Raw genomic sequence first — 124,413 nt, forward strand, 5'->3', positions numbered from 1 at the left:
AATTTATTTAATTTTACATCTTCTTTCACTTCTGGGCTTTTGGAATTAGGATAGACATTTTCCTGCTTATGGTCAACGGCCTGAAATTCATTTTTAACTACTTAAAAAAAAATCAGTGCGATCCTTGATTGCAGAGATGGATAGAATGAAAACAAAATGGATTTCTGCATGTCATGAAAACAAACAAATGGAAACAGTCATTCTTCATGACTGTTTTAATTTATTGCAGTGCAATTTTTAATGTTTTCAGAAAAACCCATTTGGCTTGAATTTAGGTATCTAATGTATTTACAGTTTTAATTCTTCTTCGACCTAAGTCGTTATATTACAGATATTACTAGTACGTAAAGTAATTTTTTTTCTATTCATTACAGTGTACATACTACATCTTCTGATGAGTTCTTTTATCTTTTAGCAACAAGTAATCTGCAATCCTAGATTCTTCTTGCACACAAGTCAACATTACGAAGTTATAATTAGAAATTTAGTTTGAGTTAGAAGCCAAGGCTCCTTTGACTCCCAGTTAACTACATTCACTTTTGAAATTTCTGATCAATATTTCTGATTATGGCGCGCACACGATTTCTTTAAAGGTAATCATCATGGTAATTCTGAGTTATTCATAACAGCATTTTCTTAATGGAATTTTGAAATTCAAACGCATGCAAAATCTCGAGAAAAACATATTCTCGGGCACTTTCTCACATTCACAAACAACTAGCGCATACGACTGCAGTCATTTCAAAGAGTAATAAGTATAATTGAGCCATGCAGAAAATTACTTCTGAAAGTTTAAAAAAAGAGATGAGTGATTTCGATGCTGCTCCCATAACTACTTCCTGGTGTGTTCTTATTTTATAGTTGGAATACATGTGTAATGAGTACGCGGAAGTTGTTACCAGCGTCTGCCGAGTTTCGGGCAATTAATCACTCCTAACGATTTATTCTAGGTCTTTCTATAACAACATAAAGTATGGTGCGAAGAGTTAAGAGGATTTTCTTTCTGTTTTCCCAACGATCATACATCAAAGTTGAAACCCTCTGAAAAAGAGAAGGGATCTATTTGACTTATGCTTATCATTTATCTTAATGGGATTTATGACTTAATTATATTTGAACAAGAGAAAAATCCCCGCAGTATTTTATACTGAATACTTACTTTTGAATCTTTACTTAATTAGAGAGAGTAGGTATTCTACATTTGGAACTTCTCAGAAACTCTCTATTAAAGATGCTATTCGCTATAAAATGTAGAGGCACGAGTGCTCATATTTTTTTTTCTGAATATTACACATAAGAATTTTGTGTTTCATCTATACTTATAATAAAGCTCAATGTGTGTGTGTGTGTGTGTGTGTGTGTGTGTGTGTGTGTGTGTGTGTGTGTGTGTGTGTGTGTGTGTGTGTGTGTGTGTGTGTGTGTGTGTGTGTTGGCGCTCTACAGGCCAGACCGTTTGACCTACAGCTACCAAATTTGGTACATGTATACCTTGGAGGTCGGGAATGTGCACCTGGGGTTCCTTTTTTCGAATTTTTAATTCGAATTTTAGTTATTAATTAAAAACTAACTTTCCCGCCAAAAAAATCTTCCATTTTCCCCACCGCCAACTTTTCCGCCAAAAAAGTCTTCCATTTTCTCCACCGCCAAATGACTAAGGCTTCCGTTTTATTCTCTCCCAACAGTAATGAGGCTAGGGTTAATATTTTTCGGCGGATTATTTCAAACGATTCTGTTTATTTTCTTAATGTTTGATGCATTTAAAATTAAACATTTTTAATTAATCCATGTTTCAGATTCATTCTGAAGTACTTTTGAATTAAAATAACACAGAATAAAGGAAATTAAAAATGTAAAATCTGCATAGCGTTACCCCAACTGGCGTAGAAAAATTCACGCATTTGTGTTAACGTAACTGGCGAAGAAAATTCACGCATGCGCACTGTGTTCTGATTGTTGCCATGACAACCGTTATGAACGGACGATTTAAATTATTTTTAGGTTTGTTGCATGCTTTTGTAAGTAAATTGTATTTATGTTAGTTATATATTTTTTGTATATGCTTATAGTTTTAAGTACATCGTTTTTTAAGTAGTTTTTTAAACCTGTTTTCAATTATTTAAATTATTTTTACATTAGTTGCATGCTTTTTTTAATTAAATTCTATTTATGTTAGTTATATATATTTTTTGTATATGCTTATAGTTTTAAGTACATCGTTTTTTAAGTAGTTTTTTTAAACCTGTTTTCGACCGATTATTTTAAACGATTCATTTTATTTTCTTAGTGTTTGATGCATTTAAAATGAAACATTGTTAATGAATCGATTTGTTCATGATGAATCTGAGAAAATTTTGTTGACAAATTCTTGAGATATTACATAAATTAAGAAAGATATTCTTTAGTGCCCATAAAGTTTAAACGCTCAGTGACTCTATTATCAGTAATCATATTATTAAAAAAAATGCTTTGTTTCAGTAAAAAAATATTATTATATTAATTGCAGATTAATCATTTACACTTTAATTTAAAGCATACATTCTACGAGGGGTTACAGAAAATGAGAGAGATACATATCACGTTATGACTAAAGGCCTTTATAATATTATGAGTGAATTATATGACTATCAAAATTTGAAGTTTTAAAATATTTTGCTGAAGAATCTATTAAAGTTGGAATTGCATAAAATATTTAATTATTAAAATTTTAACGAACATTAAGATTGGCGAACCGGCTGGTCGCCAAAGGCGGCTAGTAATGTAATAAAGAAAAACGAATACGCATTCTAAAACATTATTTTCCGGACAGATTGATTGGTTTGGCTATATTAACGTTCCGTTGAAAAGCAACACTAGGGATATTTTGGGACGAACCTCGTAGTTTTTAACAGCGTTCAGGTGACGAGGACGACACCTGAGCTGGCACCCCCTCTCCAAACTTCCACACTATGCTAGCAGGAGAGTGGCCTCAACGGATTTAAAGTGCTCCATGCCAGCTTAGATGACGGTTTCTGGTGAAATCGGGCCTCGAACCAGAAACCCTCCAGTCCCGATGCCGAGACCTTATCACCAGGCCACCGCAGCCTCAATAGATCGATTGAAATAAAAAAAAATGACACAGAACTGTTATTTACGAAATAAGATCTCATATCATATTTTATTTATTTAAGGGCCGGCGTCCTGGCATAGGGGTAGCGCGTCTTCCCCGTGATCTGGGCGTCCCGGGTTCGAGTCCCGGTTTGGGCATGGTTGTTCCTCTGTTGTTCTATCTGTGAGATGTGTGAATGTGCCCTCCTGTAAAAAGGGGTTGTGCAAGCGAATGAATGATGCGTGAGTGGCAAAGTCGTACTCTTGGCCCTAGTTGGCGCTGCTATAAAAAATAAGAGACGTCCCCCTCAGGCTTAAATCGCTGTCTTCGTAACAGCGGGCTTGTCAGTGGCAAGTGCCATAAGAAACAAACAATTTATTTAGGGTATTCGATTAGGTTCAGAGGGGAGTTTTTAAAAACAAACAAATATTTTAATGTTTATATGATGTGTTTTTTATTAATATAAGAATAAAATGACGAATAAAAGTGTAATGAATTAAATATATCTGTGACTTTTGAAGAAAAAGCTTATTTTGATGTAAATTTTAGCATTTATTTTCAAAAACTGGGATTGTTCTAAAGAAATAAATTGTTACATTTCTTTTTCAATTTTTTTTTTGTAACATATCTTAGAATGCAACTCACAACTATGAACAATTATATTCAAAAAATAAATTTTTTATGTACAATATGTGAAATTATCTATGAAATTCTTGGAATTTTTTTTTTTCAACAATACAATCATACAATCATAAATCCACTTCTTGAAAATTAAACATCAAATCCATAGTTCATTACATTTTGAACAATGTAATGAGCACTATTTATAAATTTCATTAAGATAGCTTGATTATTTTTTGAGATATGACGATACTCGTACAGTAGAATTATGAAAAAACTCGTTCTTCAGAAAATTCATTTATAAATGCTTATAAATAAGCATCACTTACATATCAATATTTTGCTATAACTTGTTTCCTTATTGACATAGAAACAAAATAAAGGTATTAATGGAAACAGATACGTACCTATTTTTTGAAACTGTTAAAATAAAAATGCGAATTATCATTCAAATTTATGTTTTCAACCTAATCGGGTGCCTTAAGTCGCTGCATTTTTAAGCCATCTCAATTGCATGCATACTGTCTCTTTGACAAATTTAATTTAAAACTTGATAAAGATCTACGCTTTAAATGATAAAACTGTGTGCCAAATTTAACTTTGTCAAGTAATAGCATTTTTGTGTTGTTGTTCACATGCATGCTACAGCACAGACTGATAGACGGTCAATTCCTGGCAGATTAAGTAAAAAATTTAAAATGGGCTTATACTTTAAATGCTTAAATGTATCAAATTTTATCCATCTGAGTTTAAACCTTTTGTAATTATACATTTCATTTTGTGCTCGGATAGCTCAACAGCTTCCTGTTAATGGAATTTGTTCAAAATTTGATAGAAATCTGATATATTAGTTTAATGATAACAAACCAAACCACTTAGTTCAAAGCGTTTTTGAATTATTGTGTTTCACACGCAAAATGATAGAGTATATATAGTTCCCAAATATGTGTTTTTTGGTCTCGAGTTGGTCTGAATCGAAGAAATTCTTCAAAATTCTCGAGTTTGAATAGTAATTATTGGTAAATATCATAATCTAAATCTGTTCATAGACATTTAGCAGATGATTCCTTTTCAGACATTTTATAACTGCTACTATTTTTATTTTGTTAAACTATTATTAAAACGTAAAAGCAAACGATTTTTTCTTTGATAAACATATTTTGTTAAGATTATTTCGTTTATTTTTTGTATAATAGCTGATGATCAATTGTAAACCTTCCGGAATCTGGGAATGCCTGTAAAATACGCTGTTATGTTGAAAGAATAAACAAGCCGATGAAATTCTAAATTGCTTGGAGTATTATTTTAGTTGTAAGAATTTAAGATGCTCTGCAAGCTATAGTCAAAAGCTTAAGAAAACATGTAGTTTTCTAGAAAGCATGCAAAAGTAATAATAATAATTAGAGCTGTAATCGTAAATTCTTTTATGATTTCAATATTTTGCATGATCCGTGTATGAGAAAATTATTGATAATTTGTGTCACAAAATTACAGATTCAGAGCAAATAAATTATTAAATTTTATTGGTCTCTTTATATATTGTTACGAATCTGTGATGCGGCTTCCCAGCATAGTTGGTTCCATGGGAGGTCCCAGAGCTTGGCGACAAATTTGGCGACTTTGGTGCCAAAATAGATTATACCCGAAACATCGAGAATTTTCCCGATTCGTCCAATAGGAACCGAGATACGCCTCGAACGTTCCTGATTGGTTGAGAGGCTTCTAGCCCCACCTCCTGAGACCTATAAAAGGAAGCAGCCGCAGCTGCCGAGCAGTCGCGAACCAGTGGAGTCGAAGAGTATTCGGAAGCGAAAGAGTAGTCGTCTCCGTGAACCAGATCGGAGAGTAGTCGGAATCGACGGTAAAGAACTAGCCTTCCAGAGAAAAACGGAGCAGCGACGGAGTGAAGCTAGTGCTGAACTAAGCTGTGCGCTACTGTCTGCAGTAGAGTCTTGTTATATGCTGCTGTGTATGCTTTTGTATGCTGTTGTTGCTGCACGTCTCGGCTGAAGATAATCGTCTTCTGTGCTGTATATAGTTGTCGTCTTTGTGCTGTCCTGTGTGTCTTCGTGTAAATAAAAGTCGTTGTTTTATTTTCTACTGCCGCCTGCTGATTGAGCATTTTTCACACCATATAACATCCACTATCCAAACGAACCACGGAAATTTCGTAACAATATTAATAAACAATGTAGAAACATAGTAGGAACATATACAATATCATTACATATACAAAGAAACGTACTATAGCATTAATACAATTCAGCAGAATCTGCTAATTTGAAATTGAAAAATTCTTGGCTAATTGTAACCCAATAAAAATTCGAATGATCCAAAAATTCAAATTAAAAATAAAATATAACTATAATTATAGTAAAAGTGAACGAATTTTTTTTAACTAAAAATGAGAATTTAATTTTAATAAATAATTTATAATTAAATAATAAATAATCCTACTAAACAAAATAGTTAGTGGTATAATTAATCTTTTCAACTATTTTAAAAACAATAATTTTAATTCATAGGAAATTTTTATAAACAAAGAAAATATATTATTTTGAATACAACAATTGCACAATGAAACTTTAAACAAGATAGTACGTTTCATATATAACGGAATAAAATTTTTAAAATAACATTTTTTTAATTATTTTTAAAATTTAATTCATACATAATTTATCTGTAAACAAAAAATAATTTTTATAAAAAAAAATGAACAACTATTTTACACATTTTACTTTTTAAAATTTAAATTACGAATTTTTCTTTTTAAAATAAGAAATGAAGAAGTAATTAAAATTTTAAATTGTTTTAAAAATAATAATTTCAGTAAATAAGAAATTTTGATAAATAAAAAGCCGACACCACTTTGAGTATCACAAGTTTTATGCATAAAATTGAATGTCCATTTATGTACTTGAACTCTACACCACATTTCTAGATGGATTCGAGCGAATTTTAACATTAATGTTCCTTAACACCAGGAAAGATTAACTATCCATCAATAGAGGTAAAATGGCGATTAAAAGATTCTATGTTTTTTCCACCATAACTTCAGAAACTTCACAACTACACAGTTCATTTAAGCACATTTTTTTTTCGTGTATGTGTGTGTGTGTGTGTGTGTGTGTGTGTGTGTGTGTGTGTGTGTGTGTGTGTGTGTGTGTGTGTGTGTGTGTGTGTGTGTGTGTGTGTGTGTGTGTGTGTGTGTGTGTGTGTGTGTGTGTGTGTGTGTTCAAGTAATAAATTTGTTTCACCGTTTAATTAAATCTACCACCCTCGCGTTTTTACCAATACAGAAGTTACTTTCTGCGGAGATTCTTATTCTTGCTCTTGTTGTGGAATTTTCTGAATTAAATTTGAATGAGTTCATTTTAATAAACGCGCACAGTAATTTGGCCCTAAACACTCTCTTTAATGTTACTACTTTCTTTTTCTGTTTGACCCAATTTTATTCTCATATTTAGCATATTAAAAATGTCTATGCACCCCAATTACTATTATATATATATAATAATAATTGGGGTACATAGACATTATTATATATCAAATATTTTCAAAACATATGCTTATTTATATGCGTATTGTGATACATAACACTCAATTGTATCTTATGCGGTGGAAATTATTCACTTCAGGATTATTCAAATTTTCTGAATGCTGACATTCTTTTTAGTAGCTGTTGATATCAAAATGCCAATGCGTATTACTTATTGAATCTAGGAACTGCTGATTGTCTGAGACCAAAGAGTTTTTAAACTTTCTTTTCTTAATATTATTAGTCGCTTAATATTAAGTAAAATTTAATCGCTTAAAAGCCAATATGAGCTAGAAACTCAATGTTTACTCCATGGCCAATTATATGTAGCCAAATTCTAAAGTGGGAACGTAAAAGTTATCATTATAAATAGACGAATTTAAAAACACATTAACATTATCTCTTTGACAACTGAATTTTTCAAAATCATTATTCAGATGCGGCATTTAGAAATAAGTTCAGATGTTTTTCAAACAAAGAAGACTTTTATAGTATACTACCTGATAATAGTATGATATAATAAAAATCTGCAATAATAAAAGATAAACCAACTAAACCGCGGAATGCAATAGAAAATAGGGAGACTGCCAACATATGAAAATCGCGGGATAAGTAGTTGAAGAGTTGGAAAAAAAAAAAAAAACGTTAATATGAAATTCGGATATTCCAGAATATATTTGATAAAAAAATATTTTTAAATACTTTCTGAAAATTAATTTTATTGATTGCGATTTTTATATTATTTTTAGCGCTGATTCTAAAAATGAAATCCATTTTTTTCTATCATGTAAACAGTTTTTACTAAATTAATTGCTCATTTGTAAGAGAACGGTAAAAACGCCAAATTTTGAGATTTCATTTAAACTTCAGTAATTTATAAATTGGATCTATTTCCTAATTCAATTGTTAAATATATGTAGAAAGTTAAAAGTTCTTATAGCTGTCTTTGTTTTACCTCATTAGTTCTTTCTCCACTTTTCATTTTCTAAACTTTGCAAAGATTTTCCTTGATAACATTTAGCAGCTGTCGGCTTTCATGCTGACATTTTATTTTCCTTAATATCGTTTCCCCATCTCTTTTAAATCTTAGTGAAATTTTTCACGTTATTCCTCAGTCAATTTTCTGGAAAATAGCCCAAGTATGAATCGAGAAAATGAACTACTAAGTTCATGTTACAAAGTAAAAGCTTGAATATTTTAATAATCTCTTCTATGACAGATTTGTAGCTTGAATCCTTTTGCTCCTAAGAAAGCTAGTAATAACTAGTTTTCAAGATTTCCAGGCTTTTCTTTTGTTTGTTTCCATTTTAATCTCAAAATTTTCTTCTTTCCTCATTTTTCTTATGTCTGGTCCTACAAACACACCTTCTTTCGGTTTTGTTTCAGATAAACCTGGTCACAAAGGTATATGAAGCATTCGCCTTCTTTTCGTAAAGTCTTGATAAATTGTTTCATGAGACTTAATTTTATGAAAAGTAGTGGAAGTAACGCTTTATTTTTGGATCAACCAGATTTTCTCTTTGAATATTTTGGACTTTATGATCTAATGTCTTCCTGGTTGGTCATTTTTTTTTTCCTTAATGTAATGTTAAAATCTGCCTTAGCTGTCCCATTCAAAGAAAACAGAGAAATTTCATGTATCCTTTCTTCTGACCAAGAAGCTTAAAAATCACTTTCAGATCACCATAAATAGGTAATTTTGATCTAAATTCAGAATGAAATCAAGATTTTCAAATAAATATTTTGGACAAAAATAGTTTTTTAAAACTTTTTAGGGATTTAATCACCATAAGTATGCTTATTAATCCCATATATATATATATTTTGTCTAAATACATTAAATTCACATACACATTTTTAAAAAATGCTAGTTTTTTAAAAATTATTTTTATTTAATTTTCTATAATACAACATCCTATAATGAAATCTTAAAAGGAAATAAGGTTCTTAAAACAATTATGCACTGATGATCACTGAGGATACAAAGTACGGCTGCATTTAATAAACGAAAACTGTTGAAATATAAAAACAATTTATTCAAAACCTATAATTTTTCATTCTTATCAAATAAATGAACTCGTAATTATGTACACTAAGTCAACATTTATTCGATAGAAAACTCAAGAGAGTTCAGATTAAAAAATTGAGTTAATTCAAAATCTGAATGAGAATCTTTCTATTTCGTGAACTTTATTTAACAACATAATTGCTTGTAGCAACTGCTGTAATACCCGTTTGAGCCATTTAGCTATATAGACAAATAGCTCCTTTATTAAGAAGGATATCGGCATTTAATTAAACTCAGATTTTACATATTCATCGAAAATTCTTGGATAATTTCTATAGATTAATTTTTGATTAAACATCGTTTTTAGTCATTATAAACATGTTTGAATTTTGTTTGAAACGTATTCCTCTGCAATTTTTTTATGTTACAAAAATCGATCTTCGAACGATAAATGAAAACAGGACATCGGTTTTATTATTGTTTAATATTATTTAAATATAATATTTCAGCATTCATTTTAGAAAGCAATATATGACTTATTCATTAACATTTTTAAAAAAGGGGAAGTTTGGGAAATTACAAAAGTTAGATTACCGAAAAATTCACTCAGAATTTTTATCTCTAAAATACTTGCTTTCAGAAGATGACCATTCATTCACAGGAATTGCAGTCCACACATTATTGTTAGCAAAGATATTATACGATATAATATCCGTTCGATATTCTGAATGATATTTCTATAGAATCAGAGAGCAAAAAGGCGAAAGCATGAACACTCAAACGAAATATTTCCCCTTCATTTTCTGGCCCTCATATAGAAAGAGAGAGTACTGCAATGAAGTTTTATGCCTCTTAATGCAATTAAGCCAACTTAGAATAAATTTTGAAGCATTTTCTATGACAGAGTGAAACCAATTTGACAGAGCTACTATTTTAATTTTAAAAAATAACACGCCAAATTTTATTTGTCTCAGTCACTGTATTATCGAGTGGTGGTGTTTACATACGTTCTAATACATAAAGAAAATATATGGTAAGCACTTTAAAAGATTTGGCTTAAAATTTAGTAATCTATACTTTAAATGCTAAAATTGTGCTAAAATTTTATTCAACCAGTTTTTTTTAAAACATTTTTTTAATTATTGTGTCCTCTTGGACAGACAGACAGAAGATTCCTTTGAATGAATTTCGTCTAAAAGTCGTTTATAAATCAAAAATTAGTTTAATGATTATTCACCAAATTTTATTCATTTAGCTCAAAACGTTTTCGAAATATCATGTTCTCAGAGAGACAGAACAATTGACAGCCAGATATAATTCCAAAAATTTGTTGCTCGGACCCGGTGAAGTTTGAAACGAGAGGTGTCTTTAAAACTGCATGACCACATCTCTTCGTATACGAGAAAATAAAAAAAGAAATGCTTTCTAAGTCTTGTATGGCACATACATCTGAAGATAGTATTTCGATATCATTGGATTGCGTAATCATCAGATTTTGACAACTGAATTCATTTAAAAAGAGAAGAGTTTAATTAAATTAATGTATTTCAACCCTTCAGAAATGTATTATGCAGCATTGCTTTTTGAACTGTATAAAAATCTATAGTTTTCAAACTTTCGTTTTGAAAGAACAAGCCACTTCCAAGCACTTTCAAACACCTTTTTGAATTTGATGATTATTCTTAATCAGATCTCTTCTTCGTAAAAAAGTGTAAGGAACAAAAGGAAAATAGAGTTTTCGACTTATTATTCGAATTTTTTTTAATTTATCGTTTGTTTATCAATGGGGAAAAAAATGTGTTTTTTTTGCTTGATCGTTCGTTTGTTTATTCCATTTCCAATCCTTTCGAAAGATTTTGGTTTGAAATACCAACTGAAACGTTTTAATGATAATTTAAAACCAGTAGCAGATTTTTGATTTGGCTGATTAGACAGCTGCCAACGGCCGCTAGGCTGTGGGGAGTTTCAAGCCGGTCGATAAAATAAACCGACAAATTAAAAAAAAAAAGTGAAAAATCGAACTATTTTGAATTATAAAGAATTATTTTGAATTATAAGGACTAAAGTGAATGTACATTTGGAATTATTAATATTATTTGTTAAAGTATAAATAATTTTAAATTTTTATTTTTTATTAACTAGTTAAGAATAACAATGTTAAATTTGATGATTCTTGTAAAAAACAATATTTATTCTTACATTTGTTTGTAATTTATTTTTGCTTTATAATCTTGCAGAATAATTAAATACTTACATCTGTAATTAAAGAAAACATTGACTAATGGATACATTTTTATGAATTTTTATAACTTTTGTTAAATTTTTTTCCATTCATGCATATTAAAAATAAGTAAGCAAATAAAATATTTTCACAAAATCTCAAAAATAAGAAAATGGTTAAAATAAATCAAAAACATATCAAGTTAAAATGCTTTAAAATGTAAAATTAAGTTGACAAATTAAAAAAAAAAAAGAATCTTATAATGTACACTGCCTAGAATTACAAAATGTCTCATTTGCATCATTGTTTTTAGATAAAAAAAAATATATCACAAATAAAGATCCAAATGAGTTCCATCGTCTTGTTGGAGAACCTGATACAATAAAATACCGAATATTTAAAAGGCTTCTAAATATATTTTAAATTAATTTAAAGCATGCAAACTCCTTAACATCGTAAAATATTACAAACATATTTAATATATGCAAAAATAACAGTATTTAAAAATTTAAGTGAGAATTTTTAAAACTAATAAATGACATTTTTAACATAAAAATAGAATTTTTATTATTATATTAAATTTAAATTTTTGCGAAATTTCCATCTTTGCGCATTTTGATTCCGAGTTTCGTTCAGCTTTATATTAAAAGATGTCGACACAGTAAAAATATTAATCCATTTATTTATTAAAAATTATTAATGGCTCAGGGAAAAAATATTTTCATTTTTAAAATAATTAAAGACATTCATTTTTTTTTTTTTTTTGTAAATATTTAAAGTCTAAGCATTGCCCAGGAATAATAGGCATCGTGACAATTTAGTAATATTTAAGAATAATTTTAATTTTATTTAATTTCCCTACATTTAGTATCTACAATTTGTTACAAATAATGATAATAGATGGCGACACATTAAAACCCCACGGTTTAGGAAAGTGCCTTTGGAAAAGTATTATTTTTTTTTTATTTTAATTTTAAAATACTTTTGTGTAGTGAATTTTTGTCAAAAGCCGAAATAATATGAAAGAATATAATAATGAAAAATGTCAGTCAATTTTTATATTAGAGTTTCTTCGGGGCTTAAGAAATTGATATATTTCTAAGATTGCAACATGTTACAAAATGGTGTAAATACAAGTACAAACACTCAAAATTAACGAATTAATAAGTTCAAACAGAATTTTCTTGTAAGGTTAGGGCATAAGACTTATTTTATTATATTTAATATAATTTTATTTTAGGTTTCTAAAATTTTAAAATCTCGAGGGAGGGGAAAGTGATATATTCCTTGTACAAAATGCGAAAGTTTATTATTTTATAATATATGGACAAAAAATATAAACAAGAATTTTCCACACTTTTAAATCCTTTATTTGCTTAATTTGAATTGTAAGATTCTCTATAGTGAAAAAGTCATACAAAAATCTCTTTAAATTTAGCCAATAGATGGCAGAACGAATGTCTCAAGTTGTTTCTTGGAAATATATGTGAATTTCACAAGTTCTAAAAGAGAAGAGAAATTTATTGGGAATCCTTGCAACAGTTTAATTTGATGTTTGGAAACAAAAGAAATAAAATTTATAAAAATGAACCGAATATTTTACAAAGAATAGATATTTAATACATGAATGTATACACTGCAAAGAGCAATCGCATCGCAGGTTCCGTAGTGTAGTGGTTATCACGTTTGCTTTACACGCAAAAGGTCCCCGGTTCGATCCCGGGCGGAACCAAGGTACTGTGGGCATTCTTTTTAATTTATGATTTTTTTTTATATAATTGTTTTTTTTTAATAACACAAAGGTACATTTTTGTGGAGTTGTCTATGAAATATGTACTTGAATACATATTTAGAGATACTTAAACATTTGAAAAATAATAAAAGCGATAATAACCTTCCATATTTATAAAATTTAAGAACGTCTTATTTCAATGCATTAAATATTTTCAAAGTTGTATGGATTTTTTCATGAATACATGTTGTATATCTGTATATGTTTTATACTGAAATTTGGGAGAAAATATAAATAGTTGTAAATATAGTTACAAAAATTAAATAGGATGCATAATAATTATTTGTGATTTAAAAATGGATTATATATCTATATTGAAAATTTAATAACTATATATTCATGACAGTTTTTGATTAATATATCTTAAATAAAAGTCACTGCAAATATGTAGTAATGTTTATCTAACATTTCCAAAGTCGTAGGTTAAACAAAAATGGTACAGTTATTATTTAACATGAGAAAAATGCATTCTATATTTCAAAATGACATTCCATATATTAGAAATTGAGTGAAAATTTAATGCCTTTCTACACATACTTCAGAACATATTATTGCATTAAAAAAATAATCTTTATACCAACTCAAAATTTAAAAAAAAAAAAAAAAAAAAAAAAAAAAATTAAAATATATTAATCTAACTTTTGTGCAATTCTTCCTATATTTTTTATTAATTTTTGTTATTAAATTTTTAAGTATAAACAGTTGACATATAAGCCATTAACATCTGTCTTGTAGCCTTTGATTTGTAAGGTTTCTAATCATTTAATAATTTTTTATAAAAATGTTTCATAAAAAATATTTTTTACCTTTAAACTTTTTAAATAATAAAAGTAACGTGGCAGCAAATAAAATTAGGATATTCGTGGCAAGTACACAATTATTTAAAAAGCATAATAAATAAATGAGTAAAAATCACAGTAAAGAAATGAAATAAGGAAATTTTCAGATAGTAAAGGAGCTGAGATTGCAATTACTAGGGGCAAATAAATACTAGGAAAGAAGATGGATACTTTTTCAGTAGAATGTACCAGTTTTGACTCATCAAAACATTTCTTTATATAAGCTCCAAGAAGAAAGACAAAGTTGTATATTGAATAGTGCTGGATAGATGTAAACTGTAACAATCTTTGACAGTTGTTATTTGTTTATTGTTAAATTTTTTTAATAGATTTATACTGGAATATTAATCATCTAGTGTGTATTAGTCACTTTTGGCAACCAGCTGGTTTAACAGGGATATTAATTATATTTCAGTTTAATCTAATAAATATATCTTTATGTCTACGATTTTGTCATATTGTGAGACAATAAAGTTGTGCCATTTTAATTATTTCACATATATACTATTCCTTGTATGCATGAACCTGTTCTATGGAGACAGGTGAAATTAAATATGCAATTTTGCTTTTCATTTATCTTCTAATTTCTATGGTATTGTAACTTAATTTTATTTATTTATTTTCCTTGTAAACTACAGAGATAAATAGCAAAATCCTTCTTTAGCCATAAACAATGGGAGAAAATTATGCCATTAAATATTTGATGAAATAATCTGAGCAATTTATATTTAAGAGCAATAATGTAATCTATTGTTGAAGCAAACTAAGCAAAAAAAATTAAAAAATTGAGAAAATTCCAAGAAAATTTGCACAATTGTTAAATTGCTCAAAATGCATTTTTTTTCTTTCAAGTTTGAAATAATGTTTGTGCAATATTTTCTGAAACTATCAAGAATATTCAGTTTATTTTTATTAATTATTATTATATCATTCTTAATTTTAGTTAAGTTGAAAGCTTGAAAAAAACTTTCTACAAACTCCACATATTCATCGAAATCATACTATTGTAGAATAAGAGAGAGTTTTAAACCTTGGACTGATTTTACATATTAAATTTGCTTCATACATAAGTTCACAATTCTGTTGCAAATACTGATCTTAACTCTGTTTAGTTTTGCATTTATACATATTTTAATATTTTTTTTTTTTTTTCAATTTTAACATTTTTTTTAAATAAAACCTTACACAGTGGTCAAAAGACAACATAGTGCGACAACAACCTTTGACCGGGGAATGTTGCACCTTGATCTGCAATCATTATAAAAACAAGCATAAAAGAGAAAATGAATTTTATTGACATAAAATTATAAGAAATTCAATTTGATTCAATTTCAAACTTTTGTAAATAAGAAAAAGTTATTTATTTCATAGCTTAATGAAGGTTCTTTCTTTCATAACAATATTTATTATGTTTTAAATTAATGAATTGGGAAAACTCTTTACAGAATTTCATGATTTGGAAAAATAAATTACTCTTACAAAATTCACTTTTCCTTTAAGGGGCAGTTTTTATTAAACCCCTTTGAATTAGTTTTTATTTATTTATATTTTTAGTTGTAGATTTTCGGTCATTATTTGATTTCAATGTACCAAATTATAGATTGAAGTATGCTTAGAATTCAGAAATATTTTTATTTATCTGTCTTTCAAGAATTAACTTCCAATCCACTGAGAAATGAAAAGAGAAAATTTACTTGGGGCAGTAAAAGTATATTAACCTTCCACATTTACAATGCCTTTTTTTTTTAGATTGGAATGAAAAACTCTTGCAGTTGACCATGAGACTAAGTGTCATATAAATATAACATGCTTGAAGTATCTGTAGTTTCTTCTATATAAGAAATATTGTATTTTAAACTGGCCAAAGTAACAATAAATAATGATGATCCAAAATACAAATTAGTCAGCTTCATAATTAAATAATAATTATGAAATAATAATATGCATAATTTTCATTTGCAATACAAAAATCAGAGTTTGTATGAAATATGATGATTAGTCAGTCTATATTATACATACATTAGTAACTGTATCAAACTGTATTCTTTAACTGTATCAAAAAATTTTATGAGGTAAACTGTTATGCTTATAATATTTACTCCTTAGTAGTAAAATCTAATAAATATTTTTATTAACCATAGTATCCATTAAAAAAAATAGCAACAAGTTAAATTTTAATGGTTAAGAAGTAATCAGTGATTAATCTAACACAAAAATTTCCTAATTTTGTCGACCATTGCCAGAATATGCTGAAAGGATGAAAGATACAACTGGTCAGAGGTACAATACTCTCTCCTAATAAATAGATTAGTTTTTAAAAAGTTAAATTAAAAATTAAGAAATACAAAAAAAATTTGTTTGTTGCAGAAAGTTAGTAACAATTTTTGTAAAATAAAATGTATGAACAAGAAAATATATGAAATAACCAAACTAGTAACTAAATAAGAATATTAAAAAAATACTCATAATAATCACCACATTTTTTAACTGCAAAGCTAAATAGAACAAGGGAATAGAATATTTGTTTAAAAAATACTATATGTTGATTTTAAATGTGAAAATACCGCAGAGATATAAAAAGATATTGAAATGAAATTGTGTAACACAAAATAAATATTCATAAATTTGGATAAAACAAAAGCAGAAAATAAATTTATTTCAATTTTTCTTTTTCAAATACAATCTATGGCAAACTTCTGAAATTGGAATGTCATAAATAGGTGGAATGCTACCTTTAACCGCAGACTTAGGGCTCCTGGCATATTCATCAGTAATTGTGTGAACTGATGACAAATCAAGTGTCATCATAAGACTAACTCCAGGATAGATTAATAAAGCAAAAATAGCCAAACAACAACACACAAACACTGGAATTGCCACAGCCCAGTATTTTTGAGGCCAGTATGTCAGTCCTAAAGAATGCAACCATGGATCTGGAATATATGCCCATATTAAGTAGATGAAAAATAAAGTGTAACTAGCTATGTACATTACAAATCCATAAACACTTCTTGTTGGGGTTGGAGCTGGTGAATTTTCACTCATATTGATATACACTTATGTGACAAATCTTTCAGCTTGAATAAAATTCATAAATCCTTCAACATCTGGAAAGAGACCAATCAATTTTAAAAATTCTGATAGAATATTATCACAATGATAATATTAAAAATATCAAGGGAATAAAATTAGAAGCCAGATAATATCTGATTATTTATTAACTTAACGCAGTTTTATCTCTTAAATGTTAAGATTAGGTTATCGTTTGGACTGGAGCAGGTGAATTTTCACTTAGGTTGATTTAAATACACTGTTATACTTAAGAAATCTTAATTAAAATTTAGAAATTTTTCATCATTTAGAAAACAATAAATCACTTTTAAGATTCCAAAAGAGATTTCCATAATGATTATACCACTAATCTGAAAAGATATAAGCAACTTAACTGGGTAAATATCTCAATAATAATTATTTATCAATAATTCCATTGTGTATATTAGATTCTTAAAATAAGTTATTTTAAATATATTAGAAATTTAATTAAATTTATTAGAAATTTAACATAAAAATTATTATACCATGCTCAGAGAGAATAATTTAATCACAAATTTATCAGAAAAAAAAAAACCCTCCAATTTTAGAAGGATTTTTTAAATATAAAAGAATGCAATTATATATTTCTAATTTTTTTACTATTATGGCAATTATGCTTAGGTATAATTACCATAATTTAATTTATATTAAATATAATTAATATAATCTAGATTTTTAACTTTTTACTAGTACAACAATTTTATTTTTTATTCAAGTATGAATATTATAGTATTTTATATAGACTTTATATTAATATAGTTTATATAAAATAGTAAAAAATTACAATGCACAATGTTTTTTTTTTTTTTTTTTTTCGTTTTGAAAATATTTTTAATGGTTTCAGAAATGTATACTAATTCTGTGACATTAGGAAAAAAAAAAAAAAAAAAAATCAAGGAATAATTTTTGAGTAATTAATAAATCATTGATATTTATATTTCTTACTGTTTGGACTAATCCAAAATGCAAGTAAAGTCTTATAAAAATTATACTAAAACTAAACTGGTATAACTTGAATAAACTAAAACATTTAAGTTTCATAAATGTATGTTAATTTTTTTTAAAAATGACACATTCTCGAATTATCAGAAAAAAAGATACAGATACCCCCAAACCCAGGTAAAAATTTGGTGTATACTAATAAGACAAAATATTACTCAGTTTATTTCTCTTTTAAAATTAAAGTAAGAAAAGGTCAAGAAATGAGTTTACAAAATCTAATCTATCAAAAACCAAAACAATTCTTCAAAGCACCTTACAATAATAATTAATCTTAATGTATATAGATTTTTTCGGTATTAAACAGTTGTTTTTTTTTTAATTTGTTGTTACTTGATAGACAGTGTCATATGTGGAATTTGGGTATAATTTTGGGAAGTTGTAAAATATAGAACGATTTAAAACATTTAAACATTGAGATCATATTAATATTAACATAAAACATAATTAATTCTTGTACTTGTAACATCAATAAACTACATTTCACAAATGCAGCCAAACCCCTGCTAAAGTTTGAATATTTGTCTTTTATTTCTTTACATAACATGATATTATAGCACATCTACGATTATAAAAAAATTCATTCAATATTATTAAATAAAAAATTTCAATAATTAATTACATTAATTATTATTATTAATAGGATACATTTTGGAGTAAAATGTAGGAAACAGAAATTACTTAGATAATTAAATGCATTTTCGTATTCGAAAACGTCCAGTTAAAAGAGAAACTACTTATTTTCTTTACAAAATAGAGTATATCAAATTAAAGAAAATTTCAAGTTTTATTACATCAAGAACTCAAAATTAAATCATCGCATGCAAATTTAATTCCTTTTTAAGGAAATTTCCACAGTTATATAAAAAAAACATTTTAAAAAATCAGCTATTTCAAAATCTATTTTCATTCAACTTGGTGATCTCATTACTATAGTAGCAGACATCTCTCCTTCGATGTTTACTTTTACTTTTCGTTTTTTACCTTTACAGTTACAGTTACAATTGTTGTAAAAATGGCAAATAATATTATATTGCCTTTTAACTGCAAAGGGAGAAAAAAATATGTAAAATATTTTCCAATATAAAAAGGATTTTTTTTAGTTCATTCGACTTTCTTCTTTAATTTTATTATTAATAAAAAAGTGTTAATTAGTTCATACTAATTAATTATTTTAATATTTTTTGTAATTGCTATATTGTAGTTCATTTACTCTGAAAAAATAAATTCTTTGACAAATACTATGTACTTAAATTACAAACTATCATATTAAAATTGATATATGAAAACTAATAATTTATTGGCTTCTTTAAAAAGCGCCATCTTCTGACAAGTTCATCTACAATACAATCCACATCTTGTAAAATTGATATTACATTGTAGAATGATTGGAAGTGTGTACGCTTCATGTATGTTGTCATAAAGTTTACGTTCACTCATTTCGTTCATGGAGATGTGTTTTGAAACAGATGGAAGCAAACTCATGACATTTTAAACAAAATTTAAAGACAATTAAAATTACTTGAAACTTTTCCAGTATGGGTATTCTTTTGGCAAAATTGTGGAGTTTATTTTCCAATGAAGGTAAATTTAATAAGTTTGTAATTAAATAAGTTTGAATGTTCTGCTTCTTAATTATATGAGCATTATTTACAACGTATGTAATTAATTAAATTCTTCAAATCTTATTAATTTTTAAAATCACTTCTATCAACATTTCTTCTCTTATACCTAATTATGTTTTATTCAAAAGAGTTTATTTCAACGTTCTGTCTTAGAAATGTTTATTTTAATAAATGTATTTAAAGCAAGAGGGTGTAATAAATATATCTTTTAATTATCCATTTATTTTAACTGCATCTCTTTCGTTTAAACGAAAAAATGGAAAGTTTTTGAATTATTAAAAAAGGTTGCTAATAATGTGGATTTATATTTTTTAATAACCGTTTATTGTTAAAAACTTTTTAGGTATTTTAAGTTTTTTTAATTACTTTTTGGATATTTGATATTAACCAATGTATTTTAAAAAGTATTAGAAATTGGTTGAGTAATACTTTTATATAATATACTTTAAAAAAATACTTTTGCGTCATCTATCCATATTAATTTTTGAGATTTTTTAACTTTAGAATAAAAATTCTTATTCGTGCAGTATATGGCAAGAAAATAAACTGATATTAATATTTTTTGCATTAATATTTCTAATTATTAAATACTTCATTTTAAATCCTGTTTGTTTATGGTACTGCATTCATATTGAAATGAATGGATGTCAAAAACATTTTATTTCATTTTCATCTATTTTTCTTAATTTGTTGGCTACATTTTGAAATGATATAGTTGATGGCAACTATTGTCATGCTTATATAAAAAACAAAATTCTTAAATCATTGTTGTTGAATAGATTATGTAGATTTTTTTTTAAGTAACTTGTCAAAATTTTAATTTAATGAAGCTAAATGAGGAAAACTTATATTGGTATGGATATATTTCTATATCTCATTAAAACACCTTCAATTAATGATTTGCTTCTTAATCTTTTCATTCTATTTTCCATTGCAAGAGACAGAACTGAAAGTTTGTGACAAGATGAGTTATATTGAAAATAATTACTACTTTTAATAGTCAATAGAAGTAAATAAAACTTAAAGAACTTTTTAAATTGATGTTGCTCATTTACACCTGTTTAATCTATGTCGGCTGAAAATGGCATTTGCTACATAAAGCAGTTTTCTAAATGACAGTTCCTTGTCTAAATTTGTAAGATTAATGGTTCTGTGTTATTAATGCTATTTATTTTCTTTGAATTTTAAATATGGCTTATCAAACATACAGTGCTATTTCATTATCAGTGTTTTATGCTATAATATTCAATTTTTAGAAAATAAATAAAATTATTAAAGTGTTTTGCGAATCAAGAATAGTAGACCCAAAACATTTTTTTTTTTAAATAGTACTTTTACCTGGAATTAAAAATTTTGTTACTTGTACATTAAACTCATGCCAGTGTTTGTCAAAGATTGTAATTTATTGACCATGTTTGCCAGTAGCTTCTGGTTAATACACAAGTACTAAAATTTTCATTTTAATTTGAAACGACATTTTATTAATATTGACTTTTAATCATTTACTTCAATCTTGGTCAAAATCTATTAAGGTGGAGAAGAAATCATCAATTAATTTATTCTCTACTTTTCCTGTTACCAATGGATGTTATTTCTATAGTTGATATATTTAAAGTAATTTTGATATTACTGTTTAGTGAATAGAATGAATACTCATGAAGTCAGTAGATTGAAAATTTGTTATTCTCCAAATTTTTATTTTCATTGTAATTCACAAAACAAATATTTCTGGGATATCCTTATCAATGTACAAACTGTATAATATTCGGGAAAACTCTGTGTTACATTTATTAAATAATGTTTGATAATTAATAAGGAGATTCTAATATGTAAATTGTGTAAACTATTATAAAATTTTACAGTGTGCTTGCAAGTATCTGAAAAGTATTACTTTCTGTCAGTTGCAAGTTGACTTTTTGTTACTGAGCAGTGATTTGAAAAACATTCTTGCCATAAATAAATAATGATAAATATTCAGCTATCGTAAAAGTTGCAGTAAATTTGTTGTGCATTATTTTTTATAACATCCGATTTATTTTATCCGATTTTTTTTTTTAATAATAGTAATACCACTTCTTTTGTATATATGAAATTCTTAATTAAATTATTGATATTTATGAATACATTTTTTTTCCTTAATCATAATAAAGAATATTAGAATATTTCAATGTAATACAAAATTCTGAAATTTTAAGAATTTTTTTATTCTGTGATTTATTTTGATGCTTCATGATAATTTAAAATTCTTTTATTAGAAAACTTTTCTAATATTTTGTTACTTTTTCAAAAATCTTTTTATCAGTTAATCACAAATATAAAAGTAAAATATATTTCTTTAATAAAACTTTTACTTTTTTGCTAGATAGATTATACTGTAGGAAAATAGATTAAGAATTAATTGAATGATAAAAATGATAATCATTAAGAGGGGGGATATGTGTAGTGTAATCATCAGTATCACTCAAGATTTTTGATATTTATATTTTTCTTTTAAATTAATTTTTCAGTTTCGCCCTGTTGTTGTGTAGATAGCAAACCCTGCAAATGAAGGTATTGGATAATCATATTTAACTGTTTTTAGAGCTTTAGTAACAATATCAGTCACTGAAATCATAAATTAAAAAAAAAAATGGGGTTTCACAAGAAAAGCAACAGGAGACAAAGCTTACTTTGTTACGTAATGACTTTCGACTGAATGTAATTTTAAAAGTATTGCATGAAAGCATTGCTATCTAAGGTGTTAATCTCATTGTCAAGGCATGTTTTTCAAAATTAATTTTCTCCAAAGATTATCCAAATTGACTTCATCCATAGCTTGAAAATATTACATTTGTCAAATTGAACTCAAAATGGCTTCCTTTAACTGAAAATAAAACATTGTGTCATGCATTATTTTTAAAAACACAAGTTAACTATTTTTAATTTTCATATTTTTAGGAACTAAAATAATTTTTTATGGCTTTATTTACATTAGAACTTCAGTAATTCAAATATTTTTAATACAAATTAAGTAACAATTTGAATTAATTTTCTGATTTCTTAAATATTAAAATATCATAAAAATAAATTTTGAATTTATTTTGTCAATTCATGTTTAATATAATTTCATATCTTTAATTGTGATAGTTAATTAATTTTATACCTTACATCCTCTATGGCATTAAGTGAATAACTTTAAAGGTTTTTATTCCCTGCAACAGTTGTCTATGAGTGCTGCCAACCAGAAAAGAAGTAAATTATAACAATAAAAAATTGTGAATTTGTAGTTTATTGTGCAATTTTTGTATTTAAACTGCTATATGCTATTTGTTAAAATTACTATTTATTAATTATTCATTATTTATATTCAGTATTGAACCATTAAATACTGAATATAAATCTTTTTTGTTATTTATATTTTAAAATATATCATTTTAACATATTGTAAACATGAATGTATGTGGGGGAACTCCCATTGCAAATTCTTATAATAGATGTCATGTAAATCTAATTATTAACAGCCATAATGTCTTAATATTTAAGCTTCAACAGCCTAATATTAGATACTGATTCTGATTTAAAGAATTACTTCTATTATTGGAACATTATTGTGAATGTATGAACCTGTTGCTAAATATATATACCAATGCATATCAATATGGATCATCATTATAGCTATTGGATTGCAGAAGTTTGAAAATGTGATAACTTGGCTACTGCCTTCATCATCTTTCGACCATGATTCAATATTATTAAGCTCATTAAAAAATAGCCCTCATGTTCCTTCAAAAGGAGCTTAATTAACTAATAAGCAATAATTTGTGTTGGGCTCTGTAGTGGAAAAGAATCAGATAACAGCGATTTTATTTACATATTGACTTATCTGCCTTGTATAAAGTTAAAAGTAAAATAACTTTGTTTAGTTAAAAAAAAGTTAATAATTTGTTTTAGAACAATTTTCTGTTCTATTATTATCTTGAAATTTCTTTTGAAAGGCAGAGAAATTGATGTTTTGATCTATCTGTTTGTGAATGAAATTATAAAAATTATCAGAAATCTTTTTGTAGAATGTTAAATAATAAAACTAAGCAATAATAATTAAAAAAATAAATTATAATTTTAATATAAAAAATAAATTATGTTTTAAGATATTGAATTAAAAAAATTTAAATGGGTTTTAGAGAGTACATTCAATATAAACTTTGAAAAGTCAAATATTTGAATAAATTGTTTGTGCATTGCTTGAAAGAGGTTATATAAGAAACTTAAATATATTTTACTATAAAAATTTAGTTTTAATTTATATTTCCATTTGTGTCCTGTATAAAATACTTGTTTAATTTTTTTTTTTTTTTTTTTTTTTACATATCTTAATAAGAATTTTCTTTTATGAAATATGTTGAATAATGACTTTCTATTTATAATTCTTCTATTTTTATTTCCCTATTGACTGCTCTATTTATAATTGAAAGGAATTTTCCTGTGTTAACATTAATATGGAATATTGATGTTTTAAATCATGTTGGGTTTTATCCACAAATTTAATAAAGATCATTTTGTTCTATTTTATGATGCAATAAACTTGACTGAAACAGGCCAATAAACTAGTTTCAAATTGAAACCATATATTGATCTGTGACATTTCAATTTGAAAAATAATGGTGACATAATTTAATTCTGAAGATTTAATGCTATGCAGATTTATAGTCTGTTTTATAAGTAATTATTTTTGTGCTATGCATTTATTAAAAAGAATATTTCTGTTTGAGTAAAGTGGTAAAGTTTCCAAATAAATTACTCCTCATAAATTTGTAAAAAAAATCGGCTAAAATATTTGGTAAATATTTAATTTTATTGTTCATGGCTTTTTCTTGTATGCATTTGTTATTAATGATGCTATTTTCTTGTTACATTAGTAATTTATTTTTAAAAAATGAACAGGTTGATTTTAACTGTTTCAAAGTTGTTCATATTTCAAATTTCATTTGGAAATCTTATTGCCGACCAAAATTATCTGAATGCGAAATTGTATTTTCTAATGCCACATGCTAATTAGATTTCAGATTTTTGAGTAACTGAAATTTTATTATTCATTTTGACGTTATGCGTCATAAATTTTGAAGAAAACAAGAATCTAAGGCATATAGAATATTCTCTGGCCTTCAACTAACAAGCAATAAAATGCAAAATATTTTCGTGATCTGCAGGTAAATTGTTTATTAAAGTTAGAAAATCGAAATTTAGTTGTTTGGATATAAATTTTACGACTTTTGGTCGCTCTTCTGAATTAATTTATTGATCCAGTTTTATTTTTGCTGTTTTAATAATCTTAAAATAATGAACACTGCACAATGTTTCTCCCAACATTTAGTCCTTTGCTGATATGCATAATGAATAAATAAACTGAAATGGAATGATTTGATAGCGTCTTCCCATTCCAACAACAATCCCCCACCCCGTTCTAATATCTTTTAATGGCCTTATCTGGTATTTTGTTTGCATAACACAAACTGTAAAAGCGTTTTCGTTTTAATGTGATGCAACTTGTTCGGGAGAGGATCTCAAAACTTGTTAAAACTGGATTGACGACATTTGGTATTTTAATCGTGTATTAACATTTCAAGTATAAGCTATCTATCAGTTTTACTGATTCGCGCTTTGTCAACTGTGCGAATAAGTGTAAGGTATGAAAGAAAAAATTATATATTTATATATAAAATTGATTGCAAAATTGGAATGTATTTCATTGTTGCATACTTGTATGCTGAATTACGGGGGGGGGATTCAAAAATGGGGAGGGGTCCCTCTCTAGTCCTTCCCCCCCCTCACATTTTTTTTTTTTTCATTCTTAATTGTAAGCTTCTATTTTTTTAACTAGCCATAATAACCCATTCCAAAAGATGAAAAAAAAATTTATTTATTGAACATTGATTGATGATTATTTTATTTATTTAATTATTAAAAAAATGCAAGTGGTCTGCATCAATGGACATGGTTAAATGTAAAGCTTCCCTGTTTTTCCAACTAAGCACACATCTCCGGTGGACGAGTTGTTTTTCAGTCTAAACGAGTTTTCCTGTTCAATAAGGAAATCTATGCAAATAGTCGAGAACATTAGCTATTGACAATATGCTAATTGTTTTCCCTTGTGCTCTATTTTGCGTGACCAAATACATTATTGATGGATAAAATTCAATATATAGCTTTGAATTTGTTTCAAATGGTAGAAAGGATAATGTGCACATCTCTTTTTAAAATAACAATATTATATAAATGTAAAATTGTGCTCTGTTGGATTTCCGTGCAATAATAGCTTTCAGTGCCTGTCATCAATAGAGGTAGCTTCTTTCAGATAGCATAACCACAGTTTTAAGATCAGATTACACCGAAGGTCCGCCTTGACCTAATTATTATTAAACGTATCGAGGTTCAAGTTCTAAGGAAATTCCCGAAGTGGAATACCAAATAGAATATCACCTGATCCCGGTTCAGAATGGCGACATTCACCATTAAGAGCCCTCGTATATCTTTAAAATAAAATCTCGATTTAACAGTTTAACACTTTCAACGCTACCGACGAGATAGTATATCGTCTTTCTTTCAGATGCTTCCAATTACCGGTTTCTGTGAGCTATGTCTCTTATGCCAGTTTAGCTAGGTTGAACTTTCTATACATATCTGAAGAATACCTTTATTTTTTTTTTATTTATTTATTTATTTTTTTTTTTTTTTTTTTTTTTTTTGTATAAAAAATGTCAACAGCCAGAAGAATTGACATTTGTCCTTTCATGCAGTTTTTATCTAATTCATCCTTAGCGATGAATATGTTAATTATGTTTAGTGTGTCACTGATTTGAAACCGCATTGCATTAAGGATCTACTATGCTTGTGAAATTCGTTATTCAAGTATCTGTTGGTGTTATTGAATTTAAGAGAAAAAGAGATATCTCGAAAGTTGTCCAACATCTGTCAGATGAGGACATCAAATGATGGCTCGAAATTGCGAGATAGGTTTCTCAAGATTTACACAGTTCAATTAATTCAGTAAATCAAATTGAAACAAAATCGGCGAACAGGAGATTCGATTCTTATTATTCAAAGGACTTGGTTATTAAAAATTATATCAAAAAAAAGGAACAGATATGGATCTTCTTTTTCTGGTTGGAAAAGTAATAAAACTTTAGAAAAATTGAAGTAAGGAATTCATTCAATTGAATTCTCAAAACGACCAAAGGATCTTGCCATTTTTTAATAAAGAAGTATAATTTATAAATAGATTTCCATATAATTTGGATATTTCTCCCCATTTGATATTTTTATAGTACTTGTAACCTTTCCTTAAAAAAAAATCGAACAGGATTTTATTTTGTAAAATGGATTGTTAAGTAAAATATTTGGCAATGCATATGTGTATATCTTAGGTGGCAGAATTTAATTGATACTTACAAGCTTAAAGTAATGCATGGAGTTTTCAGGAACGTATGTGTAAAAACTAAAAAGTATCGAACTTGATAATTAACATTTTTTTTTCCCGTAAGTCATTCTATTCATGATCTAATCATGGCCCAGTTCCTTCAACTTGATTTTTTTTTTACTCTTTCATCTCTCGGCCAAGAACTCGTCAAGGTCCAAAGTAATTCTTAATATCTGATAAAATGTCATACTTATCTTCGGGACGTCCATGACAAAGTCGTTTTGATTTATTGTTTTTTGTTTTAATATTTACAAGCTTTCTTAAAGAAATTTGAATATCTAATCTGAAATAAGATAGTTTGATAATATTTTGGGCCTCATTTACCTATTTTTACCTTATTTTTAAATTTACCTTTAATTATATAACAATTATAACTTGAAAAAACGCATACGCTTAAAATGTATTTGATATCGTTACGTTTATGTATATGTACAGCTGCTTGGACTGTGAAAAGAATTACGTTAAAATATAAAAACAATTTTAAAATTAGAAAAAAAATGCATAAAAAGGTTATTAAAGTGATATCATTAAAAAGCTTTTTTTTTTTATTTAAGTAGTTTTAAAATGATTTTTGTTTAATAATATGTTCCCAAGGTATTGAGGAAAAGATTAAAATCTCGATTAATTTTTTTAAATTTTTTCTTTAAATTAGTGAGTATTTACTACTCAAAGTAACTACCAATCAAATGTAGTAGCACTTGCTTCAGCGGTCTGACCTGTGAAACGTTGTGCACCAATTTTAATCATCGATATTGCATAACGTAATTTACAGTAATACTTTGTAATTATTTATTTTAGCAGGATATTGTTTATAGGCCAAAGTATTTCAGCTGATGTAGGATTCGTGTCTCCAGTTTTCTAATGCATCACGTGAGAGTAATTGTTCCGCATAAGCAATATATTGAGAATAATAAAATATAAGTCGTTGAAAGTTTTTATGTTCGCAAACTTCTCATGGATCAAAATCTTTAAAATGAATCTTTGTTTTTATTAATTTTCAAAAGTAACAGCATAGAAAATAATAACGGAATAATTGTGATCATGAACTGGCAAAGATTAAAGGAAATTATTTAATAAAAGATTCGAAATTTCGGTGAAGATATTTAGTGTATAAATCTTCTGATATATTATTCTGATTCGTTAATTTCTTTTAATTAAATTAATTTGTTTTTTTAGGAATGTGTTCCTTTCGATTGAAGGGCGTAAAAAAACAACTATGTTACTGAAAGAACTTCGCAACTGTCACCATTTTCGGCAACGCATTAATTTTATCATCAACCATTCTGTCTGTGTGTATATGAAAGCAATTCATCACGAACACAGTAAGATAAGTTGCATCTGGCATACAATCTTAACACCAAAATTATACATCTCTTAAAGTTGTGGACTTAGTCATTTGAAAAAGGTCCAAGAGACAAATAATTTTTTTTGTTTTACAAACAGTTTATTCAAATCAAGATGTAATGTTTCTTTTTCTAAAATATAGCTAAAACTTGCTTTTCAAATTCTGAACAACTGAATATAATCGCTCAATTAAGAAGCTTTCGCATTTTAATGAAATTTGCAATAACAATTTCTTCTACTGGGTTCATTTTGTATTGTTTTAATCTTGAATCCCATAAGATATTCATAAACTCTTTATTAAAAAAAAATGGTGACACTTATACTCGACATATCCGACAAGCACGCTATCATCGCAGACAGAACTTAGTTGTTCCGAATTTTGTTGAGTTACGATCTGTCTCGCTGAAGTTCGTTCCTGTCCTAGTTCCGAATTCACCTGAATCCAGGCGGGTTTGTTTCCTTGTATCTGGATGACCGAGAGCCTTGAATTACATATTGAGTTTTCATTCTGTATTGAATTCATCCTATTGTTCAGTATGAAAGATAGTGATCTAAAGCGTCAGTACATGATAGTTCTACTGTGCGGGAGTTGATTTTTATTCATTGTTATAGTAATGATTCATTTTCTATATGTGGGCGTGTAATTTGAAAACTAAACGTATCTGTAGTCGTTTGTAATTCTTAAGGACGAAATAAGGTTCGTGCATAGTTGTAAATCGTTATGTTATGAAGATTCCAATATTTTCTAGATTGAATAATTCCCGTTGTTCCTTTTTTTTTTTTTTTTTTTTTTTTTTTAATTTAAACTCAGTCAGATTAAAACCTGTTGAGGCATATAACCAATGCAAATTATAGGGGACTCTCTCAATTTCTAAAATCAGATTGATATTGATTTTTATTATATATCTAAACAGTTTTAAGTTAGAAAATACTATGATAAGCTCAAAGTGATAAACTATTTAATTGCAGATCGCCATGATCTAGTTTCAGACCATCGCATCTAAAAAAATTAATTTTCAATAAATCTGCGTAAAAATTACTGCAACTTTTTAACACAATCTAATTTCCTAATGCAAGATTTGTCTTAGTTCTTGATTTGTGAAACAAACAGCAAGAGAAAGAGAAAAGAGGTGGAAAACAGTTATATGGTAGCAAAATCTGGAATAAATATCCAAAATTTATATTCTGAAGTTTAAACGATAATTTACTATAATTTGAATAAGTTCTAGTACTTGGTTCTTGTTTATCAAATGATACCAGTAATTAAATTACCTTTAAAATAATGAAGGAGTCGAGAATCCAGTCTTTTGGGCTGTTGAAAGTTGAGGGACTCTTAGGCAGTTACTTGTTTGATAATACGGCTGCAATTAAGCTGATCCTGCTACTAAGGCCTAGCTGTAAAATCTTGTCTTCGATGCTGGAGAATCCCTGATTCGATACTCAACTCCATCAGAGATTTGCCTTGTATTTAGACCTAGCGTACATTAAATCTGACTTATAGGATTAAGCATTCTTCTTACTGATGTGGCGCAAATTTTGAATTGTGTGTGACGGGGGGGGGGGGGGATTTCATGTGTCATCTGACCTTGATTCAAAATTACGAAATCCTTTCTGAAACAGCTCTCGTGTTTCTTTAAAACATGACATAATTGTAATTAAATCAAATAAAATTTAGAAAATATTTTATATCTTTATTTTTTTTAATCTATATTTGAACGCAATACTATGAAATCAAATTGAATAGTTTCAATTGCATAGTGAAATGCCGTTTCTACATTGTACAAATTGGGAGGGTTAATCCAAGGCTCTGTTTTCAGTGATAGAAATTTTGATTCTTCTTCCAAATGCGATTTCGTCCCTCTAATTTCTCCGAAAAATGTACTTCATCATTTTAAAATGCTTAGTTTTGTAGAACAAGTACTCATTTCATTTTAAATTGATATGTCAAAATCTACATATGTAATCATACCTTGTTTAAAGAGTTTAGTTTTTAACTTAATTTATAATTATTATGAATTTGATAGCTTTATTTCTCTGAAATTTACTTCTAAATGGCACCTTCCACATTGAAATAAAGTTGTGATTCAACAATTAATTGATGATAAATTTTGAAAGTATTAAAATGTTTTGTCGTCATTGAACGCTCAACTGTGCAAAATTTCGGAATTAAAAATCAAGAAGTGAGGAAAAAAAAATCGATTATAAAATTCTGTTTTTACAAACATGACGTATTAAAATAAAAACTTCTAATGAATGCTAGACACGAATTGCTTAGAAATAAGAATCATTTTTGTGTTTAGCTGGAAAATAATTTCTCTCTTGGTCGTGCTTTTATTAACCGTATTGTTACGTAATAACAATTTCTGGATATTTCAATAACAATTTCGATCGAAATTAAATATTCCGACTTGAAGTTGCGAAACTACAGTAGCAATGATGTTGCATTTTTATTAAACAGTTTCATTATTAATTTATTACGTTCTATTTCCTTATTTCATAGATCAAACAATTCTTTTTAGCATCATTTCATCATCTAGAAAAACGTCTGAGAAATAATCAATGTTTCACATATTTTGTTAATTAGAGACTGAATTTCATATCAGTTCAAGTGTATTATTTATTTATTATATAGATATTAAATAGTGATTTACATTTCTTGAATTCTTTCAAGACCAACAAGTCCAATTCGCCCATTGTACGCATTTCATAACAGTGCAGTGGTAAAACAAATATATTCCTTTTAAATTGATCTTGAAATACCTTCTAGGTCAACTCGGCTATTCTTAGCTTTTTAATGTCGCTCTACTCGAAATTTCTGTGCGATTTTGTTATTATGTGATAATCGTTGTGATAACAAAGAAAAGTAATTTACTTAACCTTCGCTTGTTAATCTAATATATAAAATTCTCGTGTCACAGTTTTCGTTGCCATACTCCTCCGAAACGGCTTGACCGATTTTGATGAAATTTTTTGTGCATATCCGGTATCTATGAGAATCGGCCAACATCTATTTTTCATCCCCCTAAATGTTAGGGGTAGTCAATTATTAATTAAAAACTAACTTTCCCGCCAAAAAAATCTTCCATTTTTCCCAACGCCAACTTTTCCGCCAAAAAAATCTTCCATTTTCCCCATCGCCAAATAAGTAAGGCATCAGTTGTTTTTTTCTCCCAACAGTAATTAGGCTAGGGTTAACATTTTTCGACGGATTATTTCAAACGATTCTGTTTATTTTCTTAATGTTTTATGCATTTAAAATTAAACATTGTTAATTAATCCATGTTTCACATTCATTCTGAAGTACTTTTGAATTAAAATAACACAGAATAAAGGAAATTAAAAATGTCTAATCTGCATAGCGTTACCCCAACTGGCGTAGAAAAATTTACGCATTTGCGTTGACGTAACTGGCGAAGAAAATCCACGCATGCGCATTGTTCTGATTGTTGGCATGACAACCAACGGACGATTTAAATTATTTTTAGGTTAGTTGCATGCTTTTGTAAGTAAAATGTATTTATGTTAGTTATATATTTTTTGTATATGCTTATAGTTTTAAGTACATCGTTTTTTAAGTAGATTTTTTTAAACCTGTTTTCGACCGATTATTTTAAACGATTCATTTTATTTTCTTAGTGTTTGATGCATTTAAAATTAAACATTGTTAATGAATCGATCTGTTCATGATGAATCTGAGAAATTTTTGTTGACAAATTCTTGAGATATTACATAAATTAAGAAAGATATTCTTTAGTGACCATAAAGTTTAAACGCTCAGTGACTCTATTATCAGTAATCATATTATTAAAAAAAAATGCTTTGTTTCAGTAAAAAATATTATATTAATTGCAGATTAATCATTTACACTGTAATTTAAAGCATAATTTCTACGAGGGGTAACAGAAAATTAGAGAGATATATATCACGCTATAACTGAAGGCCTTTATAATATTATGAGTGAATTATATGACTATCAAAATTTGAAGTTTTAAAATATTTTGCTGAAGAATCTATTAAAGTTGGAATTGCGTAAAATGTTTAATGGTACGACCGGAGTTTTATCCCCTGCTTGGCGAAATTTTTAAAAATCGCAAACAACGGCCTTGCGAAATGTTCAAAAGCAAAGAAGCAGATGTTCAATTATAGTGCATAATAAAGATTGCCAGCTTTGGTGCGTTATCGCAACTTGGCGAAGAAGGGGGTTAAACTCCGGTTAAACCTATTTAATTATTAAAATTTAAACGAACATTAAGATTGGCGAACCGGCTGGTCGCCAAAGGCGGCTAGTATATATATTAAATTTCTTATTTCAGTCGGTTAATGTTGAATCACAACTCTCAGCCCACTTATTGATTAAAATATCCATCAGAAAATTAAGAAGTTAAGAAATTTTTAAAAAGTATGTTTGGAATCATTTGAATACAAAAATGAAAGTAATTTTGATCTAATTTTGCTTTTTCTTGTGCAAAAAGAAATATTATGTTTTTGAATAATTTGGACATGACATTTTTTATTATTCTCCATGTTTTTTAAATCTGAGTTTGAGAAAAATCATTTTTGAAATCGAGTCGTCAGTCAGTCAGTGAATAGTATAATTCAAACTCGAAAGAAGCTTTACTTGTGCTATTTAATTTGCAAAATTATATATTTTTATAAGAGATTGAAGGAAATCCGCTGAAGAGAGGATATCTGTCCCTTCATCCACGTCCATGTGAGCATGACAATAGCGAAATGGTCTAGATAGATAATTTGGATAGATCTAAAATTTGGCCTATAGTGTATTAACTGAAATTATGTCTTGAAATGTATTAAATTTTGAACCAAAACTTTCTTGATTGACTGTTCGTGCACAGGTGGGCGGGATAACTCATAAACTCACTGTATTAGGTAGAAGAATTTAAGTATATAACCGTAAAATTGTATATCTGCATCTAATTTTAGACTAACCACGACAACGAGTACATTTTCTGACCATGTGTATGTAAACTTGATAACGCGAAAACGGAAACAGTAAATTTTCTATGCTACAATAAGGCTCAAAATTATAGTAGATATAATCGTACATATAGTAGATAATCGTAATTATAGTAGATATAATTCCATATAATCGTACATAATCAAAAATTTTGTTTAGTTTTTAAAATATTTTTTTTAATTTTGAAACATTTTGTTTACTTAGTTAAACTATTATAACGTCTCGCAGCTCATTTTATAATATTTTTAATATCTGTAAACTTAATATTTTTCTGAGATTAATAACTTTTTACTTACTCGTATGCGTAGAATAGAAAAAGTATAGTAATTATCAAAAAATTCGAACTCGAGATTTTGGCCAATCTCCACGTTTCAGATCTCTTCTGAGTTCAAAAAACATATTTTGAGAAAATATGCATCTGCCTGTCTGTGACAAATATAACTCAAAAACGCTTTGAACTAGGTAGTTGAAATTTGGTATACAGTCTTCATACCAAATTTGCCGAGTTCTATAAACTTTTGCATAAAATCTGTTCAGAGGAAGTCTATCCGGATATTCGAATATGAATTAGCACAATAATTACAAAACAAAGAGAGGTAGATGGATAAAATTCGGTACACACAGATTTAACGTTTGTGTAGACACCTGTCAAATTTTGAGCCAAAACCAACTAAGGATTCACTGTCTGTCGGTCTGCACAATGACTTAAATATATGAAATTTGGTACAATATTTTGTAGTTACAAATGCAAATTTTATTTCAAATTTTTGTGTTTTAATCAGTTTATAAAAACGTGTCTAAAATAAAAAATCGATTTTTGAATACTATTAATACATGACGGGGATTAGTCGCCAAATAACTCGCCAAGAATGAATGACACGATGGATTTAGTAAAAATGTTGAATTCATGCCAAAGATTAATATTTCTTGGTTATTATATACCAGTTTCATGCATGGCTTTCTCTGAAATAACACCTTTATTAGAGAGTATGCGAGAAAGTTTTCGGAGACCACTCCGGATTATTTATTTAAACAGGAAGAAGTTGTCTCCACTTCTATCCCGTTATCAAGTAATATATTCAAGGGCAAATTTAGTCTTGTTTTTGGATAGCCAATTCAGCTACATATATCAATAAAACTGTTAAGTGTTTCTTCACATTGATATTTTTCTCATGATATTTCTAAAGGAGTATTAGTAAATTGGCCTCAAGGCTGGATAATAGTACTAGTTTCATAAATAACGGAATGTAAACCACGATTTCTTCGAAAATTCTGTTATTGTTATTCGGTTGTTTCTATGATATTAGATATAAACATTGCACAGAGGAATGCTATTCGATGATATCATAAAAAATGGTACATGCGGGACTTTTTCTTTATAGTCCATTGAGTGTATTTAAAATGTGACTTGAAACTACTATACCAACGTGTTGATTAGTGGATTTTGTTAAACGAAGTATGAAATATTTTGGTTGTTTTCATGAAATATAATTGTCTTGTTAAATAGAAATAAAAATTGCATGTAAAAAATCTGTTGAATTTGAAAATCAGATTTGGCCACGTGATAGATTATCGGCTTCGTGACTGGTGGATCGCGGGTTCGAGACCAGTTCCATAGAAATACTGTTTGTCAACGGATTCTGTGAAGACCACATTTCGACGACTCCATCTCATTAAGGGGTGAGACGCGGAACGATGAGTGCATTTCCGGTATCCCCTTTGACTTTAGATTTCCCCTATTAGATACTATTAAATGCAAACATCTCCTCCTTTCATCTTTTCTTTCACCCCTATTTTGACGAATTAAACCTATCCTAACGCATGCGCAAAAACGCGGAGGATTTTTACAATCCGTTGCTGAACAGTACCACCATTTATTTAGATCTGATAAAGGGGGGATATAAGAGGAGCTGTCGGACGAGGTGCCATCCTCATCATTTAATCATAATACAAAATCCCGACATCCATCCTAAATAACTCTGAAGCTTCAAAATAGTTCGAAACTTGGGAAAACATTCGAACATCCCTTCTCGATCCACTCCTTCTCTTACCTGTTTAGCTATTGAATGAAAAAACGTGAAGAAATAAATTATTCTAAAGGAAAATATATTTCTTTTCTCGAATATTAAATTTTTCGTTCTGTCACGGACATTTGTTCATTTGCCTTTGTGCCTTCCCCCCATAGTTTTCTTTATAATCATTCATAGTTCTTTCAACGCAGTATCGTGAGCGGAGCATGGAATAAAGAATTCACAGTACTTTTTTTTTTCTCCTTTTTTAATATATATACCTTAGCCGTTGAATTGATTTATATATGTGGTTCAACCACATTTCTGCAGCGTAATATTTCAATTTGCTTTTGTTCGCTAGGAAAAAGCTTTTCTTTTTCAGTCCTTTTGTTTCAAGTCATCGTACAAAAACAACCCGATGCGTGGCAATAAAGAAAAAGGAATAAAACCATTTTCTCTTTGTCCAATTTACTCTAACGTACAGCCTTTTTGTAGTAAATAGAAATTTATCTTGTGTCAAGTATTTTTATAACTACGATAGCGTGCATAGAAGTTGTTGACATTGAACAATAATTTAAGTGTATGTTATACTCTGTTATTTGTATCCATTTTATATAATATTTTTATTACATTTATTGTTGTATTTGTTACAAATGAATTCTATTGTAATACAGTAGCAACTTAATATATTATTGTAAAAAAAAAAAAACCGATATTAAATTTATTTTATGGTTACTATTCGTATAACTATCTGAATTGGTTATAGACTTTTGACATATACTTTTAAAACTAATATAAAATAGTTTCGAAAATAGACTGAAACATTAAAATCAAAGCACCACTTTTTGCAAAATTATGTACTGTTTGTTTTAGGATCCCGCACTAGAACATTTCGTTGCTTGCACTTCGCTAAGGGATGATAAACATCAAAATGAACTTTTCTTACGCTTCCTAATTCTGCGAATAATCTTCGCTCTATTGCTAAAAGTAAAGGTCATCTCTTTTCATTTTTCTTGGAAGGTTTTTTAAAGAAATAAACGCTTCTTGACACATGCACAAAGGCCGGAGGATTTCAGAATCCGAGAATGACAGTGTATAAATTATTTGTATAGTTTTTTATTATTTATTTCTTAAATTGCTAATCGTTATGACTTGACAGTACTCTTCTCTCCTAATCTAAGGTCGCGGTAGTTTAATGCTAAGCTTTAGGGTTTTAATTCCGATTATATGAGAAAATCCTCGTGCATAAGAACCTAGTGAACGTTAAATCTGACGTGGGCCAAGTATCTTCTTGTGGTGAGTTAAGGAAATTCCGAGAAGTACCAGCTCAGATGTAGTCCTTGTCATCTGATTGGCATTCAGAATTATAAGATCCATCCTAAAATAGCCCTTATGTTGCTTTCAAGCTTGTTATTAATATAACTAAAGCCTTCCTTAATAATTATCAGATTGAATCCTTGTGAAGTCTCATTTCACAAGAAGCCTTGTTTCTTGTTTCATTGCCATTGTTCCTTGTTTGTAAACTAGGAACAATGTGTTAAGTTTTAAAATAATCTTGTCGATGGATTATATATATATAATATTGAGCAAAAATTTATCTTAGATTATTAGAAATGAGCCAACTACTTTTTAAATAGCCCGCCCAGCTAAAGTAATCTATATTGTGGAAACGATTTATAGGAAATTTCATTTACGGTTTATTATTACAATAGTGAACAAAATTTCGGAAATCTTTAGGAGAAAGAACATTTTGGAGATACAATGGCTCATAATAGCAATAATATTTGCGGTAATACAATAGATTTTAAAGATAATTTAAGAATGTAAAGCATTAAATTATGTTGAATTACTATTATTGATTTAAATTTATAGGTAAATAAGTGGAAGAAAGAAGTTGCTTAAGTTGATAAGATATAGCTCTTCTTCATTTGAATGTAACCAAAGAGTATGAGTGTTTAGACAGCCAATAAAGATATGTTCACACGATACCAACTATTGGGTGTAATAATTGTCTTTGTTCTTTTGTCTCGATATTGTCTTAATTTCGACAGTTCAAACAACACTGTCTCATCTGGTCGTATGATCTTGTAGTAGGCGTGGCCATCTATTGCCCCACCATGGTTGTCCTCGTGTAAACTCTGCTTGAGGTGTTCTCTGTAGAATTCAGCAATTGATACCATGTTGTGGAGCTTAGAGAAATTCGTTTTTTCATGGTTTTTACAATTGATATTAAATTTGGTTATTTTCTTGCATTTTCCCATTTTGTGAACTCTCAAAACATAAAAAAAAAAAGAAAGAAAAAAGAAATAGCACAAAGGGTTGTTTGATCACCCAAAACACGGTGCAAAGTTTTACTATTGCAAGAACAAGGTTTTGGTATTCATGAAATTAAAAAGAAAATTATCAAAAGTCTAACTAAAGATGGCATTTATAAATTTTCGAAGAAGTATAAGAAAACTCAGTCGCTAGAAAATAGTAGAAGCAGGAAAAGGTGCACAGATTCAACCGAGAATAGAATAATTAAAGATTGTGCCTGAACGATAAAAGAACATCCGGATGTATACAGAGTGAATGACGCAATGCAATGTGAAATTGAGTGCGAGAGTCATTCGACACAGACTACAGGAATCTGGTCAAAATACTAGAATTCTGAGGGAATTTTTTAAAATCCGAAACAAAGGTTGAAGAAATTAAAGTAGCCAAAATGCCATGTTAATTGAATTATAACAATGGGACAGTGTGATTTGGAGTGATGAGATCAAAATCCCGCTGTTTGGCATCGATGACATACGCTAAGAGAAGAATAGAAGTCTTACATCCTGATTTCATTACACGTTTAGTTTAGTGTAGTGTTTATTGATCACTGGTTGTATGACTCTGGCAAAAAGAATGGGTAAAATATGTGATATTTATAGGAATATAAATTGACTAAACTACCACCTTCCAAATGTAATCTTTTCTCAGGTAATGAGGAATTTATATTTCAAAAGGATTCAGATCCGTATCATGCTGGCACTATATTTAAAGACTGCTTTCAGATAATAATATTTTACTACTGAAGTGACCTGAGATAAACCGAGACTTTAACTCAATCGAAAATGTTTAGAGCCGATTAAAGAAACTTACTGCACAAAAAGAACCCAGAAATTAAACCAATTAATATTTCAATCATGGTATCACATTATAACAACTGTGGAGCTAAAAGCATTGGAGAACTCCACGGGGATGGCGTTGCAAGGCGTAAATGATACTAAACATTGAAATACTAACTTCCATAAGTGAAAATTTTAATATTTTTCATTATTTCTACGTTTTGTTTATATATATATATATATAATATATAATTTTGTGATATTTCTCTTGGCAAAATTGCCGTTATTAGCCATCAAATTTCGAAAATGTACCTTTTCTAAAAGGTTTCCATAATTTTGGCCACTACTGTATATTTTCAAAAGATGCATTTATTGTGTATTTTTTTATTATTTGATTCAATAATACAGTACAGATAATGAATTAAAAAGTTATTTCAGGATTATTCATTTGAACATTTTTTTAGAATGCATTTTCCCCGGTTCATTTGTTTCTCATTATCTTTATTAAATTTTACTAATATCTGAATTTGTTTAATCATCATTACTAGCTTTAGTGATATTGTGTAATCAAAGAATCTTCTACATGAATTATTTGAAGTAATAGACTCTATCAGAATTGATGGAATTTATCAACATGTAAAATTCTATCGGAGTTTTAAAATAATCGATTCACAGCAGGTCCTTTAATAGGTAATAGAACTGATGTATGTTGTTGGAAACAATCTTCGGAAATCTATGATATGCGAAGTGAAAATTATCTTTTTACCAGCAAAAGTGACCAACCTGAAACTTTATCTCATGTTTTTTTAATAATTATACCCCCCCCCCCTTCTACTTCGCATACTATTCATGTACTCAGTTTTTTGGGTGGAGGAAGTGACAAGTCCATGAACTTCACCCCTATGTAAGTTTTTATTTTCAGCCCTGCATAATGTGTGCTTCGACGTATAATAAAGAAAACTGAGTATGCCTTTTAAACGTCGATTTTTTTTAAACGACTGATTGAAATTAAAACTTGACATAGAATTACAATATTCATAGCATTTCATATTAATTTTATATAAATCGTTTGTGTTTTTCCGTTATCGTGGAAGTTTTGACTTGCAGATGGCCAATATCGATACATTTGATGCAAATTTGTGCTTTAAACGTTAAATCTATGTACCAAATTTTTCTGTCTTTGCTCTTTACATTTTATAGTTATCAAGCTGGCTTATACTCAGACATATGGACTTCTCATGAATGAATTTTATTCGAAATTTGATAAAGAGTCACTCATTTTGTATAATGTTCACATACCAAATTTCATTCGTCTGGTCTAAAGCATTTTTGAGTTCTTTTTAAATACTTTATGTACAAATAAATAAAATAATAAGCTGATTTTTCTTTGTATTCAGAAATCCAAATTCATTTATCAATCATCACATTAAGTTTTTTTACAAAGTACGTGAAATAGAACAGTAAAAGCATTTAATTTTATTTTCTATGCGCTTGATCGTCTTGTAACATTCCCCGTTTCCCAGTACTGATAAGACATTTACAGCCAGCTGTGTCGACACTGTTAAATACTAAACTCTTCGAGCTAAGCCAGATGGCGGGTCTTTTCACCTGGGTGGTCTCGCATCTGTTCATTAGCGACTACAGTGAAAGACCACATGTGGAATTCCTCGTTCAAGAGGTATTGATCGTACCTTCAAAGAGAAAGGGGTGTCCAAACATCTGGATGCTAAATGTTTCTCATTGTGAAAGGACTAACTCCGTGTTCCAGAATAGTTAGTTGTGAAAGGTGCGTCACACAAAGGACCTTTCCACGACCGACTGTCGCATATTTATATATAACCGACCGACTGAGAGAGCATATTTCTGAACCCCGATTGGCCGAAAGAGAGCTCAAATGACTAAAGTAAATTAAGAGGCGGAGATTGTCGCCGAAATAAAGTGCGGAGATTTTTGAGAAGGAGAGAAGAAACGAATTGCAGGTGGGCTGTTGGACTACTCCCACGAGTTCGGAGTCCGAGAACCAACTGAGTTTCAAGATAAACCTTCGACTTCGACTGTTGTATCTCCTACTACAGGTGTAAATAACTATTTATTTAACCAAGATTAGAACAAGTTGTTCTTTTGTATATATAGGGCTATTAAATAAAGAATTGTCTGGAAATTCTGCTTCGTTATTTGATCAGTTTAGATCAAGACATTACAGTCTCCACTTCTAACTAAACAAATATACAGTAAGATCATTCCCATTTATTTACAATAGATTTCTTTGCAGAATTACTATGAAAGTGTTCTTGCCCATAAATGTTACTTATTTTGAACGTCCTTCGCAAATTTACGAAAAACATTCTTGGAAAAAAAATTCCAAGAATTTCCCAATCTGAAATATTGCTTATCCCGAAGATAAGCAATATTTCAGATTGGTACTAATCCTTTTTTGTTTACAGCCTTCATGAATTAAATAGAAGTATTCGACGAACTAATATCAATTGTTTGCTAATAAACAAAATTTTAAATAAACAACAACAACATAATTATTTAAATTTCTCGTGTAATGCAGATTCTTAACTCAAATGTCCAAGGAAAAGTGCCAGATAAACCTTATTGCCCAATAAAGTATCTTCGAGAGGCCGTGCCAGATTGAAAGAGAGCACGCATGTCGCGTCAGCGATTCATTTGAAATTTTATGACCGTGTCGATTCGCGAGTACTTTGCTGTCAGATAAGAGAAGGTCGAACTCAGTGGCAGCTGGCATGAAGAGCAGCAATGCATGTCCTTCTGGTCTAAACATCTGCTTCCTGGTTTTCCTTACCATGTTTTGCCTTTGTAATGTATTCCCATGAGGGGGATGAAAGGGATATTGCCTTTTGTACAATTTGAACTAAGGGGTCTGATTGCGTGTACCATTTCCTTTATGTATCTTGTACATATGGCATTTTTTTTATAAATGTTTTAAGATTAAAATTATGTGTTCTTGTTTGGCAAGAAGCAATATTTATTTTATTCGTACGTAACAACGTATTTATTTGAGAAGGTTGTTATTCGTGTCTAAAAAATAAATAAAATAGAATCGAACATCTATTCCGCATTAGCGTCGCACGATAATATGTTAGGATTAATTCTTCACTCTATAGTTTTTAAATTTTAATCCTTTGCACTCAGAAAAGCAATTCAACGCATAATTGTTCACCTAATATAAGAACTTGTTTATTGCTCCGAAAAATTAACTTATTTATAATTTTTTTTTCAATTAACCCAAAAAATTACTCTACATCGTCTTTGCTGTCAGAACAATTAAACAGAATAATTAGTCAGAACAATTAAACGGAATAATTAGTCAGAACAATGAAACAATTTTGAACAATTAAAAGTAAAATTAAATGCATAAAATGTCAAAATGATTCGCCATCTTGAATAGTAAGTGAGAGTCACCATCCGATTGCAAAGGATTAAATAGCGTTGCAATGCTCTTGTGTGTGTGTGTGTGTGTGTGTGTATGTATATATATATATATATATATATATATATATATAATATACATACAAAGAAAAAATATCATCGTAAAGTGTGCTTAAAAATATTTTAAAAAATTAATACAACTGAAAAAAAAACTGCATTTTTTTTTTTTTTTTTTTTAATTTAAAAGTTTTGTAAAAATGGTTTTTCGGCTATAATATGTACCAAGTTATTTGAGTAAGATGTTTTGATTAATTTTTAATTAATAATATAATCAAAATGTTGAAAATTTCTTCTATTAGTGAGCACCTAATACTCAAGAAGCAACTCAAAGCATGTCAAATTCTATAATTCTAAGTCCAATAATCTGCTCTAAAGAATGTTTTGCACGGTTTTTAATCATGGGTATATCAGGACGAGTTCACACACACTATACCAGCATTTAAACATTATCGCTTAAAAATATCCTCACGGCTATTTTAAATTTAGAAATCTGTAAAGAAATGTATTGCTCTAAATGAAAGAAAATATTGTAACAAATATTTTTTTTTTCCCTGCAAAAATTAATTCATGACAAAAATTGACCTTAAAATTTATCTTAATAATGCATTACAGTTCAAAATTTAGGCACTTCATATGGAAAAATTCTATTAAGTAACATTAGTTTTGAAGCTTGCATCGATTTTGGACATTGTGACAATAACGCAAACAGCGAATTTTTGTGCATAATTTATTAACTTCTGGGTTTTCTGATATTTTAAATCAATTTTTTCCGAATACGTTGTTTATTCAGTTGTATATGCTGCATATTTAGATGGATGTTTCTTTGTTAGAATATGCACTTCTCTTTTTAATCAATTGTTAAAATGGATTGTGTACCAGTTTGTGCCAGAAAATCAGCTGTATTCTCTCATAATTAAGCTGCCTTTTGTTTATTTTTGTTTTAAAATGATTGACTTAAAAGCATTGAAAAGTAAGATTTTATTACATTTTTTTTTCCTGCATTTATTGGGAAAGCATTTAGTTCACTTAAGAAATATTATGTTTCTTTCTGTCCTCATTTTTGCCATTTTAACAGTTTTTACTGGAATATTCATGATTTATTGTTGTGAGAATTCCTAACGATCATGATTTAATTTCTGAGTTCGTCGTGAAATTGTACCAGTTGTATTTGTTTTAAAGTTGGGAAAATATAGCAGGGATATTATTTATTCTGAAAGTATTGTGATATGGTGTTATCATTATTGAAGTTTGGTCGTTTACTTCTCTAATCAATATTAAATAGACTATTATCTGCTATTATTAAATAGTCTTAATTTTTTTTATTATGAATTGTAATAGTTTTTTTCCCCCTCTTAACAAAATACTGAGAACTTTCTCATTAACATCTTTATTTTTTATTGCATATTTAAAGTTTTTTACGAGCGAGTAAATTAAAATTCGGTTATTGCATTTTATTTCCGTCTAACGAAATAAATAATATTTTAGAAATAAAAAGTTCCTTCGTTCATTTAAGAAATAACTAATTAAGTTGGAATTGGATTGGCAGAAATGAAGGAAAAGAATGCAAAATTAAACAAATGAACGAAAAAATATTTGCTTTATCAACTAATTATTATTGCTAATGTGATAGTACGAATAACTTGAAGATATCGTTGGATTATATAATAGAATTGTTCTTATTTCGAAAAATTGATAAATTTTTTCGTTTATTTTAAAAGTTTTATTTTAGCAATAAAAACAAAATCGTCTGTTGACTGAAAAAATAAGTTACCCTTCGACTCACTTGTAGGAATCTAGATTACATGCAATATGAATGTTGGAAAACGAAAACAAATTCTTGTATTAACTAGCTTTCTTTTCCGTTACGTGAGGGAAGTTCCATGATTCCTGTTTGGTCATTTGGAGAAACCAGATTTTATTCACCATGCTTTTTTATTGGGTTTTCCTCCCAAGGAGAAAATGGATCAGCTGACACAAGCTTGCTTCAGTAAGTAAATCATTTCCGCAATGTTTGGCCCACTTATCGAAAACTTCTCTTTGGAATGCGAGAAAGTGGAGGTCACTTCCGTTCCTCTAAAATTCTTTTATGAACATTTCTCATTTACAACATTTTGAAATTCTTATATTAACTTATAGGTTAAAGCTGAAGTTCATTTAATGGATGATTCTTTTGAAACTTTCAGTTGTAATATTTGATGTTTCATGCATTCATGGATTTCCTTACATTTTCAAAAAGGTTTTTTTGCTGGAATTATTTCTAGTTGTAATAATTAAGAGCAGATTATTAAATTCTTTAATACTATAGTATTTTCACTAATAAAAATTTAAATTTAACTTATTTTTTTATGCCTTTAATATTTTTAATTAATGAAATACCGACCCTTTCCATTTTTTTCGTTAATGAGTTTAGTTTTTATGATTCTTTTTAGAAGCAGATATGTATGTGTATAATAATGTTGTGCATAAGATATTATTTCGATTTCATATTAGTGTTAATTAATTAATTAATTAGTGATAATTAAAATAGAAATTATGTAAAATGACAAAAAAAACTCAAATTTCCGCCCAAAATTGCATATATCTATGAACATTTTTACATGAATTAATACATCGATTTTAGTTTAAGTTTATTAATATTTGTCTTAAAAGAGAATTAAAAATTATCTTAGTTATTTTGTGCTGTATATTTTGATGAATTGAAAACTTGATTTTTAGTTCCCTATATTAAAATCTTACCGAAAAATTTTCATCGTTTATGTTCTTTCGATGTAACAAATTATTAAACGCAGTTAGCGTAACAGTTACTATATACAACTAGCACGTGGATCCTTAATAGCGTGCTGACGCTCATTAATTTTCAAAGCTGCCATATGTGGTATATAGATAGTTATTAATATCATTGGCGAGCAAGTTAAAATCGAAAGCTCTGCAGAAATAGAAATGGATAATGCAATTTAACTAAAAATACAACCTATTAAAAGGCAAAAATTAGATGCGGATTGATTGAGATAGAGAAATAGGATGCTTTTTCTATTGTGAGATCTTTCTTAATTTTTTATCTGCTGAAACCAAAATTAAACAAGGTTGATTAATCAGCATGTTAGAAAATTGAGAATTTATATTTCATTAGGAGAATGCTTCAGAAGAATTTTATATTTTCTCTAAAAACGTTATTTGATGCAGTCCAGAACACTGATCATTATCGGCTATTGATCTTGCTTTCTGATCTGTCATTCATTCAATATTCAGTGATGGCATGGATATGATAAAAGAAAAAATTAAAAATGAGCTTTATGAGTAAAACGATGCAATTGCTACTTTGGTGATATTAAAAATGTTATACTTTTTAATCAGAATTTATTATCTCTAATTTCGCTATTTTAAATAAAAATGAAAATTTATATCAAAATTAATTCTTCCAGCAATTTTTGCTACGCTGTGTCAGAAAAATATTATTGCTAGAAATTGAGGATGTAGCATTTAAATTAAATTTTAACCCATATTTATAGGAATAGAATTACAATTCCATTGTTTAGAAATTCAACTTTAGAATGCTTATTATTTGATGCAGCTATTTTACTGCCGATATCCTTGAAGTTCAAGGAAGGTCATTTCCGATCAAGGTTCCGTAGTTTGTTGAAATAAGATGTAAATAAAAAGGAAGTATGTTTTCAATATTATCTTATCAGTTGCACGTAGACCAATCGTTATACTTTGTGCAATGTGACGGCGTACAAATTAAAACCCCAGTCAAATGTTGTAATTTTGTATTTTGTAAATTCAGAGCCGCATTTATAGCTTTTACAAGTTTGTGAATTATATATAGCTTTTACAACTGTTCTGATAATATTAAAATGGTTCGGTTGGAAAGGTGTACATAGACCCATTTAAAAAAATATTTATATTATACATCTTTTTTAATGAGTAAGTTTTGAATACGATTGTTGTTTTTATGCCTTCTGGATAATGAATAAATTCGATATGCTGTTTATACATATCGACTTAAACGTAAAAGTGTATATAAATTTTGGATTCATTTTCTTAAAGTTTCTTTAAAAAAAATTTCGGGGGTGGGGCAGTCTACGAAATTTTGTAACTTTTATAGCTGCAATACTGTAAAATTTGATAATGTAAATTGTATACTGCACCCTGTTCTAAATATTGCGAACGTCATTTAAGATATATTGAGGAAATACCGCATAGTGGGCAGTTCCGCTTACAACTATTTCCGGCAGTTAAAATCGTGGGAAACTGTTTTGGACCAATTACGTACATTATGGAAGAAACAAATACCTAGGTTAGACCCCTCACCCACTTTTTCGCTTCTCATCATTGTTCGAAAATTGTCGGACGTTTAAAGGAATCAATGCTTTCCTTAGAATTGCAAATCTCTGATTTGAAGGCAAACCTTCTTTTGAAAGTGGTAATAAATAGTTTCATCGCATATATTGCCAGATCTAGTTTTTCATTAGAATAAATAATTTTTTTTTTAGTGAATTTGTCCATTTTTAATCAAAATGAGACCTGTTGAATGAATAAGTTCTGTATGAGATAATTCTGCGCCATATAGCAAGGTTGCGTAATTTTACCCTATGCAAGAATGCTCTACCAATGGGTGTTTTGTAAATTTCAAAAATGCCTCGCAATTATAAGCGACATATTAATAAAGGATCCTGACAGTGAATTCATTTGTTGATGCCCATCGAAACGGTTTTACAGGAAGATCGGAAAACCAGGTACCAGGGAAAAAAGATTTTTGTAAATCCCTGAATCAACTGTGCACAAATTTCTATAACCTAATCTTTCTGAAAATCACAAAAAGGAAGGTAATAAGGAAGCCAATTTCTCGAGAGCGAGAACTTGCTGGACATTCGCTCTGAAGTTACCCTAAGTATTTTGTGGCTTTTGAACGCGAGTGCACCATTTTGCGGTTCCCGACCTGCTCAGATGTCAATAAATCGATGTAAATAATTAGTTTGGATGGTTATGTTATTTCTGAAATGTTTCTGTTCCATATCATGAAAAAGACCCAAACCGATAAACATGAACCGTGTTAATGATTTTACCATTTCGGAAAATCGGAAATTTATAAACAATTTGCAAAAAGTATAGATTAACCGAAAACTAATAACGATGCAAAAGTCTTCTCAAGTGTTAAGGTAAAAAGGGACGCAATAGTTAATCTCAAAATCCGGGGAAATTTTAATTACCGTCGCAATGGTTGGTGGTTTTAATACCACAGGAACTAAATTTTGAAAATTACAGATGATTCTGACTTTAGTTGCATTGTTTGGACTCAGTGCGCTGTGAGTTAAATTCATTTAATATTGTTCATTATTTTACTAATTTGTTCTTTTTATTTTATATATTTAGTAAGATATTTGAATTTAGATCAAATTAAAATTTTTGCTTTTAGATTTTTTAAGAGTCTGTTCCCAAAGCTATATGCATGGTATCCCCCATCACAATACGCGGAGTAACCGGCCATACTGCGCAAATGAACTGTTAGATTTCTTTTATGACCGGCTTTGCATCTAAATTCATTTTCTAAAGTTTTTTTTTCTGCGATTTAAATTTTTTTTTAAGATTTAAAATATACGAAAAGACAGTTTATTTATTTTTTGCATGATAAATTATAAAATGCATGAGTTTATCAGTGCAACTTATGATACTTCTGTAACTGTATAAAAGATGATATCTTAAGGTATCCGATTAGGTTCGAAGGGGATTTTTGAAAAACAAAATTGGCGTTAATATAATGCTTTTATATTAATATAAGGAAAAGTTGCTGAATAAAGGTGAAATTATTTAAATATATATGTAGCTTTCTCAGAAAAAGCACATTTTGATGTAAATTTTAGAATTTATTTACAAAAACTAGGATTGCTCTTGAGAAAAAAAATTGTTAGGTTTTTTTTTTTTTTTTTTTTTTTTTTTTTGTAATATTACATGTGCAACATATCTTAGAGTGTAACTATTATCTAAGAATTATATTCAAAAATAAAAATTTTGTTTGTAATATGTAAAATTATGTATAAAATTTCGGAATTTTTTTCAACAATATTTACAATAAAGAATCATAATTCCACTTCTAGAGCATTCAACATCAAATCCATAGTTTTTCACATTCTGCATAACATAGTGAGTACTAATTATAAATGTATCTACTTATTATAAATTTCATTAAGGTATGATGATTATTTTTTCAGATATGACAATACTAGTGCAGTTGAATTATGAAAAAAAAAAAAAAAAAAAACTCATTCTTCAGAAAAGTTATTTAAAGTTTTTAAATGCTTATAAAAAGCATCGCTTTCGTGCCAGTAGTTTGCTATAACTTGGCTTCTAGTTGACATAGAGATAAAATAAAGATATCACTTTAAACAAAAACCTATTTTTTCAAACTGCAAAAAAAAAAAAAAAAAAAAAAAAATTTATTTATGTTTTTAGCTTAGTCGGATATCTTTATACAAAATTTTTATAATTCCGTTAGTATCGGTGCAGTATTTTTACAGAGATTCAGATTAAAACCAGAATCTTTATTCTTTTAATTCCACTTCAAATATGTTTTCGCTTCTATTCCTAATTATCTTTAAATAAAATGTATATTTGTAAGCTATATATTTTCGGTTTATCATCTTGTTAGAGAAATTTTATTTATTTATTCATTTATTTTTCTTTTGGAGATTATTGACTTGCGCAGTACTCTTATCAGTTTGAATCATACTTATTAATATATCACTGTACCTGATATTTTTCTTCTGTATCATCAATAAAATGAATTTTCAGTCTTTTAACTGCTCTGAGGAAATACAGTCTACTTAGGCATGTATTCGCATGAGTCTCAGAATGTCATTGACTTTTAAATTACTTTGTACTAATTTTGAGCATGCAAGTGGCAAAATGCTTTAATACGATTCACGCTATGCGTGCTTCAAATTGCGGGTAAAATGGCGAGACTAGAGCTCCAATACGACATACATGACTGTAATTAAAAAATATAAATAGAAACTCAAATAGCTGTTCACAATGTGTTATGAATTAGTGACATGAAACTCTTTTTTTCTGTAGTTCCTCTATACCAAAGATACTAACTTGAAGATTATAAATAATGTATGCATAATGTTAACATTTTGTACTTAAATGTTTAGCAAATAAATGACTCTAAACACTTATAAACACTAAAAAAAATTTGTCAATTATAGTATTTTAATCCGTTTTGCTTCTTGTTTTCGAAATTGCTTTCAACTTTATCTTTTATAAATGATATTCAAATACAATTGATCATGATAATTTAAAAAATTGTTTAACAAAATATTTAGAAAAAAAAAAGCTTCTTTCTTTAACTTTCTCATATACAAAGTGTAGAGAAAGTATTGTAATCGCCCAAAACTCTTGCTCGAGATTTTGACGAATCTACATGTTTCATATCTCAGTGAGTTAAAAAAGACACACACATATTTGTGCTGTTATGTCTGTCTGTGAACATAACTCAAGACCGTTTTGTGCTAGACGAATGAAATTTAGTCACGGAATTCCTACCAAATTTGTAAATTTCTTTCAATTTTGAACGAAGTCCATTCACATGAAGTATCTCCGTTTATTCGAATACAAATAAGCTTGATAATTGCAAAACAAAAACAGCTAGATAAATAAAATTTAGTACATAAATTTAGCATCCAAAATATAGATACGTATCAAATTTTTGAAATAAATCCGTCTGACTGTTGACCATCTACCTATCTATACTTTCGCTTGTATGTAAATTCAATAATTGATAAGCGGAATGACTTAAATCGATGAAATTTGGCATGTTATTTTTTTATTACAGTTGAAGTTTTGTCTAATTTTGTTGTCAATCAGCCGACAAAAATGTGTTCAAACTACATATTCCCAAGATAGATTCGGTAAAAATGCTAAATTCATGCCAACGATTTATATTTCGTAACTATCTTTCACCAATGCTATGTAAGTTATTCGCAGTCTTTCCGAAAGTTCACAATTTTATACAGGAGGGATGGGATAAGACCTTTATTAGAGAGTATGCAGAATGTAATGTCTTGATCTAGACTGATCAAATAACGAAGCAGAATTTCCAGACAATTCTTTATTTTACAGCCCTATATATACAAAGAACAACTTGTTCTAATCTTAGTTAAATAGTTATTTACACCTGTAGTAAAAAATACAACAGTCAAAGTCGGAAGCTTTCTTGAAACTCAGTTGGTTCTCGGACTCCGAACTCGTGGGTGTAGTCCAACAGTCCGCCTGCAATTCGTTTCTTCTCTCCTCCTAAAAAAAAATCTCCGCACTTTATTTCGGCGACAATCTACGCCTCTTAATTTACATTGGTCATTTGAGCTCTCTTTCGGCCAATTGGGGTTCAGCAATATGCTCTCTCAGCGGCGCCAGTGGGTTTGGAAGGTCCTTTCACAAAGAGAAACATCTAGCCTCTTGATGTTTGGACACCCCTTTCTCTTTGAAGGTACGATCAATACCTCTTGGACGAGGAATTCCACATGTGGTCTTTCATTGTAGCCGCTAATGAACAGATGCGAAACCACCCAGGTGAAAAGATCCACCATCTGGCTATCTCGAGGAGTTTAGTAAGTAACAGCGACGACACAGCTGGCTGTAAATGTCTTATCAGTACTGGGAAGCGGGGAATGTTACTAGAAAGGTTTCAAACTGACCATTTCATCACTTTTTAGTTACTTATCCTGAGGACGATTTTATTTTTGCTTCCAGTACCTGCTTATTATACTTATCGATTCATTTACCCTTATTGCCCTTTTAGATGCAGAAGTATCTAGATAATCATGTGTTTCTTATTAATTTCATTGTATACTTTGTGTCAGTGGGTGATAGGCACTGCGCTCAAAATTTTCTTGATGTAGCATTCATTCAGGAAAAAGAGGCGTTACCTTTCCATTTTATTCCAACAGTGCATAAACTTCTATACAGTAATGTATCGAAAATAAACTATGCATTCTTTTTTTATGCCTGTTATTTGGAGTATTAAAAACAAATGCTAATATATTATTTTTATTCTGAGATTGCATCCGACGTATTAATAATGTAATCTCTTAACTCTCTCTTCTCATTTCGTTACTTTGCTACTAGTGTGCCACGATTAATCTGAGAATCATTACTTTCTATATAAATTTCAAGTAAAAATTGTGAAATAAGAGTTAAATATAGAAATTTGTCTTCATTGTAAAACAAATACTTTTTAAAAAATCCAGTGTTTTTGTATCATAAATGTTTTTTGTAATTTTACTTCATTCATATTCAAATATTTCAATTCCCTTTCAGATCTAGATATAATCATAGTCTATATTCATCGATATTCACGGTTTTACGTTCTTATCCTATCTGTAATTTTAAACTCGAGATGGCGTGGTGATAAGATGTCACCTTTGAAGCCGGAATATTCCAGGTTCGATACCCAATTCCACCAAAGAACCATGTTGACGGGTCTGGTGCGCTGTGAATCCGTGGGAGCCAAATATTTTCCCGCTGATGGGGTATGGAAGTATAGAGAGGAGGTTGCATTCAAAATTAGCGCGCAAAAACCGCATTTAAAATTGCGATGTCCATCCCGTAATTACCTTAGTGTTTCTTTAAAACGGGACATAAAATAATTCTGTTCCCAAATAGGTTAATTTATTTTTCTCCAATTTATGATGTTGCTTTAATTGGTTTGACAAATTTTCAGATTGTTTACAGTATGCAAGAGTCTACTCCAAAATAAAAGTTATAAAAGAATTACTTTTCCTCTTAAATGGGTTAAATTACCTTCAGATAAGAATTCAAAAACTTTTTTTGGGACTAAACTGAAGTATTTGTTAAGCACTTGTTTAGACAGTTTTTGCATAACATAGACATAAGACTCGAATTATTACTTAATCATCGTGGAAACGGTCTACAAAGAGTCATCAATTAAATATTTTTCTTATATTTCTCAGTAGTTGTAAATATTTAAATTTTCTTATTCTTGCTGATTTCCAGAAGTGTTCATTCCCAGAATTTTTCCGGATTTGTTTGTATTTTATCTGTTCACTAACAGCTGTTGTGATGCTCTATTCAATTTTAATACACCGACAGACCTTACGTCATGAATTCGTTGGATACCGTGTTATTCTTTGGAGCAGGTGCGTTTGCAATTCAAATCTTTTCGTGCTGCCTCTGATTAAACACCATTCTGTGAGACGTATTCAGATAGCATCTCTACTTTTACCATAAATTAAATCTAGGTAAACTGTGCGTTAGTCACTGCGTCATTATACAAGTATCAAATTTTGATTTTTTTTAATCGCTAAGTGACGAAATTATAGAACTTCGATCAGCCGCGATTAAAGAATTTCGTCACTCAGATCGAGATTTGTATTCTTCAAGATGACAGAGCGCGCGCACTTGGCTGTACAAGATAAGAAAACACTGATTTTATATCTTCTCGCCGTCTTATCTTTTATTTAAGTTCAAATAATAAACATTTTTTGCCTAAATTAATGCGATATGTCATAAAATATTTAATGAAAACGTTTTTATTTCTGTTGTAGACTATTTATGTTAGCATTAGGATTCTTAACTTTTTGAATCTTATGAGAATGTGCATTCTAAAATATTTTCGTCATTCTGCTGCTAGTAAATTTTTTAAATTGTTCCATTAAATAGCTTACTTCGTGGATGCTCAGTCAATAAGATTGAATTTATTTCAGTGCCTTTTTATTGGGGTTGAATAAATAAAAAAACAATAATACTGGGTTTTTAATGGTGGCGTTTGCTATCTCTGGACTTATAAAGATGAACACTTATTCTATTATGGCAATAATAAGGTATCATTTAAAAGATGATTTGCACTAAATTATTATTATTATTATTATTTTGAGATAACTATTTTGAAAAAGTATAATTGAAAAAAAAACCTAAAAAACAAAAACAAAGTTACTTAATTTAAATATAAGTTAATTAAAAAAAAACTAACTTTGAACATAAGAAAATTGACATTTATTTTCCTGTTGTTTTAAAGAGCACGTTCACTAAATTTCTTGGAGATCGGATAAAAATTGTAGATTTGTTTAAAAGACATATACACATCCATCATATATATATTTCGGTGCTATCTGTATTGTTCATATTTTTGTACTAAATAGGCCAACAAACTAAATGTAATCGATGCATTTTTTTTTATTGGTAAATTCCTCGCTATATTTATTCGTAGTGTTCGTACGTGTTTAGGCTTTATGGAATCGGAGTTCCGTTTCAATTCGAAATAGGTTCGAATTGGAAATATATCATTCTGTGCCATCAACGGTCTATGCGTGTTTCTCATTCTTTTCAGGCGGTATGGTGAATTGGGAAACTGTTTTTCGTGAAGAAATATGATTACAGTGGAAGTTCGATGTTTTCATCCAATAGGCGTGAGAAAATGAACATCTGGATTCAATAAATTACTACCTTGTCAACTCCTCCCTCGATACATGAAAGGGGATGTATCCTATTTTCTATTAGGCTTTGTGAAAAAGTATACACTTATTAAAAAAAAATATTTTTATATCAATTCATTTCAAATATTGACACCACTGTAGATTTTATTGATATTACCTGTTTATGAATCTGATTTTAGCCTAAAAGAAAGGAGAAAAAATCGAATAAGTTTTCGTTCACAAATAATAGTCATGTTTTTTTTTTTTTTTCTGAATTAAAATAATGATACTATAATTAAAAACACTCATATAAAAGTTATTAAAATTATTTAAATTTGAAATTTCTTTTTGAAATTTTTTCTTATTTCTTGATCCAATTCCTACTTTTTATTATTCACTTCTCCATTTTCTCACTCTCCGAGTAAAAGGTTAAAACTCCTTAATGCTTACATTCTTTTAAAGATTCCTATTCTAAATCTGCTCGTGTCAAAGAAATCCCTATCAAAATCTCATAGCAAAATCATTGAAGGCAAAAATGTTGATTTCTTCTGTTTTTGTATCGCGATGTACACAGGCGTCAGCTTATCATCGCTTCTTCCTTGTTTATAATATACCTCCCGTGATGAAATAAATCGAAGTTTTAAAATTTCTAAAGTTTCTTTTATTCGGCCACTCAACTGTTAAATTATATAATGAATATGCAAAGATTCAACTTGTATATTGTTGGATTAATTAATTCCCGTTTCAAAATTAGATAGAAAGCAAAATTATGTAAGGCTTTTAAAATGTACAAACTAATTATCTGTCAAAATTTGAAGATTAAAAAAGAATTTCTTCGAGAAGACGTTAAGACATGAGTTATTTAATCATTATTTTTGTTTAAAAAATATTGATTGAACTGATGGATTTTTTTTTTCCATAATCAGTAGTCCCAACAAATCAACTGTAGTTCAATGGCAGCTAATTATAAATAAGAAAATTAGCCATTATTGTTATTATTGACGAAAACGAAAATTCTGATTCAATGATAGACTAACAGAATTAGTCCAGCTTTTGGATTTAATATAATCCTCGAATCTTAATTCAAGTTCTATTTTCATTCATTTCCATGAAGTTTTTGAAAATGATCACTTATATCAATATGCTAATTCGAAAGTTCGTGGACTTGTTACATGAAGCCTAAGAAATATCAGGATGAAGAAGTGATAGATTATTTTCTGATTTTGGAATTACTTAAAAAAAATTGACGCTGCAGTTTGCTATAAACTGATTTTTCACTAAGTCAACTATAGAAACACTTGAGAAATTTTTACCTGATTACCTGAGGAAGCCATGTAAAATTCACACTTCTTAAAATAGAATGCTTAATAAGGTTAACTCAAAGAAGCCATTTCGCTTTTGCGCTTTCGTGATTTTTTCAAATGGCCGAGTTTTGGGTGGCTTCTGTTATGAAAATTGTTGCTTTATATATATATATATATATATATATATATATATATATATATATATATATATATATATATATATATATATATATATATAATATAAATTTCAGGTAGTGTAAATAGTGTAACATTCATTTTATTCGAGTTGGAGTGTTTTTATAGATGGCATAATGATGCATAATTTTTATGTATTTTATGTAAACTTCTTTAAAATTAGCCTTTTTACCAAGTTTTATCGGTTAATTTATTTGTTATAAATGGAAAAAAATTTCAAACTCTTGAATGGATTTTTTATTTAATTAGCAATTAATTATTTGCAATTTCGAAATTTACATTACATAGTTCCTATCTGTTTTTGAATACTGCTGTCGATGAAAAATGTAATGGTTTAAAACTCAATAATTTATCCTTGTTTTATAATAGCTAAATATTTTGTATTAAAATTAATATTTCTATAAAATATCTGGCTATTTGGATACAAACATCAAGCTTATAACATTAAATAATATTGTTTAAATGGGTTTTTAGATTCAATACATATCCAAGGCTAGTACGGGTAATTGGGTATATACTGGAATAATTATGAACAGCACTGTAGCTTATTAATTCATTTGGAAAAAGATTGCTAAACGAACTTTTCGAGCATGATTATGCACTAATAAATTTTCGACTTCTTTTTCTTTCTGATAATGAATTTAAATCGAAGAAATTTGACAAGTCTGCAAAATTCATTCCCAATTAACCTAACTGAACCTAATTTCCTTTCCCTTAATCTGTTTAAAAAAAAAAAAATTGGAAGTATCATTGTATATATGTTACCGACAGTTACTACATATTCAGTAGAATGTCGGATTTGAAATATGAGACATAAATACACTTTCAATAGACATTGTATGTAAAACCTAGGAGTGCTATGGCAGGAGAAATGCTATTTAGGGATAATTTGAAAAAAACGTTATTAGAATATTTAAATGCTTAATTAGTTTAGAAACAATCATTTTCATCATCTTTATTGACATGGCTGCCGAAAGTATGAATTTTTTGACGATACTTGTGTTCATCATTGGTTTCCTTTAAACACGCGTAGCAGGGGAGCAGGAACAGAAATACCTCCGGTAAACATGTCGTGTTAGTTTAATATAGTATTAAATATAATTTCAATCAGTTTTTTTATCAGCAGAGATGGAATTTTTATTCTGCCGATTTGACATTATAAAATGCCTAGAAAATGTGTGAAATGCTTAATCATTTTCAGATTTCGGCATCCTATAAAATGCTTAAGTGTTCTATAGAACGGTAACATAAAATATACAAGAGTATTGAAATTATAATGATGCTTGAAATTATTTGTTTTTAGTTTTATTAGTTTTGAAACTTATTACTTTTTTTACATACTCGTATTTCAGTTGTATAAAAACAAAGTATGGCAACTTAAAAATTTGAAACATGAGGTATTCATTAATCTACTCTATCCACTCATCCTCTCAATTTAAAAGGGCCATTTGGAATTATGTTGAAATATCTGTCCTGTAACATAATTTGAAAAAGCAAAGAATTAGTTGGATGAAATTCGATATGGTCTATTTATATTTAATTGTAGATTTCTTTAAAATTTTGTTTGGCATTCGTGAATAAGAAGTTTCTCTCTCCATCCATGGAATATTAATGCAAAATGAATCAAGTGGATGAAATTTGTTGTGTGGTTTTAACATCAGAATAGACGATCTTATCTATCAATATGTATATTCGTGGATGTATAAACACGATAATTAAAAATTGCAACTTACTAGAGAAAGTTCTTGATTAAAGAATTGTAAATCTGTATCAAATCTCAGGTGAACAAAGAGAAGTGAATTAAGTATGTATTTGATTCACTCCTCTGTAGGATAAATCTTAACGTCCATATTTTGTATGTATACGAAAAAAATCAAGTGTAGAATGCGTCCAGTTTTTTTTTTTTTTTTTTTTTTTTAACTAATGTTTGATGTGATGTAATGTTTGACATTTTTGGAGTTATTTTTATCTGCAATAATTAAATTTATATATATATATATTTCTTTAGAACACAAAGTCGTCATTGTGGGTCTGGACAATGCTGGCAAAACAACAATTCTCTACCAGTTGTATGTATAAAACAATTTTCTCTTTTTTTTTTTTAATTACATCGTATTTTGTATTTTTGTAATGTAAAATTGATATCAAAATATTGTTAATATCTAATGCTCTTGTTAGTGCAACTTGAAGAAATATGAGTAAACTTATGCTTTATGTTCTGATATTTAAATGTGTATAATGAATTTAATTTAGTTTCCTTATAATATTTTTTTATTTATTTTAACCATTTCAATGCCAGCTAACAAAATCGCGCCGATCTCATTCTCTATTTCATTCAAAGTGCCAACAACGTGATCAAGTAAGTATGTCGAATTGATTGCACTTTTCGATTTTGTTGATGTACTTACTTACTAATGTTCTTCGATGTCCAATGGAAATCATTTCTCATTTGATTAATTTTATTAATTGATTTTGTTTGTATTAAATAATGCCAATTATTTTAGCCAAAGATTGGATACATATAATATTTAAATTTGATTTTATTATTGTTAATTAAAATGAAACTGATGCCTTATGAGATTTTGCAGTTATACCATTATTTTTGGACCACTAGAAATTGAATGCAAAATATTTATCCATAGAGTATATCCTAAAAAATTATATTAACTTGTTTTCTGTTCATATATAATTTTTAATTATTGTACACCACTCAGATATGTTATTATTTTTAAGTTAATTGCAGTCATTCAGTATTTTATTTTAAATCCAGTCATGTTCAGTAATTTTAATGCTTTCTGTTGAAAGATAATTTATATATTATTCTCATTTGGTATAATATAACAAAGAAATCTCCTTGAAAATCTTTCACTTCATTGCTTATAAATATATTCATGACCTTTTGCATTTAGCTAGTTTATCATACAGTTATATATCCCATATATATCCGTATAAAAAGTTCTATTCTTTGTTGATGAAATTTTCAAAGTTTCATTTATCCTACTTTCATATTGAAGCATGATTCAAAATGTTTTCATATTTTGCACAAATCAGGTTGAACCTTCAAATACGTTATTCCTCCCGTCTATTGTGAAAAATTGTTATCTTGTTTTATGAAAATACATGCCCATTTTGATATCAAAAATTATATGTTTATACTCCTTACTCAAATATATTTTTTCAAAAGCATAAAAATTTTGTAATGCTTAGAATCCCTTGTTTTTTATTACTCTTGAAGAAAATATTAATTTGTCATTTATTATCGTGCTCAAGGAAATGGATAATTATGCTGTTTAAAATAAAACCCTGTAAATCATTTGTAGACATATCGAAAAGTATGCTTAAGTGCTTGACAGTAATAAAAATTTAATTGGTAAAAATTCCTAAATGAGAGATTTAAATGCATATTCAGTGTTATTCTTGTATGAAAAAATGCTTATCAATGAATTACATTTAGAATGTAATGTATTAAAATTATAATTATTTTCCTTATATAAGGTAATGGTTATTATTTTAAATGAAGATGAGCTTTGTTCATATGCCTGATAATTAATACATGAATATCAGGCACATTTATATGAATATTTTTATTTACAAATATGTTGGTGGCATACAAAATAAGTGTTCTTTAAATTAATTTATTTAATTGAAATATGTTTACCAGCATATGAATTACACATTCTGCATAATTTTATTTGGTTCCTATTGTCTTGACAGTGGTTTTTTTCCCATCATTTTTTAGTTTATTAGATGAAGTTGTGCACACATCTCCTACAATAGGAAGCAATGTAGAAGAAGTTGTATGGAAGAATATTCATTTTATAATGTGGGATTTAGGAGGACAAGATTCCCTAAGAGCTGCTTGGAATACTTACTATAGTAATACAGAAGTGAGTTAAGGCTTTAAAGTTTTATTAATAGTTTTCATCAATTAACTTTAGCAAGTATAGATCTATTATTTTACTTAATTGTAACTAATATTACATAACAATTCTTATATTTGAACAATTATTATTGAAATGAATTAATTGCCAGAAGAATTTATATGGAAAAATATTTAATTTATACTCATTCCTTGTGCATACATGGAAGAGCATTATTAGATTTGAAATGTCAAATCAAAATTAACACTACTTTAAAATATTACAGTAAAATGTGCTCTAAATGTAATTGGTAAAGTGTTTCTGAAGAAAAAAATACTCATTAAATTGAAATTGTATTGCAAGTTGATATTTTTAAAAAATTGTCTCGTGATATGCCTAAAATTGCCTTATAATTACCAAAATTCTTAAATTATTTTTACTCAGAAGTGTTAAAAGCATAATCATTCCTTTTTGTACAATTTGAAATTTTTCTATTAATCACTATAGAATAATTATGCCTTTAAAGATAATAAATTATTTTAAGTTGCTAATTTTTGTATTTAAATAAAACGCTTTTCTTTCAGTTTCTCATTGTTGTAGTTGATAGCACTGACAGAGAAAGGTTGTCAATAACTAAAGAAGAATTATATAGAATGCTTGCACATGAAGTAAGTGGCATATTCAGTAATTTTCTGTTGAAAACAGTGCTAAAATAATTTACTTAATTTCATGAATTGATTAAAATTGTCTTATATTTTCATGCTTTCTAATACTGAAAAACTGTGGATTTCCAAAGAATTGATCTAAAAAAAAAAGTATTTCTATGTCTCATACCAAGAAATAACTATACATGAAGTACAACATACATTTTCCTTCTGAGCCATTAATTATTTATTATTCCTGATTTCCCTTTGCTGTTTTTTCCCCTTACATTTTTGTCAGTTTTGTAACTGTATTTTTTATTTTATTTAATCTTTAAATTTGTTTTGATTTATGTGATTTTTTTAATATATACAGTGGTGGCCAAAAGTGTGGACATTTTTTGAAAGTTTCATGTTTTTCAACTTTGCGTGCTTGTAGAATATATTAATTTTCACTTAAATACAAATGTTTATATATCAAATTGAAGGTAATTTAATGTAAAATTTAATAACAAAAAACAGTATTACAATATCTGTATGACAAAAAAAATTACGCTTATTTTAGCAAGGTCTATTTTAGATTTGCATTTTTTTAAAGGGATACTTACACAATCAATACTTAGTAGGATAACCCTTATTTTTTAAGACAGCTTCACAGCGTCTTTTCATCGAGTGAACGAGTGTTTGGAGTTCATCTTTCGTAATCACATGGTGCCAAGAATCAATTACAGATTCAATAAATTGTCTTTTATTGGATGGACGTTTTTTTCGTACAAGAATTTTCAAACGTCGCCACAAATTTTCAATTGGATTGAGATCAGGGCTGTTTCCTGGCCATGGTAATACATATATGCCTTTATTTTGAAACCATGCTTTGCATACTTTTGCTGTGTGGCATGGAGCTGAATCCTGCTGAAAAATAAATGGTGCTTTGTTGGGGAAGAAATCCCTGATGGAAGGTATCAATTTTGGTTCCAGGACAGTTTCGATGTATTTTTTTGCATTCAGGATGCCATTAATCACTTGAATTCGGTGCACACCATCTGCAGACATACATGCCCAAATCATGGCATTTGTTGTTGTTTTTATAGTTGCTTCAATGCAATCAGGATGAAGCGTTTCACCTACTCTATGTCTCGCGTATTTTCTACCATAACTGCCAAAGAGCGATATTTTAGTCTCATCGCTCCAGATTACTTGCTTCCGTTCATTTTCTGACCATTTAATGTCTTCTTTTGCCCACTTAACTCGTTTTCCGCGTTGCTTTTGATTTAAATATGGTTTTTCCTTGGAATTCTAGCCTGTTGTCCAAATCCTGATAACCTTCTTCTTATTGTTCCTGAACTTACTACAATACCCGCTGCATTCATTTCACATCTAATGGCATCTGATGAATTTTTTTCTATCTTGAAGGCATAGCTGTTTAATTTTTCTATCAGCAGTAGCACTTGTGCATTTTTTTTTTTCGGCCTGATTTGGCCTTATTTTCCACTGATTTCGTTTTTTCATAACGTAAACAGAACTTTCGTACACCAGAACAAGTCACTTAACCACCAACTTGTCTTGCAATCTCAGTGTAAGAGAGGCCATTTTCTCTCAATATGGCTATTCCGCTTCTTTTTGTAGATGTCCAATCAGTTCTTCTTGTTGGTGACATTGTTTAAAATTAGTTTAATTAAAATAAAGGACTTAAAATATTCAAAAACAGCAATACTCTGTTTAATTGTACTAGTATGCATCATTCCGCAAAATATTTCCACAATAACTCTTTTACCATCCAAATAACCTAAACTATAGTTACAGATATTTGATGGGTCCTCAGAACAGTGTTTGTGATTGGCTACTACGCTTTTATTACAAAATACATCATTATTCAAAACGATTTGTGTATGTTTGTTCTACTAAAATGAGCGTAACTTTTTTCGTAATACAGATATTGTAATACTGTGTTTGTTATTAAATTCTACATTAAATTACCTTCAATTTGATATATAAACATTTGTATTTAAGTAAAAATTAATATATCGTACAAGCATGCAAAGTTGAAAAACATGAAACTTTCAAAAAATGTCCACACTTTTGGCCACCACTGTATATACATATTTGATAACCCAAATTGTTTATTCTCAGTTTTCAAAATCTCATTGATATGTGTGTGTGAAAACTTCCTAATATGAATGATTTTACTGCTTTGTTACTTGTTTGAGATAGAAATGCAAATTATGACTTGTTTTCTGTTTCTGTCATTTTCTCAAGCATAAATAAATTACAAGTCTACATTTTAAAAATTAATAGTTTTAATTTTATTTTGGATTGTGGTATCTTGGACATTTTTTAATTGATAAATTTTCTATTCATTGCAAAATTTCTTTTTGGAGATATTGCAGACAATAAATTTATTATTTAGTTCTCTTAAATTTTAAGAAAAATTTCTTCTTTTTAAATATTATTCAATTTTTTCCATAAATGGCTTTAAAAGGGAAACTAACTTTGAAATCTCTCTTATCCTTGTAAAGTTGATAAATTGTTTTTTAGAATTCTTTTAATTAGTTTGTCATTTATCATAATAGAATTTCAATTTATTTCTGTAAACTGTGACTAATGTAGTTTCATAAAATTTTGAATCCTTTCATATATATATTTTTTTTCTTTTCTATAATATTTGCATCTTGTTTTTACAATTAAATTTATATATTGACACATTGGAAGGAAAAAGAAAGCTGTTTATCCAAAAGTGTAAATTTGTATCGTGTATTAAAAATATATCAGATTGTTAAAGTGTAAAAGCACATTGTTAGAATAACATAACAAAGCCTCAAAATGTGAATGTATTTTTATTCACCGATATGATGAAGAAAGTATTGAACTCCACAAAAATTCAACCTTGAAATTTAAATGAAACTCCATACTTCTGCAGTTCAAAATGCTTTTTAGAATTATAATGCTGTGTAATTTGGATGAAATTCGTAAAAGGAAAATCTATATGCCTAGATGCAAATGACCTCATGGTGAATGGATGAATTTTAGTATTTAAATTTCTTATTAGAATTGTAGATATGAAGTAAGTTTTAAATCAAAGCTGTCAGAAAAGTAAACATGGCCTGATATGTTTTTATGCACATATATAAATATTATAATTCAAAAAATAAATTTCATATCTAATTAAAATTTGATATATGATAATGTGGTTGAAAATCATTACCAAATTTTGAATCCAATCATAGGAAGCAAAATAACTAAATTGCAAACTTAGTTTCCTTCATTATATTAAAAAGCACAAAATGCATAATCTGTGTCACTACACTTCTTTCCTGTATCCTCTTCTCCTCTATATATTTAGGGCATGCAAACCAGGATAGGAAAATAACTACAAAAAAAGCTACTCGATTGTTTAAGTGTGCAAGAAAGTTGAGGGTAGAATATTTTTGCTGATTTAAGCAATCCAGTTCTGTTTACCTACTCAATTTATAGCTTACATTAATCTGAAGCAATAAAATTTACATAGATTATGTATATTTTATAATTATAAAAAATTTTTGAACAGAGATTACCTATTTATATCCATTCTTCAGTATAATTTTTTATCTTTTTTCAGGATTTAACAAAATCTGCAGTTTTAATTTATGCAAATAAACAGGACATCAAAGGTTGTATGTCTCCTGCTGAAATATCAGAACAATTGAATTTAACCTCTCTAAAAAAACATAGGTGGCATATTCAAGCTTGTTGTGCTCTTTCAGGAGAAGGGTAAGTTCACTACTTTTTATACTGAGCATGTAGTTCATAAACACATCATATGGAATTCAAATAATTCCATTTTGATAGTGCTGTGCAAACATAAAGGCAGTAGATTAACTTTATAGACACTATCGGTTAGAAAATTATTAGTAAAATGATATGTGGTATAGTTCAAAAGATGGATATATGAAATTTCATAATAAAAAAATGAAATAGAATAAATGATTAATTTATAATGAATGAGGAAAAAGTAGAAGTTGACCCGGAATTTGTAAAAAGTAAGTGAACTAAAAACAGAACAAAAGTACTGATATATTTATATTAAAGTTATAATTATGCACTTCTTTTAACTTATCATATTTTACTGTTCTTTTTAATTTTGTTCTTAAAATTTTGATTGAATCCTTAAGAATGTGTTTAATGGAAAGATAGAACATTTTAATAAACTTTGTTTACAGTTCTGCATAATAAATGATGTTATATGTAGAATTTTAGGGCAATTTGCATCACGCCATATGAAAAAATAGGTTTGAACACATGTTTATATATTAATTAGAAATAATTTATAATTATCAGTAATTTTTTGAATTAGAAAATAATTGACTAGTGTAATGTAATGTTATTTAATTTAATGATTCTGTACACTTTTCTTTTTCAAAATATATTAATTTAAATTTTTATTATTTTTCAGACTTTATCAAGGACTGGAATGGATTTATTCTAACTTAAAAAATCGAAAATGACAGCAGTTTTTATCATAGTGCCTAAAATATCTTCCATTTGGTCAATACCCAAAGTGACTTAGAATTTCTCATACAAGTGGGGGTATTAGTCAGCTTTTTTTACATTTACTTCCCAATTTTGTGATTTCTATCATGATGAAGTATAATCATTGGATGAGACTATAAGAAGTGGACAATGATATGAATTGTTTTTAAAAAATATCACATTTTAATTTTTTCCCCCTCTAATTTGTCATGCAAGAGTTCTAAAGAGAAGCTTTCATGAACAAGAGTTTTCCTTTGTGTATTTATAAATTATGAGTGAGATGGTTTCAATTTTCCCTCATTTTTCAAATTGTATTTTGTGTTTCCACATCATGATTCAAAGAATATATCTATGCAATTTCCAAGGTTCCTGTTCACAAAACGAAGAGCACATGCAATAAAACTGCATTTAAGTTAATATACTGAATTGTTTTCTTATGAAATGATGATAAACTTTTGAATAATAAATCCAAATTGTATTTTGTAATTTTACCTTAAAAAATGCCAATGATTCTTTTTTAAATGTACTGAAAGATTCATATTTGGACAGTATCCCTTTCCTTGCCTTTCATTAAATAACTTATGAATGTATATTTTTCATAAGATTAATTTTAATAAATAGCATTTCTGTATGAAGCTTGCTAATGACATTGCTACTTCTGCATTTTACAGTATATGCTGTGTCTACACTACCAGTACTAAACCCTAATTTCAATTTAAAATCAGATAAGATAATATTTAAAATTTTGAATGCAAGCTAAAAATTCACTTGCGATACCAATCTTTGGGCCGAACTATATTTCTAAATAGTATGAATTGTTTTATTTACTTTAAAAATTGAATGTAATATTTATTTGCTTCCCACATATGAATTTTTCAATGAAAAAATATTTTTTATTACTGCTCATGCAAATACTCATATATAATTATTAACATCACACATTGTATCATAAACTGACAAAGCAAATGGCCGGACAAAGCTGACATTCCTGATTACTAAAACTGCTTGCTGAATATTGTTTCATGACAAGTTATGTAACAGTTGTAAAAACAATTGCTTTCACATTGACTTGATAAATTTTTATCTCATGTTCATAATCATCTTATACATACTATCATACTCAGAATAATTATGGATTTATAATCAAATCTGATTGTGCATGTATATACTATTTTTCAAATATAATTTTTAATTAAGTGTTGTCCTTTTTGTATAAAAAGTATCCTTTAGAATTTAAATAAAATATAAAAATTCTAATTGTATGAAGTTAAAGCATGTAGTTATTAGTAATTACTTAATAAATATATTTTTCTATTATCAGTTTGAAAGCTATTACAAAGTAAAAAAAAACTGGATTGGTTTGCATTTCTTAAAACTTGGTTATTATTCATTAATTGACATTGAAAATTATTACTTAATTATTTATATTAAAGTCAAAAAAATATTTAAAGAATATTGTTTAATATGTGTACTATTTTAGTTATAAATTGACAGAATTATATATTTCCTCTATTTCAAATTTTTTTAAAATTATGCTATATTTTATATTCAATAAAGAATTTAATTTAATTTTAAACAAAGAAGAATATATTAACTTATGCTCACCAATTATTAATAGAATTACATCTTTTAACATATCTTTTTCTCTTAATAATGCAGTTAGTATTTGTCATATTTAAAGATAAAGCATTTATATATCAAGTTTTTAAAATTGAAGGGAAAAAATTAAACATTTATTATTCCATGTAACATTTATTCTAATAAAACTTTTTATTAAATATTATTGTTGATTACCTTCCTTTTGAAACTTGGACATTCGTATATGACTAAACATTTGTATTCTGTAATAACTTTTAAGGATTCTGTATTAAAATTTAAGAAATTGTATGATTCGACAATGGTGTATGCATTGTACTATTACAGAAATATATTCTAATTTAATTATCTTCTTTCTGAAATGACCAGTTTCTGAGTTTGAATGATTTGTGCTCAATTAATGATTTACACAATGTTTGGTAGTTTTTTGTATAGAAAAAAAAATGTTTTTATATTTACTGAATTCTAATTTTTTCATCATGAATTTCTTTTATTTGTGTTTCACATTAATGTATTTATTTCAATAAAAATATTAATATGTGCATTCAAAATATTATCTCAAAGGGGAAAAAGATATTCAAATCAGTTGTGCTATTTTACTACAAAATATTTCTAACTCATAAAAAATCATTCTTGCAAATATGGTCAAATTCATTATTCATTTATTAACATATTTTTAGAATGTAGAATTTCTTGAAAGATATATTCTGGGTCTAATTACAAACGCACATATTCTTCTTTAACCTTGTTTTTTTTTTTTTTTTTTGCAATAAAGTAATAATTTTTACAAAATCTCAAAGAAAATGCATTACATTATCCTCCCCCTCCCCTCGAACTAACCCTATAACCATATATTTTATTTTTTGAAAATAAGGCAAATGTAAACTCATGAACTTTAAACAACTTACACACAAAACATTTTAATGGAAACAATTATTAATTTTTGAATTTTTAAGGATTCAATATTTTGAATTAATGTTTTTTGACAAATAAATATATATGAATGAGAGTAAATAAAATTTGAATTTACTTCAGAAGATCACAGATTCTCAGAAGATCTCCTCATTTAAAACAAGAATATAGCTCACTAATCAAATACTAAAATAATTTACTAAAACTACACTATGAATAAATATGTAAAGCATTAACATTTTTCTATATCAATTTAAGGACAAAATAAAGATTCGTTACAGAAATGATACAGCTACTGCTCTCAACTGGCAATTATAAAATATTCTTTTTATATTAAACAAAGGCTATTTTTTAAGCTCATTTGAGATTCACAGTCACTATGAAAACTTTAAAAATCTGCTGTCATCTATAAAATAAACTCATTTCCTCTACAAAAATTTCAAAAGTAGCACTTTTAAACTTTTTTTTTTTTTCATCTAATTACAAAATGTAAAAAGAAAAAAAAATGACAAATTAGGTTTTTGAACTGTGAGTTATAGAATATCAACTTAATTTGACCACAGGAGGCATTTATAACATAAAATGTTTGATAGGCCAGAAATAATCAGACGAAAAGGGAAGCTAGATTGCAATGCTCAATAACATTTTCCTAGAATGAAGCACAAAATGTGTAATTTGTATTTTTTAATACCTATTGTAACCTTCAGCTTAAACTTTTTTTACAATTCATGCAGTCAATACCAAAAACTGTTTTAAAATTAAGAGAAATCATGTTACCTAGATAAATGAGAAATATAAAATACCATTATCCAGACAAAATAGTCTTTTAAAAAAAGTAGTAATGAAGTAATAAAAGAAAGGGGTATATTTTCCTCATTTTATCAAGCTGCATACACACACGTCGCTTTTTTTTTTTTTTTTTTTTTTTTTTTATTTTTTGATGTAGCATAGAATGCAATAAATTGTCAAAAAATTCGAATTTGAGATTTTGACGAATCTTTACGTTTGAGACCTCCCACACTTCAAAAAACACATTTTTGGAAAATGACAGTATCTCTGTGACAAAGATAACTCAAAAACGCTCTGAGCTAGACAGTTGAAATTTGGTATATGGTCACCAACTTTTCAGATTTCTATCAAATAGGTAAAATCTCGGAAGAAATCCATCTGTTTGAAAATAAATTAACACGATAATTGCAAAACGAAGCGAGCTAGATAGTTAAAATTCGGCATACAGCTTTAACGTCTATAGTATATAGACACCTGTCAAATTTAAGCAAAATCCAACCACGAGTTGCCTGTCGGTTCTTTCAGAAATATGTAAACGCAATGACTTAAATATATCAAATTTGGTATGGAATTTTGTGACTGCAAGTGGAGTTTGTGTCAAATTTTTGTTTCAGTCGATTGAGAAAAACTTGTCTGAAACACTAATTCCATTTTTAAATACTATTAATCGCCAAAGGTTACACAGATTCAGTAAAAATGCCAAATTCACGCCAAAAGTTAATATTTTGTAACTATTCTACGCCAATGGCATGTAAGGCTTTCTCTGGTATATGACAAGTTTGTGGGATACCTCTCCCTGCTGCGGGTAATTTACTGTCACCGCTCACAGGAATCGAACGTTTACGCACAAAGTGATAAAATTTACACCACAGTCGTAAAAGTTGGCGTAATTTTGTCAACAAATAAATTTACTTTAACCTTGTTATTTAAACTATTTACTGCATAAGTGTAGTTTGAAATGAATAGAAAGCAAATTTTAACTTTATTCTGCCGTCGAATGCAAAGGGAAAAAAATAAAGCTTTTTATTTGGAGGATTCATCCAATTAACGAGAAAAGAGAGGAGGTTGGAGCTTTCTATACGTTATTTGATATGAAATTCTTCAGAAAGTCAATGACGTCCTTTGCTGGATTACATGGACAGTTATAAGATACTATTCAGCCCAAAAATACCAAAATGTAGTATTCATCTGTAGAAATGCTGGCAATAACACTGAGATAAGAAAATAAATTTTGAAATCTATAAATTGGAATATTAAATTGCATTGTGTAGAATAAATACTTTTTTATTTTAAAGTTTTGAAATTAACAGTGTTTATTGATACAATTCCATAAAAGCAAGCTATAGATACTTAGATACGCATTATATCCATAAATATATAATTAGAAATTAATGTCTGTTGTGCTCGATGAATCGTCAGAATCTACTGAACTTCTTTCACCATTTTCTTCGGCAGCATACTTATTAAAACGTCCGTAGTATTCAGCTGCTGTTATTTTATTTTTCTTCGGGATCGATGTTGATGGTTCTTGATGTGGATGGAGTGAATCCAGAGTTGTACTCGTTGAACGATTCTGCCTTGATTGAGATAGCAGTGCATTTTGAGTAGTGAAAGGTTGTTGAAATGGCTGTGAAAAGGAATGTGGTTGGAGATGGTATATGGCTGGTTGATACTGTTGCTGAAACTCATTGGATTGTGCAGTATAGTAAGGGACTGCAGCTTTTTGATTTTTTATATTAGAAATGATCTGAAGAACTTCAATTTGGAATTGAAGCCATTCATCACTATTAAAATTTTCTGTATGGGACAACAGGCTGTGGAAGAAGGACATTTGGGCGTTCAGTTTCTCTGGTGCTGTTTTCTCCAATGCCTTTAAATTTACTTCATCATTTTTCTCCAATGCCTTTAAATTTACTTCATCATTTTTCTCCAATGCCTTTAAATTTACTTCATCGTTTTTCTCCAATGCCTTTAAATTTACTTCCTCTGTTTTCACCAATGCCTTTAAATTTACTTCATCTGATTTCTTAAATTTCTTTCGCGGTACTGTATTGCAAATAGCTTTTCCTTTTGTTTCAGTTATTAATTCTTCATGCTGCGAGTGCTTAAAAGGCTGTTGACAAGAACCATCTGTTTCATCTTTATTTTCATCATTTATTAAAAAACTCTGAGTAGTCTCTGTTTTATCGTATAATTTTTTTAAAAACTGCAGTTCATCAGAAAATATGTATTTTCTTTTCTTGGTAGTTTTTGAGCCACTAGCTCTACTTTCGTTTGCCCTTTTTTCAGCCTTGGCGAAGGCGTCACGCAAATGCTTCCACCGTTTCGTCACTTCTTTACCTAAAAAAAAAAAGTAAAGTAAAGTAAAAGTTAAAAAAAAGTACATTAACTAAATTAAAAAAATTCAGATATTTATCAAGTGGATGTAATTTCGCCGACTTTCATTATTCCTTCAGATTAAGAATCTCATTAGTTAGAATTATAGTCAAAGATGTCTTTAGGCACTACTTAAGATGATGAAGAGCATAACCTTAATAATAAACTCGGAGCAGAAATACACAACAGAATAAAGGCTAATAAAAGTTTCTTTGGACTGAAAAAACAACTAAGATCCAACTTAATCAGTTGAAAAACTAAACTAAGAATTTATATGACTCATATTATGCCTGTTCTGCTCTATGCAAGTGAAACGTGGACATTTAGCGTTCTCTGAACATGTCCGAGAGAAAGATCTTTGGCCCAGTATTAGAGAGAGGATGCTGGCAAACTATATTCAAGTTGAATTACACAAACTCTATAGGCATCCACAGATAACACTAATTATCCGGAGCAATAGGTTAAGATGGCTTGGCCATATCTGGAGAAGCCCTGAAAACAACGCCCTCAAAATATCCACTTTTAAAAATTCTATGAGATCACGGGGCAGAGGAAGCCCTCCAACTAGATAGCTGGATAATGTAGAAAGAGAGCTGAGTGTTCTGAGGATAAAGAACTGGAATGGAGTTGCGGGTGATAAAAAGTGTGCGTGGTTGAGGCAGCCAAGATCTGCAAGGGGCTGTTGCGCTCATGAAGAAGAAGAAAGCTTAACCTTCCATGTCCCTCTTATTAAATCTTGCATATCTCTCTGTGAGAATCAGTAGCAAGTGGATTAGAAAATGCAGCAAAATTTTCCCATTGCATAAAAAAATGTCCAATAAAAAGTTTGTCTATACATTTTAATTATAAAGATTGCCATTCACTTGTGCTAATGGGCATTGCCGACAATAAATATCGTCTCGTTTTTGTACATATTGGCAGCTATGGAAACGGCTGTAACTCGTCGATTTTTCAGCAAACTTAACTGTGGAAACCAAAAGAAAGTAATTCAAAAAATCTACCTGAATTAAAAAAATTACCATGCACAGAAAGTCGAAAAGTTCGAAACTTTTTATTGGTGATGCAACATTTGGGCTGTATAAAATTCACTATGGCCATATACTAGAACACATTTGGTAGCCGAAAAGAAAATCTTCAGCTATCGTTTATGTGAAAACAAAATACCATCTTAAAGGTCGTAATGAATACTAAAAGATGCTGTGCCTAAAATTTTCATAGGAGGTTGTCTACATACTTAAAATTATAAATTACTTTGAAATTTCCTATGGCAACACCGTTTTTGGATCACATAAATATATTTTCTGTTAAGGGGTCGTTTCCATATTTATATGTATAAAATCCAGATATTCTCCGGACGTAGGTAATAGTACTTTTATTATTTATTTATCTAAATTTTTAAAGTTACAATCTATATATTAAAATCGATTGCTATTTCATTCCTGAAGAAACATTTTTGGAAGAATATAAGTATTTTTTGCCAGGAAATATTCAAAAGCATAGGGAATTTTATTTAAATTGCATCTGAGCCTGATTTTCCATTATGCTGAAAGTATCAAAATAGAAAGTTTCATTGTATGAGAAAATGATATAAAATTAAATGTATCTTTTATTATTTAAAAGAAAAGTTAATTTTAGTGTTAAAATTAATATCTTAACGGTTCAGAGGGAAAAAAATTAACTGTTTTTTTTATACCATTGTGCTTTATCCCTGCATTTCTTTATCAGTATACATTATTCCTATCATCACTGTATACTTTGATAAACAGACATGAAATGATGCACTGCTTTATTTTAGAAGATACAAAAAAAAGTGAATTTTATTCATTGATAAATGTAAATGTTTTCTCCCGCCTTTTACGGCAACTTAGTGTTCCATGAAAATGCATTTTGTTTGTCAAAAAATTCATGTTTAGAGACGTGAAAAGCAAATTGCAGAGCATCACTCTAAAAATTTATACATATCTTTCATTTCCAACATCGTAACACTTTTTAAGCTATAATTCATCACATATCTGCTACTTCTTTTATGAACAGAAATTTAAAAGAGATATAGTTATAATAATTATATATAACTATAAGAATATTTATTATATATAGATAGTATTATATAAGGCATAATTATAAAAATAATTATTCCTTTGGATATCTTTAAGAAGTAACCAGCTTAATAATCAATAATTTATATTAGAATTACTTGCTTAAACAGAACAAAGTTAGTTTAATTAAAATGGCATTGAAAAATTTAGTATTTATCAATCAACTGTTAGATTAATAAAATCAATAAAAGGAATTAAAACTTTCATTATTCCATTTCGGGGGCCATATTTTATTTACAAGAAAAAAAGCAATGTGACACGTCTGTCTACATCACGACACAAAAGCAAAAGGGGCCGAAATTTTCCCCTCAGTGATTTTATAATGAGATTTTGATAGGGATTTCTTTGTCACATATAGTCAGTCTTAAGACAGGGAAATTTATGTATCTTTAAAGGAATATTGTAAGTATTAAGGATTTTTATCCCTTCACTCGGAGAGTGAGAAAATGCTGAAGTTTGGAGTTTTATAGAGCACGTGCAGCATCAATTAAATAAAAAAGGTAGAATCGGATCAGTAAATGAGAGAACATTTTATAATGAAGTTAATATGGGTTAAATTAAGATAAAAATTAGGAAATTAATTAAGATTTCAATTTGATTTTAAAAATATCATTCCATATATATGATTGCAAAATATCAACATTAAAAGCTTCTTAAATAACGTCTTGATGTGTGAATTTTTTTATTCCATTTGTGGTTTTGTAACAGAATATAATAATTATAATTGGGGCAGATTAATGCTATGAAATTTGAGACTTGTGAAAGAAATGTTGGGCATTGAAACAAACATCAGTAAATTTTAAAAAATAAACAAAAATGGTCTTTTTTTCTTTAGAAAATATGGAGTTCGTTATCCATAAATTGTTAAGAGAAATAATTTGTCGGAGTGCTTGTAAAATTAAACAGTTAAATCCTGTAAAGTATTTATTACTAAATAAAATTCCCCTTTTCTGGAATTTGTTTTATGTTGCAAATGGCATTATATGAACTGACCAGTAAAATTTTTAGCTTATTACAACAATAAAGGTCATCCTTCACACTTAAAAGTGGCGATTGTATAAATATTATGGCAATGTTTCTTTCTTTCTTTTTTTTTTTTTTTTCATAATATTTTGATTTTATAACTTTGGCCACTGAAGAATTTTTTAATAATGGTTTTGGAAATTATTTTTGTATCGCAACAATGTAAAATGCTATATTTGTTTCAAGGAATGCATGGTCAGTAGCATTTCAGCGCCAAATAAAATCTATCAATATTTTGCAATTTGTGAATGTCCCCCTAAATGCATCGTTTTGGATGCAATACAGAAAACTACTCGTACGAATGAACCGAAATTTTGAATGTCCCCATAAAATGACCTTGTCCTTCGATTTATGCCAAAATTTAAATATATTGCAATTTATAAAAAATCTTTTAATCTAATCTTGCAATTTTTTCTCATATTAAAAATTACTTTTTATGTATACAAAATCAGTAGAATACCTTGCATTTTCATAACAAAAAAAGAGTTTCGGTGGTCAATAAATTTATAAATTTTTAAGATATGAATAAAAGTTCAAAATTTAATTTTAATATCAGAAATTCAAAATTTTGTTAGCTCTTAATTTCGAAACGAAACGACTTAAACTAATGAAATTTAACTTTCCGGGAATAACTTTTGATGTAGCTTTAAAATTTGATGTGAAAAATGGATGCTGCCACTGGAAATTTTAAAGTTTGTTCTTATATATATATATATATATATATATGTGTGTGTGTGTGTGTGTGTGTGTGTGTGTGTGTGTGTGTGTGTGTGTGTGTGTGTGTGTGTGTGTGTAATGATATTTTAACTCTAATTTCAATTTAATTAATTTTCATAATAACTTCATCTTAATTTAGCTCATAGTAACTTCATTCTAAAATATTCTCTTATTTCGTGATCCGATTCCACTGTCTCTACTTAATTAATTCAAGAGAAGCTTTGTTAAATTGTTGAAGCAGCTAAAATCTAACTTTCCCACACTACGCGTGAAGAGGCAAAAATACCGCTGATCAAGCAAATTCTTTTTTAAAATCTCCCTGTGTTTTCCCTACCTTGTCCACCCGTGTAATGAAAATCCCTATCGAAATCTCATAATACATTAGCACTGTAAAGAAATATTTTCCCTATCAAAATCATAGGTTATATAAGACCAGGGATAAAATGTCCAAGAGCTTTTTTCCTCATTCCGTTTCTGTGTCGCTCTGTGTCGTTCCGCATCGCTTGTACATATGCTTGCTTCTTCAAAATGAATAAAACGACGTCACGAAATTAAAAGTATCTTCATTGTCTTCAAACTAATAATATTGTTAAAGCCTATATTATTCTTCATAATTATGTAAGGGATACAGATGGATACATGATTAAGGATACAGTGTCAGTTATAGGATTAGAAGATATTCAAGGAGAAAATATTTCAAATGGAGGTCTCAAAGCAAACAATGTGAGAAACATGCAGGATTACTGTTCGTTTCAGTATCCTGAGACGACCACTTTTCGACGATTCTATCTCACTAAGGGGCGAGACGCGGAAGGATTAGTGCATTTTCCAGAATTCTTTTTCATTCTTTAACCATGATTCCTGCCTTATTAGATACTTTTTAATTCGCGTGTATGAGATTTATGGCTTGTCATTTCTGGCTTTATTATTTTATTTTAATTTAATTTGCGAGTAATCTGAGTTTACGTTATTGTTAAATGTCAACATCTCCTCCAGCATCAGCCATTGGTGATCTCGGACAATGAATCTTCAACCTTCGTACAGCTGGTGTGGCGCCATCTACCCCCAACCAAAAGTCGTCAGACTCACTTGACGCAGCAAAACCCAAAAGCCGTCAGACTCACGTGACGCAGCAACCCAAAGCCGTCAGGCACACTTGGCGCATCAGCACCCACGCACGCTCGCCATAACGCTTGGCGCTATTAAACTGGGTACCGGTCCATTTAGACAACAGCTACTTAATACATCACTACTCAACAGCCATATCGTTCGTCTCACCTCCGACTTACTGGAGGGAGAGTACTGTGGTGAATAGCATATAAGCCAGTTAACAACTCTTCTACCCGAACGGTCGTTTTGGTATAATGGTTTAGTTACTGGACTGCTAACCACAAAGTCTCAGGTTCTATCCTCGAGCATTCACCTACCACTTCAGTTTCCTCTCACCCCTGTTTTGAGGAACTAAACACATCCTAACGCATACACAAAAGTGCGTATGATTTTAGAATCCGTTGGCAAACAATACTTCCCTTACTGTGGATGGCCAGGATGTCGCCAATTTGTTTACTTTTCATATTGCCAAACCTAACTCTACTAATCTCCGCACGGCTGCCTCTGGTAAACCCTGCGGTATTTGCAATAACGTATTCTTTATGGGGTATTATTCTTTTGTTATGGGATGCATCATTAAACGACACAAACAAGCAGGTGATTTTTATCTTCGAAGTATTTTTCATCTCTGTATCTAAAACTAGCTCTAGGTTTTCGATGGCAATAAAAATAGCTTGAAAAAATTAAGATCAAGAAATAATGTATGCCAAATATAAATGAATTAATTAAAATAAACCAAGGATGAAAGGCATTTCGAATGCACGATTCACTTATAATTTTAAAACCTTCTTTTCATGCAATTTCTTGAGCTTCGAACTGGAAATACTAAGAGTGAAAGTATGAAATTATAAGAATGAATAGTGAAAATAAATTGATAACTGAAAAATATGAAGAACAGAATAAAGCAGATGTACAAAATTATAATAATAATTAATAAAAAAAAGTTGATGATTAAAAGATATCAAAGAAAGCAAGAGATGAAATGCTACTTTGAACAAAACATTGTTAGCTTACTAATTAACGGAATTTTTGGTAATTTCATATTATCGAATTATTATTTTACCATTTTTAAAGTGAAATCATTATTATTATTTTAAACTATATTTTCTTCCTACTTATACATTTTTTGTTAAACAATTCAGAACTTTTTATTTTCTCTTACACCACAAAAAGGAATTACAGAATAAAGTCATTTGCTTTTAATTGATTTGTTGTTTGAATTTTTCCTATAGAAAACTGAATATATTTTTATGATAAACTCTTATTCAATTTGCTTATCACTTTTTTCATGAAGGAAGAAACTGAGTATAATTTACCAAATACATGTTATTTCTTGAAAAATATTATTAATCATATTAAATAAATGTTAGAAGGCCAATAAACAAGGCCTCTTACAAAATTAACTTTTGAAAATTATAGATTTCTAAAAAAAGCTTTTAATTAATTAGTTTTTATTTGACATTCAGCATATATTGATGTACAATATCTGCCTCTTAATATGATCATTTCGGGACTTAAAATTTTTTAATATTAATTGGTTGATAATAATAAACGAATTGGGTCTAATGAACTGCATTTTTTATAACTTCAAAGGAAAGGAGGAAATAACACTCAGGGCTATTGATAATTTATTTTAAAAATAATTAAGATTTCATTAATTATTATTTGTTAACAATTATTCCTTAATAGCTCACTCATATAAGTTTGCACTTTTTTTTAAAAAAACTTATTGGCCTATGTTGCACATCGCGTTTCAAAATATCAAATGCTTAGCTATTTATTTTTGTAAAGAGGGCTTTCTTCAATACATTAGTCCCCGTCGGAATGATCAACGTTTATTGTTTGGTCTTTTCACAAAAAGTTCATGACTTTTCTAACTTAAAAAGAAAAGCCTGCGAAAATTTCGCTGAACCACAGATTATTTCAGGTGAACTTTCATGCTTGTTAAAATGCCGCGGTGGCCTGGCGGTATGGTCTCGGCTTCGGAATTGGAGGGTTTGAGATTCGAGATCCGATTTCACCGAAGAAACGTCTGTAAGCATGTTAAATCCGTCAGGACCAAACGTCCTCCCACTGGTGTGGTGTGGAAGTTTGGAGAGGGAGGTGTCAGCTCAGGTGTTGTCCTCGTCATCTAACCGGTTCAAAATTACGAGGTCCGTCCCAAAATAGCCCTAGTGTTGCTATAAAACGGGACATTGATATAACTAAACTTCATGCTTGTTAAGAATTTGTCTTCAACACTCAAATTAATTTTTTTTTCAATCCATTTTGCTTTCGTAATTCGATTGTAGGGAACATTGTATGTCTGTTCCAACATATTTCTGCAATATATATCGCTTATGTTCAGACAAATGAATGTGAACCTCCATCCCATGTTTAAAATGTCTCCGAGTTCAGATGTTTCTTTACAGGAGAAGCAAGGAATTTCAAAAAAGTCAGTCTTGTTGTAAATGACGGATCGTTCGTTCAGTTCTCTATTCCAAAACTCATAGCATTAAACGATATTGTGATCACTCTAAATGGATATTTATATCTACATTCTAATATGGCGGTTCGAGGCCAGAAGATTTTGATAATAATGTTAATATTAACCAAGATCACGTTAAACTGCATTATTTCCCTTGAGAAAAGACAAGGCAAAAATTTTAATTTTACTGACGAATTATTGTTTTAAAAATACTAAACAGTGCAAGAGAACTTTCTTTAACAAAGAAATTGCTGCGTTTCTATTCTACCTCCGCATTTGCTATTGGAATTTATAATTTTTATGAAAAACTTTCTTGAAAGAATTTTAAACTGAAATAACTTGCGAATCGACTGAGCCAATCAAATAAGGCCTGATATTTTACATTTCTTATGTATTGAGATTGAATACTTTCACCTATAAGATAATTAAAAAAAAACTTTAAAATATTTTTAAGAAAAAAAAAATTAAAAACTCTATTGACACAACGCCTGTAAATTTTTTATACATATTCATTCTATTAAATTTTTAAAAAAATTATGTTAAACACTAACAAAATGAATTAACCAAACAATGGCGAAATTAGATAAACATTAATTCCATATGCTTTTCTGAAAATAATGAAAAAAAATATTCAAAATTCCATTTTATATCTTTCTATTAGAAAAATTAGAATTTACTGGGATTAGTCTTATTTACCTTGTTTCGCTCCATTCCCCAACTTATCGTGCGATTAACTTAATTAATTTTGTGAAACTTTCTAGAATATCCTTCATATGCTATTTAATTTGTTAGTTTCAGATTTTATTTCGAAAAACTCTTTCAATCAGAAACTCCTTGCATCGTTTCAAATGCTTTAAAAATCGTAGAAAAATTCCTTTAAATCCACTAGATAAAGTTTAAAAAAAATTTAACTTATAGTGTTGTTTCTATTTATTCCAATTTACTCTTGCATCCCAGCCACATATAAAATTACTTACAAACGAGTTGTAAGTATTTTGTAAATAAAAAATGCTTTGAAGCAAGCCCGACTATATGTTTTTTTGTAAGAGAATGTTTTCATTAATAGATTGAACAATGGTAAAAAAAATATAATTTCAATGTAAATTCTGAATAGTATCCATATTTTTTAAAACTATATAAAGTTTAATTTGGGATATTCACTGAACTTTTACAGCATGAGACGTATATTGTTCAAACTCATTGATACAATACGCTTGTGTTTCTTAATAATAATTACATATCAGTAAAAATATTTCGCAGTATTTTCCAGTTTCAAATTTCAAAAAGAAAATATAATTTTTTATATCTTTAGTAAACAAAAATTATTAATAATACTGTCTCCAATTTCTCGACTTAAAAAAAATTCTAACAATACCATATGAAGTATTTCTTTTTAATGGGCATAAAAACTTCAGCAATAAAAAATATAAAATAAATGAAAATGGTTAGTAATTTGTATAATAAATTTTAGTATGGCCCTTTTATTTCCTGTTTTCATAAGAAAACATAAAGAAAAAAAAATGTAAAATTGTTTCTTCTGATTCAGAAAATTTTAGCTACCCCCCCATTTATCCTAGTAACTTCTAAAAAGATGAAACTTAATTTACATATTACTTAACTATTATTAATACATTTTATTAATATTCTTTTTCAATAATATCATTATTAAATGGAACTTTATACCAAAGCGGAAAAATAAAATCGCATTACACCCAGGGCATAAAAAAAAAAAAAAAAAAAAATGCAGAACTATTTGCTAGAGCGGATGCACAGCAACCGCTTCACACCTAGCAAATCAACGGATCGTAATATTCACAGAGCAAAGCAGCAGACCCTAGTGGATAACCGACGTTTGGAGAGCTACTGCTCGCTTTGTTTATTACTTGGCTACCATCAGAACGTGACCCTCCAGGGTCACGATCAGAAGCATCCTCAAACATTCTATGTTGATATTTTCTTTCAAATACAGGAAAGGTTTCCTGGCAGATGTCCAAAATATAAAAACATTTTGGTCACCATGGTATCGTTGACGGATAACTAAAATATGCCGTTTTCTTAGTTAAAACAAGTATTCCTACAGAAAACATTTTTCTGTGCATGATTTTTATTTATTAGTAAAAATATATTTTTATTAGAAATGAGTTAAAAGCATAATTAAATTTTTAGAAACCATAATATTGTTATTTTTCCTATAGTGCTTATGTTTTTACAAATAAAACGTTTGCTAATAATAGCCAGCTATGACTTTCAGAAATAAAAAGAATCGATAATTAAATCCAGAAACAATAGTGCAATGTAAATACAAATTATCTGGCCCTATTCTCTCAACATTAGATTTTTTTATGGCTCCCTACTTTCGCTAATAAGTGTTTAAAAAGTACAGACTTACCAAGTTCATTTCTTTTTTTTTCTTCCAGTTCATCAAAGTCGCTATAAATTTCCAGACAAACTTCATGCCACGCGTTTCTGGTAGCGTTTTTGTCTTTAAATATATCTAGAGTTTTATCCCATAAAACAGGCCTTTCTTGGACTAAAGCAATTAAAATTTCATTATCAATACTTAGCTCACTCATGCTCATAACAGTTTGAAAAAACAAACAAACAAAAACGTTTTGATGCTAAAAAAATTGTTTCAAGCAGAAAGGTAAAACTCACTGTGAAAAAGAAACGCTAGACATTAAAAAAACAAAACAACTGCCATGTGAGAGTTTGCATTTGGTTATGTACGCCTGTAATAAGATGGCGACGGTAAAATTACTGCTGGCGCCAGTGGTAATCGACGTCTGCACAGCATCCGCGAACGGAAAATTAACCGCGCCCTTATTTTCAGTGCGTAGGTACGGCGTCCACGGTAAATAGTCCGCTGCGGGAAAATCCACTGTGTGTGTGCAACCAGCCTCAATATTTCCCAAAACTGAAGAAACTTTTCCACTAACCTTACAGTTCATAAAATCTATTAAACATCGACAGATCTAACAACGCAAATAGAATACATTTTTTTTTTCCACAAGAAGGAAAATATATTCATTTAGATAAAAATAACCACTTATAATGCCCTTATATAAGAACCATAAAAAGTAAGCAGTTTTTAAGTATTTTTAAAGATGCTACAGATCCTGCACAGGTTCTAATAAGTAAATAAATAATTCAGTCAGAAGTGAGTGTTACTTTAAGGACAATCAACATTTTTACAAAGTTTAGTGGATTTACATTTTTATTAATTAATACCTATTCTTTGAAAACTTCAAATTTTCAATAACCAAAAAAGTATGTACAACAGAAAGATTTTTTTTTTAATCCTTTTTGGAGACATCAAAGTTCAGGGTGTGAGTAGTAAGTAGACAAGTAATAGTAGACATGGAATTTTATAGCATTTAAAACATTGCATGCAGGAAATATACTTTTACATTTTTTTTTTTTTTTGCAGCCTATCATTAGAGTTGGTTATCTAAAAGTATGTATTTTATAGATTTTTGTTGAAAAGTGCCTACTACACATGCAAGTTCATGGTGAAATATATTTACACATAATGTGTTAAAAAATAAAAAAAAAAATCATTCACTATTTACTCTGGACAATGACTTCAGTGAAATAAAGTCCCAGCGGCATAAAATAATCAGGCGCTGTGAAGAGGAAGGAAAACAAAATAAAATAATGTAAAAAATGACATTTCACTTTTCCATTAAAGATCTCAGATTTTCTTTATATAGGTGTAAAAAGTTGAATTTTGTCACTTATATTTGATCTGCTTACTCTATGTCTTTATGTTAGATTAAATGGTATCCTGTAATTTTGTGTTAATATTAAAAGCATAATTGTAAATATTTAAATAAACTGCCTCTATGCAGGAAAGATTTATGTTGTTTTACTTTAATTATATACAGAGAAAGCAATTTTTTAATTATAAATTGCCATTCTTAGACATTGAAATATTATTAAATAATTTTCAGTTTCCTTTTCCCAGACAAAATACTGCATTTCAACTTAAGATCAGTATAAATCTGAAACAGGATTTGAACAACTTTAATTTTCAGGTACTTATTATCTGATTTTTGCAACAAAATTATTTGGACACTTTTATGATTTTCTTTTACCTCTTCTCATTTTATCCAATTCAAGATGTCCAAAAGTTCTTATAATATCGACATGGATTAAAAACTTATTTTTAGATGAAATCTGGCATTGATTACCTTACTGTAATATTTCAGCAAATATCTAAATATTTTTTTTTTAAATGTTCCACAAATTTGCATTTTATAGGCTGTAAAAATATCTGATCAACAGTTGACCAATTGGTTTTGTAGTTTTTCTGGGAGGAAAAATTATGTTGTAAATTAATAAATGAGTAAAAAACATGCAGGAGATGTAAATGGTGTAATACAAGAATAAATAATGTTGATGCATATAAATAATATAAACAGGCAAAGTTGATATTGCATGGTATATGAGTAAACTTTCTTTCCCAAATTTACTTTTTTATTTCTGAGAATTTTTAAATGAAATTTTTTTGCTTCAATTAAAATATTCGAAGCATTTCAAAATAAAAACAGTGGTTTCTAACTCATGGTCCATGAGAAGTTCTGGTAGTATGTATTAAAAAAACATATTACAGGTAAATGCGTTATAAAAGTGCCTCAGAATACATTTTATAACACATTAATGTTCAAAAAAATTTCTGAGGGGAAGGGTATCTTTGAGTTGCCCATCCTTTGTCTGGAATTCCAGTGCCTCCCTCCTCCTCCTCAAGAAGATTCACCCACCCAAATTGGAGGTCAGTATGGTCTTCATATGGTTCAATTTCTGGCTTAGTGGTTTGTAGACGTCTACAGATTGGGAATCATGCATATGGAAAATTAAGTAATATCATGTAATTATTAAATGGTGCAATATTATTTTTTGTGTTTTGTTAAAAATATCAGATGTTAATTATTCTCAAGAGTGTAAGTATTCTCAAGTAATTTAATCTCACTCCCGACAATACAGGTGAAAAAGGCTGCTGTTAAAAAAAGCAGAATTTTTTAAACAGAATGCCAAGAATAAACAGGTTGAACAATCTAGATTTTCATCTCTTCTTTTAAGAAAATAACCAACTCAAATAATTAGCAAAATTTTAGCTCAATAATCAATCTAGGGTTTGGTATTTTTGTCTGAGATCTCATGAAGAGAAATGTACCTTCTAGTTTACATTTACAAGCAACATTAACCAAACTATACCTGATGTCATTTTTATTAAAATTAAGGAAATATTTGCAATGCTATCCTTCTAATTAGTTAATAGCAGAATGTGGACATAATTCCATTACTTTCTGTGAAAAAGTATAGATGGAAGAGTTCATTTTGAATTGGAAATGGAAAGAATATGTTAATTATTATTTTAAAATTTTCTTTTTATCTATAATACAATTAAAAAGTTAGTGTTTAGCCACCACTGAATTCAAGTTGTTTTTCTTCTAATTTAAATTTTTCAAGAGACATTTTTATAAATTCATTAATACTTGTAAATTAACCTAATTAATTTCAATTCTTAGTAAGTAGTTGGATTTTGTCAGTAAACGGATGCTATAATATTAAAATTTTGCTAAATGTTAAAAGCCTTGTTTTTGCTTTTGCACGTCTAATTTCTAATATTTTTAATTATCTAATGTATTTTTTCAGGCTGATTTCAAATCTGCTTGTATAATTAATATAAATCAAGCAGTTTCATTAATATTTAAAAAAAACTATTATAAAACAAGCAAAGATTACTGTGATAAGAAAAGATTGTTTTTTCAACTAACGAAACTGTGTTATTCTAATCAATCAGTAATGATGAAGGACTGAAAGCAGAGGGTTATAGCATGTTTTAGTGCATTCAAAGCAATTGTATATCGAAATTTGAAGTGTAACCTAGAAAAAAATAGGAATTTTTGCCTGATAATAAAAGATACAAAATACTTTAGAAGGAAAATTATTTATATGTAAAATTACTTCTAAATACCATATAGTTTTACTAATGTTGTGAAAATTTTGAAAAAACATTCTGCAACATATTCTATTATGGACAGGGAGGGATCTGTTTGATCGAGAGAAAAAAAATTATATGAAGACAGATTATTGCTCTTTCAAACAAAAAGCTTAATTCATCACAACATTTTGAAACAATGGAATTTGTCATCAAATGTAAATGTTAAATAAAAATGCAGGAGGCGATTGGCATGGACATTATTATAGATTACTGAAAATTGGAAAAAGGTAATATTTAATAATAAAAATCAGTTTTGTTTTTTTAATAACCAAAATAGTGCCTATGTAACACAATGAACTAATGAGAAATTCAACTCTCACTGTCTGAAGCCGAAAGTAAAGTACTTAACAAAAGTGTGAATGGAGCTACATGTTTTCCAATAGTGTTGGAAGAATTCACATCATGAGCATAACAGTGAAAACCAGGGATTATACTGAAATATTACAATATAAATTGATATGGCTGCAAAAGATATTTTTGGGTATCAGTCATGGATTTTTCATGACAATTATTCTTTATGTTACAGTACAAAATTAATTCAGAAATGGTTGGAAGACAGTACTGTGAATAGAATGAACTAGACTAGAGTCTCCAGATCATAATCTGATAGAGAACTTATAGCATAAAATTGATTATGATATTTAAAAGTTAAAAAAAAAAAACTTTCCAAAAAATGCAAGTTAATTAAAGCTCTAATATTTTTCTTTAAGTCAATAATATTAATATTTTTCTATATATACTTTCAAGAATTTGGTCCATTCCATTCCAAAAAGACGAAGAGACAAATATATCAACGTGTTGGCTCATAAAATATTAATATTCAAACATGTAATTTTCAAAATACATATCAAATATGCCATATTTGTAAAATTATTATTATACTACATTATTCTTTTTGTATTTTTGTGTTGACATCATTAATCAGATGTACTACAAAAAATACATACTTAAATGTACCCTATCTGTAATTTTTTTTATTATGATACTATATATACTATGTTACTCCCTATACATTTTTGTGTTTACATCGTTAGACAGATATACTACCAAAAGAATACTTGCAGCATCAAAAAAATTAGTAAAGGTTTGAAATCAGCATGAAAAAAATAGATCCAGAACTAATAACAATAATTAATTTTTTGTAATAAAATTATAATTTTTTAATTTAATTTATTTAATATAAAATAATAACAATTTTATAATGAGTGGCAAAAAAATAAATAAAATGAGTATTTGGGACCTTCTGCTACAATTTTCTGCATTTGGCAACACAAAATATATTCAATAGGTATATATTTGTTAAAAACAAATTTGTGGGTGAGGAATACTTTCAAATCTTAATAATACAAGACAAAAAAAAAACCCTGTATTTAAAATTTTTTATTAAAACTAAGTAATGATTCTTGACTAGATCATTCATACAGGAAATAAACTAAATATATTGTTGTTTCAATCACAGAGAGAATATTAACAAGATAAACTAGACATATATAAATAAAATACTGTTTTACTAATGAAGATAATTTCTGTGCAGATATATAAAACAATTCCTTAAAAATTTTAGTTCTTTATAACTTTAGTACAGTTTGATATCACAGTACAGCATAACTGATTATGATTTTAAATATTTACGATCATAATCTACACCATCAAAAAAAATCTATAAAATGTAACTGAAATAATGTACTACATTTTAAATATTAGCAAGAATAAGTACCAGCTAAAAATCATACTTTTATCATTTTTATAAAATTAAATAAAAACATTTAAGTAGAATCTAAATAAAATTATATAACCGCTAGTATGATATCAAAGTGTATTAATCTGTCATTTATGAAAAGACACTGTTAAGTATATATTGTTTGAATGGATTTGGTGTGAAGCGAGATATGTGTCCATTTAAAAGCCAGTAAAATTTTAACTTAATAGCTTTCAATAATGAATAGAATGTTAAATTTATTTAATAAAATGCATTTCTCTATTAAATATTAAAAAAATAAATGCTCAACAAAGGTAATAGGAACACTAATTACAATTTTTACTACATATGTAGGCTTTTATTTTAACATGTTCATATTAGGGCTACAATTCATGTCCTTCCTCGGGTGGCTGACTACTCCCAGACTACTTAACTTTATTGGGTACAACAACCTGATGAAAATTTCAAGCATGAACCACTTGTGGTATACACTACCAGAAGAGGCATCTAAATGCGAGCCATCACCAGTACATGCAGACTGCATGATTTAATATTATTCTAATGAAGTCAGAATTATCTACATTTAAGTGCACTTTCAGACAGCTGGAATTATAAAGGTTTTGTTAAAAACAAAGTAAGTGTACATTTGATATAAAATAAAATTAATTCATTCCATCTCTATAAAATATGTAGTTAGACCATATTTAAAAAAAGACCTTCATATAGCAAAAATGTAAATATGGATAATGACCTTAAAACTGTACAATGTTCAAAAAGTTATTCAACAAGTTCAATATTTGTAAACTTAACAATTAATAAAATAGATTTTCTGAAGATGGAAGCATGTAAATACTTTGAATATGATACTGCCTTTGAATCTGATACTATAAAAATGTATCACTGGTAGATATGTGTCTATCAACAGAAAAAGGAAAAAATTTATAGTTTTGAGATTCATATGAAGGATTGTAAAGAGCAAAGTAGAAAACTTTACTTCACACTATATATGAAAAAAAGTCTGGAATAAATAAATAAACAATAAAAATGATCCACATATATAAATAGTAATATAAGAGGAAAAAAATACACATTATTTAAACTAATTAGAAACTCAAAACTACTAAAATGCAGAAACCCATACTACAACCTCTAGCACCAAGATTGTTCAAACAGAAACAACTTATTCTATTACAGCTCTATAGTTTACATGAACTTCACAGCTAATACTAAATACTAGATCAAGAAGACGATCAACAACAAGATCTTTGTTCAGTCTGACATATTTATTCAGTTCACTCAAAAGTTTATCAGTTTCCTTTTCCATTTTCAGTTCATCGCTTTCTTTAGAGCCCAAATGCTGAAAGAACACAATGAGCAAAATTAATTAAAGAAAATTTTATTACTTTGATATTCTGAAATAATTTCATTTATAAATAAAAATGCTTAATTCCTTAAATGAAAAACTAGTCAAAATAGAAATGAACTTTTTTTCCTTTTTTAGTGAATATTTAACATATCTTATTATATGTAACATTTAGAAAGTATTAAAATTGAAATAAAAAATAAATTAAATAAATAAAATTAAATTATGTTATTAAGCATAGATTTTATTTATAGCTATTGCAACAACTAATTCATGTTCATTTTAACTTTGTAAAAGTTATAACCAGCATTTTTCTGGTTTTCATATTACTTCAAAAGTTCAATATTCATACATACAATTCTATGGATGAATAACTAAATATTACATTTGACGAAATAATATATATTCACTTAAAAGTATATAAAAGCAATTGGATGTTCAGCAGCTTAAAAAATGCACAGTACTTTTTAGCTAGCTATAAGTTTGATTTAATTTTTTTATTTTCAATGGTCATCTAAATAAATAAATTATAACAGCCATTATCTTAAAATTTTCCAATTTATAACAGTCTTATGATAGAGTTACAGTTTATTCACTATATGAAAGTTTTTAGTTTAATCAAAATTAATATGCTCTTTAGAATCCACATAAGAACTATTTTGGAATGGAACTTGCGATTTTGACCCAAGGTCAAAATAACTAGGAATCTTAAGCTTAAATCTCTTCTATAAATTTCCATACTGCTTTGATATAATATGTGATCTTGAAAAATTTAAAATGCTCCAGATTTTTGATGGAATGAATCTCAAACAAATAGCATTTCAATTTTGAAGACAAGACAATTACCTGATCACTGGTATCTGACACAACAAATAAAGTATAAATAACATGAAATGCATTTTTCTGAAATAATAAAAATAAAAAATCTTTTACAACTCTTAAAGTACTGGAGCTCTTCATTATTATATCTAATACAAACACTCTTTTGTTAAGATAAATTTAATTAAACTATCACAAATATGTATCTAATTTTCTTCTAAAGTATATTTCTCTCACTATATTAAAAAAAAAAAAAAACCTCAGCATATTAAGTGCGCTTTTAGGTTATTTTGTAACATTTATTTTTAGGTATACGAACATTTTTTAAATTGGAATACAATGCCTCAATTATGCAAATCGCCAAAATATTACCCACCAATCTTACGCTATATATTTAAACATGTATTTGTAAGATTTATAAAAAATATCACCAAAAATAATTATCATATTTCAAGACATTTGTAAAAAGTAACAAAATTACAAAAAAGCAGATAAAACCAATAATAAAAATTACTTTTGCTTCATATTCTTTAAAATCTTTCTCTCTTTCTTGTCTTATCTTCTCAATTTCTGCCTGCGCTTCTTCTTTAGCTTGTTTCAAACGTAAATGCTTGCCTATAAAAAATAAAGAAAAAACGATTAATCAGTATTTTATATTTCTCATAAAAACGATATGAATTGTAAAAACCATAATTAGTATGAAAAGTATGAATTCAATTAATATTAATTTATATAACATCATAAATATGAGCAGAAAATCTAGGGAAATCCAAGACTTAAAGGGTAAAAGAAAAATAATTAAAAAATTCAAGTCTATAAAATATTAGTTTCTATAAAACTTACGTTTGCGGGCTTGGCTAACTTTCTCCTCCGCTTTCTTTTCAGCAGTTAATAAAAGTTGAATGGAATGCGAATCGTTTTTGAACATGATTGACAGTTATTGTAGAAAATAAAATTATTCAAAAAAACAGATAAAATAGTTATAATTCCGATGTGAATGCTCTTTAGCTAGTAAATAATTAACAGAAACTACAAAGAGCAAACGAAACCAGAACTAGAATTAAACAGGTAGTTCTGAAAAAGTCATATGATTCTGTTACGGGTATGATTCCAAAATACAAAAAAAAAAAAAAAAAAAAAAAAAAATCAGAGTGCATATTAGCTTGAAACATGAAGACAGTTTTAAATTATTTGAATTTTATAAAAAATACTTATAAACAAATTAAAATTTTATTTTTCGTCATTCTGCTAAGAATGATATTTTTTGTTTGCTTGAGTGAATTGATCTTTACTGATCAGACAATCGGTTTGTAACTGTATTTTTGATCGTATCTATAAAACTAAAACCTTCCGTATCCATTTGTTTCGGAAGTGAATTTGTTTCATATTTATTGAAATATTTATATAAGAACTGCCGGAGTATTTAACATTTTGCCAGAGGAATTTGTTTTATAAAATGGAAACTTCAACAGCTCCCGAGACTTCAGAATCCCAGGACGGGTATTTTTATAATTTTGTTTTAGAATTTGGAAAGTTAAATGATATAAAATTATTCTGAATCATCTGTTTAAAAATTGACAGTCTCGAACGTTTGATTAACAATATTAATTTTAAAAAACTGATTTCATCCTATTTTTCGTCAATTTTAATACACAAAAATTATTTTATCTCATTTATATATAGAGAGAGGGAGAGGCAGAAAGATATTTTTTCTTCTCTTTCTCTCTAAATTATATATATAATATAAAGTAAAAGTTTAATTTTTTTTATAAATTATCTATTTCTGATATTTGATTTGTGGTTTAAATGTACCTTTAGATTGCACATTTTAATTCACGTTCTTTTATAAGAGCCTGTTTTAAAATTGCAATATATCAGTGTTTATTTTTAATACCCAATGTGGGTATGTATCTCGCTCGTATATCATTCGATACCGCTATATACTTACACATTTAACATTTATGTTATCTTAAACTCAAAATGTATGTTTTTGTATATAATTTAAAATGTTATTAACATAAAAAAAATTAGAAACTTATTAATCTTTTACAACTTATTAACTTTATAGAAAGTAGAAGAATAATTAAATTGCTATATAATTCTTTGTAGATAATATTTTTGTTTTAAATTTTAACCTTTTTTACTTACAATGAGTAATAATGTGCTTGTTGATTTTTTTTTTTTTTTTTTTTTTTTTTTAAAGGAGTAATATTGATGAAATAAAAAATGTAAAGTGTTGAGTTTGGTTTTGAAATTGTAATGAACCATTAATTAAAACTAACTCAAAACATACTGTTGCATATGTTTCTTGTTCAAATCTTGGTATCAGATTCAGATATTTACAGAATCAAAGTTTGAACTCTCAAAAGATTTGATAATTATCTATTTTTATGCGATCTTTTTCTTTATTTGTTAATAATCATACTTTTTTTTGTATCATATCTTCATCTTTCTTTGATTTTGTTGTCTCATCAAAATGTAAAAATTTCCTATTATACCATACATCTATGAATTTTTCAGATTCATTCTATCAAACATTCTTTTACTGTTTATCCAATTTGAAGTAATGGATGTTCTTAAATTATAGCAGAATAATTACACTTAAATTTTAAACTTAACTTTTTAAATTTAGAGCCATATCACTACAATATACTGGTATTATGCAAACTATAATATCTTATACCATTTTATATTTTTCAGCAAAATAATGATAAAAAAGATGTTGAATAATGTCAGAATAACATGAATTATTATGATATTCTGAAAAATTTAACTGCTTCTAAATTAGTATCAAAGCTTGAGGGGTTTTTTGGGGGAGGGGGTGAATTTACAACATATAATCATTGTCCCCTTTGTACATGAAGGAAATATGATTATTTGTTACTCAGATGGAGAAGAGTCAATGATGCTTATGCAGGTTCCATTCACATTTGAAGTAGAGTTCTGGTTGACAAAGAGACGTGTTTGTGCCATAGTCACTTGCATTTTGATCATGGAGTATTTAAAGTGTAAATGTATATTACTTGATGATTTATATTTTATCACAGATAGTATGTTACCAATCTGTGAAAATGCCATGAAATTCCAGAAGTACATAGTATCAGTAAAAGTTGCTGTTGCTTATTTTTGATGGTCCTTATATAAGGGCCTTAAAAGTGTTTATTTTTTTAACTATTTGTCAGAAAATGTATATTTCATTCTTTGTGAATTTCCAAAACGGAATACAATGATTCAATGCTTACAAAAATGAAAATAAAGCAAAATATTTAATTCTCCAATGTTGCTATGTAATTAATTTTTTTGTCAAATAAATTAACTGTGTTTTATTTTAATACCCTCTATTAAGAGAACTTTAGTTTGGCATGACATCTGAGTTATTGCCCAGCTCAAAAGAATTTTTCTTTAATTATTGACTTATTTTGGAGACTTTTAGATTTTGTTTAGACTTGTCAGAAATTTTATGATCATTAGCCTCTATACAATCCAATATTCAAGTATTGATTCAAGTTTTAAAAAAAATGAAGTAAGATTGTTGTTTACATGTGATTATTAAGAATCGCATATTTCCTATAGAAAGATGGAGGATGGTACATGTTTAAACTCATTACTGTCACTAAGTATTTAACTTACGAATTAATATTAGAGATTGATCTTAATGAAAAGTAACAGTTATTTCCTTGAAAATTTATTGATTGTAATGCTAACTGACACCGAAAATATCTTGAATTAGCTATGCTTTGCATTTTGAAAACAATTGGGATAATAGACTTCAACTGTATGAAATTCCTTTTGTAAAATTTAATGCATCACTTTACATTAATCTCATTGACTGACAACAGAATATATCTTGTCCACAAATTTTTAAATCCTTACCTAATAAAGACAATTCCTAAGAAAACAGGAGATGAATTATCCGTACTACTCTTGCTTTGCCTCTATTAGCTGTTGAAAAGGCAGTCAAGATTGTAGCAGATCAGCTATGTTATGCAATAAATTGGAGAGAGAGGCCTTCATAGAGTATAATAGTAAAATCTTGAAAACTCATCTGAGAGTTCAATAGCATAAAGAATATCTCCGCTATATGAAATATGTCTCTCTGTATTATATATAATATAAATGCCTTCTTTTTATAAACTTTGCCTATAATAAAAAATTTTGTTTGTAAATAAAAATTTTGTTTGTTTTCAATTTTTTTTATTTAAACATATTTTTAATTCTATTAAATCTGGATCTGAAAACTTGTTCTACAAAAGTTTTTAATATGCATTCTCTAAATTCAGTGTAAAGGGCAGAGCTGATACTTGTTCTAATAAACTACAAATTATATATAAATATAAATTTTATATGTTTTAATTTGAAATAAAAATTGATCACCAATGCACTCCATATAGGCATTTTTTTTTTTTTGAAAAATATCTAGTTTTACAGTCATTGGATAAATGCCCAAATAATATTTAACTATACCACAACTCTATCAATAAATGCTATAAATGTTCTAAAAGTAGGTTATTTGCAAAAATTTTATCAATTTTACTGTACTTGATTAATAAGATGTATTAATTAAAACCTAAACATTAGCCTTTTAATTTTGATTTCCATCATAAAAAATTATATTGCTTCCAATAAAGATAAAATGCATAGTCATGTTGAATATATATATGTAAAACAGCTGATCAGGAAGAATGTATTTTCTGTGGTTATATATATATACATATACATTTGGAAATGTGTGATATAGTGATAATTTATTCTGCTATTACAAGTGTATTTTCAAATTTCTGAATTGGTAGTATAAAGAAAATTTTTATTTTGAAATAGATAGATGCATTTCTGTTTAAAATGCAGTGCCAATCTATGAAAGTGTTCTTTTGCTTTTTTAAGTTTCTTGCATATTTATTGACTTCTAGGAGAAAATTATTGAATTTACAATATTCTTTTCATTTTAGATCTCTTGGACCTTCTCCATCACTTGAAAATCCTTCAATAACAACTGAGGTAATTTTTTTTTTTTTTTTTGCTTTTTTTTATATCAATAGAAATGTGTTTAATAATTTTAAATATTTGGTTTGGTCCATTAACAAAAAAAAAAAAAAAAAAATTGTTATACTGAATTAAGTAACTATCTTTAAATTATCATTGCTCATAAGGATATATAGTATGTGAATAATTCTTCACATTTTACAATGATATTCATCATAAAAATTATTCATTATTTTGAATAATTTTTAATGAATTATTACAATGAATTAAAATCATATTTCCTCTCCTTTCTTCTCTAAAATTTTAATCAAATTAATCCATATTATAGTTTATGACAGCAACATTTAGAGATATTTAACGATTTTGCAGGAATTCTATTAGATTACACTTAATGAGGATCACAACCTACTGTATGAGAGACAGATGTAATGAGGACCCTCTCAAGTCCACCAGATCTTTATTTACATTAAATAGTATTTTCCATTGGGGATAGAAAATATTGTTAAAATTATAGAAATTATTTTTTATGTGGATTTTTATTTTGGTTATTCACATGTCAAACTAAGTAATTAACATTAATACTTCCTGACCTTCAATCAAGTAAGTTTTCCTTAATTAAAATTATTTTAAATTTTATTGAAATTCAAACAAAACACAGGAATATGACCTGATGATCAGATTATAAGTCTTTGAATATATTGCATTTACAGGAATTATTTTTAATTTCCAGAGCTTTTTCCTAATAATATTTTAACATTTTTCATATTGCATTGATCAGAAGAGTTTTACATGTCCAAATATTTCTGTATGTGTGATATATTTGAACATAAAAAAGGCATTTAATTTAAACATTTATTAATAGATAGTATGTCTTTGTATCCATTTTATATTAGAAATTTGTTTTCAATTTGCTAAACTAAGATTTAGGAATGCAGTATACTTTTTAGCATAATCAGGATACTTTTCAACAAATCAAATGCTTGTATCTGTTCAATATTTTACTCGAATAGTTTTAAGAAACTGTACAAATAACATGGATGAACTGGTTTAGAGTCCTACAAATTAGATATAAAAAAACACACACCCTAATTTGGGTTCATGAGTGTTAAATAACTTATGTCATCTCATATAGATAGGTGAATGAGTATTAGATTAACAGGTAAATAAAATTATAATGAGCACAGTACTAAATCTTTTTTAACAAATTACATGGCTATGCATGTCAGTTATACTATCAAAGTTGTATTTATAAATGATGTATGCCAGTCTTATTAATTCCCATTCTGTCCCAAATTATTCTTCGTTAAATTTTGATATATGTTACCAAAAGCTTATATAGTAATCCTTTCTTTTATAGAAAATTTGAAATTTTGTTCATAATAGATCTTGTTATTGCACTGAATAATAGATCTTGTAATTGAGAACTAATTTCAAACTGTTTTATATTCTGAATATATTTAATGCATTTAATTTATTTATTACTGTACAAATTTCAAATCGTTTGATGTCCTGGATATATTTAATGTTTTTATTTTATTGTTGCTATACATGGCTCACAGAAATGCATATCCTAGTTTCATTTTTTTTTCTTGTTATCTTGAATTATTACCCACTGAGATTAATTACTGTGGTTTTGTTCCTTTGTAGGAAAAAAAGATATGTTGTCCGTGTGAAAATGATTCTGTAAACGATATAAGAGAAGAAATATTGGAAAAATTAAAAAAAATTGAAGATTTAGAAAAAAAAGTTCGTGAAGTACAAGAAGAGTAATATCTTTTTTATTTATTTATTTACATATTTAAAAATATTTTTAGAGCTGGCTTATCAAGCAAACATTTACTAATAGTTAGTGTGGTTTTGTGTCCATTTTTTTATTATAAATTTACTTTAAGTTTATTAAAATTAGATTTGGGAATGCAGCATTCTTTTTAACAAATTACAAGTTAAATGCTTGTAATCTGTTGAATATTTTACTTGTATAATTGTAGAAAACTGTACAAATAACATGGATGAACTGGTTTAGACTTAGAGATTAGATTTTATAAAACCTAATTGGGATACATGGCAGTTAAATAACTTGCATCATCTGATATAGATAGGTGAATGAGCATTAGATTAACAGGTAAATGAAATTATGATGAGCACAGCAATATACCTTTTCAAACAAATTACATGACAATGCATGCTAATTATGCTATCAAAGCTGTATTTATAAATGATGTATGCCAATCAAGTGGCATACATCATAAATTCTTACTCTGCCCCAAATTATTGTTTGCAAAACTTTGTTATACATTACCAAAAGGTTTACATAGCTAGTAATCATTTATTTTGCAGAAGATCTGAAATTTTGTTCATAATAGATCTTGTTATTCCACTGAATAATAGATCTTGTAATTTGGATTAATTTTAAAATGTCTATGTTCTGAATATATTTAATTCATTTCTTACTTTATATTTTTCAAATCGTTTTATGTTCTGGATATATTTAATGTTTTAAATTTATTTATTACTATACAAGGCTAACAGAAATGCATATCCTGTTTGTTTGTTTTTTTGTTTGTTTGCTTTTTTTTGTTGTTGTTACATTGAGATTAATTACTACCATTTTGTTTCTTTGTAGGAAAAAAAAATATATTCTCTTATTGAATTTCCTTCTCTTGATGATGTTACGCCAGCCATATTGGAACTAGGGCAGGAAAATGAAGATTTAAAAAAAATAATAATAATTTGTGAATTAGAAGAACAGTAATAACTTTTTCTTAATTTATTTACATATTTAAGAATAATTTTACAGGTTGTTTATCAAGCTAACATTTGGGTCTTTATTTTCTATATAATAAAGCACCAAGTGTATTTACAATGTTTTTCTTTTTTTTTAAGTTTAACAAAATGATACTTGAAAATAGCAATGTGAAAAAAATTATACTTAAGAAATTTATTAAATGTTTAGAATTTTGTGGGAATTATTTTAAATATATGTCGATGATTAAATGTAGAAATTATAGGAATGATTTTTCTTTTTTTAATTATACAATGGTTTTACTTTGAAATCTGTTTTAAGTCATCTTATTAAATTTTAATACATTTTGATTCTTTTAAACATAATTATAATTATTATAAACAATCTTATTATAATCATCATAAACACAATCATATTATATTCTTTATTTCGGTAATGTGTTGCATGTTTTAGCAATTTTTAATAGCCTGCTTCTCAGTGAATGTGAATCATGCATCTTAATGAGAATCCACTTCGTGTCATGACTTTATATTCTTAGTTGGAAAGTGAATAAATATTATTTTGCTTAAATGAATTGTTTTCAGGTGTAATTTACAATAATTTGAATACAAAGTTTATAGAAATATGTTTCAAATTTTTATAATTTATTTAATTGTAAAAAATAATTCCTATAATAGGGAAGAAAAAAAAAAACCTTTTAAGATGAATTAAAATGCATATGAAAATAATATTCCCTTGATTTGCTTTTAATGCTTTTTTTCATTTTTCATTTTTAAAAAATAATTTTTTTGGGGGTATATGAAAATTCAATTGAAAATTATATTTTTAAATTACGAGTGTAGTGAAATAAAGATATAACTTATATAATGATGGGAAGATTAGGTGAATGGTAGGTTATAAAAAGGAATTTCTCAGTGGATTATTTCTGCATTGTTATAATAAATAACTTCTTTATAGCTGTTCTGAGCAAAAAATTTTGAGGGAAGTCTATGAAGATTTTGGCTTGAAAGATAAAGATTAAAATTCTCTTTACATCACACTAAAAAATTAAGTTATAAACTTATTAGTTATTATTTAGTAGCTATTCTAAAGCAATTTTATTTATGTAAAAATTGCAAGAACTTTCTAAAATTACAATATTTAACATTCTAAAGTTATCTTTTTAGAAATGTTTATTTTTATTATTATTTTACAAACATTAGTGTTTGTAGTTATTCTATTAATTTGCAATATCATATACATCTGCATAATTTTATTTGAGACAAATTCTGTTTGCTGGACAATTTATAATGTTAATTTACTTTAAACATCTTAAAATGGTTTGAAATGGTTAAAGCTTTATACTCATCAATAATATAGTGTTTACTGCTTTTTAATTTACCAGTTAGAGCAATTATTCTTTTAATTTGGTACTAATATGAGAGCTAAGTCATTTATTATTTGTTCCTAAATTCATATCTTGTGATACTTTTGCAATTGTAATATATGAATTGTCATTGTAAATAGACATCATGTGTATGCATGTTTATCTGTTATATACATATGCATATTTCTGAAATATGATGAGTTTTTTTTTTTTTTTTCAATTAATAATGTAGTTGTTCACAGCAGATGAATCATATATATTCTTAGTGGTGTATCATGAATAAATTTCTTTAATTATAGGGTAAAAATGTAAGAGAGTGTAATTTTCCTTGAATTTTGTTGGGTAAAAATATTATGCCTAATATAAGTATTTTTTAAATCTGCAGAGCTAATAATATGATAATTCTTGCATGTATTGTTGTAAATAATCATCTTGTATATGCTATATTTATGTATTAGTCTGTGTATTCAAAAAAAATTCAAATTGCTATACAGAATTTTTATTATCAATCTAAGCTTCTTCTTCTTTTTTTTTTTTTTTTTTTTTAACAGCTTTAAAATAGCAAATACATGTTTCACATTCATACTTAACATAACAGCTGTGTATCAGAATAGTAATGCATGAACTTTAAGATGAATGCTATATAATTTGATAGCAAGATTTGTAAAATATCAGGGCAATTTATTCTAAATAATTAAGATTCCAGTTGTTATAGTTTCATAAAAATGTAGTCACTCCTACCATCTTATTCAAAAAAAAAAAAGATTCTTATCTTTCAATGAACTTTTGAAGCTTAAAATTGAAGGAAAATTAAGAAATACTAATTGTACAAAATCTTCTTATGTCATCAATTTTTTTTTTTTCTTTTTTGAATCTGTACAGCTTTAATTTTATTTGTAACCATTCTTGTCACCACTGCTAATTATGAATGTTTATTTCCATAATTATGTTAATAATGCCATCGTACTTGAGAAATTCCTAATACACAACTAGCTGTGAGGAATGGTTGCAAATAACACCAGAGACACTATTGCTAAATGTATAATTTAACAATATAATCAAGTGAATAGCCTCAGTCACAAAAATTGGATTTTGTAGATTTCTGAAATGAAAACCTGAAATAAGCACCCATAAATTATTGTTATTTTACAAAATTACAAATATCTTACCCTGTTAAAAAGTTTGTATTACAATAAAATCTTCTTATTAAAACATCATATCATAGTATACTGAACAAAGCTATTGAGCTATTACAATATTTTCCAAACATTCATTGTACAATTATGAATATTATGATGAACCTTGCTTAGATAACAGTCCTTTATAATAGTATCTTTTCAGATTAATTATTTAAAAAATATTTTTTGAACTAATTTATTCTAATAATTTTTTTTTCTATTTTAATTTGTCTGTCTATTACCTATTATTTTTCTAATCGTTTTAAAAACCTATTTTATATTATTTGAATTTTGTCTCGTATGTCTATAGAAGCCATAGTTCAGTTGTTTAATTTTGTCAGTTTACAAACATGTTACTATGTTGATATGTTTGTTGTACTACTAAATCTTTTTATTTAGATATTGTATCATAGTATACTGAACAATGCTTTTCAAACATTATGACATTTTACAAACACTGATTGTATAATAGTGAAAAAAGATGAAGATATTTTGCAATTTATATTTGTTTTAAATCCATGTTAAATATAAGTATGTTAATTAATATTTAAATACTCAGAAATTTTATATTAAAAAAATTTAATATATATTTATTCAGATTTTATACATCTGGGTAAGATTTTAAACTCAAATATGCACTGTGTTTTTTATACATTTTTATATTAGTAAAAGTCAAACTCATAAACCAAATATTTTATATTTCAACTGACACTGGTCTGCATAAAAATTAAATATCAATTTCTGTGAGATATATATAAAATTTATACTAATGAAATTATTTATGTTTCTGTATGATTTGATGGGAAAATAAAGTTTGATTAATTGTTTCTAATAGCAAGGACTGTAATGGTTGACAATATGGGAAGGACTTATGTAGGTTTAAAATTCTAAAGTTTTGCATTTTTATATTTATGGAATACGTGTATTTTATATTTTGCATGCTTTTAATCCCTTGTTGAATTGTTTACTGTACAAATATTCCATTCTTTAGTTTGTATAAATTTTTTTTGTTAATAAAAATTAAATTTGACAGGAAACTATTTGGTCCAATTATTATCAGGCTGTGTTCAACAGTAAAATTGTAAATTGAACAAAATTAACAAATCCACAAGTATCTGATGCCAGTAAAAATAAAAACGGAAGACAAGATAATTTTTAGTTTTGTTTTTATTTCACAGGGGTGTTTGTGCTCCGGGGAAACCCCGGAATTCCGGGGATTTTGAACATCGATCCCCGGAATTTCCGGGGATCGTCGTTCAAAAGGAAGTAGGAATAATAATGAATTATTTATTTTGATCTGGGTAATTTTGTTTGCTTTTAAAGCAGAAAACGCAAGGTCAGTGTGTGTGGTGAAAACTTTTCCTTTCTTTCTCCAAAGGCAGTGATAATGCGTGAAAAGGGGGAAAAAACTTCTTTTTTGTTCTTTCCTTATTGCGAGTTATGACTCATTCCCCCGGTTCTCGGACATTCTCTTCTGGATTCTTTTCGGCAAGTAGGCGCGGCAGAAAAAAAAGGGGGAGACTTCGTTCGACCAGATGTGCGATAACGTGACTCTGGGTTCAAAGGTCTTATCTCTACTGGCGTGGCGCCAATAAGTAGAGAAGGGGGATTTTTCGCCGTATCAGCTATTTGTCATTGATCGCTTCGCAACTTTTTTTTCTCCGCTGTGTAAAATTTTCGTTTCATTTATTGATGCACGTGTAAATTTTTCGTTTCGCTTATTGAAATATTTTTTTATTTATGTACGCAAGAGAATTTCATTTAGAAATTTCAGCATATGAAACAGAAATTACCCCTTAAAAATTCATATCTAATTAGTTTTACAGCATTAGATCCAGAGCTAAGAGGTAAAACCAGTACAATATTAGCTTTTGAAAAATTATCATCTTTTATGTCCCATATTTTTAGTGATAATGAAAAGTCAAAAGTAGAAGCTGAAATAAGGTTATACCAGAGTGATATTGATATCACCAAAGAAATGCTCTACACATCTGATGAAAGTGGAAATCAAGTCAAGTGTACAATTGATAAATATTGGTCTAAAGTTTTTAATTTAAAAGATGATTTCACAAATGATTATAAGTATCCTACATTGGCTAAATTGGTCAAAGCCTGCCTTAGCTGCTTCCATGGCCCATTAGTGGAAAGTGCATTCAACTTAATGGATGCACTTGTCACTGACTATAGAACCTCTCTTAAGATTGATTCCCTAGATGCAGTGCAGACTATTAAATATGATTTAATGGCTTCTAAAGAAACCTCATGTGAAAAATATGGCTCAAAAAATCCAATGACTGATCCAATTCACAAAGATCTCTTACTTAATATGAACAGAAGTTGGAAAACATATCAAGAGGACTTAAAAACATGTATTTCAGATGAGTCACCTATAAAAGTCTCTGAAAAACCTTCTACATTAGCAGAAAAGCAAACTGCTTCTACCTCTGCATGTGCAGTTCTCGAGGAAATTTCTTCAACTGTAAATGAGGAAAATAAAAGTCAACCTTCCTGCAATTATGAAGTTCACCACAAAAGAAAGACAAGCCCACAAACATCAGAAAATAAAAAAAAAAGCAGCAGAAATTAGATAATTTTTTTTAAAAGAATTAATTCAGGTAATTTAAAAGATTTGCATAAAATGTAGTAGTTTATATGTTTGAAAATTTATGGTTATTAATTTTGCAAAAAAAGTAATTCATTGAACTTTTATAATTAGGTCATTCAATACTTCATAATTGTAATTTTTCATTTCCCCCCCCCCTTCTCGAAACTCCAAAATGCCGGTAGTAAGTCCGTAAAAGTTTCCGGGGATTTTTTGGGGTCCCACAAACACCCCTGATTTCACATTTTTGTTGATTATGGATTAATTTTACTGTGTGGGGGCAATTTTTTTTCATATTAAATTGGCAATATCCAACAAAGTCTTAATTTTAGCTGGCAATAATTACAGATAAAGGTTTCGCTGTCTTGTTTTGTTTATCACTTGACCTAATCAGTGTTTATTTCCTATTATAAGTTGTTGTTTTTTTTAAATTTTATTTGCATATTCATCGTATGTTGCAGTGTGATTCTTTCTCCTGTCTTATTTTTAATGTTGCTGCAGAGAAAGTCATAAGAGATTCAAAAATTAACATCAGAGGCAATATCTTCTCAAAATCAACACAAATTTTGATCTATGTGGACGATATTGACGTCATTTCAAGAACTGTTTTTCCACATTAAAAGACACTTTTCTTTCTTTAGAGCATACTGCTAATAGCATGTGACTTATTATAAACTGTGAAAAGACCAAATATATACCTGTACTACGTAATGGAACCTCCCATGAAACCTATCTAGAAATTGGTTCTTACAAATTTCAGGTTATCCAAAGTTTTACTTATCTTGGTTCTATAATTACTGATGACAATAGCATAAAAGAGATTTTAGGTCGTCTAATGAATGCAAATAAAGGCTTTTACAAATTGAAATGATTTTTTAAATCCTCACTACTATCAATAAATACAAAATTTTTACTATATAAAACCTTAATTAGATCAAAACTTACCTATGGCTCAGAGACCTGCACCTTGACCAAAGCTGGAGAAAATAAAATAATCATTTTCAAAAGAAAAATTCTGCAAGCCATTCTTGGTGGGATAGAAATCAGCTATGTTTGAGAAGAAGATATAGCTTTGAGCTATATGAAATCTACAGAGAGACAGATATTATAAAGTTTATAAAGATAAGTCATATGAACTGGAATAGATATTTAGAATGGATAATGATTCCATATTTAAATTTTTAAAAAAATTATTTTACATAAACCTCTAACAAATAGGAAAAGCGGTGTACATAAAATGAGATGGATGGAGTCAGTGGAGACAGACTTCCTGGCTATCCAGGAAAGAAACTGGTGCACAAGTGTCAAAAATAGAATGTGGTGGAAAAGAATTCAGAAGAAGGCTCTTGCCAACCCTGGGCGGTCTAGCTAAATATGATGATCCATTGTATGTTATTTGTTTATAACTTAGCTATTTTATTTTAAAATGTCTTAACAATTTCATAAATCACAGGCATTTTACTGTTTTGATAAGTCTGTTTGCCATTATGATTTTTTTTAAAAAAATGCTGCTTTGGCATGCATGGTGATCTGAAAGGTGGAAATTTATTAAAATTTCAAGCTGAAATTTTTAATTACAAAATGTGTTTGATAAAATAGCTCTTTTTTTAGTTACTTATTACCATTTATATTACTGATAAAAAAAATTATGCAGTTTCGACCTAATTTTCATCAAAATATTTTTCTTACTTATAAAAATAATTGTGAATTATTCACTGGATTCTAGATTATCTGAGTTAAAGGAACTAACTGCAATTCATATGCACAAAATATGCTGACATATGAATGAATAAGTAAGTGAAAAAATTCAATATTATTTTATGACCAATAATATTTTTTATATTCTGAATTTTAACTTTTAATGAATTAAATGTTTAACAACATAGTTGAGCAAGAATTTCATAGTTACCTTTGATGGTATAGTGCCTGCATAGAAATGTGCATTAAAAGAAATTTTTAATCAATTCTAAAATGCTTAACTAGATGAAAGATCATGTCACTGTTAAAAGTTTAAAAAATAAATATGATCTCGAAGCAGTTTTCAAATTGAATCGATTTTATTACTAGCAATAATTAAAAAATGTGCACTGAGTAGACAATACTGTAATACTTAAAAAATTTCACCTTGAATTATTTTAATGGATTTCCATCTTTCAGATTACCATGTGTGCCAAAGCAATATATATATATTTTAAAATTATGAACATTAAAAAAAGTAACAAAGGACATAATTTGGTACTTGCTTCATCCAAGTTGTAGATTTCTGTTAATTGTTGGAAAAATCTAATAGACTTTATCTTCCTACACTTATACATTCCAGTTTCATAATTAAAAAAAGTGAAGCTAACTGGATGAAATTTGATGTATAGTTTTGTCACAAAGATTCTGGATATTTATTGAATTTCGTAATTGTTTTCGTAAAATTATGCCTAAGAGAAAATGCTCAAATGGATATTCCTCTTCAAATGGATATTCCATTGATAAAACTAGTTGGAAAATGTTTATTCTGTAATCAAAGAAAAGAAAAAAAATGATGGATTGCTTTTAGCTTTTGCCTGTTGGTTGGTCGCATGTTTTTCAACTCTAGATCCAATTCCACAGAAATCTGACTAGTGAACATCATCCGATTGGTTGGTGTCCTATAATATCAATCGGATTTGGGTTTTTACTCAGATATGTTCCTTGGCCTGAATATGCTTCTACATTATGAAGTCTGTCCCAAGCCGATTTCCTGTAATTTCCAATTAAGACTTCAATTCAGTGATTAAACTAAGCAAATTGATGCAGTAGCTTTCTCACCACAATGTGAAAATAAATATTTTTGTTTTATATTGTCTGACTGGAGGATATTCTCTTGTGAAAGATTTGATCTATCTTTATGATTAAAAAATTGATTAGAATCGTGGACTTCTCAGTACGACATTATATTACATATTTACAAATTTAATTGGAAATGTTTTGTAAACATTTTGTTTGTTTATCGGTAACAGAAAGTTTAATGACACAATGAACATAGTAAATACCTGAGTTAATAAAGCATAATAAATGCAGACATGTAGATTTCGTATAGCAGATATATGGACTAAATATAAAAATTCATTATTGTTTTGTGAAACTGTAGTATTTTTTTCTCTGAATTACTTTTTTAAAGAATAAATTGTTTAAAAATAACAAAAAGCTGATTCAGACAACCTTTTTTTATTCATGAAGACAGAAAATTCCAAATGTGTTACAATATAAAACAAATGAAATTATGAAAATGATCACAATTGAATTCATTTTATCACAATCAATTTTATGAAAAAAGTTTTTGCCCCTCACCCCCTTGTTTCATGAAAGAAGTATAGAAAAGATAAAAATTTTCATAAAATTAAAAAAATGCATTTCGAAATTTTGAGGAATCTCCGTTTTTTTTTTTTTTCAGACTATATATGTTCCAAAGAAATGATTTTTTTAAAAAAATTGTGCTTGCATGTGAACACAATAATTAAAAAATATTATTTTGCACTAAAAGCGGAAGCTTTAGCACATTTTCTACATAACAAAGATATAGATTTATCTCGGTTTTTGTTGAAAGTATTCGAAGTCTATGTATTTATCCATGTGAGCACATGAAACGTCATAGTTAAAGAATTCAGATATATGGTAATGAATTTGACTTGGTATTTCATTTTATAATTTGGATTCAGGATTATATCAAATTTTGAATTCATCCTTCTGAAGGTTGACTGACTATATTTCTTAATGGATATCCGAACGTAATAACTCAAAACCGCCAAAAGTTACTTAAAGGAAAATTTATGTAATCTTTCTATTTTTCTTCAATTTCAATCGAAATTTAAAGTTATAAATACCTATCAAATTTAGTAGACAATTGATCAAAGGAAAAATGATCAAATGCATATTCCCTCTGACTTTGACCCGATAATTCTTGCCTATATGTGCATGTACTCACGCGTGTGTTGTATAACATGGTCTTGCCAAATGCGCAGTTATTGAATATGTTATTTATTCTCAATGTTTTACATTAATAGTGATAACGATGCATGATTAAGATGACTCTCCAATGTTTCCAGGATTCTTTTTAATCAACGCTCTCCTTGTATTGTAAATTCCGTAGGAAAAACATGTTAAAATATTCTGTTGATAAAAACAATGGTGCGACTGCTTCCTTCAGTATCTGCAGTTAGAGCCGCAGTCATCTGGTGGTGTAATCATGGGATGGGAACATCTGGGGGTCTAAATCCGACTCCATGGAAAACCAGCCGTATATTTATTGATAATATATGTTGAAGGCCTTTCTGTTGGATTGTATGCCGTACAATTATTTAGAAATTCATGTGGGCTCGACTGCGATCCTTGCCATATGAATATGACTTCATACTAATATATCTGGCTGAAAACCGATCGTGTTATTTCAAATTAAGACTCCAGTCTGACTAAAATAAAGATAATCGAGGCAGTATCGTGGGAATGAGCTTTTGCATGCTACTTTGTCTGATGGAAAGAGATCTGATTTTGAAGGTTTTATATTGGCTGTCATAAGTATGAGGGAATTGATTAGAAATTGGATTTTCAGCATAATATTATCGTGTATACTTCTTTAAAGAAGTGGAAGAACTCGAAGTATTCTGCTGGATAATGATACTAATAGCTTGTCATTGGAATGGTGATGTAAGTGGATTAAATGTTAAGGACAACGATGTTATTTAATTTTTACAAATGATTAATTGCTCGTTTTAAGTTTTGAGCGAAATGTTGCTGATCATCCAATCCACCAATTTGTGAACGTTCGTGCAGTATCTGTAAGTTTTCACTAATCCAACTGACGTTTCCAACGTGAGTCCAGTAGGTGTCCCCATCTTCATTCAACCAGGACTGCGTCACAGATCCTCCACTACTTCCTGTTCAACAATTTTGGATCCTTTATACTGAGTAGTTAGCTATATAGAGAGCTCAGAGTAGGAGTGTTTTAATTCTGACCACCTTGTATGTAGTCTAATATTTTGTATAACAAGGGGAGTGGTTTCTTTAAAATTTTCATGCATACTCCCCATTAAACATCTTTTCCCACTTAGCATAAAATTGTGAATCTTGGATAACATCACGAATAACTTTCATGGCTTGGTGAACGATACTTTCGAAATATAGATCTTTGGCGTGCCGGCGTCCTGGCATAGGGGTGGCGCTTCTTCCCCGTGATCTGGGCTTCCTGGGTTCGAGTCCCGGTTCGGGCATGGTTGTTCTTCACCTGTTCTATCTGTGAGATGCGTGAATGTTCCCCCCTGTAAAAAGGGGTTGTGCAAGCGAATGTGATGCGTGAGTAGCTAAGACGTACTCTTGGCCCTAGTTGGCGCTACTAAAACAAGAGACGCTCCATCGGCTTAAAATCGCTGACTTCGTCAGCGAGCTTGTCCATGGCAAGTGCCATTACAAACAACAACAGATCTTTGGCGTAAATCTAGCAATTTTACGGAATCTATAGAGAGGATATATATTTTAGACGCATTTTTGTCGGCTGATTGATATCAAAGTTTGACAGGAAACTGCAGTTGTAGTCACAAGATAACATAATGAATCTCATTGATTTAAGTCATTGCGCTTATGAGTTATTGTGTTTAGATGCACTCAACCGCAGCCGATCAATCATTTGACAGATTTGATTTAGAATTCGATCATTACGTATATTTTAGATGTTGATCGGGTGGATTAATTCTTATTTACCTAACTCCTTGTAGTAATCAAATTCAATTGTACTAGAATAGCAGGACAGACAGAATTCCTGACAATAGATTTCATAAAAAATTTGATAAAACTCTATTTATATGGTGGTAATTCTATATACCAAATTTCAATCGCTCAAAGCGTTTTTGTGTTATAGTATTTATAGACAGACAGACCTAATGTCAAGAATAGGTTTGTTTTTTTTTTAATCTCAGAGAATTCCGAAACGAGAAGTTTCGTGAAAACCTAGAGTTTGATTTATTATTATTATTATTATTTTAATACTTCCTCAAAATTTAGTACAAGAGAAAACAAAAAATTTAAAATTGATGCTAATTCATGAATATATTTTGCTAAATAAACTTATAAGAAATGGAATATAAACCAATTCATGTAATAGACTTGAGTTGGAATTTTCACAATCTTAAATTTGTTTTATAACTTAAATTTGTTAATTGAAAAATTTGAAAAAATATTTTGTTTCGTTTTATAATTGTTAAAAATCGAAAAGCTCTGCAATTTTCTGCTCATAAGACATTACATCATGTTACAGTTGATATTAAACGGCAGCATGACTTGCAACATTACGTTTGTCATGTGACTATCATGTAAATAAATTGTCTGTATCGATTGAAAATTTGTAATCCAAATTGATGTTGAGGATTTCCTTGAAGAAAATCGGTTAAAGTTTTCATTGCCATGATTACGACGAATTGTGTAGCGAACTGAAATGAGCGAGGATAGAACGTAGAAGCTTGTGGGTCGCAGCCCAGTAACATGACCACAATACAAAAGCAATTGCTCGTGTAGCGTAGCTGTTAGCTGGCTTATAAGCTATTCATTACAGATAAGCCAGTTAACTGACTTATAAGCTATCACTAAAGATAAGCCAGTTAACAGCTACGCTACACGTGCAATTGCTTTTGTATTGTAGTCATGTTACTGGGCTGCAAACCACAAGGCCCCAGGTTCTATCCTTGCTCATTTCAATTCGCTACAATTGCAAATGGTAATCAAGTTAATTTTGTACAATTTTGAATTGTTAAAATCACACACTGAAATTTCTTCTGATCATTAAAGATATATTTTTCGATATATCTTTTGCATATTTAACTTTTCTACTAGTGTTAACTTTTTTATGTAATTAAGAACATCGTAAAATAATCGACTTTGTTATTAAGAAATTAAATGAATTTAACTGAAATGATTAATATAAAAATATTTTTTGTCATGAAGTTCTTTTTCCCCCTGTCCCTGTTAGGTCTTAGGACAATTTTTAATCATTTTATTTTTATCGAAAATGCTTATAAACAAATTAAAATTTTGTCTTACTGCTGATGAAATTCTGCTGCGTATGAAATTTTTTGTTTGCTTGAATGGATTGATCGTTACTGATCAGGCAATCTGTTTATAACTGTATCTTTAACCTTATATGTATAAACAGAAACCTTCCGTTTCGATTTGAAATGTGAAATTATTTCATGTATATTGGAATATTTATATAAGAATTGTGGGAATATTTAATATTTTTCTAAAGAAGTTCGTTTTATTAAATGGAAACTTCAACAACTCCTAAGACTTCACAGTCCAAGCGCAGGTATTTTTATAATTTTGTTTTTGAATTTGGAACCTTCAAATGATATAAAATTATTCTGAATCATCTATCTGTTTAAAGACTGATAATCTCGAACATTTGATTAAAAGTATCAATTTAAAAAAACTGTTTTAATCCGTATTTTTTGCCAAATTTTAAGCATAAAAATATCTTTATTTTAACTCTTATATATAATGTAAATACAATATTTTTGTGCAGTTGCTTGGCCGAGAAGAGTGAGACGACACTTTGAACTTTTAAATTTCGTATTTATTCCACCCCGAGTGGCATAATTTATGTATCAGCAAAAAGCGACAATCTACAGCTCGACATAAGACCAAAAAGAGAAAAAAGCGTAACAAAGAGAGAAATATTTTGTCCCGGTCATTATATACTATGAGATTCTGGTACCGATTTCTTTACACGTGTCGATTTAAGTAAGGAAAATATAGATAACTTTAAAAAGAATTTGCTTGACATGATAGTTTTTTTATTCCTTCACTCAGAGCTCGTGAAAGTGTTGATGTAACTATTGCCCAGCTCAAAAGAATTTTTTTGATTATTTCTTTATTTTGGTGGCTTTTAGATTTTGTTTAGACTGGAAATTTTATGATCATTAGTCGCCATACAATCAAATAATCAAGTATTGATTCAAGTTCAAAAAATAAATGAAGTTGAAAAAAAAATGAAGTAAGATTGTTGTTTAGATGTGATCATTGAGAATTACATCCTTCCTATAAAGGGATGGAGGATGGCACATGTTTAAACTCATTATTGTGACTAAGTATTTACATACAGAATTAAAATTAAAGATAGATCTTGTAATTAAAAGTAACAGTTATTTTGTTGAAAATTTATTGATTGTAATGCTGATTGACATTAGAAATATATTCTTGAACTAGCTATACTTTGCATTTTGGATGCCTGCAGCAATCAAGAAAATAGACTTCACCTTTTTGAAATTCCTTTTGTAAAATTTAATGCATCACTTTACACTAGTATCATTGACTGATAATGGAATATATCTTGACTACTAATTTTTGAGGTGAATTGTCTTGACTACCCTTGCTTTGCCCTCCATTAGCTGTTGAGAGGGCAGTCAAGATTGTACTAGAAGCTTCAGCTATGTTGTGCCATAAATCGGAGAGAGAGGGCTTCATAGAGAATAATAGAATCTCGAAAAATCATGTCAAAATTTGATATCATGAAGAATTTCTCTGCTATATGAAATATAAAATGTATGTCTGTATTATATAAAATAATATAAATGTCTTTTTTTTATAAAATTTGTCTGTAATAAAGAATTTTGTTTGTACACTTTCATTTTTTTTTATTAAAACATATTTTTAATTCTATTAAACCTGTATCTAAAAACTCATTTTGCAAAAGTTGTAAATATGTATTCTCTTAATTCAGCGTGATGGGCAGAACTGATACTTGTTATAATAAAATACAGATTTTATATATGAATATAAATTTTAAATGTTTTAAGTTTGAAATAAAATTTGATCACCAATACACTTCACATAGGCACTTTCTTAAAATGACCTAGTTTTGGGTTATATACACAGTCATCATATAAATGCCCAAATAATATTTAACTATACCACAACTCTATCAGTATATGATATAAATGTTCTAAAAGCAGACTGTTTGTAATATATTTATCAATTTTAATGTACCTTATTAATAAGATGTATTAATTAAAACCTAAACATGAGCCAGTTAATTTTAATTTCCATCCTTAAAAATCATATTGCTTCAAATAAATATAAAATACATTGCTATGTTGAATATATATATTTAAAACAGTTGTATAGGAGAAATGTATTTCGTGTAGTTGTAAAATTTTTTTAGAGATGTGTGAAACAGTTTTGTTTGTTCTTGCTTGTTATGAATGTTACAAGATAAAAAGTGCATTTTCAAATTGGGAATATAAAGAATTTTTTTTATTCTGGAATAAATAGCTGCATTTCTTTTTAAAATGCAATGTAAATCTGTGAAAATGTTCTGTTGCTCTTTTATACTCCTTGCATATTTATATTCTAGGAAAAATTATTGAATTTGCACTATTCTTTTGATTTTAGATCTCTTAGACCTTCACCATCCTCATCTTTTAAAAGTCCCTTAATAACACCAGAGGTAAAAAATTTTTTTGCTATTTTTTTGTTCCAATAGAAATGTTGTGTTAATTATTATACCAATATTATTGTACCAATATAAATGTTGTAATAATTATTTTAAGTATTCTGTTTGGCCCATTAAAAAAATATAGGCTGTTATACTGAATTAACTGTCAATTACTGTTATTATACTGAATTAACTGTTAAATTATCATTACTTCTAAGGATACAATACACAGTATGTTAATAATTCATCACATTACACAATAATATTCATTATGTATTATTTTGAATAATTTTTAATGAATTATTACAATGAATGGAAATGATGTTTCTTCTCTTTTCATCTCTAAATGTTTAATCCAATTTCTACATATTATAGTTTATAACAGCAACAATTAGAAAAAATTAACAATTTTGCAGGAATTGCATTACAGTGCACCTAATGAGGGTCACAGCCTACTGTATGAGTGACGGATGTAACGAGGACACTCTCAAATCTTCACCAGATCTTTGTTTACAATAAATTGTATTGTCCTTTGGGGATAGAAAAATATTGTTAAAACTACAGAAATTATTTTTTATGTACATTTTTATTTCCATTATTTACATGTCAAGGGAAATAATTACCATTAATGCTTCTTGACCTTCAATCAATAAATTTTTCCTTAATTATGACTATTTAAAATTTAACTGAAGCTCAAACAAAACACAGGAATATGATCTAATGTAATGTAATGATTGTAAATCTTTTAATTAATTACAATAGCATGTATTATTTTTAATTTCAGGAACTTTTTTTTAAATATTTGAGCATTTTTTATATTGCATTTATCAGAATATTTGAGTATATGCGATGGATACTGTGGCTTTGTGTACATTTTTTTTATTAAAAATTTACTTTAAATTTATTTAAATTAGATTTGGGAAGGCAGCATACTTTTTAATATATGCATCATATTTTTCAACTGATTTCAAATCAAATGCTTGCAATCTGTTGAATATTTTACTCATATAGTTTTAAGAAACTGTACAAATAAGATGATTGAACTGGTTTATTCCTAGAGATTAGATATAAATAAACCTAATTTGTGTACTTGGAGGTTAAATAACTTGTGTCATCTGATATAGATAGGTGAATGAGCTTTAGATCAACAGGTAAATGAAATTATAATGAGCACAACACTAATTTTTTTTAACAAATTGCCTGGTCATGTATGTTTATTATGTTATTATGGTTATTTTATAAATGATGTATACCATTCTTATTAATTTCCATTCTGCCCCAAATTATCTGTTGCAAAATTTTGTTATATGTTACCCAAAGGTTTACATAGTAATTCTTCCTTTTGTGGAAAATCTGAAATTTTATTCATGATAGATTTTGGTATTGCACTGAATAATAGATCTTGTAATTTGGACTGTTTTATGTTCTAAATATATTTAATGCATTTAATTTATTTTTTACTATAAGAATTTCAAATCATTTGATGTTCTGGATATACTTAATGTTTTCAATTTATTTATTGTTATACATATCCCTTTTTTTTTTGTTACACTGAAATTAATTACTGCCATTTTGTTTCTTTGTAGGAAAAAAAGATATCTTCGCAGTTTGAAAATGCTTCTCTAGAAGATATGAAGAAAGCCATATTGGAACTATGGCAAGAAAATGAAGATTTAAAAAAAGCAATTCATGAATTAGAAGAACAGTAATAACTTTTTCTTTCTTTATTATACATATTTTAAAATATTTTTAAAGCTTCTTTATCAAGCTAACACTTGGTGCTCCCCCCCCCACCACCACCACCAAGTGTCTTTACAGTATCTTTCATTTTTAAAAGTTTAGTGAAATTTGTATTTGAAAATAGCAATGTGAAAAAAAATATACTTGCAAAGTTTATTAAATGTTTTTAATTTTATAGAAATTATTTTAAATGTATGTTGACGATTAAATGTAAAAAGTATAATAACGTGGTTCTTTTTTAAAAAAAATTGTACATTGGTTTTTGTTTGAAATCTGTTTTTAGTTATCTTACTAAATTTTAATACATTTTGATTCTTTTAAACACAGTTATACTTTGACGGATAAGTCATATTATTTTCTTTATATCAGTAATGCAAGGCATGTTTTAGCAATTTTTAATAGCTTGTTTCTCAGTGAATGTGAATCAAGCATCTTAAAGAGAATCCACTTCATATCATGACTTTATATTCTTATCTGGAAAGTGAACTTAGATATTATTTTGCCTAAGTGAATTGTTTTCTAGAGTAATTTACAATAATTTAAATAAAAAGTTTGGTTGAAATATATTTTTGTATGCTCCCCGAGTTTTTCGCCAATATGGCAATCCAACGAAATGATCTTTTAGCAACCATAATTCTTTTTTTTACTGCTTTTTGGAATGGTTGAGTTGTACATAAACTACAACTATTTTATGACAAATCTCAAATTAAAAATAATAATAAAAGAAATATTTATTAAAGATTTTAATTTGCTTTATTATAATTTTAAAAAAATTTACTACTAATAAGACACTGCAATATTATTTTTATTGTGAATACGAACAGAAAATAATTCTTGTTTTGCAATTTTTAACTGTTGGTATGCACTTTAAGAAATTGTCTGAATTCTTACTTTAAAAATCTTCTGCAATGGAATTCCTTACATTTCTTGTAATTCTTTTTGTGCTTTGATGGTTCTCTTTATAATTTGTTATGTCGGCAACTGTGCAAGAATAGTTGTCTTGTGAAAGGAATGTCATTAAATATTTTGAACCTGCAGAATGAATGAAGGGTGAGTGGAATATATATATATATATAATTACCTGTTAATGAAATTAGGGAAAGGATGCTTGTTTGAAATTTTGTATGGAGAATATTTTGATTGCTTCTTCATCTGTTTTTTCTTTTCTTTTGATTATGTACTATTCCTGCCCTTATGTTGAATGTGCTAGCGAAGCTACTAGGTTCCCGCTGCTAGCAAAGCCATAGGATGTTTTTCTTAAATTAAAAAATTCTGCCCGGAGCTTTCTACAGATGCTGAAAGCATCGAATGCTCTAAATTTTGCTCTTTACACAAGAGACCAGCGCAGCCAGTCTGTAAAAACATTTTTATTTAAAAATTGTTAAGGTGAGCAGCAATAGTGATCCCAAAGGTTCAAAAAATCAATCAATAAATAAAAATCTCAGAGAAACCAATTCTTATCTGTAAAGATCATAATTTTTATGCAGAAAAAGTTAACCGTAACTGTTATGCAGAAGTATTTGTTTATTTTGTGCGCTATTTTATTAGTGAGTTGGCATCCTTGGTGCAGCAAGGGGCATACTAAACCACACTTTTACCCAAAGTTTACAGAAATATGTTTCATAGTGTGAGAAAAAAAATTCCCATAGTAGAAAAATACTTGCATTTTAAGATAAATTAAAATATATATAAAAATAATATTCTCTTAGTTTGCTTTTAACACTTTTTTCAAATTTTTTTGTTTAAAAGTCATTAATTTTTTCCAGGGGATATGAAGAAAGTCAGTTGAAATGGTATATTGATAAATTGCATGAGTACAATGAAATTAAAGATGTAGCTCAGATGGTGATGGGAAGAATAGGTGAGTGGTAATTTATAAAAGTGATTTTCTCTGTGGATTATTTCTGCATTGTTGTAATTATAAATCCTTCTTTGTAGCTGTTCTTGAGCAAAAAACTGTGAGGGAAGTCCATGAAGATTTTGGCATGAAAGATGAAGATTAAAATTCTCTTTATAGTTCACTAAAAAATTAAGTTATAAACTTATTGGTTATTGTAGCTATTCTAAAGCAATTTTATTTATGTAAAAATTGCTAGGATTTTCTAAAATAATAATGTGGAACATTCTAAAGTTATCTTTTTAGAAATGTTTATTATTTTTATTTTACAAATGTTAGCGTTTGTAATTATTCTATTCAGTTTCTGTATCATATGTATATATGTATTTAAATAATTTTGTCTGAGACAAATTATTCTGGTTTCTTGACAATTTATAATGTTAATTTACTTTTAACTTTTAACATTCTTAAAATGGTTAAAGCTTTATAATCATCTATAATATAGTGTTTATTGAATTTTAATTTACTAGTTAGAATAAATAGTCTTTTAATTTGATTCTGGCATAAGAGTTGAGTCATTTATTATTTGGCCCTAAATTCACATCATGTGAAACTCGTGCATTTGTGATATATGTATTGTCATTGTAAATAGACGTCATGTGTATACCATATTTATCTGTTATATATATATATGTACATATTTCTGAAATGTGATAAAGATTTTTTTCAATTAATAATGTAATTGTTCACAGAAAATAATATTTTCTTACTGATGTATCATGAATAAATTTCTTTAACTACACGGCTTATCTTAAAATTGCAAAAGAGTGCAATTTTTCTTGAATTTTGTTGGGTAAAAATATTATGCCTAATAATTATTTATTAAATCTGCAGAGTCTAACAATGTAATAATTCTTGCATGTACCATAGTAAATAATCATCTTGTATATGCCAAATTTATATATTAGTTTGTGTCATCATTGCTAATTATGAATGTTCATTTTCATATTTATGTTAATAATGCCATCCTATTTGAGAAATTCCTAATACTCACGACTAGCTGTGAAGGATGGTTGTAAATAACACCAGAGACACTATTGCTAAATATATAATTTAACAATATTGTCAAATGAATACCCACTGTAGCAAAAATTAGATTTTGAAGAATTTTTCTGAAATGGAAACTTGAAATAAACACCCATGAATTGTTATTTTACAAAATTACAAACATCTTACCATGTTAATAAGTTTGTATAGCACGCAAATCCTCTTATTTGATTGCAATATCATAATACACTGAAGAATGCTATTGAAACATTTATGTACTATTATGACATTTTACAAGTGTTAATTGTATAATGGTGAATTTAAATGAAAAAAGTAGGAAAACGTTGAGATTAACATCTCAAAAAAGGAAATGCTTTTGTAATTAGTAGTATTGATAAATTTATTTTCTAAAGGCCCCCACTTTCAACATTTACCATGTCCCTTTATTATCTAGTTAGCCATTGATTAAAGAGTACATTTGTTAAGAAAATGAGCTGTGTTGAGATCACAGTTGTTTAAAATAGTGTCTTTTGAGATTAATTACTTAAAAAATATTTTTGAAATACTTAATTTATTCTAATAAAATTTCTATTTTGTCTATTGCCTAGCATTATTCTGATCTTACTGATGCTTGAAAATTTATTTTCTGTCATCTGAATTTTATCTCATATGTATATGGAAGCTGCATTTTTATAATTCAGGTATTTATTTCATCAGTGTACAAACATTTTACCTTGTAGATAAGTTTGTATTACTAATAATTCTTTTTATTTAGATACTATTTCATAGTATACTGAATGATGCTTTTTAAAGATTACAGCATTTTACAAACATTGATTAGATAATAAAGAATTTTGAATATGAAGTAATTTTGCAATTTATATTTGCATTATATTCATTTTAAATGTAACTCTGCTAAATAATATTTGGGTACTCAGAAGTTTTCTAGTAATAATCTGATATATAAGTATTGAGATTTTATGCATTTTGGAAAGAAACTGAATTCAAATATATAGAGTGTTTTTTACACTTTTATTTTTATAGTATTAAAAGACAAATTCATAAGCCAAATAATCTGTTAAATTTTAACTGAATCTGGTTTGCATAAAAATAAAATATCAATTTCTGTAAGATTACATGTAAAATTTACAATAATGAAATTCTTTTTTATTGTTTATTATTATTATTATTTTGTGGTTTGATGGAAAAATAAAAATTGGTTAATTGTTTCTACATAACAAGTATTGTAGAGGTAGACAATTTGGAAGAAACAGATACATGCACTTTTATATTTATGGAATACATGCATCTTCTTAAATTTTGTTTGCTTTTGATCCCTTGTTGAATTGTTTACTGTATAATATCCCATTCTTAAATTTGTATATATATATATATACTAGCAGACCCGGCCACTCGTTGCTGCGGCTAAGGTTTTTGTTATATTACATAGTAGTAAACTATTCAAGGGAAACGGTAGGAGAACACTAGTCATGGGGACCACCATGCTTTTTTACACAGATGCCATTTGTAAAAAAAACATGGGGACCTCCATGACTGATTTTCTACTACCGTTGATATTGAGCAAAAATCAATAGAAAAAAAAAATAAATTTAAATTTCTTTATTTTTTGTATTCAAGTTTGTAACAAATGAGTACATTACAAAGTCGTTAGTAAAAAACATGTAACACCTAAACTTATAAATGAGATAGGTAGGGCAGATAGTTTTAAATCTTTGACAATAATGTTTATTATTTTGAATTATAAATACTTTTAATTTCAATTTAATTTACCACTAATCGGTGCACAATATTTTTGGTTAACCTGTCTTTAGCTAACACAAATAGATTTGACGGTTTTCCTACACGTGAACATGCAACATATAGTTGCCCATGAGAAAAACATGTATTTTCCAAATCTAAACCACAAATGGACATTGTTCGGCCATGAGATTTATTTATAGACATGGCAAAAGCTAAACGAATTGGAAACTGTAACCTTTTGAAGGGTATCGTAGATTCTGATGGTATCATCGGAACACGTGGCAACAGGACCACTTCTCCTTTAAACTTTCCAGTTAAAATGGTAGCTTCAAGTATATTTCCGGTGATCTTTTTGATGACCAAACGCGTACCGTTGCATAATCGAGGTGGATTCAAACTACGCAGGAGAATAATAGGTGAACCAATCTTTAATCGAAGGTTATGTGGTGGCATTCCAGGTATATCTAGTGAATTTAAAAATTTAATTGGAAAATTTGCACTATCATTTTCATCAACAACATTATCGATTGATTTAAAAGACATCAGATCGCCTGGTAACAACTGTTGTATTTGGAAGTTAATTTCGTCATCATCAACATTTTTGGCTGCCAAAATAGCCCGATCACTGAGCCAGTTATGATTCAAGTAATTACTCTGTATATCCGGAAAAATACTCTGAATCAATTCATTTTTTCCCTGAAGAACAGTGCAGAAATTGTCTGGCAGTTTAATGCATTGCGTGTTTGGTTGCAGTTCTATTTTACCGTTCCCAATATCTAGTAATTGTTCAGAAAATATTTGTGCTGATGGATCATTTTGCAATTGTACGCGCATGTTTATGGCCAATCGAAGTGTTTCAACGTTTCACGTTAAATCCGTCATGACCAAACGTCCTCCCGCTGGTGTGGAGAGGGGGGTGCCAGCTCAGGTGTCGTCCTCGTCATCTGACCGCGGTTCAAAATGACGAGGTCCGTCCCAAAATAGCCCTCGTGTTGCTTCAAACGGGACGTTAATATAACCAAACCAAATAAGAATGATTGTTTTAAACATGCATTTTATTTAAAGATTGTTGAACAATGAAGCACTAATAATTAAAAAGCAAGAAGAATTCCACTGTATTATTTTTACTATAATATGAATTCAATTTATACTTCAGTCGAAATAACACGTGGTCGGCTATGCTAATACCAAAATTGAAAAAGTAAGAACAATTGAATTTCATTGTATTGCGTTTACTACGAAATAAATTTAACTTATACTTTAGCCCCAGCAGCACGTGGTTGTTATGCCATTAAATTGTAGCTTATGTGAAACGTTGGTACTTTTAACACAGCGCCATCTGTTAGAGTACTTACTCAATCCAGTCAACAGATACCGCCATCTGTTAGAATCGCTTGGAGCTAACAGATAATTGTGACTGTCAAATAATGAACAAATAATTTGTTCCTTCTTAATACCTTCCTTCTTAGTATTTATTATGATGTATAATAAATCCTCTAACTTCAGTGATACAGATTCTGGCTTCCTCAGCTTAAAGGAAAGATTTAAAAAAAAAAAAAAAAAGTTCTATATTCCACACATGAAGTTGACATGAGATTTATTCCGTCATTGATACATTTGTCTGTTGCAATAATTCAAAATTCATTTACAAAATGAAATCAGTTTCAGAAACATTTATTAAATAATGATAAGCATTGTAGCTGAAGTGAATGATAGCTGACGTAACTTGATACGTACATGCAGTTTATTAGTAAAGAAATGAAAAACTGAAACGATTATTGTAACCATTTTTTATTATCATATCTTCAATAATTTATATAAAAAAAGATTAAATTTCATTTAGCATACAAATGAGTTAATATTTTTTTATTATCCGATTAGAGGAACTTATTATTGGCTCGTTCACTTACCTTTTTTACGATATCTTTAACAAAAGAAATAAAATCATTTAATTGAAAATTCAATGAAGGTAACAAATGTTATTGCCGTACAACATTTTTCTTAATAAACAGTCAGATAAAGAATTGGAATTCATTAAAAACGAAAAGTAATAATTATCCGTGTGCACCTCCAAGTATTTTTCCAAACTTCTTTATAATTAAAAAAAGCAGAATTTTAGTATGTTATATTAATCAGTGATCTGTTAAAACGTTTGTAATTAATCATTTTCAAATAAAATATCTTATTTCTGAGAATTGCCACCGTGCACAGTAATACAAAATTCAAACATAAGATCGTGATACTTTATCTGTTGCAACGTATCAAATTTATTGTATGCATTAAAAAATAATTGTAGAAAATGATATCTTATTCCTGAGAAACGTTTTCAGATAGGATCATAAATAATTCGAACATTCGGATTCGAAACGTAACGCAAATGCGTGAGTTTTTCTACGTCATTTAGGGTAATGCTATGCAGATTAGAAATTTTTAATTTCCTTTATTCTGTTTTATTTTAATTCAAAAGTACTTAAGAATGAATCTGAAAGATCGATTAATTAACCATGTTTAATTTTAAATGCATCAAACTATTAAGAAAATAAATAGAATCGTTTCAAATAATCAGCCGAAAAATCTTAAGCCTAGCCTCATGACTGTTGGGGAAATGAAACTGAAGCCGTAATCATTTGGCGGTGGGGAAATGAAAATATTTTTTTGGCGGGAAAGTTAGTTTGTAATTAATAATTAAAATTCCATGTATCGTGAAGAAGATAAATATATGTTATACTAAGGTCTCTCAATATATGGTACCGAAACCACATAATGAATCCACTATTGTAGAATTATATTTTGTATTAAATTTTGCCTTTCAGTATAAAATTAATGCAGTCTTAGGAACGTTTAACTTAAATAGTAACTGTGACTAAACAAACAATATGTATAAGGACCTTGAATTTGTACTTTTTGTCTTTCTGAAATATCGGCAAGTTTATTTTCTTAGTAATTTTTTTAAAAATTTATTCTTTGGATTACAGCAATGGCGACTCCTGATGAAATTATAGACAAATTGGCACAACTCACTATTCAAGGTAATATTACTCGTTTTTCTGCTGAAATCAGTAACATAAAAGACGATTTTTCAATTGAAGAAATTGAATATATTTGCAATCGTTTAACGACTGCTTTAAATGAAATATAACTAATAGATAACGAAATACTTAATTTATTTTTTGACGAAGAATACGAACACGATTTTTTACAATGTGAAATCTATACAGATAATGCTACATTCGTAATTTTTAAAGCTAAAAAAATAATTCAAAATAAATTTGCGCCAACTGCGAATAACGTTACTTCTTCATCTATAATTAATTATAATAATTTGACGATGAATTTATACTTTATATTACTACGCCTGTTACTCAATCTTATACAGTTAAATTGCCTACAATTAAGCTAGAATCATTTAAAGGCAATGTAGAACAGTGACGAGGTTTTCGGAACAGGTTCAATCTTCCGTAGATGCTAATCTAAATCTTTCCGTTATTGATAAGCATGTTTTTTAAGAGATGAGCCGAAACGATTGGTCGATAGTATAAATGTTATTGTTGATACATAGGAAGCTACTAAAAAACTCCTTATGGACAAATATGGGGACAAAAATAGAATTATCCAAGCTCATTTGAATTTTTTTAGAAAATTTGACGCCAATACGAAATCCATCGTCAACACCACTGAATGAAGTTTTTATTGAGTGCAATAGGTGATTACAAGATCTACGTGCTTTGGGGGAGGATGTTAACATCCATGGTCGAATTTTAACTCCTAAAATCTTACGGGCATTTCCTGCTGACATTTGTTCCATTAGATTATTTTCGCGGATCGTCAGAAAATTTTGGAGGGAGATATAGCAAAATTAATACAATTTCTGTCGGAAGAGGTAGAAGGCGCACTTACAAATCTGAAAATTAGAGATGAGCAGTTTGTTCACTATGATTTTAAACCTTCCACTGCTAGCTTATATGTTAATTCCAAGAACAGTACTCCAATTAAAAAACGTACTCCCTTTTGTGCTTTCTGTGATACTAATGGACAATGGCGGCAAGACTTTAACATCGTAACTGATATAGATACTCGTGAGCAAAAGTTGGAATATAGTAATCGTTGTTTTTTATGCACAAACTGTGGCCTTAATCATTGCCCTCGGAAAGACAAAGTCCGTTGTTATAAATGTGAAAAAGATATCATGTCTCCATCTGTAAAACTGTGGAGAATAATCCAAATTTAACTACCATTTCAGTTACTTCTACTAATAACGTTGACATTATAACTAACAAATTTACTCATCTACAAACTGCTCGAGTATATATAACTGGCCCAAGCGGTAAACCCCAAAAGTAACATGGTGTCTCTTAGATGGTGGGAGTCAGTCTAGCTTCATTAATCCTAGTTTGATCGACTTCAACTGGGAATCACTAGCTGAGAAAAACATAACCCTCTGCCGTTCGAGTTCATTCCAACAAACAAGACAGAGAGTCAAATTTATCTTGTCAAGCATTTGGAACAACTAAACAATAAATATACAAGCATTTGAAAGTTCAAATACTTATGTTTTTCATCCTTTTCTTCCCCAACCTGTCTCTTTTGCTCATAGTCAAAAGTTGCAACTTGCTGATCCATCAGACAATTTAAACAACTTACCTATTAGAATTCTAATAGGCGCTGATTTTTATTGGACTATAGTGCATATTGAATCTTCTATTTGACTTTCTGCAACTCGTTTTGATGCCTCCAGTATTTGCATGGATTCTTTCCAGCAACCGTTCGTTCACTGCTATAGCATATTATTCTGTTTCTTCAGCTCACAACATTAGCGCTGAAACTTTGGTACGCAGTCTGGATGATCAGATGAGACAGTTTTGGAACCTGGAAACAACTGGCATTAAAATTATGCAAGATAAAAAGATGACCATTCGTAATTCTGAAGTTTTAAGTGATTTTCACAATTCATTTTGCAGAGTTGATGACCGTCGTGTTGTAAAGTTGCCATGGATACCAGAGTTGATTCTTTCATTTAATAATTACAAAATAGCGCTCGAGCGATTTCAAATACTCCGTAACAAATTCTTCATTCATCCAGACTTAAAAGATATATACACAGAGCAGATGCAAAATTATATCGATAATCAATTTGTTGAACTTGCCCATAATAGTCATTGCAACGAATCAAAACTATTTTACCTGCATCATTATATAGTGAAAAAACGAAAGGATAACAAAAATAAATGGCGAATTCTATCTGACGCTTCTTCTCATACACCAGGGCATCCTTCCTTAAATGATGCTCTTGAACAGGGTCCTAATTTGCTTCCAGACATATTTACAACACTGTTACGATTTCGACTTCACAAATTCGCAGTCACGAGCAACTGACGTCAAGCCTTCTGTCAATTTATTTTAGGTGAAGAGGATAGAAATTGTACTAGACTCCTGTGGTTCAAAACAGAAAAGGATATAAATGGAAAAATATACACCTGCGAAATGAAATGCTTATCGATTTTCCCGTCTACCTTTTACATTGACTTTTAGTCTGCTTTTCGCCACACTTCGTGAATTAACTAATATGCACTCTGATACATACCCTACTATTTTCATGCACGACGTTGTTATGGGAGTAAATACTGCTGAGAAAGTAACAACTCTTTACCAAGAAATACAAGATTTAATGGCACAGATAAGTTTACCTTTGGCTAAATGGAGTACAAACTCCAAGATCCTACAGGCTGTTTGGGAACTAAATGATATCACCTTTAAAAGCAACACGCAAGTATTAGGAATTAGTTGGAATATCAAGGAAGACCTGTTTCATACAGACATAAACGAAAGTATTTATCAGTTTTCTGTCCCTGCAACAAAACGTTTACTTCTTAAAATTGTCTCAAAGTTGTATGATCGATCCTTTATGCCTCTATGCACCAGCATCAGTAGTTGGAAAAATTCTTTTTGAAACCACGTGGCGCATTGGAGCTCAATGGGACGAAATTCCAGTCATCGCCGCAAATTTTAACCGATAAGTGTCTGAAATATCATCTCTAAACAAGATACGCATTCATCGTTGGATGACCTGAACGGCCTGAACTTTTGTCAGCCTTACTAGCAGCTTATTTACTTAACTATTTTTTCAAAGAAACTGATTTAGGTAATCAAACATATACACTTTTGTGTGATTCAACTGTCGTATTAACCCGTTGAGGACCATGATCACGTATACGAGATCACGCGAGTCTCCCTTCACGGCCCACGATATCAAATACGCGATGAGCCCTCTATGGGCCCATGATCACACCGGCGCTATTTCTATTTGAAGCGTTCTATTTAAATTTTTAAACAACACTAGATGAGGTTGAAGTCCCTTATAACTTTTGGAGTATATCTCACAGAGTTTTGAGCTTCAATATACACTTTCGGTTCTGACTTTTTTTAAAACTTGATCTGGGATATTTAAACATGTAAGCAATTTCATGTGTTCGGTTCTTTAGAGAGGATTGGACGTTTAAAGAACCATGATTTATTTTGCTCTGGGATTTTGTTTATATTATGACTGAGTGGGGGAAAGGATGGAATGCTTATTGGTTTATATATGGGGGGGGGGGGGTACGACTTTTTGTTTCCAGTTTCGGGATCACTACACAGTATTTTGTATGTTTTTGATCTGTTGTATTTTGCTTTCCCATTATGAAATGAGTGAAATATTTAACAGTCTAATTGTATGGCATTTGACCTTCATATGCGAGCAGGCATTTGTTTCTGTTTTGCGTTTCTAGATTTGATAGATTTATTGGTATAAACAAACGGCTCTCTGAAAGTGCATGTGTGATTTAAAAAGACTCCAGCGTTCTTATTGATTGCTTTGATTTATTTTTCGTTAAGAAAAGTGCGTTCAGATGTCTTTACCTGGGGGTGAGAGTGAAATATTATACAACTTTTATATTTATAGCTTTCTTCTCATGGGTATAATATTTGTTTTCGTAAGTATAGTTAAAAATTAAGTGTTTGTTTATTTCATTCATTTCTATTTATGACGCAATCTTTATATTAATACATATTAAGTAGTAGTATACTTCAAACGTTACTTGTTAAATTGAAGTCATTACATTAATGATTTTATATGAATTTTTTTTTGTAAACTTAGGCTTAACGGCGAAAACTGCATGGGCCCGTGGTGACGCTGCGCTTCGGAGCACTCGGGTTTGTGAGAGCTCTTCGTTCTACACTCGCTGGTCCTGAAGGGGTTAATTTGGATAAGAAACGATCCTAATCGATGGTAAATATTCGTATGCAACCGAGTCACTGAAATTCTTCAATACACCTCCAGCGTAGTGGCGACATTGCTCAGGTACTCAGAACATAACAGATCATCTTTCCCTTGGAATGTTCCCTGCAGAATTACCGTATCTAGAAATTTGGTGGAACGGTCCACGTTGGTTAGGGCAAATTCCGGACGCCTGTCCAGTCCGAAATATTTCGATAAACGACAAAAAATTATTAATGGATATAGAAGCTCGTCAAGTAAAAACACATACATCAACTATCCAAAGTTTAATCAATATATCTCGCTTCAGTTCATACACAAGAATAACAGCGCGGATTTATCGCTTTTCGCACATCTGTAAATCTTGACAAATTTTGCTTCAGAATTAACAACTGATAAGATGAATAAAGCAAAAAAACTATTCGATTTCAGTCATTCAAAAACAGTTTTTTTTTTTTTTTTTTGTAGAAATCAACTCACTAGAAAATAACCGTTCCTTACCGAAATCCTCAAAAATTTCTCATTTTTACCCATTTCTAAAAGATAATATTTTGGAACTTTCCAATATTACTTAAAGTATCTCATTATTTCGTGCATTTTTTGATTAGACACACGCACATTCGTGTACATTACTTGAGTGTTCGTATAGTTCTTTCAGAATTATGCACGGAGTTTTGGATACTCCGAGGTCGTCAACCTTTGGTACCTGATGATCAAAATTGTAGATTTCTGTTAATTGTTGGCGAAATCTAACATAATTTATCTTCCTACACTTATACATTTCAATTTCATAATTTAAAAAAGTGAAACCAGTTACTTGGATACAATTTTGTGTATAGTTTTGTCATGAAGATTCTGGATATTTATTGACACTCGTAATTTCTTAAAATTATGTCTAAGAGAAAATGCTGTAAAGGATATTCCCTCTGATAAAACTAGTTGAAAATGTTAATTCTGCAATCAAACGAAAGAGAAAAAAATGATACAATTGCTTTTAATTTTGCTAGGTAATTGATCGCAGATTTTTCATGACTATTGACAATCATCTCATTGGTTGGTGTGCTATAATATCAATCGGATTTGGGTGTTTACTCAGATATGTTCCTTGGCCTGAAATTGCTTCTACATTATGAAATCCATTCCAAGCCGCTCTCCTGTAATTTGAAAGTGAGACTTATGATCAATGATTAAACTAAACAAATTGATGCGGTAGCTTTCTGGCCACAATGTGAGAATAAATATTTGTGTTATACGTCTTATCACTGGAGGACATTCTCTTGTAAAAGATTTTATCTATCTTTATGGTAAAAGGATTGATTAGAGTCAAAGACTTCTCAATTAGGGATTGCAATACCGGACCAAAATTTCAATACCGGTATTCGGTATTTTTTAGATCTTAATAC

The 124,413-nt window shown here is 28.5% G+C and overlaps 7 protein-coding genes and 1 non-coding gene across 10 annotated transcripts; 5 read left to right on the plus strand and 3 right to left on the minus strand.

The window, feature by feature from the left end:
• Positions 1-13,132: 13,132 nt before the first annotated feature.
• On the plus strand, positions 13,133-13,205 carry Trnav-uac (transfer RNA valine (anticodon UAC)). Its single transcript has one exon. It is a non-coding gene; the product is annotated as a tRNA-Val (tRNA).
• Positions 13,206-16,762: 3,557 nt separating this feature from the next.
• LOC129966282 (phosphatidylinositol N-acetylglucosaminyltransferase subunit P-like) lies at positions 16,763-17,149 on the minus strand. The gene has a single exon (XM_056080700.1). It carries the CDS (start codon positions 17,147-17,149, stop codon positions 16,763-16,765), a length of 387 nt encoding a protein of 128 aa, XP_055936675.1.
• A 2,424-nt stretch (positions 17,150-19,573) lies between these two features.
• On the plus strand, positions 19,574-65,405 carry LOC129966045 (ADP-ribosylation factor-like protein 5B). Of its 2 annotated transcripts, none has more exons than XM_056080396.1 (6): positions 19,574-19,780; positions 57,087-57,147; positions 58,818-58,965; positions 59,523-59,606; positions 63,175-63,326; positions 64,009-65,405. In XM_056080396.1, the coding sequence occupies exons 1-6, from the start codon at positions 19,735-19,737 to the stop codon at positions 64,058-64,060; spliced, it is 543 nt and encodes a 180-aa protein (XP_055936371.1). In that variant the 5' UTR covers positions 19,574-19,734; the 3' UTR covers positions 64,061-65,405. The 2 variants fall into 2 exon arrangements, with proteins under 2 accessions (XP_055936371.1, XP_055936370.1); XM_056080395.1 differs by lacking the exon at positions 19,574-19,780 and adding an exon at positions 28,455-28,596.
• A 3,322-nt stretch (positions 65,406-68,727) lies between these two features.
• On the minus strand, positions 68,728-79,951 carry LOC129966504 (uncharacterized). The gene is made up of 2 exons (XM_056080938.1): positions 79,561-79,951; positions 68,728-69,722 (listed from the first exon to the last, which is right to left on the minus strand). The coding sequence occupies exons 1-2, from the start codon at positions 79,748-79,750 to the stop codon at positions 68,764-68,766; spliced, it is 1,149 nt and encodes a 382-aa protein (XP_055936913.1). The 5' UTR covers positions 79,751-79,951; the 3' UTR covers positions 68,728-68,763.
• Positions 79,952-85,163: 5,212 nt separating this feature from the next.
• On the minus strand, positions 85,164-88,136 carry LOC129967140 (V-type proton ATPase subunit G-like). The gene is made up of 3 exons (XM_056081829.1): positions 87,900-88,136; positions 87,571-87,671; positions 85,164-86,231 (listed from the first exon to the last, which is right to left on the minus strand). The coding sequence occupies exons 1-3, from the start codon at positions 87,982-87,984 to the stop codon at positions 86,055-86,057; spliced, it is 363 nt and encodes a 120-aa protein (XP_055937804.1). The 5' UTR covers positions 87,985-88,136; the 3' UTR covers positions 85,164-86,054.
• A 266-nt stretch (positions 88,137-88,402) lies between these two features.
• On the plus strand, positions 88,403-96,395 carry LOC129966557 (uncharacterized). Of its 2 annotated transcripts, none has more exons than XM_056081004.1 (4): positions 88,403-88,556; positions 92,003-92,051; positions 93,684-93,802; positions 94,660-96,395. In XM_056081004.1, the coding sequence occupies exons 1-4, from the start codon at positions 88,513-88,515 to the stop codon at positions 94,727-94,729; spliced, it is 282 nt and encodes a 93-aa protein (XP_055936979.1). In that variant the 5' UTR covers positions 88,403-88,512; the 3' UTR covers positions 94,730-96,395. The 2 variants fall into 2 exon arrangements, with proteins under 2 accessions (XP_055936979.1, XP_055936978.1); XM_056081003.1 differs by having other exon boundaries at positions 93,684-93,782.
• Positions 96,396-107,090: 10,695 nt separating this feature from the next.
• Positions 107,091-114,692, plus strand: LOC129966095 (DNA repair protein SWI5 homolog). Its single transcript, XM_056080472.1, has 5 exons — positions 107,091-107,246; positions 109,331-109,385; positions 110,960-111,078; positions 112,880-112,974; positions 113,052-114,692. The coding sequence occupies exons 1-5, from the start codon at positions 107,203-107,205 to the stop codon at positions 113,114-113,116; spliced, it is 378 nt and encodes a 125-aa protein (XP_055936447.1). The 5' UTR covers positions 107,091-107,202; the 3' UTR covers positions 113,117-114,692.
• Positions 114,693-118,735: 4,043 nt separating this feature from the next.
• On the plus strand, positions 118,736-121,131 carry LOC129966283 (uncharacterized). The gene is made up of 2 exons (XM_056080701.1): positions 118,736-118,787; positions 120,560-121,131. The coding sequence occupies exons 1-2, from the start codon at positions 118,736-118,738 to the stop codon at positions 121,129-121,131; spliced, it is 624 nt and encodes a 207-aa protein (XP_055936676.1).
• Positions 121,132-124,413: the final 3,282 nt, after the last annotated feature.

Source organism: Argiope bruennichi, chromosome 4, assembly GCF_947563725.1.
Source record: "Argiope bruennichi chromosome 4, qqArgBrue1.1, whole genome shotgun sequence".
Taxonomy (NCBI): domain Eukaryota; kingdom Metazoa; phylum Arthropoda; class Arachnida; order Araneae; family Araneidae; genus Argiope; species Argiope bruennichi.

Excerpts from the sequence above, each read along its gene's own strand:
- LOC129966095 (XM_056080472.1), top strand. The coding sequence starts at position 107,203 with ATGGAAACTTCAACAACTCCTAAGACTTCACAGTCCAAGCGCAG. Across the intron at positions 111,079-112,879 it reads ATTCATGAATTAGAAGAACA|GGGATATGAAGAAAGTCAGT; the intron begins GTAATAACTTTT and ends AATTTTTTCCAG. Across the intron at positions 112,975-113,051 it reads GATGGTGATGGGAAGAATAG|CTGTTCTTGAGCAAAAAACT; the intron begins GTGAGTGGTAAT and ends CCTTCTTTGTAG.
- LOC129966504 (XM_056080938.1), bottom strand. The coding sequence starts at position 79,750 with ATGAGCATGAGTGAGCTAAGTATTGATAATGAAATTTTAATTGCTTTA. Across the intron at positions 69,723-79,560 it reads AAAAAAAAGAAATGAACTTG|GTAAAGAAGTGACGAAACGG; the intron begins GTAAGTCTGTAC and ends TTTTTTTTTTAG.
- LOC129966283 (XM_056080701.1), top strand. The coding sequence starts at position 118,736 with ATGGCGACTCCTGATGAAATTATAGACAAATTGGCACAACTCACTATT. Across the intron at positions 118,788-120,559 it reads GGCACAACTCACTATTCAAG|CTCACAACATTAGCGCTGAA; the intron begins GTAATATTACTC and ends CTGTTTCTTCAG.
- LOC129966045 (XM_056080395.1), top strand. The coding sequence starts at position 28,491 with ATGTTACTGAAAGAACTTCGCAACTGTCACCATTTTCGGCAACGCATT. Across the intron at positions 57,148-58,817 it reads ACAACAATTCTCTACCAGTT|TTTATTAGATGAAGTTGTGC; the intron begins GTATGTATAAAA and ends ATCATTTTTTAG. Across the intron at positions 59,607-63,174 it reads ATAGAATGCTTGCACATGAA|GATTTAACAAAATCTGCAGT; the intron begins GTAAGTGGCATA and ends ATCTTTTTTCAG.
- LOC129967140 (XM_056081829.1), bottom strand. The coding sequence starts at position 87,984 with ATGTTCAAAAACGATTCGCATTCCATTCAACTTTTATTAACTGCTGAA. Across the intron at positions 87,672-87,899 it reads AGTTAGCCAAGCCCGCAAAC|GCAAGCATTTACGTTTGAAA; the intron begins GTAAGTTTTATA and ends TATTTTTTATAG. Across the intron at positions 86,232-87,570 it reads TTAAAGAATATGAAGCAAAA|CATTTGGGCTCTAAAGAAAG; the intron begins GTAATTTTTATT and ends GTGTTCTTTCAG.
- LOC129966557 (XM_056081003.1), top strand. The coding sequence starts at position 88,513 with ATGGAAACTTCAACAGCTCCCGAGACTTCAGAATCCCAGGACGG. Across the intron at positions 88,557-92,002 it reads ACTTCAGAATCCCAGGACGG|ATCTCTTGGACCTTCTCCAT; the intron begins GTATTTTTATAA and ends TTTTCATTTTAG. Across the intron at positions 93,783-94,659 it reads TTGAAGATTTAGAAAAAAAA|GAAAAAAAAATATATTCTCT; the intron begins GTTCGTGAAGTA and ends GTTTCTTTGTAG.
- LOC129966282 (XM_056080700.1), bottom strand. The coding sequence starts at position 17,149 with ATGAGTGAAAATTCACCAGCTCCAACCCCAACAAGAAGTGTTTATGGA.